General features: G+C 39.9%; 1 protein-coding gene and 1 pseudogene across 2 annotated transcripts; both read right to left on the reverse strand.

Annotated features, from left to right (window-relative positions):
• Nucleotides 1-11,107: 11,107 nt before the first annotated feature.
• On the reverse strand, nt 11,108-96,510 carry TAB3 (TGF-beta activated kinase 1 (MAP3K7) binding protein 3). 2 transcript variants are annotated; one of them, XM_026513275.4, is made up of 11 exons: nt 96,342-96,510; nt 67,076-67,177; nt 62,356-62,432; nt 62,000-62,114; nt 39,623-39,814; nt 34,284-35,745; nt 33,246-33,406; nt 27,587-27,680; nt 24,876-24,959; nt 19,137-19,238; nt 11,108-15,278 (listed from the first exon to the last, which is right to left on the reverse strand). In XM_026513275.4, exons 5-11 carry the CDS (start codon nt 39,722-39,724, stop codon nt 15,130-15,132), a joined length of 2,154 nt encoding a protein of 717 aa, XP_026369060.1. In that variant the 5' UTR covers nt 39,725-39,814; nt 62,000-62,114; nt 62,356-62,432; nt 67,076-67,177; nt 96,342-96,510; the 3' UTR covers nt 11,108-15,129. The 2 variants fall into 2 exon arrangements, with proteins under 2 accessions (XP_026369060.1, XP_026369063.1); XM_026513278.4 differs by lacking the exon at nt 19,137-19,238.
• Nucleotides 62,440-66,819, reverse strand: LOC113265838 (B-cell CLL/lymphoma 7 protein family member C-like; annotated as a pseudogene).
• Nucleotides 96,511-111,566: the final 15,056 nt, after the last annotated feature.

Here is a 111,566-nt window from a genome sequence, read left to right on the forward strand (position 1 = left end):
CATACAGCAAGTAGGTGGTCCGCCTGCCCACGCAGAACCCTTAGCCATTAATACTCCAGGTACTTCTCCTGCTAAAACAAGTACAAAACCGTGTCATAGAAATTTGTGTGGCACTACACACACACACACACACACACACACGGCATGTGTGCTTATTATTAGAGGAATATGGTTATTTCAGAGAATAAACACAAATGGAGGAGTGAATATAGTGCTTCATTCATTGTGGCTCTTTGGAAGTTAAACTTGTGTTCTTTGTACCTAAACATTGATCCTGAGACTAATTCATATTTGTTCTTGGAAACTAACATATTGATGGGATAGAAAGACAGATTTATTTATTTATTTATTAAATTTTTACTCCTTAAGGAATTTTTTACTCCTTGGTGCAAATTTTCCTTTTTTTTTTTTTTAAAGATTTTATTTTAATTTTTTTGAAGAGTTAGAGACACCCAGCGAGAGAGGGAACACAAGCAGGGGGAGTGGGAGAGGAAGAAGCAGGCTCATAGCGGAGGAGCCTGATGTGGGGCTCGATCCCATAACGCCCTGAGCCGAAGGCAGACGCTTAACAACTGCGCCACCCAGGCGCCCCCAAATGTTCCTTCTAAAATGAAAATGTTCTTAGATAAAACATCAGAGATTCTAACTTTTTGGTTCCCAAATAACTTCTTTATCACATTTTTAAAAATGAGTATAATCAACAAGACTTGGCAAGTTAGGAAAGGTACAATTTTCTTTATTCTCTGTGTCGATCATGTAATTGTGTCTCACAGATTTTAAATCAAGATATTCCCATCTCACATCACCTCTTTATTCTTCCTTAGACTTCTTGACAGTTGTGACTATGAAATTCTTACATGCCCATTATCAATAACGATTCTAATATAGACTTTACCATATTAAAACATATTCTCTCTAAACCCATTTTCTTGAGGTTTTTGTCATGAATATATGTTGCTTTTTCTGCGTCTACTAAGATGGTTATATGGTGTTTATCTTTCCTCTTGTTAATGTATCACATTCATTGAATTATGAATTATGAACCACCTTCGCATCCCTGGAATCAATCCTACTGGATCTTGGTGAATGATTTTTTTAATGTATTATTGAATTAAGTTTCCTAATATCTCATTGAGGATTTTTTGCATCTATGTTTACCTGAGATACTGGTCTGCAGTTTTCCTTTTTGTAATGTCTCTGGTTTCAGTATCAGGGTACTGATGGCCTTGTAGAATGAATTTGGAAATTTCCTTCCTCTCTTATTTTTTGGAATTATTTGAGAAGAGTAGGTATTCTTTTTTTATATATTTGCTAGAATTCACCTGTGAATGCATTTGGTCCTGAGCTTTCGTTTTTTGGGAGTTTTGGATTGCTGATTCAATTTCATTATTAGTAATTGGTCTGTTCAGATTGTCTAATTTCATTCTTAGTAATTGGTCTGTTCAGATTGTCTATTTCTCCCTGATTTGCTTTTGAAAGATAGTATGTATCTAGGAATTAACCCATTTCTTCTAGGTTGTCCGATTTGTTAGCATATAATTTTTCATGAAATTCTCTTAAAATCCTTTGTATTTCTTGATGTCCATTGTTATTTCTTCACCTTTATTTCTGATTTCAGTCCTCTCCTTTTTTTTCTTGATGAGCCTGGCTAAAGGTTTATCAGTTGTTCATCCATTCAAAGACACAGCTCTTGGGTTCATTGATCTTTTCTATTGTTTTTTAGTTTGTATTGCATTTACTTCCACTCAATTTTTATTATTTCCTTCCTTATACTAGCTCTGCGTTTTATTCTTCTTTTTCTAGGTCCTTTAGGTGTAAGGTTAGGTTGTTTGAGATTTTTCTTGTTACTTAAGATAGACCTTTATTGCTTTCAAGTTTCCTCTTAGAACAGCTTTTGCTGCATCCCACAGATTTTGGACCCTTGTGTTTTCATTATCATTCGTCTCCACGTATTTTGTAAAATTCCTTTTTGGTTTCATGTTTGGCCCATTTGTTGTTGAGTAGCATGTTGTTCAACCTGCATGAATTTGCATTTTCTCCAGATTTGATTTCTAGTTTCATCCTGTAGAAATTGATTCTCTATGTAATTTATTTCTAGTGTAAGACTATTGTGGTTGCAAAAGATCCTTGATATAATTGCAGGCTTCTTACATTTATTGAGCCTTGTTTTATGTCCTAATATATGATCCACCCTGGAGAATCTTCTATGTGCACTTGAAAAGAATGTGTATTCTGTTGTTTTGGGGATGGAGTGTCCGTATGTATCTGTTGGATCCATCTGGTCTAATGTCTCATTCAAAGCCACTGTTTCCTTGATGTTCTGTTGGGATGATCTGTCCACTGATCTAAGTGGGGTATGAAAGTCCCCTACTGTTATTCTGTTACTTCCACTGTCTCCTTTTACGTCTGTTAAAGGGTGCTTTATGTATATAGGTGCTACTGTGTTGGGTATATGGATCGATATTTCTGTCATTACATAATGCCCTTCTTTTTTTCTGTTATTAATCTTTGTTGTATTTTTTTAAGATTATTTATTTTAGGGGCACCTGGGTGCCTCAGTCGGTTAAGCGTCTGCCTTTGGCTCAGGTCATGATCCCGGGGTCCTGGGATGGAGCCCCACATCCTGCTTCCTGCTCAGCAGGGAGGCTTCTTCTCCCTCTCCTTCTGCCTGCTGCTCCCCCTGCTTATGTGTCAAATAAATAAAATTGTTAAAAAAAAGATTATTTATTTTAGAGAGAGGGCAAGCAGGGGGAGAATTCTGAAGCAGACTCCCCACTGAGCTTGGAGCCCAACACAGGGCTTGATCTCAAGACCCTGAGATCATGACCTGAGCTGAAATCAAGAGTCCACTACTTAACCAGTTGAGCCACCCCGGCACTCCTAGTCTTTGTTTTAAAGCCTTTTTTGTATCTGAAGTATTGTTACCCCAACTTTTTTTTTCCACTTCCATTTGTATGGTACATGTTTTTCCAACCTTACGCTTTCAGTCTATGTGTCTTTAGGTGTGTAGTGAGTCTCTTGTAGCCAGCATATAGATGGGTGCTGTTTTTCTTATCTACTCAGTGTTTTGATTGGAGCATTTAGTCCCTTTACACGTAAAGTAATTATTGGGGCATCTGGGTGGCTCAGTCAGTTAAACACCTGACTCTTGATTTTGGCTCAGGTCATGATCTCAGGGTCACGAGATTAAGCCCTGCATCAGGAGTGGTGCCTGCTTAAGATTCTTTCTCTCCTTCTCCCTCTGCCCCTCCCTCCCACTCACTTGCTCTCTTTATGCCTCAAAAAAATAAATGTAGACTTAAGAAAAATAATTATCGATAGATTTTACTTATTGCCATTTTGTTAATTTTTCTGGTGTGTGTGTGTGTGTGTGTGTGTGTGAGAGAGAGAGAGAGAGAGAGAGAGAGAGACAGAGAGAGAGCAAGGTCCACACCCAATGTGGGGCTTGAACTCATGACCCCAAGATCCAGACTCCTATGTTCTATTGACTGAGCCAGTCAGACACCCCTTTCTGGTTGTTTTTGTAGTTCTTCTCTTTTAGTTTTTTCTTCTCTTGTTCTTCTCCCTTGTAGCTTTCTTTATGTTTGGATTCCTTTCTCTTTTTTTGTATGTATTACAGGTTTTTATTGTGGCTACCATTAGGCTCACGCGTAACATCTTATATGTATAGCACCCTATACTAAGTTGCTGATCACTTAAGTTTGAACATGTTCTAAAAATACATTTTACTCCCCCCTCCTCATTTTCCATGGATGATGTCATATTTTCTTTTTCTTTTGTGTATTCCTTGACTATATTTTGTAGATATCATTGATTTTGCTATTTTGGTGTTTTATCCTCCATATTAGCTTTATAAGTGATTAATACTTTTACTATGTCTTTGCTTTTACCTATAAAATTCTTTCCTTTCCCAATTTTCTTCTCATTATAGACTTTTCTTTACACTTAAAGAATTTCCTTTAATATTTCTTGAAAGGCTGGATTAGTGGAGATACACTCCTTCAACTTTTGTTTGTCTGGGAAAGTTTTTCTCTCTCCTTCAATTGGGAATGATAACCTTCCTGGGAAGAGTATTCTTGGTTGTAGGTATTTTCCCTTCAGCACTTTGAATATATCCTGCAATACCCTTCTGGCCTGCGAAGTTTTTGCTGATAAAATCAGCCTATAGCCTTATGGGATTTCCCTTGTATGTAACTAAGTTTTCCTTTTCTCTTACTACTTGTAAAGTTCTCTCTTCATCATTACTTTTTGCCATTTTAATTATTACGTGTCTTGGTGTGGACCTCCTTGGATGGATGTTGTTGAGGGCTTTCCCTGCCTCTTGGATCTGGTTGTGCTTTTCCTTCCCCAGTGATTAGTAAAGTTTTCAGCTATTTTTTCTTCAAATAAGTTTTCTGCCCTCTTCTCTCTCCTCTTTCTGGCACCTCTATAATGCAAAGGTTACATGCTTGATGATTTGCTGAGTTCATTCAACCTACTGCCATTTTTTATTCTTCTTTTCCCATTTGCTCTTTAGCTTGGTTGATTTCTATTACTCTGTCTTCCAATTGCTGATCTGTTTTTCTGCCTCCTCTAATTTGTTATTAATTCCTTTCAATGTATTTTTATTTCATTTATTGAATTCTTCATCTCTGACTGGTTCTTTATACTTTCTATCTCCTGATTGAAATTCTCACTGATATTTCCCACCCTTTTCTCAAGTCCACTGAGTATCTTGATGACTATTACTCTGAATTTTATCAAGCATATTGTTTATCTCCATTTCATTTTGCTCTTCACTCTGATTTTGTCTTGTTCTTTAATTTTGCAGAGATTCCTCTATGTTGTCTTAGTTTCTTTGTTGGTTTCTTGAAAGTAGTGGCCTTGTGTGGCAGGTCCTGTGGCAACCTGTAGCACAGTCCCCCACCCCACCCCCCAGATCGCCAGAATTAGGTGCTCCAAGGGGTATGCACTCTGTGGGATACATAAACACTACTGTTGGAGCTGAGCCATGGGTTATCTTTAGCTGAGCCAGCTGCAATGAGCTCCTTTGCCTGCTGTGGGAGCACGGGGCAGGGTTTGGTCTCTGCATTGTTGAGAGGTCTGAGGCCACTGCGAGCTCTTTGGTGGGCAGGGCTGGCAGTCAGCCAGGATGTCTGTAATTAGCCTCTGGGCCACAGCTAAAGGTGCACCCAAGGTCAAGGTTTACTTCCTGTGCAGCCAGCTAAGAGGCAGTGTTGCTGAAACTTGGGGGGGGGGGTTATCCCCACCTCTCCCCAGGGCAGGAGTCACTTTAGAGTGGCACTGGTCCCTGCTTAGGCTGCCTGTGGGGTGTGGTAGGGCAGGAGGTGCTTTGGGGGGACATTCGCTCTCGCAGGTGGGTTGGATGGAGTGAGTCTGCGAGGGAATCCTGGGGCAGGACATGTGCTACTAGCAAGAGAGATGGGAGAGCTCTCTAGGCTGGGGGAGTGGACAAGAAATGGTGCCTACCAGCTTTTTTCTTCCCGGAGATACCTGAAATCCCTGCCCCTCCAGCACATGTTCTACGATTAGTCAATAAATCTCCTTCACAAGTACCCCAGGCAGTTTCACACCGCTGCTTAGGTGCTGTGTCTTGGGTGCACTTATTCTGACTCTTGAAGGGCAGGGACTCCGGTTCCTATTGCCTCCCTGCTCTCCTGAAGGTGAGCCCGCCGGTGTTCAAAGCTCCCCAAATTAAACCCAATAGGTTTTCAAAGCGAGGGGACTCGTCTTCCCAGTGGGTCCCCAGTGCCGGGGGTGGGGTCTCATCTTCCTGTTTCTGTGGGCTTGCAGTGTTTCTCCTGCCTGTGGTCAGTCTTACCTGGGATTTGGTTCCCAGCTGCATCTTTGCCTTCCTGTTTTCTGGATGTGGCCTCTTCTCTGCAATTAGCCAGAAGATCTGTTCCGCCAGTCTTGAGGTCATCTTCAGAGTTAGTGGCGTGGTTGCACCTGTTTGCCTCACTGTGTCCGTGGGATGAGATGGGCTTCGGACCCTCCTCCTGTGCATCTTCCCCTCAGTCCAGCTCTTCTTACTGATGAGCTCAGCAGTTGCTGTTGAGCCGAAGTTCTTCTGCAGATAACCACCTATTTGTGGGTTTCTCCCATATGTTTCCTTAAGTGCGTGTGACGGGAAAATGAGAGACAGGTGCCTGTTCATGGATATGACACATGTAAGACTTTCCTGCAGTTTTCCTATGACCAGATAGGTCAGTATGCTGGCTTCTTTCTGCTGTAGGTCCCTGTGTGAATTTTGAGACTACAAGAAGTTGTAAATTGTAAACCACATGCCTCACATTGATAGTGGTTTTCTCACCAGAATGCTTGTGACTGTGGATGAATAGCCGGCATTTTGGCACAGCCTTTATCGCATACTTCACTTTGGTATGGCTTCTTACCTGGAGGGCTCATTACATGAGTTTTCAGCCGGCTACGCGGGTGAGTATCTTTCCACACACGTGGCAGCGGTAGAGCTGGACTCCTACATAGACACTCACATACCTTCCCAAGCTCTTGGCTTGTAGAAACACTTATCCGTGTATGTTCCACAGCAGCCTGGCCTTGGGATATGGGTGTATCTGGCCCCTCAAAAGTTTGTGATACACCACTTTGCTTTTACAAAAGACTTGCATTCATACATGGTTTTGCTAACCAAAAGAAATCGGAAGAGGACTAATTTTTACCAAAAAAGGCAGAAAATGAAAGATGTTGAGCAGCACGCGACCCGAGTGGTGAGAGGGGCCCCACCAAGCGTCCTCCCTGGGAACCGCACTGAGCGTCTCAGCATCAAGCCGCCATAGCTTTGAACTCTGTGAGCCTCTGCGCTTGATCCTGATACATACATACACATATACGTACACATATACATATACGTGCGTGTGTATCTATTAGCAAGATGTGTCCTAAGGTATCAGAAAAACCTTAAAAGAGGTTATTTTTGGGTCTGGGAGTGCTCAAAAACGGTCTCATATGAATTAATGGTGACTGCTTCTTCCCTTTATGCCATTTCAGCTTATAGAAGCTTTCATAGGGATGCTGGACTTCTGGATAGCGGGGAAACCTCGCTCTCTGATTCAGCTTTTTCCTGGCGCGCTCTCCATCAGGATTCTTGACACTAGCCGTATTAGATACAGCACGTTCTTTCAGAGTATAGTTGAGCTGCGATTTTCCACATTTCTCTTTCACTGTTTGAGTTGGCACAAAGACATCCTGTGCCGGAAATGTATTTCATGGGGTTCTGCATTATCATTTCTTTGTGCAACTTGTTCTCTTACAGGTGCAGACAATTTATCTGCATGTAGAAATTTTTTAAAAAGATATACTCTAAAACACAGATACTGTACTGTTTTATTCTGTCCTGTTTTCTGGGAGTTGAAAGCCTTCTTTTTAGTGTCAGGTAATATCTTTGCTAATGCCCCTTGTTAAGGATTTGCCTGAACTAAATCTGATTCTTAATTCCAGTTTTTAGTCAAAAGTTATTTCAAAGAGTTTTTTAGTTTTCTTTCTGGCGGCTTGATTTGTTTGTAGATTTAATGTTTTGCTGTCAGAAAAATGTGGCCTATATAATTGCTTTAAAAACTGCAGTTTTGGGGCACCTGGGTGGCTCAGTTGTTAAGCGTCTGCCTTCCACTCAGGGCGTGATCCCAGGGTCCTGGGATCGAGCCCTGCATCGGGCTCCCTGCTCCACTGGGAGCCTGCTTCTTCCTCTCCCACTCCCCCTGCCTGTGTTCCCTCTCTGTCTCTCTCTGTCAAATAAATAAATAAAATCTTTAAAAAACAAAAACAAAAACCCCAAACCGGCAGTTTTCTGGATTTTTTTTTTTTTTTTTGGTAAATGTTTGTTTTGAAAGAACATTTAGTTCATATGGGATAAATTTATTACATGGAGGTTTCATTAAGCTGATTCTAATACTATTTGCTTTGCATTCTCAGAGTTCTGTTCAAGTTTAGCAGAAATGCAGAATTCTGATGTCACTTTTGTTTGTAGGTACTATTTTTTTTAACACTCCCACCATGTTTCTATTTTATTTGTTGCTTCTCTCCTATTTGTTGTGTCATTTCTTCTTTTTTAATTCTCCTAGATCTAGATTTCGTATTTGTGGTGTTAGCTTCATCTTTCTTCTGAATTCTAGAATAATTTTCTATTGACTCACGTTTCTTAAGTTTCACTACCTGTATTTGTAGTTCAGGATTTTGTAAAACCAGTTTTCATTTGAAGGAAACCATTTTTTGATCTGATTGATCCTTTCTGAGAGTGTATCACATCCCTGTAAATCTTGTTTGGAATTAAAATTAGAAATTAAAGTTTTTTGCTCTGATTCTGTAGGATGCGGTCTTTCTTTTAGGATGCTAAATCTTTTCACCCATTGACTGATTCTTAAGGAATCTTTAAAAAGATTATGTGGATCCCAGTGCTCAGATCTTTTAATCCTTAATGAAAAAGCTAAAGCTTTGTACTTTTTCCTGTGGGTTTTCCTCGATGAGAAACTGCTTGATGACAGAGCGCAGGAAAGACAGGGAAAGTGCATGTTCAGCTGACCCTTTGTTTGTAGCCATTCGGTAAAGCAAGAACCAGCGGGCACTGCTTTAGGTACCGTACCTCCGGGGAAGTTGAAAATTGTTCCTTGGAATCCTCAGCTAGGCGAAGCCCATTTTTCCTCCATGTTCCTTGTGGTAGCTGGAAGTTACCTGGCCAAACTACTGCCTTAACGGCCTTGCTTATTGAATGAAACCATGGTGCAAGTGAGACAAAGAGAAAAGCCACAGTCTCAGTGCTTCTTGTCCAGCACACTTATTCTTGCGTTTTTCTGCTGCCCAGAGCTGGGGGGTCTTCACAGGCTCTCTTGGGGAGTCCCATAGATGTGCTCTGTAGATTTCCTTGATGACCTTCATTGGTGACGGGAACTGTGGCCTTGCTGATCCTGGTTGCTACTGCCTTCAGTATGTCCCCAGCTGTACCTTGTCATTTCTGACCCCCAGAACATCGTTTCCTGTTCTCCAACCATTAAAGATGTTTTCATTAGTTATTTTAGAACTTGGAAAGGGAAACTTTAATCGTAATCTTAAAATAGGAGTTCCCCTGCCACGTGTGACTGTTTGATTCCTTGCCTAAGTGTATAAGGAATGCAAGCAATTTCAATTAGGCTTAACCCAAAGATCTTTTTTTTTTTTAATTAGGCCTAACCTACCCAGGGCAGACTATTTATTCTTAGTGATTTATAAGAAATCAAAATTGGAAGATGGGATTTTTAAAAGGCTATAAATATAAGTGGTTCTTGACCACTGCAGTTGTACTCCCTGAAACTACCTGGGTCCCCAAGAGAATTAAGGCACAAGTAAGTCAAAACCAAGCAAAGTAATCTAGAATAATGAGCACTTTGTTCCCAAACCACAACGCAAAACTTGAGGAAGCAAGGCTGTGTGAAAAGGACCCGATTTTCCCCGCACTCTGTATTTAACCACCGGAATGTCAAGAAAGGGCAGTCAGAAGCATACCCATCAAATTCCAAGAGGCAGGAAAAAGGGAGGTGGTTTGCCTGATAGCAGAACCTGGAACTGGTGAACCATAATATCACCCACATACTCTCTATCCCATTAAAACCTTTGAAACCCCATCACAAAACATGGCCGGGACAGCATCCTAGGAAAAGGCCAACAGAGCAAAGTTAAATAGGAAGTCTTTGGGGGAATGCAGGTGGGAGACAAACACCCTGCACCCAACAGTGCCCCAGACTCCTGTATGGAAAACTGGGCGACTCAATACCTATAGAGAAATAATGATAAAGATTATGGGATTATAGGGCGATCATGTAGGTCTCACAGATGCCTCATAAGAAAGGGAGCAGGGGAATAAGAAAAATAGTCCGCCAACTGTTTTTAAAGTTGTCTTGGATTTTCTTTCTATGCATTACTTTACTTACTGTAAGATGTGGTGGGGAAGTAACCAAATATTAATGAGGGAAAGTTTCTTTATGATTTTAGATATGGAGAGAAAACACTTGTGTAGCTTCAAGGTGTAAGGCACAACAATTTCAAGAATTCTCCTCAGACCCTAATGAGACCTATGGGAAAAAAAAAAAAGCTACTTGGAAAATTTAACACAGGATATATGATAATGTTTTGTAAGGTGCGATAGGAGTATATGGTGCTTATGTTAAAAAAAAAAAAAGTTTATAGATGAATTGCTATGATGCCTGGGATTTGTTTCAAAATAATCAGAGCGTGGGGGAAATGAGAATGCAGATGAAATACAATTGCTTATAGAGGGATAATTTTGGAAGCCAGGTAATGAGCAAATGAAGGATCATTCTACAATTCTTTTTGTATTTGGGTGTATGAATTTTCATAGATTAAAAGAACACAGAAATTGTTTTGACTTCAAATATGCTTACTCCCTGAAAAGGCTAGCTACTAGAATTCATCTGTGCTGGTTGCTGTGCAAATGTTGGAAGGCTGACTACAGACTCTAGCAAGATGAGGGTCAAGGCCTTGGACAATTTGTCTTGGAAGAACAACAGGTGACCCTTGAACAACATGGGGGTTAGCGGGCACTGAAGCAGTGCACGGTTGTAAATCTGCATGTAACTTTTGGGTCCCCAAAACTTAAGAGTCTAATGTTGACTGGAAACCTTACAGATAAATAGTCATTCACCACATATTTTATATGTTTTATGTATCATATACTGTATTGCTTCACTAAAGCACGCTAGAGAAAAGAAGTATAAGGAAAATCATAAGACAAAACACATCTGTAGTACTGTACTGCACTATCACAACCCACACATAAGTGGATCTATGCAGTCCAAACCCGTATTGTTCAAGGGTCAACTGTAGCTACAAATGATAAAGAAAAAAATTAAAATTACTCATTATTTAAGTTCCTCACGTATTCCACTGTTTTCATAAAATTTGCTTATATATCCTTCTACCCAATTTTTAAAGTTCATGTACACTTAATACCCCAAATCTAACATTACAACGCATTCTAATAGGGGAACAGAAATATGGAAGATTACGTTTTTGAGACAGCGTATTTCAGTCTAGAAAATTATGTGGTGGACTAGTTTGATGCTATAAATCATTTCTAACTACACAGAAAAGATGCAGAATGTAGTGTTTGCTTTTAGTTTATTAATTTATTTTGCAGGAATCTTTGACTTTCCGAATATGTACTGTTTGGAAGTACGATGCATGCATAGCCTTTTAAAATGCCTTTGTACAATTTCACCTCAAAATAATGATTCACAGCATACACAGAAATCTAAAAGAAACATGGTATTTACAAGATTTAATAAGTTCTTGCTGTTTTAATGAAGAAACTGATCAATTCTTTTACAGTAGGGAAACATGGACATTGGGTGTCATTATAAATAAGAATTCAGAATTGTTCAGTCTCAAAGCAACTTTTCATGGCTTTAGAAACTAAGATCGAGTCATCATCCTATTAATCTCTGAATGCCCAAGCCATGCAAAATCTACTTGTATTAAATATTTGGGGATGCAAATAATAAAGAAAAAAAATGCAGGTCTAGTGCATGTGAAAACATCATCAGAATTAACTTTTACAATAAGAAAATACTGTTAATTCTTTCAAAAAGATACAGTAGTGGTGCAACAGACAGTGCCCAATTTATTCTGATTTTTTATAGTAACATTTCAATGGTCATTTTTCTTGCTCGACCAATATACAGACACACACTGTAACATGGATTCATTCAAAGTCTGAACAGTGGTTACAATATTAAATCAAATTTATGAAGGAACATCTTCACATTCCAGGATACATCACTGATAATTTCAAAGGACAAATTTTCTATGCCTTATATCCTTGCTTTTTGTTTATACTGTCAAAGACATTACAGTTACCTTTTAAAATACTATATAAAACGGAGTTGCCACAGAAAGTTGGATATGAACCCTCAATAACGGGGACAAAACAATGACAAAATTTACGGAAACAATTTTTTTTAATAATTAAAAAGTACTAAAATCGAGACCAGCTCCTTAAAAATTAAACTGCTCATCACACTTCCCATTTCGTTCAGGGAAATAAACAAATTAGCAACACTTTCCCCATCATCCTTTGTCTTCTTTAAAACTACCTTTTCTACAACGCAGTTCTTCTGTTTCTTTAAAACCCCCTGCCTTTTGCTCTCGCGTACAAGGTCATTATCAATTCCAAACATCTGACAATGCTTAGAAAGTTTCTGGCTCCTCCACTCCCACTTGAAACTCTTCAGACCTAGTCCAAAAGTTAAGGGGCGATGTACTTTTAACAAAACAACGAATGTGCTTTCTAAAAACCCAGTTTACAAAACCATGAAATAGTGTGACATGTATCGTCAGGCCTATGTTACCAGATAATCAAACTAGTCGTTTTAAGTTTACTAGAAACACGAAGTGCACCAACGGACCCAAAGAGCCGGAGTACCGCAGCAGACGGCACCGCCCGTCTCCTGTCCCCCGCCGCGAGGCCGGCCGCACGCGCACGTCCAGCTGACTAGGAGATCCTTTTGAAAAGGCACCTTGAAAGCGGACGGAAGCCTTGCTTAAAGCGGTCACGGGCAAGAAGTATATACAGGGGACACAGTTAAGCACACCAAATTTGTCCGTGTAAAACAATTTTGCTTACTTTAAAAACTGCATACAGCCTATGTTGGCGTATGAAACTTCTGCACAACCAGAAATGAACACAGACGAAACGTCTTTAAAATCCAGCTCTGATGTCTCCTACCCCACCCTCTACACCTATCAGACTGGTTGCTGCTTTTTCCTGGCAGGTGAAAACAATGATTTACTAGATAGATCACCAAAGGACTGGAACCATGCATCTACTGTATGAGAACAGCTTATTAACCTGGATGTGTGTTCATGCAATAGTTGTAAAGTCATCTACATGGTTTTAATAAAGCATCCGACTGTTTCCATACATGCTACTTTCATTCTCAACCGACAAGTGCCAAGTTAACTGCTGCCGCTTCAGCAGATCTAAGAATACTGGTAAACCTTTAGCTAGAACACCAAGCAGTATATATAGTTTGCCCCTAAATTGTTATTTAACACCAAGTGGGGTTGGTCATCACTAAAGAGATACGAAACCATACAGAGGTGAAGGCATTGGCGTATTACAGAATAGCAGGACTGAGAGATGGCGACTGGAGACTGACAGATACCAGCGTCACAGAAACCTTTAAAGAATGCAGTTTTCAGGTCAATGCTTTTAAGCCCATCTGTTTTCTCACCATTATTTTCACAGTTTTGCCACAGTTTTATGAGAGATGTTTTATCAGTGTCATCACATAGCCATGCATACTTTTGTGAGACAAGTGGATATTTTAGGGGGGGGGGATTTTCCACCTAGGGGAAAAAAACCACCTTTTCAAAGCTGTAGGTCGAGTGTGAAATTAGATGATTTTGATGGAAAATGATGGGTTATTAAGCTTTTGGTTTCATTATACTATTAAGTGCAGCTTGTTTTTCCAGATCTGCCAGATATCACTTCTAAAGTAGAATACAATGACGGCTTCAAGAGTCTGTGCGAGTGTGAGAGTGTGTGTGCACGCACGCGCAGCAGGGCACACAGTATGGGAGAGTGGATAGTCCTCAAGTTAAAACCTCTGGTAAAATCCTTTAGGATTAGAAGCCCCACTGCTTTTATTGCTGTTTATTTTCACCCAAATAACGGGAAGATTCCAAAATCCAATTCTGAGCTAGAAAGGAAATTCAACAGTGATAGAGACCTTAATTAAATGTCCTATTAATAATTTTCCAGTGGTGCACCCTAGTGAGTCACTTGATTTTATCTCTTCAGTTATTCATGCCCTAAAGTTGGGGTTTCATAAACAAAGAGTGCTTTAGTATCACCTGAACTACTTGAACAAACTCAGTATTATCTCTGAATACAGTATGTTAAGTTGAAACAGTTCTTAGTTTTAAAGTCCTTTGCGTTCACCTTTCTCTGAATCCTGTTTCTTGACTAGCCTTCTCTTCCTCCCAAGTAACGCAGTGTACAACTTTATGACCTTGGCCAACTGCAATTTCCTTCACACTGGTTTATTAACATGTACAAATCAATCTGTACTGAACAGCTAATGTTGATTCTTTTTTTTTTTTTTTTTCAGCTAAGGAAGGATTCTGGCACAAAACGCTGTGCTGTAAACATCGTGAATGCATCACAAAATTGGAAGGAGGAAAAAAAAAAAGGCCCTATGGACTGCAAACATTTCTTACAGAACCACAGCTGAGCTCAAGATTTCCGAATGGATTCTGGAATGGATTTACATTTGGCATACATTCACTGTGCTATTGGCAAAGCGCAGTTTTACGAGAAGGTCATTCATAAAATCGTACTTGGTAAGGACTTGTTATTTTTAAAGCCAATGGCCTAATAAAAGCATGCAGTAACATAAAAATTAATTTATTATGTGACATAATTAGGTCTTAGTTACCAGTGTTGCTTTAGCTTGATGAATTGAATTATTGTACAACTAAAAGGGATCTTATCACTTCTGATTGTACTTTTGAATGAAGGGCACAATATGCCTCATTCCTGACTGCTACAAATCACATTTTAAGCCACTGTGTGTGTTTGAAATTACCTCTGAAAAAAGCAGCAATTACAAATACCCTTATTATTTTGCCCCAAAAAAAAAAAAAAGTCATATTCTGGGTGCTTTTTCCTGTCCTTCTCTTCAGTAGGAAACAGCGGGAAGAAGCATGGGGAACCTTGGTTTTCCAGAGAGCTGTGACCAGGTAAGTCTGCTCTGGGAATTCACAGTTTGTCTGCGTACACTGTAACACATGATTTCAAGTTCTAGTTTATAAAGTAAGGGCCGCTCAGCAGGAACTTGAACAACTGGGCTTCCACAGAAGAGCTCTTGACTTCTCTGTGTACATTCCTTCAGGAGTGAATCCCTTCCCAGTTTCAAGTATCCCTTTCTATCGCACTCTGCAATGAGTTAAGAAAGGAAAAAACGAAAGCACGAAACAAAGAGAACTCCCTGTTTTTCTTGAGTGAGCGCGAGCCCTCCAGGGGTGCTGCTCCTCCCCCGGCGGAACAGACTCCCAAGGTTTCCTTTTCTTCTAGTGGGTGCTCCTGGTTTCTCTGGCAGGTCGACGTGGACTCTTGGGAGTTCAAGTGTACCGCGGCATCTCGCACTGCTCACAGCGGTTCAGCGCAGGGTGGTTCAGGAAGGTGCAGCTATCACAATTCCACGGGGCCCCCTCATAGTCTTCGTCGCGGGCTTGTGTCCGGGGACTCTGTGTGGAGCCAGTTAGATGCTCTGAGGGAAGTGAGGATCAAGAGAGAAAAAGAGACTGAATTCTTCCAAGTATAATCAAAACTGAAAAATTACCAAAAAAAGTTTCTTACTTGACCTAAGGTGAAAGCCAATGAACGTCATCCATAGCTACTAGAACAGGAAGTTTATGATACAAACTGTACTTGGTTGAAGAAGATAAACAGAGGTCCTAGATAGATCACCTTCCTCATTCATTACCCACAGACAGTGGTTATGCTGTATTCTAGCCAAATGAACAGAAGGAGAAATGTCACCCAGCATATGAAATTCTGCGCCCCCCACGACTTCAGCGTCCCAGGACACGCCCCCTCGGAGTCGTGGCCACACTGTATTCAACATCCGCTGGGATGTCGGCCTCCTTCCAGGAGACCCGCAGCATTACAGTGTACATGTGTTGTTTGATAATGTTCACAGTGACAGCAACGGTTCCTAAGTTGCTCCCAGAATGGTTAAAAGAGAGACACTCTACAGTTATTCATGAAAGCTAAATTCATTCAGTGTGATTGTTTTTTATTCTCAGATTTTTTTGTCATTACGAGGTCTTTCAGACAGTTTTTTAAACATGTCTATATCTAGCAATATAAAATGCTCGCAACCTTGGGTGGGTCCTCAGGATTTTTTTTTTTTTTTTAAAGATTTTATTTATTTATGTGACAGAGAGACAGCCAGCGAGAGAGGGAACACAGCAGGGGGAGTGGGAGAGGAAGAAGCAGGCTCCCAGCGGAGGAGCCTGATGTGGGACTCGATCCCGGATCGCCAGGATCACGCCCTGAGCCGAAGGCAGACGCTTTAACGACTGCGCTACCCAGGCGCCCCTTTTTTTTTAAGATTTTATTTGAAAAAGCACGAGCGGGGGGTGGGGGAGGCAGAAGGAGAGGACGAACAGGGAGCCTGAGCCTCACAAGATCCCAGGATGCTGGGATCATGACCTGAGTGGAAGGCAGGGGCTTAACTGACTGAGCCACCCAGGCGCCTTGGTCCTCAGGGTTTTCTTTAAAAATCCTTTAAACTTGGGTGGCTCGGTGGGTTAAGTGTCTGCCTTCGGCTCGGGTCATGATCCCAGGGTCCTGGGATCGAGCCCCCCATGTCGGGCTCTCTGCTCAGCGGGAAGCCTCCTTCTCCCACTGCCTGCTGCTCCCCGTGCTTGTGCTCTCTGTCAAATAAATAAAATCTTTAACAAAAAATACTTGAAACTTAGATTCCTCCTAGATTCTCATCCCTCTGGCCCTGAGCTCAAAAAAGGCTCTTTGCTTTGATAGTTAATTTATAAATCCTGCTTTTTAGGAGCAGTCCCTACTGAAAGTGGCGGCAGTGCCTAGGAGGCTAACGATATCTGGGTGGAATTCCCCCTGGAACCTGGAGTGTGGCCAGGAGGCTGGGAGAATTTACCTATAAAACTATGGATCATCACTGTGAACGGCAAATGAGATTAAGATCTAAGGTAGGCAGCCTACCTAAGTGGGTCACAGAAGAAACTAAGATGTAAAGCTTTAATCAGTTACCATCTGGGGTTCAGTCTATCTTCCACTGGAAATTAATGAGCCGGCTTGTGCTTAGCCATTTGTATTTCATGATCAATGGCTGGTGTGAACATTCCCCAAGACGTAGAGAGAACTGAGTTTTAGACCTCGAACCTTACAACAGGTAATAAGGCTCAGGTGGAAACAGGAAGGAGATGTTCGTTACAGTAGAATAGAAAACCACTGGGTTCATCAACCTATTCCTAGAACTATAAAAAGGAAAATGGGTTTGTTTCTCTGGCCTCCACTGGCAATCTGAGTGACCATTATCACCCACCTTGTATCTTTTGGCTCATGACTCCAAAACACAAAGACTTGATAGTTTTCTTTTTTGTACAATATGGAAGAATAAAAAGCACATTTAACTGTTATAGCCTTCTTTTAGAGGAAAAGTGTTCTGCATGCCGTTTCCAGAAAGGTCCTCTCTCCTACAACACTCTTTGGTTTTCAGGGTATTTTGATCTCCTAAAAGGTGAACACTTAAACCGTACTGCTGTTGGTTTTTAATAAAGAGGCTCTAAAAACTCACTTTTATACTTTTCTGGAACAGGCGACCTTTTACTTCATGAAGTGGAACTCCAAACCTAGCCTTAAATTTTATTTTCTAAACTCCCTAAGTAACCGCACAACCTCTTTTAACCGAACTAACGCAGGCTACTTGGGGCTCCTCCTCATTGTCTGCTACCGTACGCAAAGTAGAAACAACTTCCCCTCTGTCCTTCTGAATTCTTGCCTGAGCCCCCCCTGTAATAAAAGACAAACTAACAGAGAAGAAGCTAAGTTCATTAGCATGTGTACCTCACACAGGGCAGAGACCTAGGAAAACGAACTCCCCAAAGGGGGCCAAGCTGCCGCTTAAAATACCATCTGCAGCTGAAGACAAAAGAAGGACGCTGGGGGAGGGCAGGGGAAGCCAGTGAGGAGGGGGGTTACCTGACTGCTACCTAGATTTCAGTCAGCGCCCTTCTCTGCTGCTGAGTCCCAAGGCTCTCTGGGAGCAGGGAGGCACTTCTCGACGGAGATTGCCTTTAGCGATGTAGCTGTTCCTTAGGAAAGGGTAACTTCTACTCTGTGGTCAGAGCCTCTCCTGCCTTTATGCCAAAGAGGCATGTCTGGCGGTGGCACAGTTGTCCCCTCAGGACCGTAATGATGTAATCTGGAATAAAGTCACTCTGAAGTAACTTATCCAAAAAATTTTAAAGGCGCCTAAGTTAGAATTATTGTTGGTAAGACACTGCTCATCATAGGGAAGTACTGTTTAACTAGAAGCATCTAAAACCCGAAAGACATTTTGGATGTCCGTTTTCATTTGATTTAGTTGTAAAATCTTGTCTTTTTATGGACTGTTTAAAAAGCAAAATATTTCAGGCCGCATAGAAAAAAAAAAACCTTAAAAGATGCATATTTATACACAAATGAAAACTGAAGTCAGTACGTTTTTCAAGACTAATTATTTTTAGGGGCGCCTGGCTGGCTCAGTGAGAAGAGCATGTGACTCTTGATCTTCGGGTCATGAGTCAAAGCTCCACGCTGGGTGTAGAGAGAACTAAAAAAATAAACTTAAAAAAAAAAGACTATTTTTAAATGGGTTAATAGGCCAGATTTCCATAAAAATAACCATCCTCAAAAATATCAAAAATCAACAGTTTCACCAATACTGTTTATATTACATAGTCCTACTTGCATAAACTCAAACATCCATAGACAGTATTTTTAGAACCCTTATTTCAACTGAATCCCAGGGTAAAATTCAGGAAGCATCGGAAAAGTGAAAGTTCTGGATTTTATAACTTCCCACTCCAAGTTATTTAATTACTTGGCCTTGTTTTCTAGATGCTATCATTAGAGCAATCTGTCCAGTATAGTGACTACTGGCCACTTGAAATGTGACCACTGTGAACTGAGATGTGCTCTAAGTGTAAACTGTACACCAGCTTGCAAAGATGTTGTACGAAATCAAGAATGTAAAATATCTCGCTACTTTATATTGACTCCATATTGAAGTACGACTTTGCATCCACTGCATTAACTACTTCCGGTATCTGCCTTGTGTTATATTTCTATTGGACAGCACAGCCTTAGAAACTCAGCAGAGAGAATGATTTTTTTAAAGTAATCTCTACACCCAATGTGGGGCTCAAACTCAAAATCCCGAGATAAGAGTCACAAGCTCCACCAACTGAACCAGCCAGGTGCTTGGAGGGAGTAATTTTTTAAAGGGGGGGGGGGGGCGAAGTCGGCCTTTACTGGTGGTAACTCCCCATGGGCGAACACGTGTCTTTGGACTTTGTGCACAAAATCCGGACACACAAGTACGAACCCTCAGCAGCTGCTGCCTGGGTGTCATGGACGTCTGCCTGTACTTTGGACGTCACGCTAATTCTTCGGGCTTTCCTCTCAATTGTGCAAGGGTCTGACGAATCTGCATGAAAAGAAGCAAAGCCAGGAGAAAAGGGATTAAAGCCATCCATGAGAAGAGTGGACAGGCTCCCAAGGATCTCCCATGGGACATGCACGGTTGCGTGTTTACCCTTTCTATTACTTCATGATACCTTTAAGTTCTCCTGTGAGGGTAAGTGCCGAATTTAATATTGCTTTTACAACCTATACAGAACAGTGCTCTTAGAACTTTTTCCACCCTCTACAATTACTTGGAATCAATGCCTAATTTTCCTAGTGCAAACTCAGAGTAATTAAATGTCAATGTAAGGGCAAAATGTGGAAGATGATACTCGAGCAATTGCCTTAGTAAGCAGCAGTTATTAGAAAACCATGGGTTGAAAGTACAGGATGTGCAAGGCTAGCCAGAGAATCTATTAAAATAATATAAAACTACAGTACTTCATAATTAAAGAGTAGGAAGGAGTAGCAATAACTGAAAAAAATCAGAACTCAAAATAATACGGACTGCAGGCATCCCAATTTCTTGCTAGAATTTTGTCTCTAGTAATTTATGCATTATTAGTAAGTAGTTCTTTCTTTGTATTAAGACTTGGTATCATTTGCCCTTAAGAACCAAAGAAAGATCTTGTATTTTCTGATTAGTTCAGAGCGCATATGAACAATCCCCTAGTACGATCCACCTCTGGAAATCAGTGCTCCAGAATTCTAAGCGTGGTGCCTAGGTACTTAAACACTCCCTTATCAGAGTACACAAAAGCAGAGAAAATGGTCTCCTTAGGCTCCAGAGAATAGTGTCCAGTTCTATTAAATTTGTAAAGCACTTTCATAGTGTCACATACTTACTCTCACAGACTCTTAAAACAGCCCTGTAAAATACATAAACTATGAAGCATCTGGACTGATCACCTTTCTGGTGCACAGAGTAGATCTGAACAAGGTCCGGTGGCCAAGACAACCCAGACACACGCTCCAGTAGTGGGACACCAAGGTCGATGCTCTCACCACTGTGTTACAGGGACAGCTGGGGGAAGACTTGCTGAGTCAGCCGGGGCGCTTACATGTACACGGCACTGCTTCAATACCAGGTTCAGTCCAAAAAGGCTTCTGGGTCTCCCTCTTTTTCCTTCTTTTTCTTTCTCCTTTTTATTACCGTACGTCAGACAAAGATCCATATTCCACTTGGATTTACAGTATATGTCTGTAATAACTCCAAGACATTTATTCTAACCCATAAATCAATTCTACCAGTTATTTAATCTTAAATTAGGTGATACTACAAGGAAATCTACATTAAACCACATAAACTTTTTTTTTTTAGAAGAGGCCACTTTAGTTTAAAAATCTGCAAATGCTTAGAAGAAAACAAATTTGACTTCATAGAGAAAATCAAATAGCTTTTAGAAATGTAATGAAAAGCCTTCTTAAGGAATTGTAGCATTAAGTTCTATTCATAAATTTTAAGAGGTGAAAGGTATAAAAATTATAAGGGGTACATAATACTATTTTATACTCTAACCAACAGTACATATAATGAAAGCTCAATTGGATTTCTATAGTAGAGATTCATTTATAGTGAAGCTGTTAGTTCTCTCATCTACTCAAAACTGTACACGTAGCAGAGAAGCTGCTTGGGGGAGGAGTCATGTCTTAACTTTGTGGCATCAAGCGTCTATCTACATAAGCCATCTAAATACTGAGCATTTGCTACATAATGTAGAAGTTGATTGCAATTGGAACTTAATTGGATGGTCCCTCAGCGTTAGCTGTAATTATCAGCTTTAGCAAAATTTGATTTCAAAGTGCCACAGAATAGAGGGTTTGGTTTTTTTTTTTTTTTTTTTTGTATATAAGTATTTGTAGAGAGCCCAACGAAGCTTACCATTACAGAAACCTCATAATGCAAGCCCTGCACCATTCCTAGCTGAGCCAAACACGAGCTCCCCACCTCAAACACATGGTGCTGGTCTCAAAGACTGCAGGCAGTATGACCGCCTGCCACACTAATATCACCACCACTAGAACACCGAGTATATGGGCTCCTGGCAGCTGACTTATCACACCAGCTCAAGAAATTTTCCTTTTATTTCTTTGTGAGTTTTCAAGGTAAAACTTACACGATGAAATAGACAAGCCATCTGAGGAGTTTCGACGAATGCATATACACCTGAATAATCCAAATTCGAATCAAGACATTATGACCAGCCCATGAAATCCTCCCATGCCCTTTCCCAGTTATTCCCCAACCTCTGCTCCCAAAGGTAACAGCTGTTCTGGGGTGGTTTTTTTTTTGACACAAATTAATACAGCTTATGAAATGCACATATACAATCATACAGTATGCATTCTTTTGTATTTTACTTCTTTCAGCATTATGTCCTTGGGGTTGGTCCATGTTGTGTTTAACAACAGTTGATGTGTACTGCTCCCTGATTTGAATATGTCAGTTTATCCATTCATCCGTTGATGGCCTCTTGGTTTGTTCCCATGAATCTTCTAATACAAGCCATTTTGTGGACATAGGCTTTAAATTCTTTTGGATAAATCTTTCGAAGTAGAATTGATGAGCTACAGGGCAGGTGAATGAATGTTTGGTTTTTTAAGAAACGGTCATAAACTTTTACCAGAAATGTGTAAGAGTTCTGATTGTTCTATATCCTCATGAATGTTTCATACCACTGCTATTCAGGAATCTCAGGATTTTAATTTGCATTTTCTAATGTCTAATCAAGTTGAGCACTTTCATGTGCTTATTGGCCATTTTTCTCTGTCAAGTGTTGACTCAAATGTTTTGACCTTTTATTACTGTGTTATAGAAGTTCTATATATTCTAGATACCAGTTTTGTTTTTTTACCGGATATGTTTTCAAATATCTTCTCCCAGTCCCTGGCTTGCCTTTTCACTTTCTTAAGAGTGTCTCTTGATGAGCAGAAGTGTTGAATTTTAATGAAGGCTAATGTACCAACTGTTCCGGGTCCTAAAAATTCTAAGCTAAACCCAAGTTGCTTTTATTTTATGTTTTGCTCTGGAAGCTCGATAATTTAGTTCGACACTTAGGTGTGTATGACCTATCTCAGATTTTTGTGTAGAGTAGGAGGTAAGAATCAGAACTTTTTCCATGTGATTATCTAGTTCCTCCAGCACTGACTGCTCAAATGACTTTCCTTTCTCCATCGGTTGCTTTGGTGGTGGGGTCAAGAAGCTGGCAGTGTAAGTGACGGTCTACATCTGGGCTATTTGGAAACCTAGAGTCATTTCTCTACCTACTTTTTATCCCTATGCCAATAACACACTGTGATGACTGTAGCTTTATAGTAAGTCCTAAGGTGAGTTAGGGCTAAGACTTCCAACTCCCTTCTTTCTACAGATGATTCTGGATATTCTATGTACAAATCAGGGGAAAAATAAGTTTCCCACTTTTGATTTAATCGCAACCATGGTGTATTACTCTAATTTGGCAATGTTTTGTAGTTTTCAGCATATACTACTGGCTAGATTTATTCCTGATGGTTTTGTAATTCTTTTTTTAATTTTGTTCAATTGTTTGCTACTATATAGAAATACAGTTCTTGTATACTGACCTTCCATCCCAAGACCTTGATTAGTTCTGATAGTTTTTTAGTATCCTTAGGTTGTCTTTGCAAATAACCATGTTAGTTGGAATGGCTGCCGACTTTAGTCAGATGCTTTCCCTACACCAAGTAAAATGATCATGAGCTTTTTCTCCTTTGTTGATAGAACATTCCCGAGCTAAAACAAACTTGGTCATGATATAATACCCTTTCTATTTATTTTGTGAATATTAATGATTTTTTAAGTGCAGGAGGATTATTGATCTGTAATTGTTTTCTTGGCGGGAGAGAGTAAGTAATCCTTTATCAGGTTTTGAAATCAGGGCTCTGCTGACTCTGTAAGCCTTCCTCCCCTATTTTCTCAAAGAATTTGTGTAAGATTGGTAGAATCTCTTCCTTAAATGTGTTACAGAATTCACCCACCAGTGCGATCATCTGGGTTTGGAGTTTTCTTTGTGGGAAAATTTTTAACATAATGGATTCAATTTCTTTATACAGCTCTTATTAGGTCCTATATCATCTTGTTTTCAATTTAGGTAGATGCGTCCATTTCACAAAGTGCTGAGTTTAAAGATGTTCAGGACATTCTCTTACTGTTTTAACAGGTAACCCATCTTTTCTTTCTGATTTTGATAATAAATTCGTAAGTTTTACTTATCTTTGCACCTTAAGCTAGGAAAGAACAACAAAGTCAAGGAGATTGAATTTTAGGTCACTGATTATTAATCTTCAGGTCGTATGTATTCAGAAATTTCTTTGTACCCACTGTATAAACTATGTGTAAGTAAAGAACTCGACCTTAACTCCTAGCTCTTGGGAGATAACCACTAAAATCTTTAAATTTCCCAAGTAATTGGAGTGTCTTTGTTATTTACGGTGGGCCCTTTGGACCATACCTGAGTGTTTTACGCTAATGCGATGGCTCACGGCAGACACACTGTCTGCTCATCAACTTGGTCCTCTATCCAACTTTTCAACATCTTCCCTTAAATAGGGTGATGCTTCTATAACAGCCCTTGAATCAGTTATCTGTTGGATCGTTAAGAGGTAATGCTTCTTTAGTAGACACTCAGGCAACATCAAGTTTAAAGACTCATGTATCACCGATCACTTTAACCATTTGGATTAAAAATACATAACTCCGTGACTTTCAGCTTGAAAAGGTATATAATGTTGCCATAGTGCCAAATCTAATACTTTGAAGTCATCCACTAAGATTCTTACTTTTAGGAATCCTATTTTAAATGCAGATTAGATGAAACATCTATGGTGGCAGTAGTACTGCACTGCAACCCATAAACCAAATACTTAAAATACATAGAAAACTGTTCAATTAAAATATAGGTGACTGAATTTATACATTACCTGAGGAGTAGTAACTCTGACAAGATTTTAACATGTTTCACCCTTAAGCTGCTTAAAGCAAAATATATTGAGATATGAAATGCATACTTCAGCTCAGTCTTGAGAACTATATGAGCCTTCAGTGAGAACAGGGCAGAAAAAATTTATCTGAATTCAATGACTCAAGATGTAAATTTAATTCAAATTAATTTTTCAAAACACTGAAATGCCAATTAAACACTGGTACATAAAAATAAAGAGAACAGATCCAAAAGTGATTCCTCCAAATACTTGGTTACAGAGGATTTACTTTGTCCTTCATGAAAAAACATCTAGTCCCTATCTAATTATGTTCACCTGTTGGGCACACAAGGATTCTTCTGCAACCTAATGGTCTCAGATCTACTGCCGATCAAACTTAACATTCTAACATAAGACCTTTAAAGTTCTCTTTATTTTCTAAGAATTCTCTTTTAGGATTACAGTTATTATAGAGGTAAGTAAATTGTAATGTAGCTATTTTTTTTAAGTTTTTAAAAAATTAATTACCTTTGACAATAATTCCAGGAGTTACTAATTTAAGTGCTTTTTAAAGTATGGGGGACATTTGGCACAGCAGGATCAATATGGTTAACTTTTTTTATGCTGAACAAGTTAACATCTCTAATGGAAATTTCTTCAGCTACAGAGGTGAACTCTCAAAGAATTCTGATATTTATGTTTCTGGCATTTCCCTACTCACCTTTTTTAGATGGCTTGGGTGGTACGACTGGGCCAGGTTCTATGTTGTCGTAAAAGTTATTCATGGCTTTTGGATCAAAGTTTCCTACAAAGAAAATAAAATCACCATGCATTTAAGGCTCTTTCTCCTATTTGACTTTTTTGGTACAGAATATATAGAAATAAAATATCTGAAACGGGAAACTGTTTTCCAGGGTGTCAGAATTCCTATTCTATCATTGAAAATGTTTTTCTTTATCACTATGAGAAAAGATGCAAGGAAACTACCACATCAGTGTTGATCTATCAATCACTTGAAAGAATATTTTTCTAACTGCAAGGCTAGTCTCTTTCAGCAGGATTATGTACGTGGCACACTTAGGGAGGTAAATGAAGAGAAAGTAAAGCGTGGCTGAACTACTTTCTAGTATTTCTTTCATGCGTAATTCACCTTAAAAAGTTATCCGTTATAAATTTAACGGTGGGAGAAGTCAAAGATGAATCAAGTTATAATAATAGCAGCAGCTCACAGATTCCTATCTTCAAGAAATGGAGACTATTGTCTACAGATTTAAGCAAGATGATAAGGTGCCAATTTCAGAATAGTAAATACAACGAACCCTGAGAATTCTGTCTTGCCACAAAATTTTCAACTCTCTTAAAAAGTTCACGCCCCGGCCTCGTGTCGATTTCAGTCCCAGCTCCTGCCATGACTCCTCCAACGTGGGTTCTGATACAGCGGCAGCATTAGGTCCTACCTTCACTTCTGTGAAGCTATCACTGTAATCGGCTTGTTCTGCACAATTCCAATTAAGCGTTGTAACTACGCACACTTACTTACAGGCACTAACGAACAGTTTATGATTTTTTCCCCTACAAAGTTTTCCTCACTGAAACCAACCATAAAGCTGCTTTTCAGCAATCCAAATAATGATCTGCATCTAGACCCAAGTCTCTCGCTTCAAAGTTTACATTGGAATTCGGTATAAAATTTTTCCAGAGTGTGAAAGGAGATTTAGAAATACTTAAGCACCAAAAAGAACACTTTGTTGCCCAATGGAGACCAAAAACGCAGCTCTTTGCTTATAAAACGTGAACAGTGGTTTCCCTTGCAAGTCCTATTACAAATGCTATTACAAATGCTTTTATCCCTTTGGAAGGTAAATAAAGCCACAGTGCTTTAAGACGTTGCATTTCTTCAATTACAGCTGATTTTTAATTTCTAGATCTCGTAAGGCTTACTATAAATACCCTAACCAAATGTTTGAGTGTGTGTTTGGCTTTAAAAAAACACCCAAGCAAAGACTGCCGCAGTCTTCCAACACACTAACAATAACCTGTATCACCCCACAGGGTGCAGAGCGCCACTGCTTCAAGCTACGAGTGTCCCTGGAGGGACTACCTTCTCACGTGACCAGACTGCTCAACTTCCACATTCGAATTTGCTAATATTCTGATTGTTGGGTATCTTTTGGGTTCCCCTGCTTCTGTTAAAGTTGCCATTTTTAGTCAAGATTTATTATATACTCAGAGTAGAAGCTCTCTTAGCTGCCATAATTGAGTGATGGGAGAGGCTGAAACAGACCTTTTAAGAAAAATTACTTGTCAACTTCAGTGTTGGACCGAGACTGAAGTTTTACGCTGTTTCTTACATAAACCACACCTGTGATGAGCTACCGGAGGAGCGGGCAAACACTTCCCCCAAACTTTTTCTTATGTAAGATTCAGAAAAAACATTTTACGCTTTGTTGTAAGCCCTCAACGGTGCTGGTGAAGCACAAAAGCAGCCCCAGACAACTATATTCGACTAAAATTACGAAAAGAACCACCAGGCTAGTTCGCGGAACCCTACAATTTTGTTTTATTTTGAAAAAGAAAACAGAATCCTCTTGGATTTATCTCCTTAGCCCTCTGTTTTCACCCGTATCTAATTCACAGACCGCCCCCCAACCATGCCTTTTCTAAGTGATTTGCCTTTGGTTTTTTTTTTTTTTTTTTAATGCAGCTCCTCCTGCATTCCCATCAGCTTAGTAAACATTAAATTACAGAAGTAGAGTAACTGGTATATACAGGTTAGGGAATAGGTACAACTCACTGTCATTGAGCAGACAATTCAGCTGCCAGGAGCAACAGTACTTGAGCATGCCAGTGCAGTGGCTGCAGACAGGGTGAGAATATTTGACAGGGGAAAAGAATAGTTCTCACCTAGTGAGTTGGGTAAATGAAAGTTAAGGGAGCTTCTACCATAGTATAATTCTATAAGAAAGCAAAAAACAAACCCCATACTCTGAAAAGTCTGAGATATAGCTGGATGTTTTCATATGACATATAAAAATGGCATATGGAATTTATTTTAAAAGTGAGAAATCCGATATTCTGATACGTGATTCCCTATTTTTACAGATACTTCTGATGATTATCACAACATCAATCTAGGAAGTTTTATAGTTAAGACCCATCAATACAAAATATTCATATCAAATGACTAGAACAAGATAAATGTAGAGTAATAATACAGAGCAGTTAAAATGACGAGAACTTAATGATGGAATTGCCAAAGTAAAACTATTTTTGATCCCCCAAATCTATGACCAAGGGGTGGAGGGATCTCTTGAGTAGGATTATAATGGATAAAAACTCTCTCTTAAATTTGTAAAACCAAAATGATTGCTATTTAAGCAGCTTAAAACACCACACTATTACTTATGGTTTACCAAATAATCAAGTCTATACCTCTAGATTGAAGGAGGTCAACTTCTTTCAGTGTACAGTCAACATTTATCTGGAGTTGTCTGTTCATGCTTCTCAATCTTGTCATTTCCTCAGGCTAGTAAGAAAGGACCCAAAATAGCAATTGTGGGAAAGTCATTATCAAGCCCAACATTTAAGAACTGCTATTCATGTTAATAGTTCTGCTTGGTTATTACCAACAATATGGCCTTAGTCCGTAAGAGGGCATGTTTAAGAAGTCCTAAACGTTTACAGGAACAGTCAGGTAAAATGGGGACATCGGTATGGCCACATAAACACCACAGCTGCATAAAACGTGGCAAGCTACTAGACTATGTTTTATCATACAAAATACCATTTCAATCACAGAACACTACAAATATTTTACTTCTATGTTATCATGGTAAGGGACACTCTGAGAATCAATCTGTAAAACAAGCAATGTCCATGATTTTAGCGTTGTCCAGGCTTGAAAAAACTACTGTCAGGCACTGTGTTTACCAGAGGTCGCATTCTTTGCTCAAAACATCTTTCAAGGCAAGTGCTAATTTATACATGAGGAAGCTGAGGCACCCAGAGTGCATATAATGTCCCCAAGGTTATAAAACATAGTGAGTGGTAGAACCAGAATTTAGATCAATCTATTACATGAAAACTTCACAAACAAATGGATCTCATTCTTCCTCCAACTTTCTTTCCTTCTTCCTTGACTTCGAGCCCAGTCTACCTATCCTTAGGCCTTTTAGGGGCATACATGAGACATCGAAGTGTAAAGAATGCCTACTCTTCAATTAAATAAAGTTTTTTTTTGGAAGCCTTTACATCCCCTGACCTTCTAGATTTCTTTACTATTTATATAAATATGTATACAGTAACAAAATTAGAGTTTAAATTCCAGAGGCATGGGTCCTGAAGCTTTCAGTACAGCCTAGATATTAACTCAGTTACCAATGTGCTTTCAACTATATAAAGATAAATATCTGCTATGACAAAATAAAATCTTATTCTGTTAAAAAACCTGTATTTTTCTACAAACTATGTTAATAAAAGAGCAAAGAAAAAGGAGCAAAAAGGTTCTTAATTCACAATAATGCAAGCTCTTATGCTGGTAGGACATGTTATCAGAATAACTGGGACTGCCCCTTACATTAACAAGTATGAAACATTTAAAATAAGTGATAGAGCTACAATCCCTTAGAATGCTATGGGAACACAAAAGTCATTTAGCAATATCTATTAGGGATTGCTTTTCTTTTTCCTTATCTGCAAAAATATGAGACATTACCATGTAAAATGCTTACACCTTGTCTACCAGGCAATATTAAAAGGGTTTAAAATATACCTGAGCATTTATACTAAAAATAAAGCACTTGTCTGGGTGTTTTAAAGACTGATATTGTCTTCCTAGGAATATGTAAAAGAACCCATTCTCTGTAGCACTTGCCTGGGGGTTTCAAAGACTGATACTGTCTTCCTAGGACTATGTAAAAGAACCCATTCTCTATAGAATCATAACGGGAAAATTAAGTACCTAAAGGAGTTAATTTCTTCCTATGTATTGGGGGGGCATTGTTTTAGCCACAGTGGTCCTAAATAGTGAAGCTCTGTAAGCACGGAAGTACTATAATACACTTTATAGTCTAGAGGCTACAGCCCATTTTGCTTGTAACAAGAGATCTAGTCAACAGGATCATCTCCAAAGACAGGAGAACCACTGAATTCACTAAAGGAATAGTTTACCTGTAAAATTCATAGGTCCTTTTTCATAGTTTCTAATTAAACCAAGGGAAAAAAAAATTCTGAAAAGTCAGTACCATTTACCAAAAAGTACACTGTCTTTTCAGGGAGGAGGGGTTTCAAGGTTGGCTGTGTGTAATTTAGAGTTGTTTGTAAAAGATCTGACATTTCTAAGTGAAAAATTCTAAGTTTTCAAAAGGCGGCAAAACTACCTTAAGTCAACTCAGCACTTTAAGAAGTTGTATCACAGCGACCCAGTCGAAGACCACTGTTGTTGGTTGGTGGCTTGGCCCTAATTACGCATCTGAGACTAACAAACGTGGGTTAGTCCAAAAACCCACTTAGAACAAGACGAATAACAGGAAAAACTTGGCTGAGGGGGTAACTGGCATCTTTCGCTTAATCCAACCTTATTTATCTTTCAAGGTTTAACTTAAATTTCCCCCTCCGCCATGAAACTGTCTCATCTTTGAACCCTATTAGCAAAAAGCTAACATTTCTTTCTCAAAACTGAAAGTTCTTAATATCCTTACCATTTAAGCTGGCCAACACTTCTGATATAATGTCAGTTTCCATGATCTTTTCTCTCTCACAAATACGTACAGGTTCATAGGAACACGTCTATCCTTTCACATACAGATCTCTTTATGAGCTGACCTCTTCGACAGCACTTAATAGTGCTTTGCAAACAGCAGATTACAACCATCTTGCACTTCTGCCCTCCTCAGATTATTTCACTGGTACTCTAAGCCTCTACAGCTGGTAACAAATGTGCATTTTCAGTCTCATGAAGCACACACATTTTTTTAATACACTGCTTGATAAGAAATTTGAAAACTCGAAGGTAGAAATATGTGCTTAATAGCAAAAAAACAGTCCATTTCTCTATCACGTAATCCTACATGTGAATGGGACGAAGATAAAAACAGCCATTTTCCTGAGCACCTAACTCCATGCCAGGCACTTTACATATAGGTCTTTATCGTGACAACAATATTAAAATGTACTTATTATAATTCCCTTATAGATAGGGAAAATCAAATGCAGAAAAGTTAGATACAGTCAGTGATTGCCAGAACTATTCTGCCTCCAGAGCCTATGTGGGCACTTTTTTTTTTTTTTTTTTTAAGATTTATTTTAGAGACAGCAAGTGAGAGATTGGGGGAGAGGGACAGAGGAAGAGGAAGAGCGAGAATCTCCAGTAGACTCCCCACTGAGCACGGAGCCCGATGTGGGGCTCAATCCCACAACCCTGAGACCATGACGTGAACAGAAATGAAGAGTGGGCTGCTTAGCTGACTGAGCCACTCAGGCGCCTGTGATGTGGGCACTCTTTAAAACGATGTCACAGTGCCTCGAATGAGCCTCTATCAACAAAAGGGAATTCTGACAAAATGCTCTATTTCTGGATGAATTTCCTACATAATAGTCCTTATGTTATGCATATTCCTAAAGTTAAATCGAAATTTTGCAAAATGGTTCAGGGGTGTGTGTGTGTATCTCAAGCAGGTTTCTGCAGTGTTGTCCAACCAATGTCGGTAAGAATACTTAGTATTTGTTGGGAACTGCATAAACTGATTATATTATCAGATAGTACAGCTAAAACAAGCAGAGACAGTTACTTCTCCAAGGATATATGAGGGACAGCTAAGTAGCAGGAGGAGGATTCACATTCACACGGGAAGAGAGAGGCACTGTCTGCACCTCCAGGTAGAGCTGTCCCGCAGCCGTGCGTTGGTACTAGCCCTTCATTTTACTCTAGGCCTGGCAGCAGAAACACAAGGAGATCAGACACTTCAATTTCTCATCTCTCAAATACTGTCACTCATCATGAACTACCAATTTCTGGAGCTGCGTGATGGCTACACAGGGGCTTCATTCTACTCTTCTGCTTTTTTTCTGTTTTGAAGTAACTCATCAATAAAAGTGCTCATCTAAAATCTGGATTTTCTTGAAGCACTAACCTATGTTACCTTGGACACTTCTCTACTTTCCAACACAACAAGAAAAATCAATAGGGCTCATTATAGTAGGAATTATCACACAGCAAGAGGTTACTGAACAAACCTTATTTGGTTAAGTTAGGGGAAATGACCTTTACACTAACAAAATCTGTTGATGCTCCGTAAGTACCTAAAAGCCCCCTAAGTGCCCAACCACCAGGGTAGACTTCCTATGTGGATTATGTTCTTCAATACCTCCCAATCAGAGAATTCAGTGAAGATTTCAAGTGGAGAAAACAATGAGACAGTAATCTATTACCTTTCAGTTACAGACAGCTTTGTAATTTTCTAAGTGTTTTAAGTAAAGCCCTCCCTTCTTACTTCTAATACTGACTATACTTAGGAATTTCATCAATATTAGAGAAAATTTCATTACATTATTACATACGCCTGTTTATCAATAATTTCCTTCTGAAAAAATTCCACTGGTTCCCCATTACCAGCAGAGCAAAGTTCAAACACCTCACCCTCAAGGTCTAAACCTCCATCAACAGGTGCACATTACCGTGTTAAGACACGAGAAGTCTCGGCTGGAGTGTAGGACCTGTATTTGCTGCCTCCGGAAAGTCTGTCTTAACGTCACACCTTTGTTACACCTCAATGTTCTTTTCCCTTCTTTTTCGCTTTTCTTTCCCTTCGAAAATGCCCTCCCCTTTCGTCTCTGCCTATACAGCAAGACTATACTGTTTAGAGCAGTGAGTCCTCACCCTTTTCCCTTCACTCTATTAACCTTACGAAAATCACATGAAAACTGTAGACATGCTTCCATACCGCACATAATTTCAGGAGATCACAGATTTCCTTTGAAGCCATGACCCTCCATTAAAAATTTATCTATGAAGGCAGAGCTGCAGACATGCCGTCTGTAAGAGGCCTGACACAGATGCTCACTTCTCTCACCCTGTAAATGCCGAGAAATTACCCTCCATTTACAGAGGTCAGGAAAATAAGGAACGGCTCCAAGGACAAAGTAAAGGGTAAGGTGAAGCCCTGAAGAATACACAGGACTTACCCAGGAAAAGCTCCAGAAGGGCACTCCAGCAGCAGAAGGGCTCTGAGTACATACACAGACGAGTTGCCGCATGAGTTCTCTCCCTACCCGTGAGCATTACCCGCACTTACCGCGCTGAATTCTAATTATCTGTCCAGGGGCCTACTTCTCTCGCTAGCAGGTACTAAGCACCTAGCGCAGGACCACACTCACCAGCTCAACAAGGGCTGCTGCGCGAATGAATGTCAGAAGGTGAAGTGATAGGTTGGAGCACCGAAAGCTTGTATTGTCACAAGATTTTAGGAGACTGGTTTCAAAACGTCCTGAATTAACATTTTTTTAGAACTCATAAATAGTACTTAACATGTTAAGACTATATTATCCAAATCTTGTCTTTAGGGCAGTTTCTATTAGGACCACTGTCCATACCGTTACCTTAGTTCCTACAATGACTTCTATTTAACAACATTGCTCTGCCTTAAACTACTCTATAGCGCACACTTCCCCAGATTCATACTGATATTGTTCTAACTCATTTCAATCAACATACTTAAGAAAATAACTTTTAAATCTTTGGAATTTATATGTATATTATGCTTAAAAGAAAAAATACATGAGAAAAAATATAAAATGCTTGGGCAGGGCGCACTTTTCCATTTTGACAGAAAGCAATTCGTAGTACATGAGACGCCATACCTTTGTTACAACTGTCAGTTATTTGAAATGACTGATGGGCCTATGGAATTCATACACGTGAGAAGTATATTTAAAGCATCGAATTTTCTGATGAGAACAACTGAAGGCAAAAGCCTCTGACCCATTGTTTAAAAAACGAGAAGGCCCTGCCAGGAACAGAACCTACAAGAGAAACAGCTGCCCGGACATCCATCACCCCCAGCTTCCTGTCCGCACAGGCCAGCAGAGGACTTACCGTGGGGATCGCAGTCGTGCAGCTGACCCTTCTGAGCCGTCTCTGCATCAGGTCATGCTCCATACCGTTCACTTCAGCCTTCAACCGCTCTAGCTCCTCTTTCTCAAGTTTCAACTGCTTTGCTAACCTCTCCATCCTTGCTCGCTGATGTAACAGCAAGGCTATAGTGTTACAGATAGAGTCATTGCAGAGGACAACATTGAACAAGTGACCGGGAAACTTCTATGTGCGTTGCTTATGCATAAACACTCAAAAGAAACCCTGTCCTCCATTTTGAGTTGGCATTTACTCTCAGGTCTTGCTAACGCTATTTTGCTTTAATTTGGCTCTTTTAACCGCTGCCAAAATGACATCATCTATACGTGCCTCTTGCTCTGTTGACCTTCGTTCCCCTAAGATTGTCTTTTTAACTATACCTCTGTGGGATTTAACCAGGTTCGATACCAGGCATATCAAACTACAATCGTAATTAATACTCCTCTTATTTAATGAAAGAATATTTGATTCTCAGATACCTTGAAATCTCAACGGACTTTTAAAAAATTCTGTCCTCCTTTCAGTTAGGTCCACTATTAACTAATCCAACATTAGTCTTCATCACCAATCCCACTTACAAATATACACCACTTATAGATATTACACCCTCCAGGCCAAACTCATTAGAAAAGATTCAAATTCCTTAACCTTGATCAACTTTAGTCCACCTGCTATGAATCTCCTTTTCCCACTCTGTAGTTTGTTTTTGATCAGTATCAATTTCACTCGTCTATGTTTTTGTCCCAATGAATGTTGTCCTAAACACAGCCTTATTAGGTCACTATTATCATGCCTATATTTTCATACTTTAAAACAAAGCCTGTACAGAACTCTGACACACTGACCCTGTTTCTTTCTAACCCTATTCTCTTGGTAGCAATGCTACTGCCCAATAGTGAATAAATACTAACCATTTAATTAAAACTAACCAGCTGATATAAATTTATTCTCAACAGGCCACCTCCCCACAAAGATTAAATTTCATAAAAGGGCTCAAGTTACCTTGCGTATAGGCATAGTCATCTGATCCAGAACTAGAACTCCTCTGGTATTTATGGCTTCCCTTTTCTCCCCCAGAGCCTGGTACCACTGAAATGGGCTGGATAGGTTCTGGGGCTGCAGAACGTTCTTCTTGGTCCACTAAATTTAAAAGATTTTCAGTCGTTGCTCGACCTACGGTAATTTTAAAAACTGTAGTTGGGTTTGGTATCACTCGAGGAGACGGTGAGGGAGCACATGAAGGTCCAGTTGGCTGTGTATACGTAATATATACGGGATTAACACTAAATGGAGGTTTTGGTTGACTGGCTATTCCTCTTGAAGGAGAGCTTGACGGTGGTGTGGTGGCTGTGTACAGTGAGTGCTGATTCCGTGGAGACGGCTGATTGCTGATAGGTGAAGGACTCCTGTTCATTGCTGTCCCAGGTCTTTGAGAGGGTTCAACTGTAATTTCTATCTTCTTCATGGATCCTTTGGGTAAGCTAGATGTTGTATATGGGAGATAGGCTACTGAATGGCTTCCCTGTTTCTGATAGCTAGGAGGTCCTTGTTGATATGGGTGGGGTGGAGTAGTTGAAGGACTAGGTGGCATAAAGACGTGGGAACTTGGGTGGCCCAACTGGGAAGGTTGCACTTGATGCTGTGGAGAGCTGAAGGGTGAAGGACACTGAGAAGGCGGTGGTGAATGGTAAGCAGGCTGAGGAATCTGCTGTTGTTTGGGAGAATACTGAGAAGGCTGATAGTTCTGTTGATGTGGATAAACAGGTAAAGGACGTTGGCTGTAATGAGGCACTGGGCCCTGCGGTGAGGACTGCCATGGTGTAGTCTGAGGAGTTTGTCTTCCTGATGAGCTCTGAGATGTCTGTCTAATATAAATAGAACCAGGAGACCCATAGAGATTGCTTGGAATTTGTGGAAGAATTTGTAAAGCTCTTGGTACAGTCTGTCCAGAAGGGAGGCTCTGGGATACTGTAACAGTAATCGGGTTGGTACTATACCGAGGTATGTGCATGTATGAAGGAGGTGGCGGCGGCGGTGGCGAAGGCCCTTGCATAGCAGACGGGTTCATTCCTGCTGGCATGGAAGCTGGCTGCTGAGGTGGCTGTGAAGGAGGAGTAGCTGCACTTCTGTTCTGTTCATTCATAAAAAATGGATTGTAGTTCGGAGTAGCAGCCACAACGGCTGGGGCAGAGTGTGGTTCCTGAACTAAACATATCAGCTGTTTACTTGCTGCATGCTGTGGATCAATGTGTCCATCACTTGAGCTATGTACCAGTGTTCGACCCCCGTTAAGCTGCGCTCCATCTCCTGGGTGGTAGCTACTAGAAGAATGGATACCCAGATTAATATGCAAAAGGCGATTTCTATTCATCCTGTTGTCATCTGGACTATGGTATTCCATGTATAAGTATTTGCTACTCTCCTGGGAAAGGGCTCGGCAACAGGCTTCAAGATTGTTGTTGTTCTAGGGGAGAAAAATGATAAGATTAATACCGAGAAAATGAACAAATCCTAATAGAAGTCAAGCTTTGCAGGTTACGCAAACACGACTGTCACAAAATAAGTCGAGAACGGCATTTTAAGCACAAACAGCTTCACAGTCATCTACCCTGACATGGAGATCCCAAACAATTCATATTGTTTCACAGACATTTAGTTCCTATGACTAGTACTACTTGCTACTGCTACAGAAATGGAAAGCACCCACTGATGAACACTGTGACTCAACTCCAAGTTTTCTGAGTCCAAATCCAGGACTCATTTTAGGTCTGTTGCATCTCAACAAATTAAAGTGTTGGGCCAATCTTGGATTCACCACAACTGCTCTAACATACAAGTTAAAGCAATATTCATCATTAATACTTAAACTGAAAAACATGAAAATAACCATGCTTTAGGTCTCGAAAGGCACTGAAACCACAAAAGGAGAAAAGTTATAATAAAATTCCTAGAATAAAAACAATAAAAATTCTAAAGCAGCCTTTTCTTTTAACCATATTTATCCCTATATAACTTCAACTATCATTAGGAGAGATTAAGCTAAACAAAGAAATCAGTAAGAACAAGTACATTGTTTGAATTACGGCTCCACAACTTTGCCAAAGTTAAGGCCATGTAACAGAAAACCGGGTCTCAACTGCCTTAATGAAATTCATTCACACTCCCACAGTCTCAAAATTTTTTACCCTCAGAATCACTGTAGGATTTGAATTTTTGAGTCGCTATGCACACAAAGATGGTGATACCAAAGTGACATTTTAGACACTCCAACAATAATCTAACTAATGAAGGAGGTTCCTCTCTTTTAAATTTGAAAATATTATAAGGTAGTTTTCCATTAAAATACAAAATTCTGAACTATTTTATTAGCCTAAAGCACTACTATCCATTGCCTTCAGAATAATAAAACTTCTCAATTTCTGTGACTTTCTCTGTAGTTCATAAATACAAAGATATGCACATACATACCTACTACTGTATATTTATTTTAGGAAAAGCACATTTTATATAAAAATGAAAGTAAACACTTTTCCATCTGCTGAGAAGCAAATAAGGTTAAATCTAAAACAGAACATACAATGCTGTAATTTTAGAGCTGGAAGAACTTTTAGGATTCATCTATGCCAACTCAACTCATTTACAGATGAGGAAAGAGATGCCCACAGAGTTATATGGCTTGAGAGCAAGCACTTAACTGGTTCACAGGAGGGCCAGTTCTAGATTCTCTGTCTCCTCATTCCCACTGCTGTTTCGACTATAACACAGTAATTTACAAGGGAGAGGATGTTAGGCCAAAAGGAAATTACTATACTAAAGCTTTAGGAAGTAAACAAAGATTCAGTTAAGCAAACCTTTGCAAAATGAATTGTCAGAAATTTTCAAAGAATCGGCTTCATCAAAACTCCATACATAACTTGTATCTGTTTCCTTATATAAAGCTTTGATACTAAAATTCTGAGCCACAGAGAAAAGTAATTGTTGAAATTTAAGGAGAAAATTATTGAAACTCAAAGTTCGGCCTTTTTAAAAATCCTGCTTTAAAAAGCACTGTGATCAAGGAAAAGAAGCTAGTTATTAAGCAAATTTGGATCCAAAGGATTCAAACTGATTGCCTACTAGAAAATGTCACTGACAGATATCTGAAAGAAAAGAATATGAAAAGTGAAAATAAAGTATCTCTGCAACTGGACTGAAAGGAGAACAAAAATTAGCCCATTTTATATGAAACCTACAGCAGTTGTGGATACTTCACTATTTGACGTTTGTATTAATGCTGCTGAAATTTCATGTGTTCTACAGTGAATCAGGGAGCCTAAACAGTATCCTCGAGAGAGGACCCAAATTCACAATGATACAAAGTTGGTCTGTCAGCCTATTCAAATGCATGTCTACAGTGACAAGGTAAGTAAATTTTTCCTATGAAGAAAAAATTTAAACCAGCAATACAAGATATTTAAGTATTATCTTTAAGAAAGCATTTTTAAAAGACTACCACCAAAACAGATTCAAATGTCATCTTTAACTTGCTAAATGCCTTCAAAAGAAAAAAATGCATACAAAATTTATCAAACAGTAAATATAAATAAAGAAATCAAAATTATTTAGTTGGATAAAGAGGTCAGATTCTTTTTCTTTTCTTTCTTTTTTTGATTTTTTTTTTTTTTCAGTAGGCTCCATGCCCAGTGTGGGGCTTGAACTTACAACCCTGAGATCAAGAGTTGGATGTTCTACAGAATGAGACAGCCAGGTGCCCCAAGAGGTCAGAAATAAAAACAAAACAAAACAAAAAAAAACCCCACATATATAAACTCTTGAAAAGACCAAGGCAAAAAAGCATCATACTCCTAAAAAGTGACCCTAAACTGAGAGGTTATAGCTCAGAGAGAGAGAGGCTTTAAGACTTGAATTTTAAATGTAAACTACTGAGTCTTCAAATGCAAACAGAAAAACCTTCAGAGCCACTAGGTGGTAAGTCTCCATAGCAATAAACTCTGTTAATCCCGAAGGAACAGAGAAGAGAAAGACTTGGGTCGATGTAAATTAGCAATAAATGCTCATTAAGCTGAAATTAAAGTTCATTCCTTCACTTTAGTAAGTGTGAAAAAGACACTAAGCCATGAAAAAAATATAGATGATAAAGGCATAAATCTGAAAAAACAAAGTCAGAGCTGGGGGATAGGTGGTGAGGATAGGTAAGGAAGGTGACTGCTAGGAAATGGTTTTAACTAGAAGCCTCATTCATGCTTGGTTTTACTCCAGTGGGAAGCACCTTTGCTCTACCAGAGACCAAAATGGGGCTAAAGTAAAGAACGGAAATTCAGACTGGGAATGTGTGCTAGAAAAAAAACAAAAACAAGCTATAATACAAAAACCATAAGCCCAAAGGTCTAGACCTAGCAGAAGGGCTAGGAAGCACCTCTTTTTACCATACTTAATTGTTCTGTGAGTCTCTACTTGTAACTAACTTGCACTGTATATATGCTTAGGTGATATCCCGCAGTAAGGTATACTCTGCATACGATGCAGTAAGGTAGAATTTGAACTGACTGTGTGTGAGGAAGTCCAGTGGCCAAGACAAAAGTACTGTATCCAAAAGTGAACCAAACAGGGAAATGCTATAACCCAGAACACACTGAGATCCTGTGGAGGATGATGCAAAATTCGACAAGGGAAGCATTAGGCCAGTTTGTCTGTTGTCCCTTGAATGGGAAAAAACATTCTATCCAATATTAAAGATATATTTCACTACAAGACATCAAAACCAAAGGAATATGATTAAACTAGAGAAAGTGGCCTTATACTTAAAATTACCTATTAGTAAGCATTTATCAACTACAAAACCAGTAAGAAAGGGACTGGACGCTATAGACTTTAAAAAATTGGCTCAGAAGTATATAGCCTAAAAAGTTATAATGATAAATTTGAGATTCAAAATTCAAATTTAAGGATTTTGGGACTGATCGAACAACTCCAAAAATGTAAAAAGTGAAATGTGAACATAATCAGTTTTTGTTTTGCTACATGCCTTTTTGTCTCTAAATCAGTTGTCCTCAATGGGGTAGGCTGCGCCTCCCATAAGACACGTAGCAATGTGTGGAGACATTTTTGGTTGTCACAACTGCGAAAGTACTATTGGCATCTAGTGGTAGAGACCAGGAATACTGCTAAACAGCCTACAATGTACAAGGCAGGGCCCCACAAAAAGGATTACCCAGCCCCAAATGTCAATAGCACCAAGGCTGAGAAATCCTGCTCTAAGTATCTCCCATTACCCTCCCCATAGACAAGAAAACTCAAGGAGAAATGCAGCTTAATATCACTGTCATTGCTGGGTAATCTACCTGTAACATGCACTGAGACACAACACCCTCTGGAATCTCCGGGAAGCGTTGTCGGAGGTCATGGAGAACCTGCATGTCAAGCTGTGGACTGCTCTGCGCCATGCCAGAACAAATGGTGGTCAAGTATCTGTTAGGAAATTGATGCTAACCGGCCTTCCGATAGTAATGATCTTCCAACACTGCATTGATTTTCTATTAAAAGAAATGAAAGTTAATCACTGTTATACACCTAAAACTTATGTAACGTTGTGTGTCAACATACTCCAATAAAGTACGGTTGCACCTAATTATATATTTCACTTTATTCAAATAGAAATGATCACTCTGTTAAAATGGAGATACGGAAGATAAGTATAGTTAATTCCAAAGTTGTAAAATTGACAAATTCAATTTAGCCAGACTTTTCTGATATAATATAGCCAATCACTGGTTTAGAAACAAAAGAAGCCAGAAAAAAAAAAAGAAAAGAAAACAAGGACTTGCTGATAATACCACAGAGCATTACCTGTCCTGACATTCTACTTGCACTTTGAGGCCAAAAGGTTTGAATTTGACGTATGAGTAAAGGAAACCCAAAGTCTAAAGGAAATAACTTAGCAAACAAAAATGGAAACGCAGAATCCTTTGTTTTTAATGATGATGCTTTGCTGGAGGGGAGATGGGTGGGGGGATGGGCTACTGAGTAATGGGGCATTACGAAGGGCGCTTGTGGTGATGGGCACTGGTGTTGTATACAAGTGATGGATCACTAAATTCTACTCCTGAAGCCAATACTATACTGTATGTTAACTAACTTGAATTTAAATAAAATCTGGGAAGAAAAATTAATTAATTAAAAAGATGATGCTGCTGGCCCATCATTAGCCAGACCTAAATAGCGAGGCTTTCACCTATTTCTGATGCCACCGGCAGAGGTGCTAAGATGGCAGGATTTGAGGGTACAGTTTGAGTGCAGAAAATTAACATCCAATCTCACTGGCACTACTCAAGTTGAGCACCCACATATAAATAAGGGAACTAGTGAAATAATGAAATCATAAATTAACTGGCAGCATCAAGGATCAATGAACTGATACACGTTTTAATACAGCTGACCTTTGAATGACATAGGGGTTACAGGCACCAACCCCAGTGCAGTCGAAAATCCGTATTTAAGTTTTGATTCTCCCAAAACTTAACTACTAACAGCCTACTGTTGACCTTACTGATAACATAAACAGTTGATTAATATGTATTTTGTATGTTAAATGATGTATTATATACTGTACTCTTACAATAAACTAGAGAAAAAATAGTAAGAAAATCATAAGGAAGTAAAAACATTTATAGCACTGTACTGTATTTATTTTTAAAAATCTGCATGTAAGTGGGGGCGCCTGGGTGGCACAGCGGTTAAGCGTCTGCCTTCGGCTCAGGGCGTGATCCTGGCGTTATGGGATCGAGCCCCACATCAGGCTCCTCTGCTGTGAGCCTGCTTCTTCCTCTCCCACTCCCCCTGCTTGTGTTCCCTCTCCCGCTGGCTGTCTCTATCTCTGTCAAATAAATAAATAAAATCTTTAAAAAAAAAAAATCTGCATGTAAGTGGACCCACAGAGTTCCAACCTATGCTGTTCAAGGGTTCAACTGCACATATTTCCCATTTTTTTAAAGGGGAAAAACGTAGTGTATACCATACAATCTCATAATTTCTGTTGTGTTCACCATTTGATGGTCAGATGTTTTTAAGTCTGAGAAGTAAACACCTGCATCATCTTAAGAGGCATGGAAACCATGATTGTAAGCTACATGGTCTAAACCACACACATAAGGGTCATTCCACACCAAATCTTTATCTTGCAAAAAAGCCTTGAAACTTTAAATCATACCCTTACTTGGGGGCAATGTAGAGAACTATAATCAATATTTTACAAATAAAAAATGTCCGGATGGGTCTAAGAAGGCAGCATAGGAAGGCTCTGAACTCATCTCCTCCCATGGACACACCACATTTACGCCTACATATAGATCAATTCCTCCCGAATGGGGGGCTGACGGAACACCTTCTGCACAATACAAGGCTAGAGGGACCTCAATCAGAACAGCAAGAGAAAGAGATGCAGGGTAACAAGGGCAACCCCACCTTGACGCCACAAACTACAATAGGGGAAGATATCGCTGACAGACTCACCTGCCCAGGGCACAGAAAATATGCTGCAACTTAAAGGGTAACTAGACTGTAAGTGAAGGAAAACCATTAACCCCAGAACATCCACCAAACAGTGGGGTAACTACTGGAAGTCTCCCTGGGGTCAGAGGTGCTGGTGAGTGCCACTGTTTACCTTCCCCCTCCCACCCTGATAGTCCACACAGAAGCAGGGACCAGGTGTTCTAGACAGCCTGTTACTTCAGCTAGTCCTGGGCCCCAAGCACACACCAGCTCCAGGCATCCAAGCAGGGTAGTCCCAGTGGGGCGCACACCAGGACCCACCTAGCCTACATTCAATACAGCTCCAGTAATCTCACCAAGGGGGCACAGTGCAAAGCCCCCTGAGAAACCTCCACACATGCCAGGTTCTGCTTCAGTTTCCCATTAGGGTAGCCCCACTGCAGAGTGCCCCGGGACCCAGAGACCACATGGATTACAGCTCCAGGCAGCCAGCTACCCAAACGTGCGAGGAATACACAGTCTGCACAGGGGATGTGTCTACACGAGGCCACTCCTCTAAGACTGGGAGAGGCGGCTCTTTCACCTCATTCATAGAAACAAATACAGAAAATCAAATTTAAAAAGGGGGCAGACGAATACGCTTTGAACAAAGTAAGATAAATTTTCAAGAAACTAAACCAAAATGAGATAAGCCATCTACCTGAAAAAGATTTCAAAGTAATGATCATAAAGTCACTCACCAGACTTGAGAGAAGAGTAGATGAACTCACTAAGAACTTCAACAAAAAGACACTATTTTTTTAACAAAAATCTGAGCTAAAGACTAAAATAACTGAAATTAAAAACATACTAGAGGTAATTAACAAGAGATTAGAGGATGCAGAAGAACGGAGGAGCAATCCAGAAAACAGGGGAACAAAAAACACGCATGCTGAGCATCTAAAAGCAATTTTAAAAACTGAAGACAGATATGGGACCTCTGTGACAACATCAAGCAAATTAACATTCTTATAATATGGATCTCAGAAGGAGCTAAGATAGAAAGGGGCAGAAAACTTGTATGAAGAAATAATAGCTGAAAACTTCCCTAACCTTCGGAATGAAAGAGACATCCAGGTTCAAGAAGCAGAGAGCCCCAAATAAGATGAACCCAAAAAGGCCCATACCAAAACACGTACTAATTAAAAGGTCAAAGATTTAAGATAATGAGAAAATCTAACAAGCAGCGAGAGGAAACCAAACAGTTATGCACAACAAAAAAACCCATGAGGCTATCAGCTGATTTTTCAGCAGAAACTCTGCAGGCCCAAAGAGAGTGGCAAGATGTACTCAAAGTGCTAAAAGGAAAACAGCTGACAACCAACAATCCTCCGCACTACAGGGTATCATGTAAAATCGAAGGAGAGACAGAGTTTCCCGAACAAGTTAAAGGAGTTCATCACCACTGAACCAGCCTTACAAGAAATGCTAAAGGGACTCTTTAAGTGGAAAAGAAAAGGCCATGACAAGAGGTAAGAAAACAATGATAGGAAAAAATTTCAAGAGTAAAGGCAAACATAATACATCAATCACTTACACTGCTAGTATGAAGGTTAAAAGGCAACAGCAGTAAAATCATTTGTATCTAAAAAATTAAGGGAGTCACAAAATAAAAAGATGTAAAACATACATAAAAGATGGATGGGAAAGTAAAAATGCAGTCCCCTTAGAATATGCTAGAACTGTAGCAATCATCAACTTAATACAGACTGCTATTTACTTAGGATGTTATATATGAATCTCAAGGTAACTACAACACAAAAACATGTAAGAGATACACCACAAAAATAAAAAGAAAGGAATCCAAGCATAAAACTAAAAGTCACCAATCATGAGGGAAGAGAGCAAGAGAATAAAGAAACAGATAATCACAAAAGCTATCAGAAAAAATTAACAAAATGACAGTAAGTACATACCTATCAATAATTACTTTAAATGTGAATGGTCTAAATCTGATCAAAAGCCACAGGGTGACTGAATGCATAAAAAAAAAAAAAAACCAAACCCAAGACCCATCTACATGCTGCCTATAAGAGACTTAACTTCAGACAAAAAGACACATACAGACTAAAAATGAAGAGAGGGAAAAACATTCCATGCAAATGAAAAAAAAAAAAAAAGAAGAAGAAAAGAAAAAAAAGCTTGGGTAGCAATACTTCCATCAGACAAAACAGACTTTAAAACAAAGACCGTGGGGCACCTGGGTGGCTCAGTCAGTTAAGTGTCTGCCTTCGGCTCAGGTCATGATCCCGGGGTCCTGGGATCAAGCCCCACATCGGGCTCCCTGCTCAGCAGGGAGTCCACTTCTGCCCCCTCCCTCTGCCTCTCTCCCCACCTCCGTGCTTGTGCTCTCTCTCGGGCACGCTCTCTCTCTCAGATAAATAAAATATTTTAAAAATAAAATAAAGACCGCAACAAAAGACAAAGGGCATTATGTAACGATAAAAGGATCAATGCAACAAGAGAATATTACAATTGCAAATACACACCCAACATCAGGGCACCTAAATATATAAAACAAATGTTAACAAACAAAAGGGGAGAAACAGAATAATACAGTAATTGTAAGACACTTGAACACTCCACTTACATCAATGGATAAATCACTGACAGAAAATCCATCAAGATGCACTGGCTTTGAATGACACATTAGACCAGATGGGCCAAATATATACGGAATATTCCATCCCAAAACAGAAGAATACATAACTCATTCCAAGTGCACATGGAACATTCTCCAAGATAAATCACATGGTAGGCCACAAATCAAGTCTCAATTAATTTAAGAAGATTGAAATCATATCAAACATGTTGTCTAATGACAATGATATGGAACTAGACATCAGTAACCACAGCCAACAACAAAAACTGGAAAAATACAACCAGGCAGAAGCTAACAAATATGCTACTAACCAACCAATGTTGTCAACAAGGACATGAAAGAGGAAATTTAAAAATACCTGGAGACTAATGAAAATGAAAACACAACAGTTCAAAATCTTTGCGACACAACAGAAGCACTTCTAAGAGGGAAGTTTATAGTGATACAGGCCCATCTCAAAAACCAAGAAAAAGCTCTATACCTGAAGGAAGTAGAAAAGTAAGGACAAACAAAGCCCAGAGTTACTAGAAGGAAGAAAAGAGTAAAAATCTGAGTGGAAATAAATGAAAATGAGACTGAAACACAATAGAAAAGATCAGTGAACAGCTGGTTCTTTGAAAAGATAAAAAAGATAAAAACCCTGGCAGACATTTAGACAGGCTCATCAAGAAAAAAAGAAGACTCAAATAAATAAGATCAAAAATTAAAGAGGAGAGGGGGACCTAGGTGGCTCAGTCAGTGAAGTATCCAAGTCTTGATTTCGGCTCAGGTCATGATCTCAGGATTATGAGATCAAGCACACACTGGGCATGGAGCCTATTTAAGATTCTCTCTCCCTTCCCCTCTGCCCATCCACCCACCTCTCCTTGTGTGCTCTCTCTCGAAAGAAAGAAAGAAAGAAAGAAAAGAAAAGGAAAGAAAAGGAAAGAAAAATGGAAGAGGAGAAGTAACAACTGATGCCACAAAAATACAAAGGATTATAAGAGACTACTACAAAAAATTTATGTGCCAAAACATTGGGCATCGTAAAAAAGATGGGTAAATTCCTAGAAATACACAATCTTCCAAGAGTGGATCAGGAAGAATAGAGTATTTGAACAAAGTGATTAGTTCTAGTAATGAAGCTGAATTTATAATTAAAAAAACTACCCCCCCTCGAAAAAAGTCCAGGGCCATATGGCTACACAGGTAAATTCTACCAAACATTTAAAGAGTTAACACCTAACTTTCTCAAAGTATTCAAAAAAATAGAAGGAAAACTTCCACATTCATTCTATAAGACAAGCATTACCCCGATATCAAAACTAGATAAAGACACTACAATAAAAGGAAATTATAGGGGTGCGTGGATGGCTCACTTGGTTAAGCATCCGACTCTTGATTTCAACTCAGGTCATGATCTCAGGTTCATGACATCAAGCCCCGCATCAGGTTCCACATGGAGTCCACTTAAGATTCTCTCCCTCTCCCTGTCACCTCTGCTACCACAATCTCTTAAAAAAAAAATTTAAAAATGACAGAGTAGTGTCCCTGATAAACAAAGATATAAAATTCATCCACAAAATATGAGCAAACCAAATTCTATACACCGAAAAAGTCATTCACCACAATCAAGTGGGGTTTATTCCAAGGATGTGAGGATGGTTCAATATCTAAAAATCAACGAACGTGATACACCACACTAACAAAAGGATAAAAAGTACATGATCATCTCAACAGATGGAGGAAAAAAAATTGACATGCATCTATAATAAAAAACTCTCAACAAAGTGGGTTCAGAAGAAAGGTAACTCAACATAATATAGGCCATAGATGAAAAACAGTACATTCAATGCAGAATAAGAGAGTTTTTCCCGTAAGATCAGGAACAAGATAAGGATGTCCCCTCTCAACGTAGTACTGAAGTCCTAGTCAAAGCAATCAGACAATAGAAATAAAAGGCATCCAAAGTGGTGAGGAAGAAATGAAACTGTCACTATTCACAGATGACATGACACCATATAGAAAAAAACTCAAAGATGCCACCAAAAAACTATTAGAATAAATGAATTCAGGGGCGCCTGGGTGGCACAGCGGTTAAGCGTCTGCCTTTGGCTCAGGGCGTGATCCCAGGGTCCTGGGATCGAGCCTCACATCAGGCTCCTCCGCTATGAGCCTGCTTCTTCCTCTCCCACTCCCCCTGCTTGTGTTCCCGCTCTCGCTGGCTGTCTCTATCTCTATCGAATAAATAAATAAATAATCTTTAAAAAAAAAAAGAATAAATGAATTCAGTAAAGTTACAGGATATAAAATATACACAAGTCTGTTGCATTTCTAGACACTAACAACAAAGTGAGAAAATCCCATTTACAAGTGCATCAAAACAGAATAAAATATGTAGAAATAAACTTAACCAAGGAGATGAAAGACCTATACTCTGAAAACTGTAAGACACTGATGAAAGAAACTGAAGATGACACAAAGAGACGCAAAGATACATCAGGCTCACGGAGTGGTATAGTTAGTATCATTTAAATGTCCACACCACCCAAAGTAATCTACAGATTCAATGCAATCCCTATCAAAATACCCATAGCATTTTTCACAGAACTAGAACAAATAATCCCAAAATTTGTATGGAACCACAAAAGACCCCAAATAGCCAAAGCACTCTTGAGAAAGAAGAACAAAGCTGGAGATATCACAATCCCAGATTTCAAGCTATACTACAAAGGTACGGTAATCAAAACAGTATGGTAATGTAAAACAATAGACACATAAGATCAATGAAGCAGAACATAGAGCCCAGAAAGAAACCCAGGCTTACATGGTCAATTAATCTACACTAACGGAAGCAAGCATATACAATGGGGAAAAAAAACAGTCTCTTCAATAAATGGTGCTAAAAAAACCAAACAAACTGGAGAGCTACATGCCAAAGAATGAAACTGCACCACTTTCTTACACCATACACAAAAATAACCTCAAAGTGGATTAAAGACCTAAATGTGAGACCTGAAAGCATAAAAATCCTAAAAAAAATAGGCAGTCAGTCAGCCTTAGTGACGTTTTTCTTGATGTCTCCTTAGGGAAACAAAAGGAAAACTACGGGGACTACATCAAACTAAAAAGCTCTTATACAGCAAAAGAAACCATCAACAAACCAAAAAAACAACCTATCGAAGGGGAAAAGATATTTCCTATTGAAGGGGAGAAAATATATTAAGAGTGCATACAACACCAAAAACAAAACAAAACACCAAACATTCCAAATAAAACATCCAGATGGCCAACAGACACATGAGAAATCACTCACCATCACTCATCATCAGAAAAATGCAAATCAAAATCACAATGAATCAGCACTTCACTCTTGCCAAAATGTCTAATATCAAAAAGACAAAATTAAGTGTTGGTGAGGATGTGAAGAAAAAGAAACCCTCATGCACTAATGATGAGAACGTAAATTGGTGCAGCCACTATAGAAAACAGTATGGAGGTTCCCCCAAAAATTAAAAAGAGAACTACCATACAATTCATGATTCCACTGTTGGGTATTTACCTGAAGAAAATGAAAACCCTAGTTTGAAAAGATACATGCACTCCCCTTTTTACTGCAGCATTATTTACAATAGCCAACTTATAGAAACACCCCAAGTGTCCACAATGATAGCTGAATTGTAAAGAACATGTGGTATATATATACACAATGGGGCATTACTCAGCCACAAAAAAATAACAACATCTTGTCATTCACAACAACATTAACCTCCAGGGTATTATGCTAAGTGAAATAAACCAATGATAGAAAGACCTATACTATATGATTTCACTTACATGTAGAATCTAAAAAAACAAAACAAAAAAATGAACAAGCAAGCAAGAAAACAGAAACAGACTCATAAACACAGAGAACAAACTGGTGGTTGCCAGAGGGGAGGAGGGAATTGGCAAACTACATGAAGGGGATTAAGAGGTACCAACATCCAGTTATAAAATAAATAGGTCACGGGGATAAAAAGTACAACATAGGAAATATACAGTCGATAATATTGTAATAATGATGTATCGTGACAAATGGTGGCTACGGTTATTGTAGTGAGCACTACTAATGTATAGAATTGTTGAGTCACTCTGTTGCCTGTTGTACATCTATAACTAATATGACATTTTAAGTCTACTATCCTTGAATTAAATTTTTTTTAAAAAACTGAATCTTTGAAAAACAAATGAAGAAATAAAAATGTTTAAGGAAAATACTGAATTACTTTTGCTGGTTTATAATTAAGTAGATACTTAAAAAACAATCATCGTGTAATCTCAAACTTGATGCTGACTGTAGGCAGGGCATTTCGTTTTCCATACAAACTGCTGGCTTTCACTGGGCATCTGGCTTGCTCTCCCTTTCCTTTCAAGCTAAGACTGTCGAGTTATGTACTCTTTTTGTCTACCAATGGCCACAAAGCCCATGCCTATGAGACTCCGCCTAACCACTGGTAAAAAGAGTTATTAGAGACTGTTTTAAAGACTTCCAGCCACCACACGAAAGCTGTCTAATGAAGAAAAATTAAAATGTAGGGGAATACGACTGACATACATCCGGGCTTTCTGTCCACCCTGTACTCTTCTCCCTACAATTCATTCCTTAGTCTGCTTTAATCGGGCTCTTATCACTGTTCCACTGAAATACCACGATCTCTCTGCTGCTAAATCCAGAGGATATATTTTCTGGTCCCCGTGCCCCCTTGATCTCTGAAGCATCTGACAATACTGATCGCTACTTCTCTTTTTAGCCTCTCTGACAGCATACCAGCCTGGTTTCTTCCCACCTCTTTTATCCCATTAACGTCTGTCGGGTTTTTGCCCTAAGCTGCTTCCTCTTTTCATTCTACATCCTTTTAACCAGTGATCGTATCCACTAGTAGGCATTCACTAACATTTAAAGGCTGAGGATTCCCAAATTGGTATCTTGAACATCCTGCTCTCTCTAAGACTCCAGACATATATAGCCACCTGCCTACTACAGAGCACCATCTGGATATGCCCAAAGATAACTGTCAAAATGTTTAAAAGGAAATCCTCACCACAACCCTTCCCCAAATGCTCTCTGTTCTCTCCATGAATGTTACCACTATTCACTCAGTAACAATACTAGAAAGGAGGGTGTGATCCCTGACTTCCCATTTGTGTACAACCAACTAGAGGGTGAAATGAAGTGGTCATGGTTTCCACCCCCCATTCTGCTATTTGTTAGTGTCTAAGAAATATACTCAATCCTATGCCTTTGAAATTTCACCTATAAAATGGAAATAATAGTAGGGCTGTACGAAAATTTAAATATCAAACGTTAGTAAGTCAAAAAGCATTAGTTACTATTATTTGGGGCATTTCTGAATATTGTTGTCATCAACATTATGGCTCCAACTTCCTGCTGCTCTCTCACCTCTGGCCTTGCCTTCCTCCCACATCACAGCCAGAGTATTTATGTTCTAAGAGGCATATCTGATCATGTCCCCTCCACTCCACATTCCGACAGAACAGAGCCAGGTGTGATCCTGTGGATGGCTGTCCAGTGCTACCCCTCCTAGGGCATGAGGCCATGGTCATCCATCTGCCTGAGACGCTTTGCTCCCTCCCTCGCCACTGCTTCTCTAAGCCACATCGATCCTGTACACACAGCTGCTGACGGCACGGCAAGGCCTCTACGGAGTCTTCCGCGGACAAATGCATTCCCCGAGTCCTACGCCTCTCCTCCACCCAGGCTGTGCTGGAGGACCCTCCAGTGTGCTGTCACTGCAGGTGGTGCTTATCCTCAGAGGTGCACCAAACACATGACACTGAAGCCACCGGACTGGCTAATGGTCTCATATAAACTGTAGCTCTACCTAGAACATGCTGCTGTACCAGAGAGCGGGGCACGTACTCAGCAACGATGGGATCTTGCCCTAAGGACCTGGGAGCCAGCTTAAAGAGGCTCCCACTGGCCAAATCTGTGACCATGTGAGTACCAAAGTAATGCAGGACAGTAATGAATTACAGGCCTGTAGAAAACAGGAACCCACGAGTGGCTATCAGTATTAAAGAAATACACACGTACATAAATGGAGAAGGGAAGACTTTTATTTATTGTAAAATCCAACTGGTAAACAAGCAAGGAATGCTTGTACCAGCCTGAGAAAGGAGTACTAGCCTGAGAAATCATCATTTTGCAGATATCACAGTACATACTGCTTTAAGAAAAAATCGTCAGTGGATGCTAAATCTAGAAGTAGATTTGGACGAATAGTATATATGAATGGTCTTCAGGTATCTCCCCCAAAGAACTGCTTATTAGTTGCAAGGGGGGGAAATTACACCATAGGTAAATCGAACGATACCATGATTACCTAATCAAAATTTACAACGGTGAGGGAAAGACAGACGATGTACACCTCCAGATGGGACACCCTGAGAAAATGTACTACTTTACAGTACTCCATTCAGGAATGCAGAACCTGAGGGGCGCCTGGGGGGCTCAGGCAGTTAAACACCCGCCTTCAGCTCAGGTCACGATCCCAGAGTCCTGGGATCAAACCCCACGACGGGCTCCCTGATCGGCTGGAAGCCTGCATCTCCCTCTCCCTGCTGCACCCCAGCTTGTGCACTCTCTCTCTCTCAAATAAATAAATAAAATCTAAAAAAAAAAAAAAAGGAATGCAGAACCTGAAACTTATGAGGAAGGAGACAAAGCCAAAATGATAAATGTTCTATTTAAGAAAAAAAAAAAAAAAGAGGGGTTGGGACAGGGTAAGAATGTCATCTTAAAAACGCCAATGTCAAAAATCTAAAATGTAGTTTTTGTATTCTCACCTCAAGAAGCTGGAGCTGGAACAGAAGAACAGGCCTAACCCACGCACGAAAAGGCAGGTGATCAAGATTAGAGCAGAGATCAATGAATTAGAAACCAGGAGCACAGTAGAGCAGATCAACAGAACTAGAAGCTGGTTCTTTGAAAGAACAAATAAGATCGATAAGCCACTGGCCAGACTTATTCAAAAGAATAAAGAACCCAGATTAATAAAATCATGAATGAAAGGGGAGAGATCACAACCAACACCAATGAAATAGGAAGGATCATTCGAAACTTTTATCAACAGCTTTATGCCAATAAATTAAACGACCTGGAAGATATGCCTTCCTGGAAACCTATAAACTACCAAGACTGAAACAGGAAAAAACTGATTATTTAAACAGACTGATTAATTATGAAGAGATTGAAGCAGTGATCAGAAACCTCCCCAAAAACAAGAGTCCAGGGCCTGACGGATTCCCCAGGGAATTCTACCAAACATTCAAAGAAATATTACCTATCATCCTGAAGCTATTTCGAAAAATAGAAACAGAAGGAAAACTACCAAACTCATTCTATGAGGCCAGTATTGCCTTGATCCCCAAACCAGGCAAAGACCCCATCAAAAAGGAGAATTACAGATTGATCTCCCTGATGAATATGGACACCAAAATTCTCAACAAGATCCTAGCTAATAGGATCCAACAGTACATTAAAAGGATTATCCATCATGACCAAGTGGGATTCATCCCTGGGATGCAAGGGTGGTTCAACATTCGTAAATCGATCAGTGTAACAGATCATATCAACAAGAGTCAAGAACCATATGATCCTCTCAACTGATGCAGAAAAAGCATTTGACAAAATATAGCATCCTTTCCTGATTAAAACCCTTCAGAGTGTAGGGTTAGTGGGTACATTCCTCAATTTCATAAAAACCATCTATGAAAAGTCTACGGCGAATATCATTCTCAATGGGGAAAAGCTGAAAGCCTTTCCCTTAAGATCAGGAACACGACAAGGATGCCCACTCTCGCCATTATTGTTCAACATAGTACTAGAAGTCCTCGCAACAGCAATCAGACAACAAAAAGAAATAAAAGGTATTCAAATCAGCAAAGAAGAAGTCAAACTGTCTCTCTTCGCAGATGACATGATACTCTATATGGAAAACCCAAAAGACTCCACCCCCAAATTACTGGAACTCATAGAACAATTCAGTAATGTGGCAGGATACAAAATCAATGCTCAGAAATCAGTTGCATTTCTATACACAAACAATGAGACTGAAGAAAGAGAAATCAGGGAATCGATTTCATTTACAATAGCACCAAAAATCATACGATATCTCAGAATTAACTTAACCAGAGAGGTAAAAGATTTATATTCTAGAAACTACAGAACATTGTTGAAAAACATTGAAGAAGACACAAAAAGATAGAAAAACATTCCATGCTCATGGATCGGAAGAATAAACATAGTTAAAATGTCTATGCTACCCAGAGCAATCTACACTTTCAATGCCATCTCGATCAAAATACCAATGACAGTTTTCAAAGAGCTAGAACAAACAAGCCTAAAATTTGTGTGGAACCAGAAAAGACGCCGGATCGCCAAGGAAATGTTGAAAAGGAAAAACAAAGCCGGGGGTGTCACGTTGCCTGATTTCAAGCTATACTACAAAGCTGTGATCACCAAGACAGCATGGTACTGGCACAAAAACAGACACATAGACCAATGGAACGGAATAGAGAACCCAGAAATGGACCCCTGGCTCTATGGTCAACTAATCTTTGACAAAGCAGGAAAAAACATCCAGTGGAAAAAAAGACAGTCTCTTCAATAAATGGTGCTGGGAAAACTGGACAGCTACATGCAAAAGAATGAAACTTGACCACTATCTCACACCATACACAAAGATAAACTCCAAATGGATGAAAGACCTCGATGTGAGACAGGAATCCATCAAAATCCTAGAGGAGAACATAGGCTGTAACCTCTTTGACATCGGCCACAACAACTTCTTTCATGACACATCACCAAAGGCAAGAGAAGAAACAAAAAATGAACTTGTGGGACTTCATCAAGATAAAAAGTTTCTGCACAGCAAAGGAAACAGTCATCAAAACAAAGAGGAAACCCACAGAATGGGAGAAGATATTTGCAAATGAAACTACAGATAAAAGGCTGGTATCCAAGATCTATAAAGAACTTCTCAAACTCAATACATGAGAAACAAATAAATAAAAAAATGGGCAGAAGATATGAACAGACACTTTTCCAATGAAGACATACAAATGGCTAACAGACACATGAAAAAATGTCCAAAACCATTAGCCATCAGGGAAATTCAAATCAAAACCACACTGAGATACCACCTTACGCCAGTTAGAATGGCAAAAATGGACAAGGCAAGAAACAACAAATGTTGGAGAGGATGTGGAGAAAGGGGATCCCTCCTACACTGTTGGTGGGAATGCAAGTTCGTACAGCTAATTTGGAAAACAGTGTGGCGGTCCCTCAAAAAGTTAAAAATAGAGCTACCCTATGACCCAGCAATTGCACTACTGGGTATTTACTCCAAAGATACAGACGTAGTGAAGAGAAGGGCCAAATGCACCCCAATGTTCATAGCAGCATTGTTCACAATAGCTAAATTGTGGAAGGAGCTGAGATGCCCTTCAACAGACAAATGGATAAAGAAGATGTGGTCCATATATACGATGGAATATTACTCAGCCATCAGAAAGAACGATTACCCAACATTTGCAGCAACATGGACGGGACTGGAGAAGATTATGCTAAGCGAAATAAGTCAAGCAGAGGAAGACAATTATCATATGGTTTCACTCATTTATGGAATATAAGAAATAGCAGGGAGATCGGTAGGAGAAGGAAGGGAAGAATGAAGGGGGGGTAAACAGAAGGGGGAATGAACCATGAGAGACTATGGACTCTGGGAAACAAACTGAGGGCTTCAGAGGGGAGGGGGTGGGGGATTGGGATAGGCCAGTGATGGGTATTAAGGAGGGCATGTATTGCATGGTGCACTGGGTGTTACACGCAAACAATGAATCATGGAACATTACATCAAAAACTAATGATGTTCTGTATGGTGACTAATATAACATAATGAAAAAAAATTTTTTTTAATAATGAAGAGTCACTTTTACTATACCAAACCAATCTACCTAAATAAGATAAAAATATATATATATAGACGAACCCTGCCCCCTACCTCCTATACACACCCCCAATAAAATATTGGGGGATGAGGGATCACCTATGTGAAACAATTGGTGAATGCTGAGGGAAAAGGAAAAATAGGTTAAAGCTACTCAAACTGTGAGTATGTTTTTCATTTTTCTACTCTTAAAATATCCCAAATCTGAAAAGCTAGAATATTCTACCAGATTAACAATCCAGGCTTAATTTAAAATGTACGTTATTTCAAAGTCCTTAGTGTTAACTTTAGTCCTTAGGGTCAACTGAAACCTGTTCGGGGCGCCTGGATAGCTAAGTGGCCAACTCTGGGTTTCGGCTCAGGTCATGATCTCGTGGTCGTGAGATCGGGACCTGCACCGGGCTCTGTGCTCAGAGGATAGTCTGCGTCAAACTCTCTCTCCCTCTCCCTCCAGCTTGCTTGCTCTCTCTCTCTCAAATAAATAAAATCTTTAAACGTGTTTGAATTACCCACCATTTTCATCAAAACAAACATTATCTGCCATTTTCACAGTAATGTGATCTGTAATTTGCCCTAGCCACAGGAGTCCTAACTAGGTGAGTAACCCTGCCAAGTCACTGAAGGTCTAAGACAGCACTGTCTAATAAAAACGTAATGCAAGTCCTTTTAAATGTTCTAGCAGCCACATGAAAAAAAAAGCAACAGGTGAAATTTTAATATATTTTATATAATCTGATATATCGAAAATAGTAGTGTTTTAATATATGATCAACATAAAAATCACTGATGAGCCATTTTACGTATTTCTCAGCAACTAGGTCCTTGAAATCCAGTGTGCATTTTATACTAGCAGCACATCACAATTCAGATTGGCCACATTTCAAGTGGTCAGCAGCCACCTGCAGTTAGCAGGGGCTACCTTACCAGACAGCACAGCTCTAAGGCTTTAGGATTTTCATTCAGCTAAAAGGCTAAGACCGACAACTCTTAGATTCTGTAATTCAATACCTCCTTTCAGGGTAAACAACTGATTAGGCACAGCGCCGGGCACAGACTAGGTGTTCAAAGAATATTTGTTAGGTGAAATAGAAAAGAAAAATGGAATTCACTGAATTTAATGTTAAGAATGACCTTAGTCATCAAATCTGCTTTTATTTGCAGAAATGATGACAACTTTCCCACCGGGAAAGGGTACTTCAATACTTGAGGGACTAACCATATCCAAAACACTTGATAGCTATTTAACTGTTGTCAACAAAGAGCTTCTGAAGCACCCAAAAGCTTAACTCAAGCTTCCCTAGTGCTCCAAAGAACTGTTTCGTTCATTTCTCAACCCTAATTTCAAGTCTTTAAAATATAAGGATAATGCAGTTGCCTTTTTACGAAAAAGAAGAAAAGGCGACAAGGGTAAACAAAAAGAAAGATGCCTTAGCTATCAAGCAAGAGCTTGGGTTCTGTCCAGTTCTGAGCTCTTGGGAGCTGCTCGCTCTCTGCCAGCTCTGTCCACCTTTAAAACCTCAGGTGCCACCAACGCCAAAGTCACCCTTAATTTCACCACTACTGCTATCAGATACCATTTACCGAAAAACTGCGCCCTGAAAGGTAGCTGTGATTATCTCTAGTTTACAAGTAAGAAAACAACCTCAAAGAATGGGCATATGGCAGAATCGTGCCTCAAGTCCAAGCCTGTCTTCTCCAAAGGCCGTGTTCTTTCCACTATGTCACTGGTAGGTATCAAGGACACTGCCAGTAGGGTGAGGAGGAGTGCCCTTCTTTGGGGGAAAAAAAGAGAAGAAACCCCCGTCAGCTTATCATCCAAAAAGGGATTACAGGGGTAGGAGGTGAAGGGCTAAGAGGGGAGCAAAGAGTCTTCGTATAAATAAGCTATTTTAGGACATAAAAGAGGCAGAGCTAAAAGGAAAAAAATTGCCCTTTTCTTAAGAGTTACAAATACTTGCCTTTGAAAACACATACTAAAAAGCATCTTTAAAATCAAAGCCAACAACTTACATACACACAAAGATGGCTACCATCTGAAAAGATGATTTTTTAAACTCTATTTGTTTATTTGACAGAGAGAGTACAAGCAGGGGGAGCAGCAGTCAGAGGAAGAGGGAGAAGCAGGCTCCCCACTGAGCAAGGAGCCCCATGCGGGGCTCAATCCCAGGATCCTGGGATCATGACCTGAGCTGAAGGCAGATGCTTAACCAACTGAGCCACCCAGGTGCTCCTGAAAAGATGATTAACAGAATACCTACTTTTCACATCAAATACGAAAATGTCTTCTCTTTAAAGGATTATGTACACAATCTGAACAGCTAGCACTCTGCCCTATACCAAACAGTTATTCACGTAAGCACTGACATGGATAATCATTAAGTATTTCACAATATATAACACACTCAATAATTTCCTGATGATTAAAAAAATGTTAAAATTCTTCTTTAAAAAAAGCAATTTCCATTCTGCTGAGAGGTTAAAACAGCAGATAGCTTACAAATACAAAGTATTCTAGCCAATAAGACGAGCCCGTTTCCCTGAAAAACGAAGTTTTAAAATAAAGTACTACACTACACTTTTGCATTTAATCCCACAGAATACAACTAAAATGAAACACTGCCCTATAGTATCTTATACTACAGATTTTGATATGATGCACATCAAAACATACCATCTATTCTTGTCCAGATATTATCAATGTATGCAACGACTATGCAAAATAGATATGGACTTTGCTTCTTAACATTTTAACGGGCTGCTACTTTTTCTACAACTCTAACGTGATGAGTGATGATCTGAAAGCAACCAGAGGACTTGAACAGTAACTGCACTGCACCGGCCAGGCTAGGCTGTGACCTAACTCCTGGGACACCCTTGAAACACCCCCACTAAATCACAGATGGTCACAGCTGTGGATTGTGGAGCTATGTAGGCGGTAAGCCTAGATCAAAAAAAGAAGAAATACTAAAGGCATAAACCCCACGATCGTCATAGGATCCAAAGCCACATAACCAAGAAGTTCTTCAGGGTGGAGCCTTTGTTGTCTGTCACCTTTGCGGGCCACTCCCAATTTCTGAGGGCAGGATGGAGAGTGGGGGGCCCAGATGCTATGCTCAGCAGTGGAATCACTCTGACGCTTCTTCTAGCGGGGCGGCTACCCCCACCCCCGTTCAGGAGTGCCAGCATCACAAGGCGCAGCGGGTTCCGTTCCTCAAAACGCAGCCACTGGGATTTCTCCCAACAGAATTCCTCCTCCCAAACAGACAGAAAGCTTCCCCAGAGCTCTGGTCTGATGCTGCCATTCTCCACACTCTAGAAAATGACCTCACACCTAGTGCTTTGTTTCCACAGCCTTTTCTGAGATCAGCAAATACGCAGGGTAGTGCGGTTATGGGCCTGAGTGTTTACTTCTGCCACATTTTAGCTCACTTCCTAAAATAATTATAGCAGAGGTTACAAACCAATGGTCTGTAGGCCAAATCCAGCCCGCTGATCTGCTTGGTTTGACTTCAATAGTGTTAAAGAAAAAAGTTGAGCCACACTTTTTTCTGAAGATTCTTTAAGTCATCTCTACACCCAAAGTGAGGCTCGAACTCACACAACCCGGAGATCAAGAGTCACGTGCTCCACTAACCCAGCCAGTCAGGTGGCCCAATCCACACTTTAGAATACACAAATTTTACATAACAATCTGGATACCCAACATTTCTCTGAAAAAATCAGAAGCTGGAGCAACAGCAGGCAACTGGCTAAAACTGTGCCGTTTAGAAGGGCCACGGACTTTCCAGCTTGCCTACTTTCCACCCTCCCTAGGGCGTCCCAGACACAGAGGCCTGCGGTCGCCTCACTCACTGCATACCAGCGGGGTCTGTGGCACCTGCAATATGTTCCATAGAAGGTTTAAAGCCAGTACTGTATCCGTCTAGGCTAGTGCGTCTCCACAGCAGGCTACTCACACGGTAATGTGGGTACAATAATTCTTCATCATGCAAGCCTGTCCCACGCGTCCCAAGGTGGTTTGTTTCCTGGCCCCTCCTCTAAAATGCCAGAAGCACCCCCAGGTGGTCCCTACAGAGACAAGAGTATCTCAGGCTGACAGCCACTGCTAGCATCTTAAGTTTGGTGAGGTGAAAACTGCTGAGGTTTGAAGAAAAGTTAGCCTTGCCTTGAGAGGACTTTTAAGTAAAGGAATCATTCATTTTTCTGATTAGTCTGGCCCAGCCAATAGCCGTTGAACAAAAACATGTATACTCATATAAACCTTTGGAATTTTCACCCATTTTCTTGCTGCTTTGGAAGTTTTGGTTTTAGATGATATTTACTGAACCATATGTATGTACCAGGCACTGGGCTAAGTGCTCTGTCTCATTTAATCTCCCTTACCCCACAGGAGAGGCAATAACATGATCCACATTTTACAAATGAGGAAATGTGAGACTCAGAGAGGGTAAATAATTTGCCTGTAGTCACAGAGCCAACGAGCAGCAAAGCTAGCAAACAAACATTTTTCTCCTATACCTCTGGCTACATGGTAAGACTCTGATGTTAAAGAGAGTTTAAATCAAAACCTGATTATAAAATAGAAGGGTTTTTTGTACTACATAGTAAATTCTTCGAGGTAAACAGCAACAAGAAGTGGCCAGTAGTGGAGCAGAACAAATGATCTTTTACTGGTACAGGTAAGGGTTCCAATTTCAAGATTTTTCATGCATATATGTAAAGGTGCAACTAAATAACAAGGAAGGGATAGGAATACGATACTTGTTATTTCACCTAAATGAGCCTTCCAAGTAATTTCTAAGACAATCGTCCCACAGGATTTTGATTACAATGGAAACCATTCTGAAACAGTCACATATTCGTTCCATCTATCTCTTATTCTACTATATTCTCAAAGGAGATATACTACAGATCAATATAATATTTATATTAAAAGAATCAAAAGCATTTTCATGTTAAATATACTCCCCCAGAAACAAATAGAAGCATATTCAGTTTAAATTTAAAATGAGGGGCGCCTGGGTGGCTCAGTCGGTTAAGCATCTGCCTTTGGCTCAGGTCATGATCCTGGGGTCCTGGGATCGAGCCCCGCATCTGGCTCCCTGCTCAGCAGGGAGCCTGCTTCTCCCTCTCCCTCTGCCCACTGCTCCCCCTGCTTGTACTCTCTCTATCAAATAAATAAATAAAATCTTTTTTTAAAAAAAATGTTTAAAAAATAAAAATAAAAAAATAAATTTAAGATGAGCATCCGTCCTCCCAAGTATCTGCTTGACAGCTGCCATCTCTACAGAAACCATGATACGTGCCACTCCTGTCGCCCCACCCACCGACCTCCCCAACAAAAATAAAAATGAAGGTACTTAGGATCGTCTCCCAATTCTGAGTATGGTAACAAAAAAGCTGGATATTATTTTTTTTATTTTTTATTTTATCTTTAAATTTTATTTATTGGAGAGAAAAAGAGGGAGGGTGGGAGCCTTCAGGGGGAGGGGCAGACGGACAGCAACCTGAAGCTTCTCCCGACGCAGCGGGGAGCCCGATGTGGGGCTCGATCCCACAACCTAGGAGATCACAACGTGAGCCGAGACCAAGAGTCAGTCACCCAACCGAATGAGCCACCCAGGTGCCCCAATTATTAGCTTTTAAGTCAGCTCTACAACCAACATGGGGCTCAAACTCATGACCCCAAGATCAGGAGCCACATCCTCCACTGAATGAACCAACCAGGTGCCCCAAAGAAGTAGGATATTAAAAAATAAAGCAAAATGACCTTATAGAGTAGTATATGAAAAAAGAAATGGGAAAGCTTTGATTCTGATTAGAAATACTTTGTTCATTTAGGGATACTGAATTGGTGGTAGGAAAAAATGGTATCTAGGTTAGAAAAATCAAAGGTTTCCTTTGTAAAGTGACTTTAAAAATATCTCAAGAACATTCTGGAAAAGGCAAAACTACAGAGACAGTAAAAAGATCAGTGGTTGCCAGGGGTTTGTGGGGGGGGGCGGTTTCACAGATGAAGCATAGGCAATTTTAAGGGTGGTGAAATTATTCTGTATAATACTCTAATAGTAGATATATGACATCATGCACTTATCAAAACCCATAGAACTTTATAACACAAAGAGTGAACCCTTTTTCTTTTTGACAAGGGGAGGAGAGAGGGAGAGGGAGAGAGAGGATCTTAAGAAAGCTCCACGCCCAGCCTGGAGCCTGACGCAGGGCTCAATCTCATGACCCTGAGATCATGACCTGAGCCAAAATCAAGAGTTAACTGACTGAGCCACCCAGGTGCCCCAAGAGTGAACCTTGAAGTATGCAAATTTAAGATCATTTAGTAGGTCAGGGGATCCCAGGAAGGAGCAGACACCATATGATATAATCTAACTGTATTACAAATGTATGAAACAATGTCATTCCAGAGGGTGGGGGGAAAAGGTGCTGACCTACATAACTTTGAAAATGAGTGGCATCTGTAAGGCTAAAGTAAAGGTAAAAGAAAATGAACATAAGCACTGTATTCTAGTTGATAAAGTCGTTTCTCATGGGGGTAGAAGTTAACAAAACGGACATACATCTATATATTATATGTATACCAGGAGTGAACAATTAAGTACATGGATGGTGAATGGTGAGAGCTAGGTTTCTCACTGTTGGGAGAGGTTACAGAAAAGCAAGGGGAGAAGGCTAGAATGACCCATGTGGTAATGCATTAGGTTGGAGACATCAGTAAAAACTCATGTTTAGCTTAATATTGATATAAATATATAAAAACAGATACAGAGAAACATTTATAGACATGCGTAAATATACAGATAGCGTGTACATGGGATTTCAGCTAACAGAGCCTAGAAACACCACCACCCCAAAGTAGCAATGAGCCTATCTAGTACTCAGATCTTGATTTCTAATAGCATTAGCATTCTCTAATAAAAGGAACTAGGGGTTTGTGGAGAAATGGCTGATTATAGAACTAAAACAGGGCATACACAGTTAAGTCTGGAGTATCTTACGATGCTCGAAATTGAGGAAGTGCTCAAAAGGAAACCCACCCCCATGACGATGGGTCAACCAAAAGAGTTCATCAATGGCCAAGGCTAGAAAAATTTAAGCAACAAAATAAATATAGTAGTAACAGATTATGACCCAAAGTATAAAATAATTATCCATGAACCCATAATGATACAAAGAAATGACTAAATAAATAAGCAAATGGGGGAGAAGAGACAAACTCCCATTCAAAAAAATTCCAATGATTTATGTTGAACACCCTAAAGGAGATGGAGCATAATTTCCCTTAAAGTGGTGACCACACAGTGCCTTCATTCCAAACAACACAGTACAAAAGAGAATTAAAAAAAAGAAAAGTAACATTAGAATGGAGAATGGAGAAAGCGGACATAAACCTTCTCAGCGAAGTAACCAAAGCCAACATAAACGGTGATAAATCATGGTGACAGTAGGTACTCCTGACGTGATGTGACAAAAATACAGGAATCGCACTTTACCTCTGTGGTCTTCCTCCCCAAAACCCAGAACACCAGTCTAACAATGAGAAAAACATCAGACAAATCCTGACTGAGGGACATTCTACAAAATACCTGATCAGTTCTCCTCACAACTGACAAGGTCATCAAACCAATGAAAGTCTGAGAAATTGTCACAGCAAGAGCAGCCTAAGGAAACATGACAACTAAACGTCATCCCGGTGGGATCCTGAAACAGAAAAAATACAGTAGTTAAAAAGTAAGGAAATATGAGTGAACTTCGGGCTTTAGTTAATAACAGGGTTTCAATATTGGTTCATTAACTCTAACAAATGTACCACGCCAAGGTCATCTATTAATAATAGAAGAAACTGGGTGCTTGCCATATAGGAACTCTCTGTATTATCCTCTCAATTTTTCTGTAAAATTAAAACTGTAAAAAACAATCTATTTAATTTAAAAAAATTTACCTCCAGATGATTTATGATCTCTGGCACAGGAGTCTTATTCACATCTCCAGCTCTAAAAGCACCTTCTTTTCAGTAGTCTAGAAATGTGACAAAATGAGGAGTTAGTTATCCTTTTGCTAACTTCCTAACTCAGTATGGAAACATGACAAAACTCAGACTTCTAGTGCTTTTAAGTAACAGCACACAGGATGCTAGACCACACTTTTAGGGCAGGTGGTTCTTTCCCAAGTACCATCACAAGCTGAATCATCATCTTTCAGGTCATAGATATTTTCTACAGTAATTAAATTCTACATTATCCCAAGAAGAGAGCAGCAGTCCAGAAAAATAAAAAAATAACCCACCATTTTTCTTAAGGCTTTGGTAGCACACTGGTTGTGATGTAGCATCCTGAGCCCCGCATCTATTTATAGAAGGATGAAGCCCAGGCCCCACAAGCATGTAGGAAACGTTAAATTGTATGGCCAAAATAATAAGCATCTTTTTAAAAAATGCTGACTATAATATAACCCATTTCTGTTCCATGAAGAGCAATTTATATAAAGAACAGTAACCTCACTGGCTTAATTTGACAGATGAGCATTCTCTCTCCCCATCATTCAGAAATTCCGACAGTCCCCTCTTACACACAGTTTCGCCTCCTGCAGTTTCAGTTACCCATGGTCAACTGTAGTCCAGAAGCAGAAGAGCCACCTTCCAACACATCATCAGGTCAATAGTAGCCTAACACTGTGTCACAATGCCTCTGCCATTTATCTCCCTGTAGATCTTGTAGGCATGTTATCATCTCACATTACCATAAGAAGGGTGAGTACAGTAAAATAAGCTATTTTAAGAGACCACATTCATATAACTTTCATTACAGTACACTGTCATAAATGTTCTATTTTATTATTATTAATCTCTTCCTGTCCCTACTTTACAAACTTATCACAGGTTTTTATATACAGAAAAAAACATAGTATATATAGGGTTTGGTACTATCTGCAGTTTGGGGGATCCACTGGGTATCTTCGAACATATTCCCTGTGGATAAAGGGGGGACTACCATATCTTCACTTCAGTAAGCCTAATAATCCAATGTTAACTTTATCATCTGGGGGCAAAGAATGCCTTGTATCAGAGGGACCACAGACACAAGATTCTAATCTCCTGAATGAACCTGATTTTATAACCACAGGAGAGTTAACACACCCTATTTATACTGTATATTTTCAGCACTTTACCATATTTTTTCTTATTTTTTAATTTCTCAAGTACCCAAAAAATGAGCAAAAGTCCTGGGCACCTACACAAATGCTGTCTTCTACCATGTGTAATAGCTTTTTCAAATCTCTGATATGACAATGCAAAATCCACCCCACATTCATGTTAACTTTCTCCAGTGACCTAAATCACCACAGCTTTCTCCCCTTCCTAAACACCCAAAATGTCATGCGTTTATTACCACTATGAGCACCTGAAATAACGTTTTTTAACTTTTTATTCTCCTCTAGGTATTATCACTGTAAATCTTGAGAAAACCAACAGTGCCTTGTGCACACTAAATACTTAGTATAAATGACAAAATATAGGATTTTACATTAATTGGAAATCAAGGTGTTTCAAGGTCTTTTTTTTTTCTTTCCCTAAACAAAAGGGTCTTTATTTGTAAAAAGCCAGAGGGGCTCCTCAGGCGACAGGACAGGCAGGCCGGCTTCTCAGGAGTCAGGGACATGTGGACAGATGTGCTTGAGTAGGGGGAGGGGCTGCCCTCTGAATCACCCTGGGCTGCCTTGGGGACAGGCAGCACTAGCTCAAAGACAAGGTAAACTTCAAAGGCCTCAACCTCCAGCAATTCTGGAACAGGATCCTCCTTGGACAGCACTGGGGTTCATCAGTGCTGCCTGCAGTAATGCTCCCAGGATTGCTCTCTTTAGCCCAGCCATGGGGGCCAAGCATCTTCTGGGACCCCTTCTGGTGGTCTGGCAGGTGACAAAAGGCAGGTGGGCTGGCAAATGCCCCCAGGGCTGAGCTCGGTGCCCTTTTGCAGGAAACCTTCTGAATGGAAACTGACTATGGTTCTCATGGAGATCCAGCAGGATGAGAAGGCCACCGCACGCCTGGGGACTGGTGCCCCTACCCTGCCACTGTAGGCCTAAGGCTTTCTCTGCGCCCCCACCTGCCCTCTGTCGTTCTTTCTCCTGGGGGTCCACCACTAGCACTCACTTGAAGATATGAAGGGAAGTGTCACCCACAATCACCCAGCACTTCTCCCCATCTCCAGACCTTCTCGATGGTTGCATCACTTTCTTGATGTCATCCCTACTCAGTCCACATGGTCCAGCCGGCCATGCTGGCAAGCCCAAGGTCGAAAGCTGCGGCTGGGCTGCCTCCCAACCAGCGGCCTCAGGCTCGGCACTGGACCTGGGTGCCGCTCTCTTGGCCTGACAGCCCTCCCTCCAAGGTCTTTATTAGGCCAATTCTTAAATGGCATTATTTAAAAAGAAAGACAGGACAACTGACTGGTAACACATTCTAGAAGCAGATCATTTCCACATTTTATTAAAGATTACTTAGAACGGTGTTTTTCAAATGCTAAGTTGTGGCCTATTAGTGAATTGTGTAATAAATTTATTGGATGGTGACAAGTATTTAAGAAAAAAAAAAGAAACGTCATAGAAAGTATCAGAGTGCTTTATACATAGTAATGGTAAACAGTGATTCAAAAAACTTGTTTGAGGTGTGGATATGTATTAAATCATGATTAAAATATGGGGGTTTTTTTGTTTTTTTACTGTGGGTTGCTATGGGAAATACTGACTTAGAATATGGTGAGGTTATGTAAGAAAGAATATTTACTACCTTTCCATTTTACTTTTATCGGAATAGATGGCAGTTTTCTAATTAACCAAATGGAGTTATTTGAGAAACATCTGGATATAAAAGCTGACACAACTCTTTATGTTATGAATTTTGTGTGACTGTCTTTCTCAAACGCAGGCTCGATGTGTTGTGTGTGGCTCCCTTACGTACTACCGGAGGTTCCTGCCTTCTAAAACGATTGTTTTTTTTTTTTAAGTAATCAGTTTCCTAAACTCAGAAATTCAAGATCACAAACCGTGGGAATTTCCTACTAGAAAGGTATGATGAACAAAAATATCATTTATAATCATTTATTTAACAATGACAAACCTAACAATCCTCCCAAATCCACTGTTTATTCATTTAACAAAATTTGAGCACGCAGCTTAGAGGTACAGAAGACCCATGCCCTCAAAGAAACACACTGACAGTTACAGTAGAGTGGGGTTAAGTCCTAAAATCAGTTGTCAGATGCAGAAACAATTACAGTAAGCCAAGGAAAAAGAGCACGAAGGAAAGCTTCATCAAAGAGATGACGTTTTTTTTTTTGTTTTTTTTTTTTTTAAAGATTTTATTTATTTATTTGACAGAGATAGAGACAGCCAGCGAGAGAGGGAACACAAGCAGGGGGAGTGGGAGAGGAAGAAGCAGGCTCATAGCGGAGGAGCCTGACGTGGGGCTCGATCCCATAACGCCGGGATCACGCCCTGAGCCGAAGGCAGACGCTTAACGACTGCGCCACCCAGGCGCCCCCAAAGAGATGACATTTAAGCTAGGTTGCGAAGAACAGGATTTTTTGAAATTAAAACAAAATAAAGTTGGAAGGAACTCTACACATCATGTAACCAAGTGGCTCCCAACTAGGGATGATTTTACCCAAAAAGGCACATTTAGAAATGTCTGGAGACAATTTCAGTTGTCATACTGGAGAGGGATGCTACTGGCATTTGGTAGGCTGAGGCCAAGGACACTGCTCAACATCCTAAAGGCACAGGACATCCCCTGACAACATAGAATTATCTGGCCCCAAATGTCATTAGTGCCAAGGTTGAGAAACCCTGAATCCAATCTCAGTACAATCCCCTTGTTTTACAAAAGAAGGTAACCGAAGGCCATAGGGATTTTAAAAACTTGCTAAAAAAAGCTAAGTTTATTAAAACAGGCCTCATAACATCTTGTTCAGTGTTTAATTCACAACACACACCTACACATGTTATTATAGTAGGAAACCGATGTTTCAAAAGAGTGGGAACATTTGTATAAGGTCGAAAAACAAACTAGATAGAAATCAAAGGTGATAGTATTATACAGTCTCTCTTGAAACAGATCTATCAATGGCTCAGAGCAAGAACGATGCTACAGTACCATTTAAAAAATTATACCCGTATTTGTTTATAACACTAGATTTATCATCTATGCAACTTGGTTATTGAACATGGACCTGTAAGAAAATTACAATAAAAACCAGGAAGTTGGAAGATCAGCATATGCACACACCACACTCAGTTACTCCTGAGGGCAGGTCTTTAAAGCTCTACCAGCTCCAGCCAAAACCAGGAACCTGGGTGGGATTTGCCCCTTTAATTCAAAATCAAATGCTAAGTTACCCTTCCATTGGCTGGTGAGGTTTCTTAAAAAAAAAAAAAAAAAAAGAAATGTACAAAGACCTTCTTAGGCTCCTGAATAAGGGCCTGGACATCTGAAGTTAACTAGACATCTTTTATTTTTTCATCCTTGCTCTTCAATGCACACCAGGGATGGAAGTGAGGGGATAAGATAAACAAACATGTTAACGGCAACACAGATTAGAATTCAAAAAAGGTTTTTGCTCTAATAACTACAGAAATAAAGACATATATATATATACACTCCTTACCTCCAATTTTTCAAATGATGAAGCTTCAACTAAGATACCTTGTCCAGTCTGACACACAGCAACTCACGGTGAAAAACTTGAGAAAAGGCTGCAGACACTACCCTAAAAAAATGAAAGACCAAGCAGGTAAGATTTCAATTATAAAAGGTGTAAAGAAAACAACATGAGCAAGTTATACAACAAATAAATACAAAGTCATGAAACAGAAAGCAGCTGTTTGTACACCTTTACTACCCGAAATTTCAGTGAATAAAGTTGACGTTCCATCAATACTAACACAAAGTTCACGTGACTGTATTAGTCACTTGGCTCCCCCTCCCACTAAGTCACTTCCAGTACCTAAGGGAGAGCTAGCAACAGCAGAGAGGGTTTGGGCAAAGCTTTTCTGAGGTTTCGCCTTCACAGAAAGCTAGCAAGAAGAACTTCAACTGCAGCCCTGGCAAACCATCCGGGGTCCCTGCAGCTCCCCATTTATACTAGCCATTAAAATTTAATGGGTTTCAGGCTCCTTAAGAGCCATAGGTCTTAAAATTTAAATGACTCCATACCAAGTCTAAGTTATTCTCTGGTAAAGTAAAGGAATTTTTTTAGATTTCCACACCCCAAATGAGAACCATACCCTCACTGCAAAGCCTAGGAGCAAAGAGGGTATATGGTTCTTTGTCACCTGATATACCTTCTCAATAGAATTACAGCTGCTCACTAAAGACTGGGAGACCGTCCCCATAACCCAACTCACAAAATCACTCATCTATCACTCAAAAATATGAAAAAAGAAAAATACTTGATCATAAGCCTCTGTGAAACAATAGTCTTACATAAAAAGGAAAACAGAAATAAGTACACACCCATCAATAATTACTTTAAATATAAATGGACTAAAGCTCCAATAAAAAGATATAGGGTAAGGGGTGGCTGGCTGCCTCAGTCAGTACAGCATGTAACTCTTGGTCTCAGAGTCATGAGTTCAAGCCTCATGTTGGGTGTGGGGCCTATTTAATTAAAAAAAAAGATACAGGGTCACTCTATGAATTAAAAAAACAGGATCCATCTATACGCGATCTACAAGAGACTCACTTTAGAACTAAAGACACGTGCAGACTGAAAAGCATTTATCATACAAATCAAGTGGGGGGGGGAGGAGCCAGGGTAGCAGGGCACCTGGGTGACTCAGTTGGTTAAGCATCTGACTTCTTGATCTCGGGCCATAGGTTCAGGCCCAAAAAAAAAAAAAAAAAGCTTACTGTGTACAAAAGGCAGGGTAGGAATATCTATATCAAACAAAATAGACTTTAAAACAAAGACCGTAACAAAAGACAAAGAAAGGCACTACATGATGATAAAGGAAACAATGCAATAAGAGAATATAACAATTGTACATATCTATGCACCCAACACCGGAGCACCAAAATACGTAAACCAGTTATTAACAGACAGAAAGGGAAAAACAAACAGTAATAAAATAATAGTAGCAGACTTTAACACCCCACTTACATGAACAGATAGATCATTCAGACAGAAAATGAAAAGGAAAGAATGGCTTTAAATGGCACATTAGACCAGATGGACCTAAAGATATACACAGAATATTCCATCCAAAAACAAGAGAATACACATTCTTTTCAAGTGTACATGGAACAGTCTCCAGAACAGATCATGTAAGGCCACAAAACAAGTTTCAATAATTTCAAGACTGAAAACACATCAACCATCTTTTCTGACCAAAAGAGTATGAAACTACAAATCAATTACAAGAAAAAGCTGGGAAAACACAAATACATGTAGGCTAAACAACATGCTACTAAAAATTGGGTGAACCAAGAAATCATATGGGAAATCAAAAAATACATGGAGACATATGAAAATGAAAATATGCTGGTCCAAAATCGTTGGGATGCAGCAAAAGCACTTCTAAGAGGGACGTTTATAGCAACACAGGCCTTCCTCAAGAAATGAGAAAAATGTCAGATAAATAACCTAACCTTACTCTTAAGGAAGCTAGAAAAAACAAGGCCCAAAACTAGTAGAAAGAAGGAAATAAAGACTACAGGAAAAATAAGTAACATAGAGACTAAAAATATAATAAAAAAAAGACCAATGAAACCAGGAACTGGTTCTTGAAAAAGATAAAATTGATGAATCTTTAGCCAGATTCCTCAAGAAAAAAAGAGCTGAAATAAATAAAATCAGATATGAAAGAGAAGTAACAATTGACACCACAAAAACACAAAGGATTGTAAGAGACTACTACCAAAAATTATGTACCATGAAAATGGACAACCTAGAAGAGACGGCTGAATTTCTAGAAACATACAATCTTCCAAAACTGAATCAGGAAGAAATAGAATATCTGAACAGAATGATTACTATAGTAGCAATAAAATTGAATCAGTAATCAAAAAACTTACAAAAAAACCAAAAGTCTAGGACCAGACAGTTTCACAGGTGAATTCTACCAAACATTTAAAGAGTTAATACCTGCGCAAAGTATTTCAAAAAACAGAAGGAAAACTTCCATAATCATTCTATGAGACTAGCATTGTCCTGATACCAAAACCAGACAAAGATAATACAATAAAAGAAGATTACAGAGTAATATCCCTGGTCAACATAGATGCAAAAATCTTCAACAAAATATGAGCAAACCAAAATCATTATTACATTAAAAGAATCATTCACTGTGATCAAACAGAATTTATTCCAGGGATGCAAAGGTGGTACAATATTCACAAATCAATGAGATACACCAAATAATCAAGAGAAAGGATAAAAACCTTATCATTATCTCAACAGACGCAGAAAAAGCACTTGACACAGTACAACATCCACTCACGATAAAAACTTCCAACAAAGTAGGATGAGAGAGAACCTCAGCAACACAATAAAAGCCATATATAAAAACCCACAGCTAACAGCACACTCAATGACGAAAAGGTGAGAGCTTTTCCTTTAAGGTCAAGAACAAGACAAGGATTTCCACGCTCACCACTTTTGCTCAACATAGACCTGGAAGTCCTACTCAGAGCTATCAGACAAGAAAAAAAAAAAAAAGGCACCAAATTGGTAGGGATAAAGTAAAACTCATTATTTGCAGATGACATGATACTATGTAGAGAAAACCCTAAAGGTTCCACCAAAACATCATTAGAATTGATAAATGAATTCAGAAAATTGCAGGATATAAAATTAATATACAGAAATCTGTTGCCTTTCTATACACTAATAATGAAGTAGTAGAAACAGAAATTAAAACAATTCCATTTACAATTGCACCAAAGAGAATAAAATACCTATGAATAAACTTAACCAAGGAGGTGAAAGACCTATATTCTATAAAACACCACTGAAAGAAACCAAAGAGACACAAATGGAAGGATACTTTGTGTTCATGCATTAGAATAATTAATATTTTTAAATATCCATAATACCCAAAAAAATCTATACATTCAGTGTAATCTCTATTGGAACACCAAGAGCGTTTATTCACAGAACTAAAATAAATTATACTAAAATCTACATGGAACAACAAAAGACCTTGAACAGCCAAAGCAATCTTGAGAAAGAACAAAGCTGGAGGTACTACAATCCCAGATACCAGGACATACTATAAAGCTGTAATAATTAACACTGTGGTACTGGCACAAAAACAGATACATAGATCAAAGAAACAGAATAGAGAACACAGAAATAAACCCACACTTAGTCAATTAATTTATGACAAAGGAGACAAGAGTATACAATGGGGAATGGAGTCTCTTTAATAAATGGTGCTGGGAAAACTGAACAGCTACATGCTAAACAACGAAAACGGACCACTTTCTTACACCACACACAAAAATAAATTCAAAATGGACTGAAGACCTAAATATAAAACCTGAAAATACAAAACTCCTAGAAGAAAACATAGCAAGTAATTTCTTTGACATCAGCCTTAGCAACATTTTTCTAGATATGTCCCCCAGGCAAGGAAAACAAAAGCAAAATTAAACTATTGGAACTACACCAAAATAAAAAGGTTTTACACAACAAAGAAAAGCATCAACAAAATGAAAAGGCAACCTACTGAATGGGAAAAGATACTTGCAAATGATATTAACTGATAAGGGGCTAATATGCAAAATATAAAAAGAGCTTCCAACAACTCAAGGCCAAAAAAATCCCAAATAATCTGATTAAAAAATGAGAAGACCTGAATGGGCATTTTTCCAAAAAAGACATACAAATGGCCAAAAGACACATAAAAAGATGCTCAGTCATCGGGGAAATGCAAATCACAATGAGATACTACCTTAAACCTGTCAGAATGGCTATTATCAAAAAGATAAGAAATAACAAGTGTTGGAAAGGATGTAGAGAAAAAGGAATCTTCATTCACTGTTGGTGGAAATATAAAAGGGTAGAACCACTGTGGAAAACAGTATGGAGGTTCCCCAAAAAATTAAAAATAAAAATACTATACAATACAGTAATTCCACTACTGGGTACTTACCCAAAGAAAATGAAAACATTAATTCGAAAAAATATATGCACTCTTATGTTTCACTGCAGCATTATTTACAATAGCCAAGATATGGAAGCAACCCCAAGTGTCCATCCACAGACGGATGAACAAATGAAGAAGATACAGCGTGTGTGTGTGTGTGTGTGTGTGTGTAATGGAGTACTACTCAACCATAAAAAATGGTATCCTGTCATTTGAGACAACATGGATGGGGACCTAGAAGGTATTGTGCTAAGTGAAATAAGTCAGAGAAAGACAAATACCATATGATTTCACTTACATGTAGAATCTAAAAAGCAAAACAAACAATAAAACAGACTCTTAAATGTAGAGAACAAACCGATGGTTGCCATGGGGTGGTGGGTGAGTAAATGGGTGAAACAAAGGAGAGTAAGATGTGCAAACTGCTAGTTATAAAATAAATAAATCACTGAATGAAAACATGGGAATACAGTCAGTAATACTGTAAAAATGTTTGGTGACAGATGGTGACTACACTTGTGGTAAGCACTGAGTAATATATAGAATTGTTGAATCCGTGCATTGTACACCTGAAACTAACATAACACTGTACGCTACTTATACATCAATTTAAAAAAGAAGAAAGCAGTCTTCAGTTCCCCAAGAGGCAACATTAACAACTCAAGAACTGACTAGATATTTCAGGTTAACCAAGTAGCCCTAGTGAACAAGGAAAATTCCTCCTCAGAGAAATATTACAGGTAATAATGGCAGAAGTGACCAAATTAGAACAATCGCTATTATTTATTTATTTAAGTAAACTCTATCCCCAATGTGGGGCTTGAACACATAACCCCAAGATCAAGAGTTGCATAGTGTCTGGGGCGCCTGGGTGGCTCAGTCGTTAAGCGTCTGCCTTCGGCTCAGGGCATGATCCCAGAGTCCTGGGATCGAGCCCCACATCAGACTCCTCCGCTGGGAGCCTGCTTCTTCCTCTCCCACTCCCCCTGCTTGTGCTCCCACTCTCCCTGCTTGTGTTCCCTCTCTCACTGGCTGTCTCTCTGTCAAATAAATAAATAAAATCTTAAAAAAAAAAAAAAAGAGTCACATACTGTAACAACTCAGGGAGCCAGGTGCACCTCAATTTTCTAACTTTTAATTAAATAACTAATCCATGCATTGGTAATCTATGGATGGTAAAAGAATTAGGTAAAAAGTGGGGTTTCATGAAGGGATCAGGATGTTATCACCTGAGCCCTCTGACAAATCAAACTATATAAAAAAATTTTTTTAGAGAACCAGGGAAACTTGAACACGGACTAAATATCGCATAAGCTATTAAGAAATCATTATCAGGTGTGTTGTACATGATATCACATTGCAGTAATGCAAGAAAATGTGCTATTTTAGAGACGTATTATTTAGGAATAAAATAATATCTTCGATATGTTATAAATTCTCAGCAAAATAGTGGGGTGGGGGAGAGGAAACAAGTATGGTGAAATGTTGATGGACTGTAGCACAGAGTTTCACTAAACTTAATTTGTGTACATTTTGAAATGTTCACAAATAAAAAAGGAAAAAATAAAAGCAATCAACTAGGAGTCCCTGCAGAGTCCTTTAAGAAGAAAACATCAATGAAATCAAATTAACATTTAAAAGTTGATCGTTTTCATTATTTTGAACAGAGACTGCAGAAAAAGAAGCTGGGGATATAAAACTACTGCAAGGGCTCCTAAGGCAGTCCAGAGACAAAATCTTTAAATTTAACTATCAATTTAATATTAATATTAAAATTAGTAATCCTATCAGTAATCATAATTATCACATTATCATTTATAACTGATTACACATATTAACTTAAGTATTTATTGAAAAGTTATTATATGCAGGACTCTGCAATAAGCGATAAAGCAAGATGGTGAAGCCCATGCCCTGTTTTAAAGCTTCCACTTGAGCTGGTGAAAAAGAACATACTCCACACCCTAATAACACACAGTTCAGAGAGGGGAGATGCGTTCAAGCAAAGCAAGTTTACTGAAGAAAAATAAAGTAGAGAACAGAATAGATACAGGATTTTAAAAAAGGGAGGGAAAAATGCAAAAGTTCTGATGAAGATATTCAAAAGATAATGGCACCAGTCACAGTCCTATCAACATTTTTTTTTAAAGATTTGAGAGAGAGAGCATGTGCGCACGCGTGCCCGAACAGGGACAGAAGGGCAGAGGATGAGGGAGAGGAGGAGACTCCCCACAGAGTGCAGAGCCCCACACAGGGCTCAACCTCATGACCCTGAGACCATGACCTGAGCTGAAATCAAAGTCGGATGCCTAACCAACTGAGCCACCCAAGCGCCCCTCTATTAACATTCAAAGCATGACAGATTTGTCAGTGGGACAGGAGGCAAAACTAATAAACGAACTTCCAAGAAAAGAATTCTTAGGGGTTAAAACAAATAGTTCTTGGAAGAAAATGGAGTAATACTGAATTTGAGGCCACTTCCTCATACCCTTAAATACGTGATAAACGAACACTATGTGACTGAATATACTCCAAGTAAACAAGGACATGTGACATTCACAGACCTAATATAACTGTTCAAAGTTACTATAACAAGGACACTGAAAATGAGATGTGAGCACCATGTAGAAGCAGAAGCACCACCATATTTCTGCTGAGGCACTGACTCTACTGCTGCAAAAAGGGTCCAAGGCAGAAAAGCTTTTTGTTCTCCCTAAGATTCAAATGATCAGAGCAACCAAGATTTTGACTATGCTCTTAATCAGGAGTGGTTAAAGAAGCAAGAAAAGAAGGCTTACAGAAGATACCCAGTAAGGGAGTTAGAGAGTTTGATTTTAACCATAAGATGACAAGGATGGCAAATGTGTTAGGGAAAAAAAAAAGGTATCTTTCAGAACTGGAAAAACTGAAGCATGTCTAAAGAGAGGGAAAGGGGCTGACTGTACATGTGGGGATGAGAAAGAACTGGTAACAAAGCAAGCCTTCCAACAGGGCAGAGGAGTTGGCAAATTCCAGAGCCAGTGGAACCATGTTCTAGAAATGGCAGAGGGTTGGGGGGAGTCAGTGAGGATCAGATAGGAAGGAGTAATCTCCCAATTGTCTCAATCCTTAGGACATGAGTCATGAAGTCATTCTATCATTTAGTTTACAGAAAGAAAAAAGCATAACATGAGAGAACTGAGAAATCAGTGAGTATCTACAGGCAAGCTTTAATGGGTCACAAGAGATGAAAAAACGCTCTACTGGTCATAGACAAAGGACATATGCCCTTAACCAGGTGTAGGGCCACAGACAAGTCACTTAACGAGTCTTAGGCCCGGTTTCCTAATTCTTTGTATAATACCACATAACTATCACACCACCTCACAAGGCTATTGTGGAAACTACACAAAAAAGGAAAACGGTTCTCACTTGTAAAGAATTTTATTAATTTATGAGGCTGTTTGAGAGTTCTCAAAGGACAGCAAGATCGAATCTGCACAACAGCATCCTTCCTACTTCAAAAGTACAGATATATATTATACCTACAAACAGATAAACTAAGACAGATGTAATGATGGCAAAAGTGTAGCTAGGAAAGCATTCCTTTCCACGACATAAAAAAAAAAATCAGCTGATATTGCACATCCCAATTTCAATAGCAATTAAGAGGGATTCCATGTTCTGAGACTCATTCCGGACACTATTTTTAGCTGAAACTTAAATACAACAAATGTGTCCATTGTCAAGGTCTAGAAACTGCCCAACATTGAAGAGACTTCAAATACTGAGTATTCTGGTAAAACTTTATATATATTTACACACACACACAGAATATAACCTTTTAATACAAATGTACAAAATTATCCAAGTGAGTACAATTACATAAAACAAACAGAAGTAGGGGCTGAGTTTGAACTCTTAGAGAAACACGACAAAATCATATTCTGCCATTAAAGAGCCAACAGGAGGACCTCCTCTCTTGGTTATGGCACATTAGGTAATTTGAACCAATCTTCCTGCTGAAGCCATGTAAATAGAGCTGCACAAAATGTAAGAAATGACTTTCTTAAAGGACTGAAGAACCGACAAGACAGTGCTTTTGGATTGACTAGAGGACCGGAAAATTCTGAGAGGTTACCCCAACGATCCAGAAGAAACTGAGGTTAAACTATATCTGACAGCCTGACATGCTGAGAAGGACAGAAGGAATATCCCCTTCTCCCACCTTCAGGTTAGGAACCTGAAGAGCAGTACCTTATTAGTAAGGGTGAACCAGAAATGAATCAGTCCATACACTGAATGCAATTTGGCCTAGAGTCATCTGGTCAGCCCAGAAACATCTTAAAAGGTAAGATGAGACTAAGCAATCCTGGATTCTCTCAAGCAGATGCCATAAAAATACGGGGCGCCTGGGTGGCTCAAGCAGTTAAGCATCCAACTCTTGATTTTGGCTCAGGTCACGATCTCAGGTTGTGAGATCAAGCCCTCCGTTGGGCTCTGCACTGTGCATGGAGCCTGCTTAAGATTGTCTCCCTCTGCCCCTCCTCGCTCTCTCTCTCTCAAAAAAAAAAAAAAAAAAAAAAAAAAGCAGATGCCACAAAAATAAATCCTTTCTGGGAAATATCCTTGGTCTCAAATAATTTGTAAAATAATTTTTCAAATCCAATGCCCAGCATACAATTAAAGAGAACCGGGCACTTGAGGAGACAAGAGAACAAGATCAAAAGCCATAGAAATAGCAAACAAAACAACAAAAAGTGACTCACAGGGACTCCAAATACTGCAATTACCAGGCAGAGATTTTTAAATTACAACTCAATCTCAGCAATGAACTAAAAAACCATAAAAAGTGACATAGCAGATTTTTAAAACAAACAAAAAGTAATTGTTACTGAAAAATACAAAAACCGAAATTAAGAATTCAATAAACAGGTTTAGGTTTAACAGCCAATGAGATAGTAAATCAGAGCAACAGTTGAGACAGTAAATCAAAAGACAGATCAAGAAGAAAAAAAGCTTAGAGTACAGTAGAAGGTCTACCATACAACACAGTTAATTGGAATCCCAGGAGAAAAGACAGTATGGGGCAGAAGCAATATATTTGAGTAGCTAAAATTTTCCAAAACTGATGTATGATGTCAAACCACAAATGTAAGATTCTCAGTGGGGCACGTGGGTGGTTCAGTTGGCTAAGCGTCTGCCTTCCATGCTCAGGCCATGATCCTGGGGTCCTGGGACCAAGCCCCGAGTCAGGCTCCCTGTTAGGCAAGGAGTCTCCCTCTCCCTCTGTACCTCCCCCTGATCATGCGCTATCTCTCTCACATAAATAAATAAAATCTTAAAAAAAAAAAAGATTCTCAATGAATTCCAAGCGCACAATCAACAAAGAAAAACTTAAAAGCAAGAGGGGGGAGGCGATTACTTTCAAAGAAGCAACACTTCAGATAGCTTAATTTGCAACAACAAACATGGAAGCTAAAACAATCTCTAAGGAGCAGAAAGAAAAACAACTGCCAACCTAGTATTCCACTGCAGAGAAAATATCCATCAAGAACGGAAATGAAATGTATTTTCAGACAAATAAAAACAGAATTCACTTCCAGCAAACCCCAAAAAATCATAAAGCAAAAGAAAACTGATCCAAATGGAAGGGCAGAGATGCAGAAAAGAATGAAGAACCATGAAAGTGTAAGTAACTGGTTTAAAAACTAACAGAACACTGTATAAAATAATGTCTTCTGGAGTTTAAGGTACGTACAGAAACTTACTTCTGAACTCATTAAGTTATATATATTAAATATGTATACCTTGTATAAAAAAAATATATACAGGGGGCGCCTGGGTGGCACAGCGGTTAAGCGTCTGCCTTCGGCTCAGGGCGTGATCCCGGCGTTATGGGATCGAGCCCCACATCAGGCTCTTCCACTATGAGCCTGCTCCTTCCTCTCCCACTCCCCCTGCTTGTGTTCCCTCCCTCGCTGGCTGTCTCTATCTCTGTCGAATGAATAAATAAAATCTTTAAAAAATATATATATATATATATATATACAGAAAATGAAATTACAGAACAGCATGTTATGTCAGGAGATGGTTAAATGAACTACGGAGTTTTAATACTCTTGCTTCAACCAAAAGGAAAGTAAAAGTATCACTTAACACTAGACTTAGATAAGTGAAATATACATGCTGTAAGTACTGGGGTAATCGCAAAAAGAAAGTGACTATGTGGTATTTGAATCAATAATGGAAAAACTGATACCAAAAAATAATCAAACTAACGGAAGAGACAAAGAAAATACATAACAGGTGAAACAGAAATGTGATGCTGGAAGTAAAGTCAAAAAAACCACTAATCATATTAAATGTAGATCAATTAAATGTTCTCCAAAAAATTAAAGATTATCAGACTGGATTTAAAAAAATCCAAAAAACTACAAATAGATGTTGCTTTCAAGAGATGCATCTAAAACATAATACAAAAAGATTAAAAGGAGGGGCGCCTGGGTGGCTCAGTTCGTTGGGCATCTGCCTTCAGCTCAGGTCATGATCCCAGGGTCCTGGGATTCAGCCCCACATCAGACTCCCTGCTCAGCGGGGAGCCTGCTTCTCCCTCTCCCTCTGCTGCTCCCCATGCGTGTGCTCTCTCTCTCTCTGTCAAATGGATAAATAAAATCTCTTAAAAAAAAAAAAGATTAAAAGTAAAAGGATAGAAAAATACATCATGCAAACATCAGCCAAAATATAGAATAGCTAAATTAGTTTCAGATAAAACAGATATTAAAGAAAAATCATCACTAGGCTTAAAAGAGTCACTTCAAAAACAATGAAATGCTTAATTCACCAGAATATAATTAACTAAATTTGTATGCAATTGGTAACATGGCCTCAAATTATATACATAGGTAAAGTAGATAGAATTACTAGGAGAAACAGACATAGGTCAGTATCACAGTGGCAGATTTAAAGACCTCTCTCAGTAGTTAAAAGAATAAGAAGATAAAAAATCTGTAATGATACAGATACAACACAATTAACAAATTTCACCAATAGGCATACATGGAACACTGAATCCAAGAGCTACAGAATATATACTTGTGGGGGCGCCTGGGTGGCTCAGTCGTTAAGCGTCTGCCTTCGGCTCAGGGCGTGATCCTGGCGTTATGGGATAGAGCCCCACATCAGGCTCCTCTGCTGGGAGCCTGCTTCTTCCTCTCCCACTCCCCCTGCTTGTGTTCCCTCTCTCTCTGGCTGTCTCTCTCTCTGTCAAATGAATAAATAAAATCTTTAAAAAAAAAAAAAAAAAGAATATATACTTGTGAAGCAAGCACTTACATTACAGAAAATGACCACAGGTTGACCATAAAGTAAATCTAAAGAAATCTTAAAGTCACTCAAAGGAAGATCTCTAAGGAAAATGTAATAAAGACAGTAACCAATTATAAAATACGTATACTTAGAAAATTATCTTATTACTAAAACTTAAGAAACACAATTTTAAATAACCCCCTGATCAAAGAAGACATAACAATGGAAATTAGAAAATGATGTGAAATAACGAAAATATTACCCCTCCCCAAAATTATGGGATTCGGGTAAAGCAATACTGAAAGTGACATAATTTTGTTTTATTTTGTTTTTCAAGGTTTTTTTTTATTATGTTCAGTTAGCCAGCATATAGTACATCATTCGTTTTTGATGTAGTGTTCAACAATTCATTAGTTGCATATAAGACCCAGTGCTCATCAAAACATGTGCCTTCCTTAATAGCCATCACTCAGCTACCCCATCCCGCACCCCCCCTCCCTTCTGTAACCCTCAGTTTGTTTCCCGGAGTCCAGAGTCTCTCATGGTTTGTCTCCCCTGAAATGACAGTTTTAAATCCATGTGTTAGGAAGGAAATAAGGTCGCAAATTCATACCTAACTACCCATGTTAAGAAGTTAGAATAAGCAAACATAAACTCTAAGTAAAAGGAAATAATGAACATAAAAACAGATATTAACAAAATAGGAAAACACCCAAAATGGTTTTTTGAAGAAATTATTTTAATTACTAAACCTCCACGGCAATTTTTTTTTTTAAGTTTTTATTTATTTATTTGAGAGCAAGAGAGCATGCAAGCATGGGGGGGGGGGCAGAGGGAGAAGCAGACTCCCCGCTGAGCATGGGGCTCAATCCCAGGACCCCAAAATCATGATCCAAGCCAAAGGCAGACGCTTAACCAACTGAGCCACCCAGGTGCCCTGGAAATTATTTTTAAAGGGAGGGGGAAAAAAAAGATACATATACCCAGTAATGAATGAAAAAGGCCCAAAACAAATGAAAATATACATTTGCATGAAAACTTGTACATGAAATAGTTTATGGCACCATTATTCATGAGAGCAACAAAGTAAAAATCACCCAAATGTCCATCAACTGATGAATGAATAAATAAAATGATATATCCATAAAATGTAATATTTTATGGTAATAAAAATATAAAACTGATAAGTGTTACACTATAGGTAAACCTTAACATTATGCTAAGTGAAAGAAACCATTCACAAAAGACCAAATATCATATGACTCCATTTATATGAAAATTTCAGAATAAATAAATCTATAAGAAGAAAAAAGACTTGTGATTACCTAGGGCTGATGAAGAGGGAAGGGATTAGGAGATAATGAGGAGTGACTACTAATGGGAGCAGGATTTCTTTTTGGATGATGAAAATGTTCTAAAATTGATTATGATGATGGTGGAGAAGTCTGTGAATGTATTAAAAACCACTAAATTGTACACTCAAAGCTATTAAAAAAAGAAAAGAGGGGGCGCCTGGGTGGCTCAGTCGTTAAGCATCTGCCTTCGGCTCAGGGCGTGATCCCGGAGTTCTGGGATCGAGCCCCACATCAGGCTCCTCCGCTGGGAGCCTGCATCTTCCTCTCCCACTCCCCCTGCTTGTGTTCCCTCTCTCGCTGGCTGTCTCTCTCTGTCAAATAAATAAATAAAATCTTAAAAAAAAAAAAAAAAGAAAAGAGGACTATCACTAAGGAATCTGTATACATTAAATGACAAAAAAAGTGTAACTGTAATGCCAATACATTTGAAACTTCAGATGAAAGAAATTTTTATAAATATATGGTTTACCAAATGGTTATAAGAAATAAAGCAATATTAAGCATCTTTTCCCAACTACAATGGTATGAAACTAAAATCAATTACAAGAAAAATAGAAAATTCACAAATATGTGGAGATGAAACTACTGAACTAATGGGTCAACAAAGAAATCAAAAAGAGAAATCAAAAAACACATTGAGACAGCAATCTACACATTTAATGCAATCCCTCCAAAATACCAACAGGTTTTTTCACAGAACTAGACCAATCCTAAAATTTGTATAGAACCACGAAGGACCTCGAATAGCCAAAGCAATCTTGAAAGAGAAAAGCAAAGCTGGAGACATCAAAATTCCAGACTTCAAGTTATATTACAAAGCTACAGTAATCAAAATCATATGGTACTGGCATAAAAACAGACATAAAGATCCATGGAACAGAACAGAAAACCCACAAATGTACTCACAATTATATGGTCAATTAAACTTCAACAAAGCAAGAAAGAATATCTGATGGGGAAAAGACAGTCTCTTCAACAAATGGTATTGGGAAAACTGGACAGCGACGTGCAAAAGAAGGAAACTGGACCACTTTCTTATGCCATACACAAAAATAAATTTAAAATGGATGAAAGACCTAAACGTAAGACCTGAAACCATAAAAATCCTAAAAGAGAACATAGGCAGTAACTTCTTTGACATCGGCCATAGCAACTTCTTTCTAGGTATGCCACCAGAGGCAAGGGAAACATAAGCAAAAATAAGCTACTGGGACTACATCAAAATAAAAAGCTTGTGCACAGTGAAGGAAACAATCAACAAAACAAAAAGGCGACCTACGAAATGGGAGAAGATATTTGCAAATGACATCTGATAAAGGGTTAGTATCCAAAATATATAAAGAACTTATCAAACTCAATCCCCAAAACATAATCCAGTTAAAAAATGGGCAGAAGACATGAATAGACAATTCTCCAAAGAAGGCATGCAAATGGCCAAGAGACACATGAAAAGATGCTCAACATCACTTACCATCACGGAAATGCAAATCAAAACTACAATAAGCTATCACCTCACACCTGTCAGAATGGCTAAAATCAACAACACAGGAAACAACAGGTGTTGGCAAGGCTGTAAAGAAAGGGCAACTGTCTTGCACTGTTCGTGGGAATGCAAACTGATGGACCACTCTGGAAAACAGTATGGAGGTTCCTGGAATATATAATGAAATATTACTCAGCCATAAAAAAGAATGAAATATTGCCATTTACAATGATGTGGATGAAACTAGAGAATATTATGCTAAGCAAAATAAGTCAGAGACAGACAAATATGATATGATTTCACTCATGTGGAATTTAAGAAACAAAACAAATGAGCAAAGGCAAAAAAAGGGGGGGCAAACCAAGAAACAGACTCTTAACTATAGAGAACAAACTGATGGTTACCAGAGGGGAGGAGTGTGGGGTGGGGACGGGTGAAACAGGTGGAGGGGATTGAGAAGTGCGCTTACAATGAGCACCAAGTGATGTCTGGAAGTGCTAAATCACTATACTGTACACCTGAAACTAATACTACACTGTAGGTTAACTAACTGGAATTTAAATAAAAACTTTCAAGAAATACCAAGTCAAATGAAAATGTAAATACAATATGCCAAGATTCATGCAATGCAGCAAATATATCAAGACAAGAAAGATCTCAAACAACTTAACATTACACCTCAAGGGACTGGGGGCAGGGGGGAAGCACAGAGTTAGTAGAATAAAGGAAATAACAAAGAACAGAGCAGAAATAAGTGAAATAAAGATGAAAAAGACAACAGAAAAGATCAATAAAACTAAGAGCTAGTTCTCTGAAAAGATAAAATTGAGAACCTTTAGCTACACTCAACAAGAAAAAAAGAGGGCTCAAATACATAAAAACAGAAATCAAAGAGGATACAACAGATACCACATAAATACAAAGGATAAGAGACCACAATAAACAATTATATGCAAACAAACTGAAAAATCTGGAAGAAATGGATGAATTCCTAGAAACATACAACCTTCCAAGACTGAATTATGGCAGAACAGAATATGTGAATACAACAATTACTAGTAAGGAGATTGCGTCAATAATCAAATACCTCCCAATGAGCAAAACACCAGGACAGACAGTAACACTAGTGACTTCTACCAAACATTCAAAGAAAAATACCAATCATTCTCAAACTCTTCCAAAAAAACAGAAGTGAAGGGAACACTTTCAAACTCATTTTACAAGGCCAGCATTACTCTAATACCAAAACTAGACAAGGGCATCACAATCGAAGAAAATTATAGGCCAGTATCACTGATGAACACAGATGCAAAATCCTCAACAAAATATTAACAAACCAAGTTCAACGATACATTAAAAGGATCATACACCGGAATCAAGTGAAATTTATTCCAGGGATACAAGCATGCAAATCAAGTTACACACCACATTAACAAAATAAAGGATAAAAATCATATGATCCACTCAACAGATGCAAAAAAATTCAACATCTTTTTATGATAAAAAGTCTGAACAAAGTGGGTTAGAGGGAACACACCTCAAAACAATAAAGGCCATATGTAACAAGCTCTCACGTAACATCATACTCCAACAGAACAAGAACAGATCAAGAACAACAGATCAAGAACAACAAAAGGATGCCCACTCTCACCACTCTGATTCAACATAGTATTGGAAATCTTGGCAGACCTTAGGCAAGAAAAAGAAATAAGCATTCAAATTAGTGAGGGAAAAGTAAAACTGTTACTATGTGCAGACGACATATTATATAGAGAAAACCCTAAAAATTCCACCAAAAAACTTTTAGAGCTAATAAATGAATTCAGTAGTTGCAGAAACAAAATCAAAACACGGAAATCTGTTCCATTTCTATCAGAGAAATTAAGAAAACAATACCATTTACATCAAAAAGAATAAAATAGGTAGGAAAAAATTTAACCAAAGAGGTGAAAGATTTGTCTGTACACTGAAAATTGTAAGACACTGATGAAAGAAATTGAAGACACAAATAAATGGCAAGATATCCCATGCTCCTGGATTGGAAGAACTAATACTGTTAAAATGTCCATAACCACCCAAAGCAATCCACAGAATCAACGCAATCCCTATCAAAATACCAATGGCAGTTTGGTATTTCGAACAAACAATACTAAAATGTGTAGGACTGACCTCCAAGACCCCAAAAAAGGCCAGAGCCATTTTGAGAAAAAAGAACAAGGCTGGAGGCATCATACTCGCTGATTTCAGTCTATCTTACAAAGCTATAGTCATCAAAGAGTATGGAATTGGCATAGAAACAAACACATAGACCAACAGAACAGATTAGACAGCCCAGAAATACATTCCAGCATATATGGTCAATCAATTTATGACAAAGGAGCCAAAAACACACAGTGAGGAAAGGAGATCTCTTCAATAAAGTCTGTCAGGAAAATTGGACAGCCACTTGGAAAAGAATGAAACTGGATCACTATGTTACCCCATACCCAAAAATTAACTCAAAACAGACTAAACACTTGAACATATAAGACGTGAAACCATAAAACTTCTAGAAGAGAACACGGGCTATAATAAGCTTGACATTAGCCTTGGTGAGGATTTTTCTAGATCTGACTCCAAAAGCAAAGCAAACAAATCCAACTACGTCAAACTAAAAGGCTCTGCAGAGCAAAGGAAATCGTCAACAAAAATGAAAAGGCAACTTACTGAATGGGAGAAAATATCTGCAAGTCATATCTCTGGTAAGTAGTTAATAACCAAAATATATAAAGAATTCATACAACTCAATAGCAAAAAAAAAAAACCCCAAACAACCCAATTTGTAAATGGGCAGAAGTTCTGAATAGTCACTTTTCTGAACAAGGCATGCGGAAGGCCAACAGCTACATGAAAAGATGCTCAACACCATTAATGATCAGGGAAATGCAAATCAAAAGCACAACGAGGGGGCGCCTGGGTAGCTCTGGGTGGCTAAGGCGGTTAAGCATCTGCCTCAGGCTCAGGTCATGCTCAGCAGGGAGCCTGCTTCTCCCTCTCCCTCTCCCCCTGCTTGTGCACTTGCCCGTGCGAGTGCTCTCTGTCAAATAAAATCTTAAAAACAAAACACAAAAAAGCACAAGAGGCTCCAGGTTGGCTCAGCTGCTAGAGCATGCAACTCTTGATCTCAGGTCGTGAGTTCGAGACCAACACTGGGTGTAGAGCTTACTTAAAAAAAAAAAAGTGGGAAAAAAAAACCCACAATGAACTATTATCTCACACCTGTCAGAATGGTTAATATCAAAAGACAAGAAATAACAAAGTGCTGGTGAGGATGTGAAGCAAAGGGAACCCTTTGTCCACTGCTGGTAGGAATGAAAATGGAGCCACCTCCATGGAAAACAGTATGGAGGTTTCTCAATAGATTAAAAATAGAACTACCATATGATCCAGCAATTCCACTTCTGGGTATTCACCCAAAAAAACCCAAAAACACTAACTCAAAAAACACTAACTCCCACATTCATTGCAGCATTATTTATAATAAAAAAGAAAGACAAATACTATATGATCTCACTTATATGTAGAATCTTGGGGGGAAAAAAAAAGCTCATAGATACAGAGAACAGATTAGATTAGTGGCTGCCAGAGGCAGCAAGTGAGGGTGGGCAAAATGGATGAAGGAGGTCAAAAGGTACCAACTTCCAGTTATAAAATAAATAAGTCCTGGGATGTAATGTACATCATGGTGACTACAGTTAATAATACAGTATTGCACCCCTGAAAGATGCTAAGAGAGTAATCTTAAAAGTCTTCATCAAAAAAAAAAAAAGAAAACTGGGGTAATAACTATGTATGGTGACAGATGTTAGCTAGACCTATTGTGGTGATCATTTTGTAATATAGACAAATATGGAATCATTGTGTTGTAGGCCTGATACAATGTTATATGTTATGATGTTTGTACCTCAATAAGAAAGAAAGAAAGAAAGAAAGAAAGAAAGAAAGAAAGAAAGAGAAAGAAAGAAAGAAAGAGAAAAAGAAAGAGAAACCTGAAGTGTACTACTAGTATTTTAAAACTTGAATCTGTAATTAAAAGATTTCCTACAGGGGTGCCTGGCTGGCTCAGTCGTTAAGCCTCTGCTTTCGGCTCAGGGCGTGATCCCAGCGTTATGGGATCGAGTCCCGCATTGGGCTCCTCTGCTATGAGCCTGCTTCTTCCTCTCCCACTCCCCCTGCTTGTGTTCCCTCTCTCGCTGGCTGTCTCTCTCTCTGTCAAATAAATAAATAAAATCTAAAATAAAAAAAAAAAAAGATTTCCTACAAAGAAAACTCTAAGGCCTAAAGGGCATCAGGGCTCAGTTCTCTCATACCTTTAAAGAAGAAATAAAACCAATCTTAACACACTCTCTTCCAGAGAATAGAAACAACAGGTATATTCCTTAACTCATTTTAAAAGGCTACCAAAACCTGACAAGGGCACTACAAGGAAACAAAATTAGATGCCAATCTCACTCAAGAACAAAGATTCAAAATTCCTAAGGAAAATGTGATACTAACTGGAACTAACTGGGTTTATTCCTGGAATGCAAAGTTGATTTAGCATTAGAAAATCAATAGGTATAATCTGATTCAAGGAGCAAAATCTAATTCCTTTTTAACAATAAATATTTGGTAAAAATCCAGTATCATTCATGAGATAAGCCCTTAGCAAACTAAGAACAGAATAAAACTTCCTTAATTTGATAGGGTAACTGGGAAAAAATTAAAGCAAATACATATTTAATGAAAAAATACTGAAAGTTTCCCATTTGCAAAAGGGAACAAGACAATGGTGCCCTGTATTTCCACTTCTATTCAATAATATAATCTTAGTACTAGTCAGGACTAAGAACCAAAAGTACAGCAATTCGAAAGGAAACAAAAAGCCTGAAGATAAATTACTAAAGTAATAAGCATTTAGCACAACTGTTATATATAAGGTCGATATGAAAAAGTCAATTGTATTTTGATAAACAAAATGATCTCTTTAAAAACTACAATATCAAAAAATACCAAATACCTAGGAATAAAAATCTTAAATGTTAGAACGTTTCTCTGAAGAAAATTATAAACAATATTGAGAGAAATTGAAGAGGACCTAAGTAAACGGAGCAGATCATGATCATGAATTAGAAAATAAAATGATAGGGGCGCCTGGGTAGCACAGTCGTCAAGCGTCTGCCTTCGGCTCAGGGCGTGATCCCGGCGTTCCGGGATCAAGTCCCACATCAGGCTCCTCCGCTGGGAACCTGCATCTTCCTCTCCCACTCCCCTGCTGTGTTCCCTCTCTCGCTGGCTGTCTCTCTGTCACATAAATAAATAAAATCTTTAAAAAAAAAAAAAGAAAAGAAAAGAAAATTATAAAGATGTCAGTTATCAATTGCTCTATAGATTTCACAGAAATCCAATCAAAATTCCAACAGGTTTTGTGTGTGTGTACATGTGGTGTGTGGAAAGTGACATAATGATATTAAAACGCATTATAAATGTGCAAAGGGCCAAGAATACCCAAGATGCTCTGAAAGGACAAGCAAGTGGAAGAACCTGTTCTACTGACCAGCAAGACTTACAATCAAGTCTTAGTGACGAACACAGTGTGGTATCAGCGCAGTGAGCAATGGAACAGAATACACAGCTATGAAACAGAACCACAAACATAGGAATATTTGATTTCTAAAAAAGTAGGAAAAAGACTGTGCTAGGACAATTAACTAGCCATGTAGAAAACAACAATATTGTCCCCTTTGTCACACAATGCACAAAAGTCAATTTCAGGTACGTGCTAGACCCATACGTGAAAGCCAAATACAAAGCTTCTGGAAGATGACAGTATCTTCAAGACCTTGAGATAGGGAAGGATATTTTAAACTGAACCGGATATCTATTTTAAATACAAAAGAAAATATTTCTAAATCAGATGACATTAAAGAATTTTGGTTTATCAAAAAACACATCAAAAATGAAAAAATACATGCTCATGCAACCAGCAAGGGCTCATTTCTAGCACATAATAAAGAACTTCTACAAATCAGCAAGTCAAAATAGTCAACGAAGTACATGACACATTCTTGAAGGAATTCAGCCCAAAATAGTTATAAAAGCACAAAACTCAGTCACCTAGAAAATTTAGTTGTAAATACTGACACTTTCGCTGACATTTAGAGTAAAAGATTTTACTATTTATTAACATTTAAAAAAATGTTTCAGATGTCCATATTAAAATAAACCAGTTCTCTCTTCTTTCTCCAGTGGCAACTCCAAAAGAAATACTTACTATTGAAAAAGTCTTGTTTAAGAAATCTTTCCCTACTCCAAGGTCACAAAGACATTCTCCAAAAACTGAGACCTATCTACATATCCATCAACAACAGAATAATAGTGATATAGCCACACCAAGGAATATACCCTAATGAGAAGAAACAGTCTACAACTATACACAGTATATACATAAATCTCACATTCATAATGTCGCCTAAGAGCACACGAGGATTCCATTTACATAAAGCACAAAAGTAGGCAAAACTATGTGACGTTAAATGTCAGGGAAATGGTGAAGGACATGAAGAGGTACAAATTTCCAGTTATCAAAAAAAAAAAAAAAGTCGGAAATGGTGAGGGGATGGGTAGGGTAGTAAATGATCAGAAGGGCATACAAAGGGGCTTTTAAGTGGCTAATAACGTTCACTTTCTTGATCTGGGTGCTGGTACAAAGGTGTGCTCAGTTGGTGAAAATTAACTGAGCTGTTTACTACTGATATATGCTTTCTGCATATTTAATAAACTTTTAATAAATTGTTTAAGTATGAAGGAGTACTTGTTTTTCAAAAAAAGTTGTTAGGGGATAAGAGAGCAAAAAAGTTTGATTGGTTCAGGTCAAATCACAGAAATCAAATAACTAACAAAAACTTAAAAAGTCAGTATTAGACAACATGCTAACTACCAAAAAAATATTCATAGAAGTGCCAAACCAACTAGGAACTCTCAAACTCACAGTAAAATTGGTTTGAAACTATTCAAACCCAAAAAGGTAAACTGGTTAAAGATCTAGATTTAGTGACTAGTATTGATTCATAAAGCTCTAACACTAGCCACTTGATCTTACGTTTTTATTAAATAAAAGGGTCTTTCAAATCTAAGAAGTGAACTAATAGGTTCACATATCTAGTCAAATCTCCTAATTTTATAAGGAAACCAAGGTCCTCTGAATAGGCTAATTTGTCCAAAATTATAAGCAGCTCTCCATAAGCAGAAACAGTTATTTAATTAAGTTCATCACTTTCCCAATTTTCTTTAAGTTCTAGAGGATTCCCACCCAGCAAGAGAATTTGTTTACTGACAGTGTCCCTCAATACATGCTATTTTCAATTGAAACATTTTCATCTAAATGTTACCAACTCAAAATTAATTTCTTTGCCACCCATGACTAATAGCCAAAAGCTACTTCTGGAGCAGAAAAGATAAGACTTTCTAAAAGTAAAGCTCATGATGTGCAACCTAACAGATAACTTCCTGTTTACACTAAATGACGACTCTGACATCAAACTTAAAGCTTGTGTGGGAATTTAGAATGACAATGCCGCCTATAGCATATGGTACCCCTGAAAAAGACCAAAAAAACCAATAATGACCACAACCTCAAATCAGTACGTAGTAAAAAATACACACATAAATAAATAAATATTGCTCAATTAGTGACAATTATTATACTAACTTAGTATTAATTAAATCAGTAAGTTCAAAAAAATTAATTTCACCAATTCATTCCAGTTAGCTTCTCCATCTAATATGAAGAAAGTGTGCTTTCTATGTAACTTTAACATTTTTATTTATTTATTAAGGTCTTATTTGAGAGAGAGAGAGAGCACGTGTGAGCATGAGCAGGGAAGAGGGGCAGAGGGAGAAAGAGAAGCAGCTCCCGGCTGAGCTGGGAGCCTGATGCGGGGCTTGATCCCAGGACTCTGACATCATGACCTGAACTGAAGGCAGACACTTAACCGACTGAGCCACCCAAGTGCCCCAACTTTAACATTTTTAAAAGGAAAAATGACTTGTCATTCTGAAGTTAACTCCATCAAAAGTGTACACTACATAAAACAACCCATTTAGTCCTATGAAACATATTTTTAAAATATAAAAATGCTTTACACTCCACTCCATCCCCATAGCATTCTTTCCACTATCACAGGACTCTCTTTTTTCTTTTTTTCTTTCTTTTTTTCTTTCTTTTTTTCTTTCTTTTTTTCTTTCTTTCTTTCTTTCTTTCTTTCTTTCTTTCTTTCTTTCTTTCTTTCTTTCTTTCCGGTTTTACTCATTCGAGAGGAGCAGAGAGAGAGAGAGAGAAAGCACGAACAGTGGGGAGGGGCAGAGGGAGAGGGACAAGCAAACTGCCCGCTGACCAGGGAGCCCGATGGGGGACTGCGGGGCTTAACCAAATAAGCCATCCAGGCGTTCCAGAGAGGGGGGGGGATTCTAGAAGTCCTAAAACAATAACAATTATAAATATGTGTATAATGTTACTTATGCACTTGCCTATGGGCTAGCTGCATTTTAAATGCCTTATATATATTAACACATTGAACCCTCCCAAGAACCTATAAGGTAGGCAGTACAGTACTAGTATCTACATTTTACAGATGAGAAGTTCTGTAAGTGATGCAACAGAGAATTGAGGGCAACCACCATTCTAGCTAGCCTTTTGAGGAGCCACACCAGGAAAAAACTTCTGCCTTCTAGAGACCAGGTCCCACTACTCACCCTGTCCTCAGCGTCCATTACAGAAGCAAGCCCTCTGCCCAAGACTTGGAAGTCCTTGCTAGGACTGTGAAGGAATGTGACTCCCCCTTCCCATTTTCAAGACTGTGTTCATAATCTTGCAGTACCTGAGGCACCCAGCGTATATTCTTGTTCAGACACTGTTGTACATACAAGTCAGTTTTTATAGCACTATCAGTCTTCAAATTCAGGTATGTGGGACTGGCCTGGGAATCTGTAGGCCATATGTGACATTATTTCTATGGGAAAATGGTGGTGAATTCCAAAAAGAAGTCTTAATAAACGGACCATTTAAAAATTGAGGCTCCCTCTACACAGAATTTGGCCTTATAGACGCCAAGATAATTACACAAATTTTAATAAAAGACACCGCTGTTACTCACATAATCCAGTTTTGCTCATATATCAAAGTGGCACAGTTTCTTATACTGAACATAATAGGAATGGTGTCACCGAAAAAAAAATTAGCTTAATATTTTATGCATTTCCTGCACTACAGCCAATTTTGGATGTATCCAGCAGTTAATATACTGCTCTCCCTGGCCCCGCATAAGCTTTGCATGAAAAATTACTATCAAATAAACAAATGTTATCTTTCAGTCACAGTCTCTCAACACATACACACACACACCCGCAACAGAAGGGGTGTCATCTCAGAATGTAGTAATAGCAGCAGTAACAATAATGATGAGAACGTAATAAAAAAACTAACTCTTCTTGAGTATTTACCATCACTAGTTGTGTTCTAAAAATATACTATACATCCTCTGGCTCATTTAATCCTCACAAAAATCCTGTGAGGTAAGTATTACACTACCCCAATTTCAAAAATGAGGAAACAGGTCAGTGATTAAGCAACTTGCCCAAGATCACAGAGCTAGTGTCAAAAGTAAGATTTGAACATTTAAGCATTTTATCCCAAGAAATGTTTTTAACCACTGCACTCTGTGTGTTATTAAATAATCTGGCAAACTCTTAAATAAAGGGTGTTTATTCCATTTTTAAAACAAGAGTGGTTTGGAAACCAAAAAAAAAAAAAAGAGAGAGAGAGAGAGAGAGAGATCCATCTTGCCTTTTATTAGGAATCTGTCTTTCCACCAAGCACACATTTACAGAGAACAAATTTAAAATATATTTTGCTTGAAATCCCTCACTTGTTTGAACAGTGGTAAAGGCATGCAGCTTCAACAACAGACTAATAAAACTTTATTTTAAAATCTTCAACATAAAAACAAACACATTGTCTCTTTACCATTAAGTAAACCAGGATAAAATAACTGCTAGTCCAAATACCCTTGAAAAGTTTCAAAACAGCAACAAGAAATTGTGGGAACAAGATATTCTTTTTATGACAAAGCAAAACTCTGTTCTTTCCACAACACTGTAACAACTGCTTTAAGGACAAATATTAACTTGGGATGGACTGAACAACTACATTTCAAAACATGTGCCTAAATTCAGAAATTCTTCACTGACGATCTAAAAAGGCTATCAGTTTATCTCCCAGAAGAGCCACCTGATCCACATAACATCTAATTTTGGACAGCCTAAAGGTGTGCTCCATACCATCCCACTGAGTAATTAACAAAAAGCATGCAACCCCCAACAACTTCTGGAGCACACACTGATTTTTTTAAACCATCTATTTGAATCTCAGAACTTGCCTTCCCAGCAAACAAAGGTCTGTGTGGCAGGATTCCAAACGAGTCCACAAAAGCTAAAACACCCATAAGGTTACAGAAGTATAATAAAATACCAAACCTGCACGGGCAACGTTTCTATGGGAAAACTCATTTAGCAACCAACTTAGAATAAAACCACGTACCCCTGCCCCACTCAGCCCTCAAGTAGAACTATTCCCTCCCCTAAGACCACGGGCCTAGGCTTCCATGATCGAGGCAGAGCAGGAGAAAAGGCAGGAAAGACGGCAGTTGGCACTGCAAGAGGCTTCAGAGCTAGAAGGACAAAAAGGCAGAGCTGCAGTGGGAGGAGATCCTGGGATAAGGAAGGCAAGACCTGCTTGGGAGAGAAGGATGAGGGGCAGGATGGCAGCTGAAACAAGCAAGGGAAAGTGTGGGGTCAGGGTGCGCTGCAGAAGAGGACAAGGGAGCAGGACCTGCTCCTGGAGCAGATGAGCTTTTACAGACTTTCCTCCTGAATATTTAGCAGAGGGGAGGAAAAGAAAAAGAAACCGTGGCAAGGATCTTGACGCTGCCTCTCTCATTCTGGCTACTCTCATTCTCCTTTTCAACAAAGAAAGGAGTGGGTTAAGAGGTCTTGTCCAGGGGCGCCTGGGTGGCACAGAGGTTAAGCGTCTGCCTTCGGCTCAGGGCGTGATCCCGGTGTTTCGGGATCGGGCCCCACATCAGGCTCCTCCGCTATGAGCCTGCTTCTTCCTCTCCCACTCCCCCTGCTTGTGTTCCCTCTCTCGCTGGCTGTCTCTATCTCTGTCGAATAAATAAATAAAATCTTTAAAAAAAAAAAAAAAAAGAGGTCTTGTCCAGATCCTTCTTGATCTCCTAGAGCACAGAGACTCGGAGAACGGGAATGGACTTAAGAGGGGTTTTGCTCCTCCCCCCGCCCCCATCAGCATCCACTCTGCCAAAGACTTCAGTGTCAATTAGAACTAAGGGAAATTAGGGCTCCAAGTACTAGCTGGAACAACTAGTAGGAGACAGGTAGGAACCTAAGGAAATTTGAAGCAGGAAGTGGGATGGTGGAAGGCCAAATAAGTTAATAGAACTACCAGCAAATTAAACAATAACAACTGTTCTTAAATATTTAGGATTAATTCATCTTGACAGTTTCCAGTATTTCCTCAAGTTCATTTCACTTTTAAACAAACGAGTATTTGTGGCCATGGTAATATATTGAGGTTTATTATGTGGAAGATACGAAAATATACATCTAAATACATGTGAGATAATTTTCTGGTGCCTTTTCTTTACACAGCGGCAATATAAATCATTTCAGAAAGGTTTTTCTATTTACAGAATGAGCACTCAGTTGCATTATCATTTGTCAATTTTTTCACCCCAATAGCCCAAATATCCTGAGTAATTACCTTCACAAATAAGGAAGGATATTTAACTCTTTCTTGGGAGTATAACTATAATGAAAACCTTGCTCATTGAGACCAAACACTGCCTGTCAGGACTCCAAGGTTAGTATTTCAAGCAAAGCTCCAAACTCATACATACACAAATGCATCCTGAGGAGCACAGGGCATCTTTTACATCCAGCCTTTAATGTCCATGTTTCTGTAAGAGATCGGCTACTTAACCGAGGGCCCCCCCAAACAATTTACATCTTAAAAGATGGCGCAGTAAATCCCAAATTCCATAGTAACATTTCCCGAACTCCCAGCCAGGGATAAGTAATTCAACAGGTAAAACTAACCAAATGACCAGCTGGAGGATGAGTGCCAGACACTTAGCATCCGTTTTTTTCCCTATTATTTGAGCTGCTACTCTTCCAGTTGAACTCTCTCCTGAGCAGAAATAATGGCCAGGAGGCAAGCTCAGCAGCACATCAAAGATGCAAGAGCAGAGACCATTAGGGGACAAAAGTGACTATCAGCCACGCACGGGCAAGATGTTCCTGCTGTTTCACTGATATATCCAACACTGCCTGGGAACCTGGAAGATCTTTCACTCCCTAGCCCCACAGAAGATTATGCTGGATCCCAGAATAGCTGCCGTATTTTCTGCAAACGACAAAGTGGATCCAAAACCTCTGTACTAAATTAAAGAGAAGAAAAACAGTGTCTGTTATCAAGCACTCCACTTGTTGGAGAAAGTAGGTGGGTGGGTATGTGTGTATACCTCCAAGCTATGATAAAGCAAATTCAGACCCCCAGAAATAGCTGGTATTTCATTTTAGTAATATAATTTGAAAAACTATTCAGGACCAAAATAAACAAAATACTTGATCTTTGAATTACCCTGGGCATGCTGAAACTGGAGGCAAAGTTACTGGAAACATCTGAATTTCACATAGGTCACTACCGGCTACTAGGAATCCTTACTAATCAGCAGACTTCTGTTAAAATGTTACCTCTGGCTAGAAAATGAACACATGAGAAAGAAAGAAAAAAAAAAAACCTTAAGATTATCTTCAACCAAGAACACTGAAATCTTTCAAGATTACCAAAAGAACTGAAAGGTTTCTTTGTAACAAAAATTTCCATTTTCATGAAATTTTTAGCAGCATACACACTTATGCAGAATATAGTAGAAAAAGCACATATTCTAAAATCAGACACACATGAGTTTGGGTTCTAGCTCTGCAATTTACCAGCTATATAACCTCCTCAGGAAAATTACTTAGGAATACTGGAGGTTAGTGTGGTTATCTGTACAGCAGGAATAAAATTACCTGCACGGGGTAGCTATGAGGATTAAATGTAAACGTACATAACCCACTAAAACCAGTGCCTGAACACACTCAATGTTACCTCCCTTCACTCCAACACAAACTGTACAAAATCTACTAATGAAAAATCTATATAATTGAGGAGATTGTGGCAAATCCACACGTGGAAGAAAATTCAGAGTGACAGAACACAGGTTCTGTCCAACGTAAAGATGAAAGTCATATATTTAATATTTATCTTCACTAAAGTCTTTCCTTTGATTAAACTAGTCACAGGCAAAACTGGGTGGGGGGGGAGGCTAAAGTTGAAAAACTTCATATGACACAATGCTTTAAAATATGTATGTGTATTTGCTTGCACTCCTGACACCATCACAAAATTTACCATGGGCGATGATGCCCTTTAAAACACCGTGAAAAACTAAACTCTCGTCTCAAAAACCTATTCTTGATCGAAATATTTCTTCCTTCTTAAAATGTTCTGATACACAACTGCAAAACATTCACAAGGCTAAGAAAAAAAACAAATCCCTTCATTCTTCCAAAATGAAAAAGTGAGCAAAAGCTACGTTTGTCAAATTGTTCTTCTTTCCCGTTCATTTTTGTTCTTTTACAAACCAGAAATAAATACATCAGATGCTGAAATTATTGTCGGATTGACAAATGTCACTGAAGAACACATGGAATTGACAAGCCCTGTCTAGACCAAAGGTGATAAGTGTCCTTAAGCAATTTAAATAAATTACGTTTCAGTAAGGACAAAAATGCTTTCTATCAACACTATGAACTTTTGACTTTATATGCACCCTACTTTATAACGTACCTTGTCCTCCCCTCCCATCCCCCCAAATCTTGTTTTTATGCACTTTAATGAGCTGGCATACAGTACTAAACTACACAACTCCAACTGGGAATAACTCTAATCTGTCACTGGACCTCAGAGGACTGCTTGTGTGATCTTTGTTAAAAGAACGGAGACAATGTTTTCGCCTTACTCCACACCTGCCGCCAATTTACAAACCCCGTATAGAACAATTACTATTACTACTAACCTTCCCCCACATCTCTCAACACCCTCAACAGACCCAACCTTGATGCTGGTTAGTCCTCATCCCCAAACGCCTTGCTGGGGCTTGAAGCCCGTCCACCGAGGTTCACTCTCCGCAATATCCAGGGTGCGGCGAGGAAGGACATCATTCCCACCCACCTCCCCCCGCGCCGGTTCGGGGGGCGAGAGCCAACCGAGGCCCCCGGCCACTCCCTCTCTCCTCGGCCTCCCGGGGCGTCTGGGGCGGGCGCGCCAGGCCCTGCGCAGACCTCCGGCAGCCCCGCAGTTCCTAGTGTCCGCCGCAACCCCAGGCCAAGCCGAACCCCAGGACCCCCGCAGACGCGCGCACACCCACTGCCCGGGCGCTGGGTCACCGAGACGACCCCGGGGCCACCCCCTGACGCCCAGGCTCGGGCAGGTGCCGGGCCCTCCTCGGGGACACTCACCCAGCAGCCGCTGCTCTTGACTGCCGCTGCCGCTGCCTCGACTTCTCGCCTGCCGCTTGCTCCCGCGAGGGGGTCCGGGCCGGCGCCGCTTCCCCGCCCGACCCCCCTCGGGTGCGCGCCGCGCGGGGACCGGATCCGGTGAGAGGAGCCGCCGCCGCCGCCGCCGCCGCCCCCTTTCCTTCCCTCCCTCCTCCCTCAGTTCGTCCCTCCCACCGAGGCCCGCCTCGTATTTCCTGGATCCGGTCTCTGCTAGAGCTTGGCAAGCGATCCGCGGGCTTCAGGACTCCTGTCGGGCGCCGTCGCTCGCCAGGCACAAAGATGGCGCCACCGGAGACGGCCGAAGGCGATTTCGCGAGACTTCCCGTCTTCCCCGCTCCCCCTACACACACCCCACAGTAACTAGAAGGCGGGGGGTCCCCACAGGAAAAGTGGTCAATTAGGGCAGCGTGAGCTGGCCTGAGAGCAAACGCTCCCGCAAAGCGAAAATGGGCGGTACCAGCTACAGCGGAAGTTATTGCGCCTGCGCGGGGGCCGGGATTGACGCATGCCCAGAACGGCTCCTGAAGTAAGACCCAGTTCTCCGTGTTTTACCTGTTTCCTTCTAGAGGCGCGGGGCGGAGAAGGAGTGGGCGGAGGAACCAGAACTGAAACCCGGGAAAGGGTTGGGCAGGACTGGTTGAGAACAGAGGGGCGTCGCCTAAGGCTGGATCATCCCTCTAGAGCCCGAACGGCCGATTTGGCGTCCCCGGGAGTCCTCTAACCTTTTCCTTCTCCTTGCTCTCCCGGTTACCGAGTATTCTTTGCAGAGTCTCAGCTGCCCTTTCATCCTGTTGTCGATTCGCGTTTTTTATTGAGAGCTCGCTGGGTTCTCCGAGCTGGGCTCGTTGCTGGAAGCCACAGCCCTCCTGTTTCTCACATCACCATTTAACTTTCTCTTTCATTTTGGCGCAGTGTGAACCTTCCAAATCGCATACTATTAACTGCTTCCGTTCCTGTTTTATTTTCCTTACTGGAAAAATGAATTTATTCATTCATTCAAACGTGTGTTGTTGAGAGTTTCCTGTGTGCCAGGTACTGAGGAAAGGGACATGTGCTCTATCCTCAAGGAGCTATTAGCCTGGGATGGCGATGGATGAGAAAAAAACAATGATGACAGTTCAGCAGAGTAAATTCTATAACGAAAATAAGTGCAGAGAGGAGTGGCAGGTAGTGGGAGCAGACTATCATGAAATATGTCAAAGAGCAAATTCTTGAAGGTAGTCTCACAGGCATAGGATTTAGTCCATTGAATCAGTCAGTTGAATGGAGGGAAACAAACCACCTGATTGTTTTAACAGAATTTAATACAAAGAAATGATAATTAGATAACTGAAAACGCAAGAAGAGGACTCAATATGTGGCAGATATAGCCATTGTGCTCTAGTGGCATAGCGGCTATGGGGACCAAGGGAAGAGGTTGGGATTATTAAAATTTAGAGATCTAGAAGGAGCTGTGTGGAGCTGAAACTCAGACCTCTGAGGAGGCAACAGCCCCTACTGCTGCTGGTGTCTCTGATAGATCAGGGCTCAAGATGCTGTGTCTGCAGGTGTGGGAAAAACTGCAAACCGCGTCCCACCTGCCGCGATGGGAAGGAACTTGCACTGTCCTGAAAGATGCAAATGAGAAAGAGACACTAGAGTGGAGCTGAACCGGACCCACACCCACCAGCAGAGCAGCTCTGGTGTTCAGAGCCACTCATTTTGGAAGCTGGATGTGGTCAGAAGGGGGGCCTTCCACTCCTGTCATCCACCCCACATAGCTGGCACACTGGTAAAAAACCTGTTTTGAGTTCAGGGTTTCATACCCAACAGAACTGCCCCAGCCCACTCCCAAGGCCCTGAGTGAGAAATAAATGTCCATCGTAGTATGCCCCTGAGACTTTCACTTATTATATGGCCAAAGTGGACTGATAACAGCAGCTCTGTTCCACAGAGTGAGCTGGAGTTTGTCTTCTGTCTTCTTGCTCCACCATCCCTAGAGTACTGTCCTAGTATATTTGGTCCAGAATGGCTCAGTACCACAGCACATTCCAGTCATCAGGAAGGGGAAGATGTACCCATTTCCTTTAGGGGTACAACCCAGAAGTGGTTAACATCATTTATGTTCAAAACCTGTTAGCCAGAACTTATTCACGTTAATGTATTTACCTGCAAGGGAGACTGAGAAATGTATTCTTATTCTCAGCAGTCTCATACCTAGCTAAAAATTCCATGACTTCAGAAAAAAGGGTGTGGAGGGGTAGGAGGTGTTGGGAGGTGTTGATGGGGAACCAGCAGCCTGATAAAATAATCAAAACTCAGAACTTGGTTTATAGTTATTTCTTGTCCTCTCTCCGAGTTGGGTTCTGCCACCAGTGAGGGGCTTAAAGTCAAAGAAGCAAGTATAATCCTCACTCTGTTCCTTACGGTTCCACCTCTCCCTCCCCATTTTTCTAACCACAGTTTCTTCTCCTCCAAGGATGAAGAGGGTGGGAATGGAGGTAGATCATTTCCTGCTTTACAGGTTATAGTCATAAGATGGTTTTGTTGTCTCCGGACACAGCAGATGCCTAAAATCGGCTCTTTCTCTGCGGGTTGCTTTTGGAGGTTCTTCTTAGCCTCCCACTGGGAGATTGGATGCACGTCCTAGGACACATATGATGCTCTTTCCCCTGCCGGCCCTCTCTCTCCTCAACCCCTGGTCTCTTTTACTTTCTGATGTTGCTAAAAGTCCTCTCTTGGTTGTCCATGTCTTCTAGGTGACTGGCATCCAAATGCTGGCTCTCGATGAGGCGAGTGTGATTCTTCAACACCCTCCATGTGGCATAGTTCTTTGCTACAGACTGCCCTTGTGGAATACCCACAGCTTCTTACTGCTGGGATCCCCGTACCCATCGGCAGGGCCTTTGGCAGGGCACAAGCAAGAGGCTCAAGCTTTTTTGTTTTCTGTGACCATCACTCGATCCATAGGAAACACACATATGCTTGCCATGCTGAGTAACAGATAGGCTGCCCTGTCATTGCTGCTTCAGCAAGCTTCCTGTGTTCAGAATCCCTCTGGCAAAAGGCAGGCAGCAGTGTCTGTGCTGATTCTGGTCTCCAAACTCCAAGGACATGTGACCAGCTCTCCCTAAAATTCTGTCTCCCCTAAAATCCTCAAGTAGCTACGGTTCAAGCAAGCAGCTAGAGTGTGATATATCTTTAAGACGCTCCTACCTCAGCTCTCAGAGGTCCTCCTCTCACTTTGGCTTTGCCTTCTCCAGTGGAAGAGAAAATCTACAATAGTCCCTGAGCGATAATAACTAGTCAAAATCTCCCTTTTAGTCTTCTCTTGTTTCAGCTGGAGGAAGTGTTTGGGTTGTAGTTCTAGACCCAGTTTTGCTGCCTCTTGGTGAGCCTTTAGGGAAGGGCCTAGAGCTCTCTTTGGAATGTGATAGAACATAGCACGTATTTTCTTCAGCTGCATCAGATCCATCTATGTACCATTTCAGATATTTTTGGCCTCATTTGTGTCAATAATCTATTGCCACGTAATAAACCATTGCAAAACACAATAGACTAAACTAATAACCATTTTATTTGTTCATTATACAGGAGGTCAGCAATTTAAGGATTTTTTATTTACTTTGTGTTTTTTTTTTTTTTGTAATCTCTACACACAACGTGGGCCTTGAATTTACAACCCGGAGGTCAAAGGTTGCACACTCCACCGACTGAGTCAGCCAGGTACCCCAGTTGGTCAGCAATTTAGATTGGCCTCAGGTGGGCTGCTCTTCTTCTTGTCTCACCCAGGGTAACTCATGGTGACAAGAATAGTGGCTCTTCATGGGACTAACAAGGGCCCCCTCTTGCCAAATCACCCCAATTCCACGTGGTATGATCTAAAAGCTAAAAAGTTGTGCGCACTTTGGCAGCACGTATACAGAGCTAAAAAGTTAGCTGGGCCTTTAATGGGCCCATTTCATTAAGCTGTCTGCTTCTGAGTGACGAAGCATATAATGAGACCACTGGTTCTCATGGTCACGTGCAGCCCCTTTGCAGTAACACAATCCGTTGGTTTTAAGCAACACTATATGGGATACCTTGTCAATGGATGACAGTTTTGTAAACTCTTGAATGGTAGTCCTGCCGGGGGACCTGTGGATAGGAAAGGCAAACTCATAACTAGAGTATGAATCAGTCCTAGATAGAATGAATTGCTGCCCCACAGTCACACCCACCCCATGTGGAAGAGATCCAAAGTAATCATTTTGCCCAAGTGGCTGGTTGGTCTCCTGAGAAATGGTGCCATACTGTGGCTCAGTGTTGGTTTCTGCAGGTGGTGGGTTGGGTCAGTAGCAGCTAATTGAGCCTCAGCGAGAAGGAACCCTTGTTGGACCTGAAGGGTGAGTCTGGCTTCCATTGGCAGGGTCCCTTCTTATGGAGCAAGCCTATGAGGAACCTTGTTGGTGATGGACTACTTGGCCTGCTTGGTGCCAGGTAATCTGGATTTGGGGTACCTGCTGTTTATAGGCATTTTCTGGGACCTTGAAGCTGATGGGATGTTGCAGTCCTCTTGTGAGAGGAGGGGGTCCCATGGCAGGCTAGGTTGGAGTGCAACCCATCCCTCTGGAAGAAAGGCAGTTCTGTGGTTCTAGTTAGATTTTTGCCTGCAAACCAGCATCATAATTTCTCAGTATCACTTTCAGACAAGTGTACTCTTTGTACTAAAATACTCTTTAAATTACGTTAATGTTCACTTTCGTGTAGACCCCTTGACTGTTTTTTACCTTGTGCTTTGGTATTCTCAGTGGGAAAGAGGTTCCTCATTACCTGAATTGTTCCCTATGTTCTACCTCCTGTTTTGCTTTCCTCCTAGCCTTCATTTAGCACTTGTCCCTATACTGGCCAGTACCCTAAATAATGAGTGTGTCAAAGTGCCTTCTGAGCTTGCTGAAAGAAGTAAATGCAGCCAATTCTAATTGTCCTTATTATAACCACAAGGAACAATGGGATTTAGCCCTTTTATACCAAGACATTTAAAGAAGAAAAATGAAGTTATGAATTAAGTGCAAAGGACCAAGAAGGTGAAGATGCCAGTCGCCCAGCACCAGCACCCTTTCACCCCCTGTTCCAGGACAGGACACGCTCATCGTCTCATGTTTCAGCATTCTCTGACTTGGGAGTTGTGATCTGGTGATGGATAATGGGATAGTGCTCTTTCTGGAACATGACTCATCTATACTCACCAGCACTCTTTTTAGAACAAGCCAGAGAAATAGGATTGGTCTCAGGCCATCACCTGAACCGGGTGGGTATAGTACAACAATCTCAGCAACTCCAGCTGCTGACCAGAATCACGCCTTTCACATCCTTCCTTCTCCTTGCTAGTCCGCATTCCTAACCACCAGTGCCCCCATCCAGTGGTCCCCTCCCCGCTGGTTCATCTCTACCAAGGCTGTCATCTCAGGAGTGGAAACTATCTCTCTTAATATAGCTTAATCACAGTTGGTTCAATGTCTTTTTCTTGTTTAAAGTCAAAGGTTAATTAATAATCGGAATGAAAACATTTAGGGTTCCAGTTCTCTTGACCAGTACCAAGTAATCTCTAATCCCTCTCCCCCCCAAAAAAGTACATTTCAAATAGAAAACATGCTCAGTATCAACTTCTAAATAAATTCACTGCGACTCTCATTGTATCCTTCCTTAATGCTACATAAGCTCACCAATGCTCTGAGGGAACCCTAATGCACAGGCTGCCAGTTGCCCACCTTCCTCAACTCTCAAGTTGAGAGAATCATAAAATAGATTTATTTTAAAAATCTCTTCTCTAGGGATGCCTGGCTGGCTCAGTCAGTAGAGCATGCAACTCTTCATCTCAGGGATTGTGAGTTCGAGTCCTGTGTTGGGCAGAGAGATTACTTTAAAAAAAATAGTTTAGGGGTTCCTGGGTGGCTCAGTCGGTTAAGTGTCTGCCTTCGACTCAGGTCATGATCTCGGGGTCCTGGGATTGAGCCCTGCGTTGGGCTCCCTGCTCAGTGGGGAGCCTGCTTCTCCCTCTCCCTCTGCCTGACACTCCCCCTGCTTGTACACACTCTCTCTCTCTCTGTGTCAAATAAATGAATAAATAAAATCTTTTTTTAAAAAAGTTTAAAATAAGTAAGTAAATAAATAAAAATCTCTTCTGTAATGAGCCAGCAGTGTAGATTTGCACGGAGATGGTGGATAACCGTGCCGGGGGAAGACAGGAGAGGTTAACACCATTTTTGGCTAGGCAGGTAGAAGAGAATGAGTGGGTAGGTGAATTAGGAAAAGTTCTTATGGAGCGACCTTGCTAAGGCTACAGCAATGGTAGAGAGCATTTGTAGGGGATACCACGGTAATCCACTGAGATCCCCTGTTCAGAGCAATGCACCTATCCCCAAGTTACTGGGGGTATTGATTCCTGACAGGTGACATCTCTGTAACTCACTGGGAATTGCCTTTGCTTCAGGGATCTGCCTCACGAAGGTTATGCACTTTCCCAGTGGGTGACCCACAGCCAATGACTAGCTAAGGTGGAAATACAAAGACTTGGCATCCTTTCATTAATTCGGGATACTCTCAAGAACCATTCCAGCTTCAGAGCTCCATGTGAGATAGGCTGAAGTCCTGGTTGCATTGTCATCATGGGTCAGTGTTTCCCTCTTTCCCATTTTGTTTTCCTTTCTTCCTGGTGTATTTCCCAAGAGAATTTCTCAATAAACCTCCTGCACTCAGTTATTCATCTCAAAATCTCTTTCTGGAGAAGCCCATCTAAGCCCTCTGTATAGTAAACCTATGTATATTCCACTGAGTTGTTTTGTTGTCTAGCACCTACCAACCCTTCTAGTAATCGTCCCAGATTTCCCTTGGTGGGGGATGGAAGAGACTACTCCCCTTTTTCAGTTTATGTGCCTCTAATGAAGTTCCTCTACCTCCAGCTCCCAAGGTGATCACATTATTCAGTTCTGGCTAATCAGAGCCTCATAATCCTTAAGCCACAGTAATTGGTTCAGGGGTGGGCACGTGACTCAGGCAGAACAACTCAGATGCAATAAGACTTTTCTGAGACATCCGGGGAAGACATTCTCACTTTTCCTAGAGGATGGAAGTCTGGGGTTACAACAGCCATCTCATGACCACAGAGGGAACTCGTCTAAAGAATGGTAGCAACCCGGGGTGCCTGGGTGGCTCAGCCATTAAACATCTGCCTTTGGAACAGGTCATGATCCCATGGTCCTAGGAACGAGCCCCACATCTCTTCTCCCTGTCCCGCTCCCTCTGCTTGTGCTCTCTGTCTTTCTCTGTCAAATAAATAAATAAAATCTTAAAAAAAAAAAAAAAAGAATGGTAACAACCCAAAGGAAATGAATTGAGAGATGAAGAGAGCGAGAGAGAAAAAGGACGTAGGTTTGGGACATCATTTGAACTCCGGTAGTACTTAGAGCCAGCACACGGACGCCTGCGTGGCTCACTTGGCTGGGCTTCTGACTCTTGATTTTGGCTTAGATCGTGATCTTAGGGTCATGGCATTGGGCTCTGTGCTCAGCGTGGAGTCTGCTTGAGACTCTCTCTCCCGCTCCCTCTGCCCCTCCCCTTGCTCATGCTCACTTGCTCTCTAAATAAATAAATACAATCTTTAAAATAATTTTAAAAATTAAAAAAATATGCCAGCCCTATCCCCTATACCATTCATTTACATGAACTAATACATTTTCTTTTCTGCATAAGCCTGTTGAAGGTAAGTTTTCTATTGCTTGCCAACAAAAGATTCTAAACTGATATAGCATGAATGAATGAGTATAAGAAATGAGTAGTTGGAACACTCGAGACCATGATCGAGATGGGGAAGGCAAATTAATGAAAAATATTTATGTTCTGTGTTAATAAAATGAATCCTATCTTTTCTTAGTGCTTTCAGGTTTCAACGTATAACTTCTTAAGACATAAGTGCTCCAGAAACATCTGTTAAATTAAATATAATTCTACAAAAGTAAACAAACCTGGAGAACTAAGGTGGCACAGTGAGTCTGGACAGAGGCAAGATTTAAACCCCTCCTCACCAATGTTAACGATTTATGGATTAATACAGTTTAGAAAATATATTCACTGAGAATCTTCTTTGCTTTTGGGAAGACATGGCCAAACCCTCAAGACATATAAACAATGGCTTCTGTTTTAGTCACTTTCTTTCCTGGACGGTCTTGAGGTTTTTCTGAACCACAGAATTTCCTTTTCATAGTATACCTGTATAGGGGAGCAATGATTTTATTCTACCCTTCGAGCTTCTTCTAGCTGGTCTAAGAATTAAATTGACATAATATAGAGTAACAGGAAGAAGAAAATGAAGTTTAATTATGTGTCCATGGAGGACCTATAATAAAATTGGGACCTCAAAAGAATGACCAAGGCAGGCGGTTTTCATACTTTGTTCTTTTAAGGTTTGTTTATTTAAGTAATTGCTACACCCAATGTGGGGCTCAAACTCATGACCCCGAGATCGAGAGTAACAATCTTCCAACTGAGGCAGCCAGACATCCCAGTTTTTATGCTTTTTAAACAAAGAAACAATCAATTTGGGAGAAATTGACGGGACAAAGAAAGCTTATGTTTGGGAGCTTCGGTTAATAAGGAATCCTCAACAGGTTTTGGGCGGGGGTAGAAAATTAGTGAAAGTAACCGAGTTTGTTTAGACAGCCTTCTTGGCTCTGAATTCCCTATCTCTGGTGATAAGGGCGTTGTTTTACCTCCTGGTACAGGGAGGGTACCTTCACATGAGAGATTTCCTTTCTGCTGTCTGGCAATAAAGGTCAGGGTGTTCTTGCACTGGCTATTTCTCAAGTAACTTTAATTCGTAAATTAAAAAAATTTTTTTAAGTAATCTGTACACCCAACGTGGGGCTCGAATTCAGGACCCCGAAATCAAGAATCACATGCTCTATTGACCGAGCCAGCCAGGCGCCCCTTAAGTAACTTTAGTTCAAAATAATCAATGTGCCAAAGTGGCACATTTGGGGGCAGCCAGCCTTTGCTACCACAGACGGACTAGTACGAAGAAACATTTGACAGATGAAAATTGAAGCTAAGAGAATTACCCAAGGTAATAAGTAACTGAACCAGTCAATATGGGACTTCGATCCTCTCTTCCCAAATGTAATAACCTATGTGCCAGAAATAGCAAGTGCCATTTACTCACGTCTTAGGAATTCATTCATTGTTCAATATACACTTATTGAGTCAGATTCTGAGGCTACAGAGATGAATAAGACAAAGTCCTTGGCTTCAAGGTATTTTAGTCTATTTGAGAAAAATGTCACATAAACAAATAAGCATAAGAGAATGAAGCAAATGAACCTATAGTTCATACCTTTGATGTTCTAGAAGCTATGGTCTAGAGGAAGTGTTTGGCGTAGTGGGGACTGGGAAAAGTTACAAGAAGGAGAAAATCATCTGGGGAGAGTGTCCCCAAAGAGGTCATGTGAAAAACTCATAAGGAAATGGGTAAATATATGTTCAGTTATTATAAATGAAATAATAAATATTCAAAATTAAAGTTTTTATCATTATTTCAATTTTACCAGGGAGAGATTATGTATAGTTTTTTAAAAACTTATTTTGGTATCTAAAAAGGTCATTTGTTTATTCTCAAATCTCATTCTCCCAAACAGAGAGTAGTGATGTGGCAAGAATTCTTTTTAAACTTCTCATTCTGTAATCTTCTGACCCACCACGAGTCTAGAGGTGTGGGAGGGAATAGCTGGGAGATGATAAATCAGGGAGAATAGATCCTTGTTATATTGTGATTTATAATAAGAAAACGTATTTGGTCTGTGTCCCCATTCCCGGCAGAAAGATCCTAAAACCCTTGGAATTCCCGAGTCTTAGAGCTGCGAAAGTGCCTTTTGTTATTCATAACAAGCTCCTTTCAACCACACCTGAGTTTGTGTCAACAAGGTAACTTTTGGAAAACCCCTAAGGATAGGAGCTGGTTGCCAAGGGAATCAGCATTGTAATTAAAGGCTTGGAACTTTCAGCCCCACCCCCAAACCTCTGGGGAGGGAAGAGGGGCTGGAGGTTGAATTAATCACCAATGGCCAAAGATTTAATCAATCACGGCTATTTAATGAACCCTCCATAAAAACCCAAAAGGACAGGACTTACAGAACTTCTGGGTTGGTGAACATGTGGACGTGCCATGTGGGTTGATTCCAGAGAGGGCATAGAAGCTCTATGCTGGGGCGCCTGGGTGGCGCAGTCGTTAAGCTTCTGCCTTTGGCTCAGGGCGTGATCCTGGCGTTCTGGGATCGAGCCCCACATCAGGCTCCTCTGCTATGAGCCTGCTTCTTCCTCTCCCACTCCCCCTGCTTGTGTTCCCTCTTTCGCTGGCTGTCTCTCTCTGTCTAATAAATAAATAAATCTTAAAAAAAAAAAAAAAAAAAAGAAGCTCTATGCTTCTTCCCCCATACCGTGCCCTACACATATCTTCCATCTGGCTGTTCCTGAGTTACAGCCTTTTATAATAACCTGGTAATCCAGCAAGTAAACTGTTTTCCTAAATTCTGTGAGCTGCTCTAGCAAATTAAGTGAACTTGAGAAGGGGGTGATAGGAACCTCTGACCTCTAGCTGGTTCGTCAGAAGCACGGATGACAGCCTGGACCTGTGACTGGTGTCTCAAGGGTGGAAGGTGTAGCCCTGTGGGATTGAGCCCATAACCTGTGGGATCTGCTGCTATTTCCAGGCAGATAGTGTCATTGATTAGAATTTAATCATATGATTACATCTAACTCCTATGCCCAGGAAACAAGTTAGAATGGATTATGCTAGCAAACTTCACCACAATAGTGTATGTAAAATCTTTTTGTAGATTTTGCTTACTTATTACATTAAACATTTTCCATATTTCTTCATAGCCTTTATTATTGTAGTAGATTTTATTATCGTTCACAAATATTTGCTGCCCTGGACGCCTGGGTGGCTCAGTCAGTTAAGCGTCTGCCTTCGGGTCAGGTCATGGTCCCAGGGTCCTGGGATTGAGCCCCATGTCAGGCTTCTTGCTTGGTGGGGAGCCTGCTTCTCCCTCTGCCTGCCACTCCCCGCTGCTTGTGCTCTCTCTCTCACTCTCGCTCTCTCTCTCTGACAAATAAATAAATAAACAAAATCTTTAAAAAAAAATTTGCAGCCCTTTTCCTGGGGGACTTTTTCTACAGAGCCAGTTCCTGGTGGGCCTCCCTGTAGAAGTATCTGCCTCATTGATATCAAGCTTGGTCATAGGACTTGCTTTGGCCGGTGGAATATGAGCAGAAATGACATAGCCCACATCTGAGTTTAAGCTTTAAGAGCCTGTTCTGTCCTTGCTTTTTTTTCTACTGCCTTGACACCACCACAGGGCTGGTCCATCCAACTGGGACCTGGAATGAAACAGAGCTGCAGCTATCCTGCAAAAGATAGGTAACTAACTGAGTGAGAAACCTGTGATAAATCAGAGATTTGGGGATCGTCTGTTACTGTGGCATAATCGAGCAAAAGCCGACTGATGCAATGATTATAATGGCTGCATATTATTCTGTTGCATTATAATATATTCTGATTTTTTAGTCTGTTTTCCTAATCTTGAACATTCAGGTGGTTTCCAATTTTCTGTCATTATAAATAATGCTACAAGGGGCATCTTTGTGCACATTTTTGTTATTGTTTCTATGAAGTTATTTCTTTAGGCTACATCTTTAAGGGTAGAAAACTGGGTGAACATGTATGATCATCAAGATTGCTCTTATTCCGGGACACCTGGATAGCTCAGTTGGTTAAGCATCTGCCTTGGGCTCAAGTCATGATCCCAGGGTCCTGGGATCAAGTCCCACATTGGGCTCCTTGCTCAGCGGGGAGCCTGCTTCTCCCTCTGCCTGCTGCTCCCCCTGCTTGTGTTTTCTCTCTCTCTCTCTCTGACAAATAAATGACATCTTTATAAAAAAAATTTTAAAAGATTGCTTTTATTCCCAAAAGGGAGGTTTGGTCTAGCAAAGCTGGATCCGTGGAACAGATGCTATAAGAAGCAGAAAGAGGGAAGGAGAAAAATAGTTGGAACTCTTTGTCTTTCTTATCCTCCAATCTTCTGCAGATATTGTCCACTGGGCAAAACTACCCAGAAGTCAGAGAATAAAGGAACCTGAGAAATTTGGTTTCCTATGATACATTATAGAGCAAGAGAAGGGCACTGAGGTATCTGAGAGCAAACTGGACAGTAATGAATGAGTAAACAACTTTACTAGGCTTTCTAGCATTGTAACTTGTCATCATTATAAAATATGTTCTTTTGGCGTGGGAAGCAATAGTGTTTAGTAGTTGAAGTCCTGACTCTAAAATCAGACATGCCTGGGTTTGAAATCTTGCTCTAAGCATTTCCTAATTATGTGACCTTGGGTGAGTTGCTTAAACTCTTCCCGTCTGAGTTCTTCATATATAAAATGTTGTGAAGATTAAATGACCTAAAAACACTTAGCATAGTGCCTAGTGTGAAATAAGTCCTCAATAAGCACTAGCTAATATAATTACTTGGTGCAACATGAAATCTCTAGATTAGTTTAATTTTTCACTCATTTGATGTCTCTATAGGGTAAACATTTTCCAAGTGATTGTCCTTTACCATATATGTTTCCTCAAGTATCAGTCAACTGTTCATTCTCTTAGCTATAGGGGTTAAACGTCTTTCTCACAAATTTGAATGACTTCCTTTTTTTTTTTTAAAGATTTTATTTATTAATTTGACAGAGAGAGAGAGACAGCCAGCGAGAGAGGGAACACAAGCAGGGGGAGTGGGAGAGGAAGAAGCAGGCTCCCAGCAGAGGAGCCTGACGTGGGGCTCGATCCCATAACGCCAGGATCACACCCTGAGCCAAAGGCAGATGCTTAACGACTGAGCCACCCAGGCGCCCCCTGAACGACTTTCTTAATATGGTAAAGTTATTAATTCTTTGTCACATTTTACATTTCATATTGCTTGAAGCTACAAAAGTTATCATTCTGACACAAAGCTGAAAAATACTCCATTCTGGGTTTCTAGAACTAGATTATGATACATAATTGCCTATTAATAAGTTAATAAGTTTGGCTGTGTATAACAGATAAATAAAATCTCTTCTGTAAAAGTCTAGGCTAGTATAGTGCTTTATAGTATGAGGACACCAGACTCCTTCTATCTTGTTCTGCCATCTATAGAATGCTGCCACAGTTTCCTGACCCCAGAGGGCTCTGTACCACCTCCATACTCCAACTAATGGGAAGCGGGAGAGGGGAAGACACGTGCCTTCCCTTTGAGGGCATCACCTGAAAGTTGCATACCGCATGCCATCTCACATCCCATTGGCCAGAGCTTAGTTTCATGACCACATCTAATTACAAGGAAGACTGGGAAATGAAGTTCTTATTTTAGGGGGCTACGTACTCAGCTCAAAATTCTGTTATGATACAAGGGGCAAGCAGATTTGGGGGGGGACTCTTGGCTCCTGTCGTTCTGATTTTCTGGACACACAAACCTCTATGAACCCTTCTTCCCACACACCAGAACATACCCATTGCTAAGGTAGAGAACTCCCCAGTACAATCCCATTGCTCTCGAAGGAGGACAGATTATGCCACCCTAAAATAGAACTCTTCGTCATATTGATCATCGTGAGAGCTGGTTATTTTTAAGAAACTGCAGATAACGGGAGAAGTTCTGAAACCTGGTAGAAGTTATCCTTTTGTAAGAGACATTTACCTTTAGCGGTGTCTGGGTGCCTCAGTGGGTTAAGCGTCTGCCTTTGGCTCAGGTCCTGATCTCACGGTCCTGGGATTGAGCCCCGTGTCTAGCTCCCAGATCGGTGGGAAGTCAGCTTCTCCCTCTCTCTCTGCACTGTGCACCCTCCCACCCCCAACTTGTGCTCTATCAAAAAAATAAAATGTTTCAGGGGCGCCTGGGTGGCACAGCGGTTAAGCGTCTGCCTTCGGCTCAGGGCGTGATCCCGGCGTTATGGGATCGAGCCCCACATCAGGCTCTTCCGCTATGAGCCTGCTTCTTCCTCTCCCACTCCCCCTGCTTGTGTTCCCTCTCTCGCTAGCTGTCTCTATCTCTGTCAAATAAATAAATAAAATCTTAAAAAAAAATAATAAAATCTTTCAAAAAAAGAGAGAGAGAGAGAGACATTTACCTTTATAAGAGAAATCTCTGTAAGCATGGCTCCCTCTGTCCCAGGAAGAGGAGGATAACTAAAACCAGAAACTCTTGGGTGCCTGGGTGCCTGGGTGGCTCAGATGGTCAAGCATTTCCTTTGACTCAGGTCATGATCCCAGGGTCCTGGGATCCAGCCCCGCTTCTGGCTCCCTGCTGAATGGGAAGCCTGCTTCTTCCTCTCTTTCTCCCTCTGCCCCTCCCTTCACCTCTCCCTCTGCTCATTTTCTCTCTCTCTCTCTCAAATAAATAAAGAAAAATCTTTAGGAAAATAAAATAAAACGAGAAATTCTTATCAATGGAGAAGGCAAGACTTCAATCTGCATAACCACCTTACCCTCGTTTACTGTGCTTTTCCTGGTCACCCCCCATAAATGGCATCCCCTCTCCCCCAATGTCTTTCTTTTATCTTTCTCTGAAGGTATTGAAGGGGGTGGCCTGGGCCATTTCAGGGAGTTACTCAGTCTTCCTGAGTCTCTTCCATGTGTACAGGAGGTACACATGTTATTAAACTTCTGTTTGTTTTCCTCCCGTTAATCTCTCTTTTATTATAGCGTGGGTCTCAGCCAATAACCAAGAAGAGTAGAGAGAATGATTTTTCTTTCCCTACACTCGCATACATTTCAAAGTTCAGGATCTCGGAGGGATGTGTGATCCCTGATGTGAAGTTCTAATGTATCTTCTTGTAATCCTGCAATCTGTACAAAGTAAGACAAGTGATGTGCACCATCCACAACTTCACAGTAGAGTAGGGGCGGGGTGCCAGCGGACATGGTGCTACCAGAAAGTGGCAACGCTCGGCCATCGTCAGTTCCTGGCGATTACGCACTCCGACTGGCTTGGAAACGCGAAAGCTCCTTGTCCTAGCGCCGGATCCCATTCCTTAGTTCATCTGATAGCCCTTAGCTCTGCTCCCTTAAAGAAAACCCTTGTCCATTGTCCTCTATGGCCCTCCAGAAGGTTCATTTCCAGTGATTGTTAATGGCCACATTCGCAGTGGGCC

The sequence above is a fragment of the Ursus arctos genome, chromosome X, assembly GCF_023065955.2.
Source record: "Ursus arctos isolate Adak ecotype North America chromosome X, UrsArc2.0, whole genome shotgun sequence".
Lineage (NCBI taxonomy): Eukaryota > Metazoa > Chordata > Mammalia > Carnivora > Ursidae > Ursus > Ursus arctos.

Excerpts from the sequence above, each read along its gene's own strand:
- TAB3 (XM_026513275.4), bottom strand. The coding sequence starts at position 39,724 with ATGGCGCAGAGCAGTCCACAGCTTGACATGCAGGTTCTCCATGACCTC. Across the intron at positions 19,239-24,875 it reads ACCCAAGCCATCTAAAAAAG|ATTCGTCAGACCCTTGCACA; the intron begins GTGAGTAGGGAA and ends CTTTTCATGCAG. Across the intron at positions 15,279-19,136 it reads CCAGGCAGCAGCTGCTGAGG|AGCATCTAACTGGCTCCACA; the intron begins GTTCGTACTTGT and ends CACTTCCCTCAG.